The sequence below is a fragment of the Adiantum capillus-veneris genome, chromosome 25 (genome assembly GCF_014529385.1).
Source record: "Adiantum capillus-veneris isolate H3 chromosome 25, ASM1452938v2, whole genome shotgun sequence".
Taxonomy (NCBI): Eukaryota; Viridiplantae; Streptophyta; class Polypodiopsida; order Polypodiales; family Pteridaceae; genus Adiantum; species Adiantum capillus-veneris.
This window is the reverse complement of record NC_140955.1, coordinates 7,721,268-7,865,446: the sequence shown is the minus strand read 5'-3', so window position 1 is coordinate 7,865,446 and position 144,179 is coordinate 7,721,268. Positions and strand designations below refer to the sequence as shown.

General features: G+C 43.7%; 1 protein-coding gene across 2 annotated transcripts; it reads left to right on the top strand.

Annotated features, from left to right (window-relative positions):
- Positions 1-30,590: 30,590 nt before the first annotated feature.
- Positions 30,591-133,663, top strand: LOC147424385 (uncharacterized). 2 transcript variants are annotated; one of them, XM_086500656.1, is made up of 7 exons: positions 30,591-30,667; positions 30,773-30,831; positions 80,718-80,823; positions 89,388-89,441; positions 89,562-89,670; positions 89,784-90,096; positions 133,162-133,663. In XM_086500656.1, the coding sequence occupies exons 2-7, from the start codon at positions 30,775-30,777 to the stop codon at positions 133,357-133,359; spliced, it is 837 nt and encodes a 278-aa protein (XP_086356782.1). In that variant the 5' UTR covers positions 30,591-30,667; positions 30,773-30,774; the 3' UTR covers positions 133,360-133,663. The 2 variants fall into 2 exon arrangements, with proteins under 2 accessions (XP_086356782.1, XP_086356781.1); XM_086500655.1 differs by lacking the exon at positions 30,591-30,667 and having other exon boundaries at positions 30,686-30,831.
- Positions 133,664-144,179: the final 10,516 nt, after the last annotated feature.

Below are 144,179 nucleotides of genomic sequence, written 5' to 3'. Positions count from 1 at the left end.
AAATTTTGCAAATGCTGTTGCAGATTCAAGGGCTATTTCAGATGCAAAACTTTGGCATGCACGTTTTGGTCATCTGAATTTTGCCAGTTTGCTGCGTTTGCAGAAATCTGATATGGTTGCTTCTTTGCCGCCTCTTGAAGCACCTATCAAACATGTTTGTGAAGGCTGTATTCTGGGTAAAATGCAGCGTTCTAAGTTTCCAAAGGATGGTTCAGTTAGGGCCACATGCAGGTTGCAGCTTGTGCATAGTGATGTTTGTGGGCCCATGCAAACTCCGTCCTTGGGCAATTACCTGTACTTCGTGACTTTCATTGATGATTACTCCAGGCATGCGTGGGTATTTCCGCTTAAAGCGAAGTCCGAAGTTTTTATGTGCTTCAAACAATTTTTGGCTATGGCTGAAAATGTCTCAAAATGTACTATGGGCACCCTCCGTTCCGATCGAGGGGGGGAGTATATGTCTCATGAATTTAATGCATTTCTGGCTAGTCGTGGGATAAAACACCAATGTACAGTGCCTTATACACCTCAGCAAAATGGTGTTGCTGAGAGGAAAAACAGGTCACTAACGGAAATGGCACGATGTATGGTCAAAAGTCAAGCTTTGCCGCATTCTTTTTGGCTTGAGGCCATCATGTGTGCCACTTATGTACTTAACAGGTGTCCTACGAAAGCTTTGCAGTCTATTACTCCATATGAAGCATGGCATGATAGAAAACCTTCTATTGAGCACATGCGTGTTTTTGGCTGTTTGGCATATGCTTTGGTGCCACAAGTGCAGCGCAGAAAATTGGATGATAAGGCTGTCAAATGTATTTTTGTTGGTTATAGTGCTGAAAGCAAAGGTTACAGGTTGTATCATCCGCAAACAAAACGTATTTTGGTTTCACGGGATGTAGTGTTTGTGGAAGATTCTGTTCAACCCTTGCTATCATGTACTAGAGACAGTAATGTAAGCTCACAGGACATTTATGACACTTTGTTGCCTCTTTTCAGTGGTGGAAATACGAATGTAAGTTCCAATGAGGCAAATGTACAGCCATACTTGATGAGGAAAGGGCTGAAAATGAGCAGGCTAGAGGTATGCCAAAATGGCTGGTGCACACTTTGCGTGACAGTAAATTGGATGCACCTTTATCTAGTCGTACTCGTTCAGGCTCTCGCCATGCATCTTATGCATCAGATTGTTATGCTTTGGCTGTGTCTAGTTTACATGATGTTGAGGAGCCTCTGTCTTTTGATGAAGCACAGAATTCAGAAAATTGGATTGCTGCCATGAAATCAGAATATGATGCACTTATAGAGAATGACACATGGACTTTATGTGATTTGCCTCCTGGCAAAAAGGCCATTGGTACAAAGTGGGTTTACAAGTTGAAACGCAAGCCGGATGGTGAGATCGATCGCCATAAGGCTCGACTTGTTGCAAAGGGTTATGCACAACAAAAAGGCATAGATTATGAAGAGACTTTTGCTCCCACTTGTCGTATGACCACTGTGCGTTTTCTATGTGCATTGGCAGCTCATTTTGGTTGGGATGTACATCAATCAGACATTGTTACTGCTTTCTTGAATGGTGACATATTTGAGGAAGTTTATGTAACGCAGCCTCGCGGTTTTGTCATAAAAGGACAAGAGGACAAAGTGTGCAAATGTAAGAAGGCTTTGTATGGGTTGAAGCAATCTCCTCGTGCTTGGTATGAGAAAGCTGACACTCATTTGGTTAAACGAGGCTTTCGTAACAGTCCAACAGAAAGCACATTGTATGTAAAGCGTGAGGATGATGTATTTCTCATTGTGGTTCTTTATGTTGATGATTTGCTGATCACTGGACCAAATGAGAGACATATTGCTGAATTTAAGGCTGATTTGAATGCTACTTTCAAGATGAAAGATTTGGGGCTGTTGCATCATTACTTGGGTATACAGTTTAAGCAGTGTGATGGTGGTATTGCCTTGTGTCAGAAAAGTTACATAGAGACATTGCTATGTAAGTTTGGACTTGAGGATTGCAAACCTATTGCCACTCCCATGGAAACAGGTTTGAAGTTGAGTCTACATGATGCTGGCGATCCTGCTGATGTCACTCTTTACCAAACTGCTGTTGGCTGCCTCATTTATGTATGCAACACGAGGCCAGATATTCAGTTTGCAGTCTCGCAGGTCAGCAGATTTATGCATAGCCCAGGGTCTAAGCATTGGCAGGCTGTCAAGAGGATTTTCCGCTACCTTAGTGGCACTTTACATCTTGGCTTGTTTTATCCCAAGGGGGGATCATTGCCGCCAGACTTACATGCTTTTTCGGACTCAGATTGGGCTGGTTGTTTTGACACGCGAGTGTCCACAAGTGGTTTTTGTTTCATGCTTGGCAGTTCATGTATATCATGGTTGAGCAAGAAGCAACCTACTGTGGCCACTTCGAGTTGTGAGGCTGAGTACAGGGCAGTCTTCACAGCTACGGTTGAGTGTGTATGGCTCAGACGCCTTATGGCTGACTTGGGTGTTGGACAGGACACTGCCAACACTATCTACACTGACAGTCAGAGCGCATTGGCAGTTGCGAGGAACCCAGTTTTTCATGCTCGCACAAAGCACATTGAGGTGCATTACCACTATGTCAGGGAGAGGCTCTCAGCAGGAGAGATCAGCTTGGCTTATGTGCCAACACAGGACAACCTTGCAGATCTTTTCACAAAGGCATTGTCTCGTGAGAAGCTTGAAGCTTTCCGCAAAGCTTTGGGCTTACTCCCCTTTGTGGACTGATCCTGTCCTCAGGGCATGGCACTTCCCTTTACTCATGTGCCAGCTCTCGTTCACCGCATCACTCCAGGGGGGATTTGTTACCATATACATGTGGTAGTGATGTGTGTGAACACACTAGGACCGCCGGGGCATTTTTTCCCTCTTTAGGAGGTTTTTTCCCCCGTGCATTGTATATACGCCCATCACTCTAGGGCTATCTATCTTTCCATTGCACACTAAGGAATACACTCTCTATTGTGTACCTTGAGCTTCCTTCGTCTTCTCCAAGCTGTGTGTGTTTCTCTGCAACCCTAATTCCAACATCGGTTTGGTATGGGGAGCTCATTGTGGAGAGCTTTCACTTTGTGGAAAATGCAAGCATTGGTTGTGGCAAATGGGAGCATTGGCTGTGGCAAATGCGAGCATTGGTCCATCAGCAAGTAGGCAACCATTTTGGACCTCATCATTGGAGCTTGGTGCATGTGATATCACTCAGATAAGGAGTAGGTTGAACTTGGCAATTGATTATGTGTGAGTAGGTTAGATTATATTGAGTGCGAGTAGGGTAGATCCCAAGGCACTTTGATCCGGTGCGAGCATGGTAGATCCTATTGTCACCCAAGGATGCAAAGCAAACTCCCTCAAGGTATGCGCCTCATAAAGCCTCAAAGCTATGATCAAGTCCTTCAAGTGGAGTTCAAGTGCTAGGTCTCCCAAGAAAGCTACAAATATATGATCAAGTACTTCAAAAAGCTATGATCAAATAGTTCAAAAAGCTAGGTGCTCTATGTCTCAAACATGGTTTAATGTATCTCTCCAATCTGTAGCTCAAGAAACATGCACCTCATCAGTTTTAAGAATAGTCCTTGTTAAGACCAAAACCATAGGGGATTTTGTAAAGCCTTGTAATTATTATTATTTGAGGGGTGTACCTAATATGAGGGGATGCGCATGTTCCTACCTGTCTTTCAGAGTGCAAACTTTATTTAACATGCAAAGCTTGAACATTGTAACGGTCTTCATATGAATCTGAATAGAAAGTCATGTATCTCTCTCTCTCTCTCTCTCTCTCTCTCTCTCTCTCTCTCTCTCTCTCTCTCTCTCTCTCTCTCTCTCTCTCTCTCTCTCTCTCTCTCTCTCTCTCTCTCTCTTGTGTGTGTGTGTGTGTGTGTGTGTGTGTGTGTGTGTGTGTGTGTGTTTCAGTGCACACCCACATTGTATCTAAGTGTTTTTGTGAGGATGATATGATTTGTTGTACCTTAATGGGTTCTCTCTGTGGTATTTTGTGCTCTAAGTATGGCAAAACCTTGAGTTGATACTAGCAACCACAATTAACCACCGACTTGTGCAACCCAAGGAGTAGGGTTCATGGCACTGTCCACTTTGGGACAGCAGCCGTCATGTTCAAGCGGACACACTCAAAAGGCCGACCCTCTCCAATCGTGACTTCCCAAATGGGATGGTGTGAACATTCTGTGAGGTCTCATTTGGTAGACACTCTGGCAAACCAGTAGGAGCAATTGCCAGAGGTGGAAACGGTGGAAGTAACAGATACAACAGTGAAAGTCAACCTAAAAGATCCTATTTGTGCTTTTCAAACTCATCGAAGGTGGAGTCACTGCCCCTTCGTCACCAATATACACTCACCATTTGCCAGTGTAGACTCGTCTAGTTTATCACTCACTAACCTGGTAGGATTGGGTCTTGGTTTGCCTACTTCTGTTAGTACAAGACCAATGACAAATTCAACTATGGTCATGGGCTTGATGTTCACCAAACATGTGAGGAATGCGTGTGTAGATGCGTGCATGCTCGGCATGCTGCACGAGGAAGAACGTAGAGAGTTTTGGATGGAGCTCTCAGTGAGTATTTGAATCCCTCCCTACTCCTTATTGATCTACATCACCAATGAATAAAGATAAGGTTAGTATGATTAGTAAGATGGATGTCTGGCATGTTGGCCTGAACCCTAATAATTTCCCACTTGAAGGCCAATGTGGCCAAGTGGCTATATGTATGTATATCATGTACAATCGTGAAGCATTCAAGTGGCTTCACTCTATCTTCATGCAATGTGCAAACCACTCTAAGGGTAGGCTCTTCGTGAGCATCTTCAAGGTTGTCATCTGTATAAACCTTGACTAGATCAATGCATTTTTTAGTCAATATATCGTGTATCACATGATAACGAACTTCTATGTGTTTTGACTTGGAGTGAAAAATGGGATTCTTCACTGATGCAATCACACTCTAACTATCACAATGCAACATTGAAGACTAAGTAATTCCAAGATCTCTCACTAGGCGAGATAACCACACAGCTTCTTTGCTAGCATCAGAAACTTCCACATACTCTACCTATGTGGTGGAAGATGACGTACAATCATGGAGAATAATCTCCATGACACGACTACTCCAGCAAATAGCCAGATATGGATCTACGATTATCTACACACTCACATAATCCGCATCCATGTAACCCACAATGGATGCATCACTATTCATAAAGCGTAATCACTTATCTAGCGTACCTTTCAGATATCTCAAGATGTGCGTCACTACTTCCCAATGCTTTATACCAAGATTTGTCATAAATTTGCTAACCACTCTCACTGCAAAAGCAATGTCCGGTCTTGTGTCTACTATGGCATACATAAAACTGCCAACTATTGCAAAATATGACACCTTGGCCATATTTTCTTTCTCAACATCAGACTTGGGAGCATCATTTTTGCTAATTTTTTCATATGTGTGCATTGGGGACTCAATGTAACCTTCCACCCTGCATATTGAAAGGTTGCAAGACTTTGTGGATATATGTTTCTTGTGACACCTTTAGTATTCCATGTTTTCTATCCCTCTTGATATGCATACCAAGAAAGTGACTTGCATCTCCTAAATCCTTCATACCAAACTGCATGCTAAGTGAATTCTTCAAGATGGCAATCTCATCTTTAGACTTCCTAGCAATGAGCATATCATCGACATAAAGTATCAAGATGATAAGTGAAGTATCATTCATCTTCTCAAAATACAAGCAGTGATCTTCATGGACCCTTTCATACCCTTGGGATTGCATGTACTTGAAAAACTTCATGTACCACTACCTTGAGTCCTTTTTTAGGTCATACAATCCCTTACGTAATCTACACACTAGTTGCACCCTCGTAGGCTTCTTAGGATTGACTTCAAAACCCTCTAGTTGTTTCATGTAGACATCCTCATCAAGATCCTCATGATGAAATTATATCTTCACATCCATCTAAAATCTTAACCATTGGAGAAAAGATTTCATCAAAATCCATGCCTTTTTTTTGCTTGAAACCCTTAGCAACCATGTAACCTTATACTAATTAGGCTCGGGATCCTTTGTCGTTTACTTCTCCTTGGACACCTATTTGCAAGGCAAGGCTTGTTTTCCCTCTAGCCACTCTGTCAATTCTCAAGTCTCATTTGCCATAATCAAGTTATACTCAGATTGCTAAATAGTCAACCTTGATAGCATGTAGGCTCTCTGCACTCAATGACCAATAGATGGTCTAATCCTAGCTAAAACCGCTCATGTGCATGAGACACATGCGTAGTTCTCCTCATTGCCTAAGTGCTGGACTTTGCTCTATCAAGAGCATCACTAGCTCTCTCTATTACATTACTAGTAGTAAGTACATCATTAGTAGACTGAGTTGTTTGCATAACTGGACTTGAGGCTACATTCTCGAATCTCACTTTGAAAAACTCAACTTCTTGCATAAGTTATCTATGTATCTTTGATTCATTAAAGATCACTTGTGAGTTGCGAATAACTCTCCGAGATTTTGAGTGTCAAAAACCATAATCCATCTCTCCATCTACACTATAATCAATGAAAATGCATTTGTGTGACTTGAGGTCTAGCTTCTTTCTAAGCTCATTATACACATGTGAGAATGTTTCACACCCAAACACAGGATATTTATCATAATTTGGCTTCTTGCCTGTCCACGTGTCCTACGGAATTCTATATTTCAATGGTATACTAGGCAACCTATTAATTATATGCACCGATGTCATAATAGTCACTCCCCAAAACTTTAGAGGTAAACTTTCCATAGATAGCATGGAAGTGATCCTCTCCTAAATAGTCCTATTCGTATGCTCATCAATTCCATTCTAAACATATGTGAACGACATAGTGAACTACCGCCTAATACCTCGTTTGCTACAGAAGTCTTTAAACTTAGTGGAAACATACTCTCCCTTGTTGTTGTTGATGTGCAAAGCTTTCAACTTCTTACCTGATTGATTCTCGACTATAGCTAGAAACTTTTGGAAGACATTAAAGACTGTAAACCCACACCGTGGACAATTAACACGAGGGTGCTCTTTTCAAAGCCCAATTTTGCGGGCCCAAGTTTCCGGCCCAGCTCCACGTTCGGCAACCCCTCTCCCTCTTGTTTCCACCCCACCGATCACCACAACCGTGGTTGTTTCTCGTGCGACGCCGTGCTGGGCACAAGCACTTCTGTACAAACGTCAAGTGATGAGCCCACCTCCAAGAAATGGAAGCAAGAAATGAAAGAGAGCAAACTCTTAGCACTGGCAGCTCAAGCAGCAACCTCTGATGGACTGTGCCCACTACTGCAGAGCTTGTGGTGCCAACGGTGATTATCCTCTCCACCCCCCTTCTTTTACAATGCTTATTACATCGAGTCCCCTGCAACGCCCGCCACACTGGGACCTACCCACACAGAAGCCGCTGCAGAGTTCGGTGGGACGCAACCTTTGTCACAGAAATGCATCATTTGCTCCCTGTTCCCTTAAGCGGCTCTGTTTACCCATGGTTCCAGCTAGGGTACCATTTGGAGGAGCAGCATGTGACAAACTGCCTCCACTTCATGCATCAGGTTAATCTGCACTGGCGAGAATGAAGGGAGCAGACCGATCGGAGCGATGATAAATTTCAAGCGCTGCTGCCTATGTGGCAGCAACCATTGCCATTAAAAAACTCAACAATTTTTAAATCAACGGGGACTACGTGGCACTAGCGCTCGAAATTTAAGTACTGCACAAATAACCCAATATGGCAAATGACACGTTATAGTAGTGGTAGACGCGTCGGGCTGCTCAAAGATAGCGCTGAGTTCGCGTCCGCCATACTTCTGGCCCTGCTGTGAAATAGTACTCTTTTGCTCTTGAATTGTGCTGCAAGCTACTCCATTGACGGCAATCGGCTCACAAGCTTTCTACGTCTGAGAGTACAACATCTCGCGAAGCAGATAAACCAGGCGAAATACTAATACACCCTCTCTGCATAGCAACATTTTATTGCAATAGTATTGGCCCTGGCACCTTATTCTCTTAATACCCCGATTAGCCGCAATGGACTTCCCGCCCCGACGACCGTCTGATGTGGGGAGAGTAGGAACCACAAGCTGCCAGTTTTGAATGTAGCCATCCCAGTGTGGGTGAATGTTCTCCTTAAGTAGGGACACGACCCGCCCAGGTCATCTTCGGTGAGAGGAAGCAAGGTAAGGGCCGCCACTATACTGGCCCCCTTACCTAATTAGTTGATGATTCGTTGTTGTCTCCCCAGTCACATGCTTTCTTTTGTGCTAGAATTGATTCCCTTGTGGCTCTTGCCGAGTGGATGCAGAATGCAGAAGTGGCCCTCCAAGCGATGGAGAGAACGGTCGCAGCGTTGCATACTCAAGTGTTGTTGAATAAGGAGGAGGAGGAGCATTTGCGGGAGGAGATGGCTTCTCACAAGTGAAGCACTGCAAAGTGCAGGGCTCTCTTCCACCGCACTGCCTTTTTCTTGAATCAATCTGCAAACTCACTCAGCCTCTATGACCCTTCGGCCCCTCCTTGGAGGAATGCAGTGGCACTTCTTCGTCGGTGTCACTCGGACTACTTACCTTTGGCTGAGTTGTAGCCATTTGTCAGTCCCCCCCACCTCCTTCTTGAGCTCCTAATCAGAATCTCCCTGACTTTCAATCGTAATCCTCCTACTCGCATCCGCTATCAATTTAATTTTTATGAGTCGTTTGATGGTCGTCTATGCATGCCAAATGTTAAGGCCAAAACCTTAGGGGATTTTGTAAAGCCTTGTAATCATTATTATCTGAGGGATGAGGGATGTACTTGATATGAGGGGATGCGTCTTTTCCTACCTATCTTTTGGAGTGCGGACTTATTTGATAGGTGAAGCCTAAACGTTGTAACGGTCTTCATATGAATCTCAATAGCAAGTCATGTCTCTCTGTTTGTGTTTCAGCACACACGAACATTGTGTCCATGTGTTGCTCTAAGAATGATATGGTCGATTGTACCTTAACTCGATGTGTTCTGTCTATGAAATTCTATTTTTGAGTATGGAAAAACCTTGAGTTCACAATCTTACAACTCTCATTTATTGAGGTTAAGAAAACACTTATAACATCAATCTAGGGTGCCAAGCATCCCAGGTCATGGGAGAATTTTGTTATGAAAGGAGAATTTTGTCAATTCCAGGGCACCCATAGTATTTTGTATTTTGTATGGTATTTTCATCTAATGCCCATGGAGCCATTTTGTAAGTTAAGGAGTGAGCTTCAAGAGTGAGCTATGGAGCGAGATTTTGATCCTTTGTGTGCCACGCGGTTAGCGAGCTGCTTCAAAAGTGAGGCTTTTTGGGGGAGAACAAACCACATGGCACACAAAGAATTAGAAGCTCACTCTATAGCTCACACACAAAGCTTGCTAAAAACCTACACTCTATTTTTATGTGCACACGATACACGAGAGAGAGAGAGAGAGAGAGAGAGAGAGAGAGAGAGAGAGAGAGAGAGAAGGATTGATTGTGCAACAAAGCTTGGAGGAGACAAAGCCCTTTCTTGTCACAAATAGATCAAACTGAGTTTGCAACAAGCTTCAAAAAAAATTTGCACTTTTAGGCGATTGTGATTAGCATCACTAGTAGTGGTGATATGTGCGTCGTTTTCACAACCAATATTTGCGATGCACATAGCAACCCTAATAGCGATGACAAAAATGACTCCCACGAAAGGACAAAAAACTTAGAGTACATAGAGTTGCAAACTAGAAGAGCTCCTAGTAGTGTTCAAATTGCACTTTCATATAGATATATGCAACCCCACATTTGTATGTGTTAACACACCCAAAACCACTAAGATATCAATAAGAGTTTTTTTTTTAATGTGTAGTTTAGCAACTTTGCACCTGAGGGAAAATTGGCTTATGATCATGTTGTATTTTCCATTCTACTCAGTAAAGAAATATGTAGGAAGTCTATGGAGCCTATAAAGCAAGATGATGCATATATTTCTAGTGGCAAAGGTCAAAGAGGTCGCACTCATAACCATGCCAAAAGGAAAGATCACAAGAATTCTTGTAGCATATCCAGAGGGTCCAAGGCAATGTCGAGCCCTATCATTGTCACAAGAAAGAACATTTAAAGAAAGATTGTTGTGCATGGCAAAGAGACAAGAAAAAGTCTCACGACAACAAGAAGTCTGATAATGACGAAAAGGGAAATGTTAAGATTGAGGAACTCAATGTGCTAGAGTCTCCTTAGGTTGCAGATGTGTATGAGGTCTAAAGTTCCTCGAATGTTCTAGTGTTTATAATAAATCTTAGTTCAGGTGCTCTTATTGCACAAGATACTAGCTTTGATCAGAATTGGGTTATAGATTTTGGAATCAGTTTCCAAGTGACAACTCATAGAGAATGGTTCTCTATGTATGCACATACGTGTGGTAAAGTTAAGCTTAGTGATTCCTATGAGCTTGAGATACATGGTGTTGGAGACATAAAGCTGGTTATGCATAATGGCACGGAGTTCATAGTCAAGAATATCATACATGTTTCCAAGTTAGCAAAGAGTTTGATATATGTTGGTCATCTTGAAGACTTGTGTTACACAACTACCTTTGGGAATTTTTCATGGTCAGAAGAGAAATCTTGTGATTCTCAGAGGTGAGAAGCATGGAACGCTTTACTCTATGTTTGTCTCGTGAAGAAAAGAGGATTTTATCTCCATAGTCGATTGAGTTGTGGCATAGTTGACTAGGCAATATGAGCCAAAAGGAAATGAAAACACTAGCTTGTTTTGGTTACTTGCGTGTGTTAAGTTATTCATATTTTATATGTGTAAGCATTGTATCTATGGCAAACAAACTAGGAACACCTCATTGATATTGAATAGGAAGTGTTTGTAGCCAGTATAACTTGTTCATAGCAACATTTGCGGTCCCATGCCGACCAAGTCTTTAGGGGGAGCTAGCTATTTGCAACTTTCATAAACAATTCCACTAGAAAAATGTGGGTTTATCCTCAAGCAAAGCATTTTGGATAGACCCTTTCTTAGCAATCACAAATGGATGTTTATATATTGATGCAACAATCCTACATCAGTCAGCAGAGCTCGGGAGAAGCAACATGGTGCAGCACATCACCACAACTTGATGGTTATAAAAAAGTGAGGGATTTCTCCTCTCTCAAATTGGCTTTCATGACATGCATCTATTTTTCTACACATGAGATTATTAAGGGAGATGCTAGGTGGAAGAGAGAGAGAGAGAGAGAGAGAGAGAGAGAGAGAGAGAGAGAGAGAGATTCCATGTCTGAGGTCAAGGGCGGAGAGAAAGATAGGTAGTAGAGAAGCGTATGGGTGTGCAAGCAAGAAGCGAGCACAATCGAGCAAGCAACATTTTTTTTTTATCTTTTTTTTTTTTGGGGGGGGGGGGTGTCATGTGATGGTGATAGGAGGGTTGACTTTGCTTTAAGATTATCAGATTCACACTAAATCTAGGGCACTATTAATGAAAGATTTAGATTGTGGACCCAATATTATGTGATGCATGCATGTAATGTGTTCTTAGCAATTTGGTGGCATTCTTTGCACAACAAAAATTGAAGCAAAAGGGATAAAAATAATCTTCCATTACAATAAATAATATCAATTTTTCATATCCATGTTTATTAAATGAAATAAAATCATAGCCTCAAGTTGTCATATCGATATACAATTGGAGTAGATAAGAGTGGGATGTGCATATCGGGACTTCTAGTGTCTTTAATGAGACTTACTAGTATTTCCATAATGCCTTTTCGTTCATGAAGTGCCACACGACTTGATATAGATCTTCAGGGGGTTGATCATTATTTGAGGTTTTGTGTAAGAGATTGTGTGAAATTGGAGCTGGTAGAGCTTGTGACTACGAGTGTGGGAATTTAACCATTTTCAATGTGAGTGAGTTGGGTTATGTTGATTCTTTGAGACTAGAAAATAGGTGTTCACAACGATGTTGGACAACATGGATTTATGTTGTATAACTGATGTTATTTTTCTAATTGATGATTAAAATTCACAAAGAAGCCTTTCTTAGTTTTGTTGATAGTTGATCTAAGAGTCTGGGAGCTTTTGCAAAGGTCATTTAGTTTCTTTTGCAAAGGTCATCCTTTCAATTGCAAAATTCACACTACAAACCGGGATATGTGTGCATTGCATCCATGAGTGATGCAAGCCTAAGATCTCACCTTCCAAGATTGCACGAGAATTCAATAGTAGCCTTCTATAATAAAAAATGGTGCATCTCTTGAACGAGTTGTGAAGCTCTACACACACACACACACACACACACACACACACACACACACACACACACACACACACACACACACACACACACACACACACACACACACACACACAGAGGCTTTGAGGAATGCTGAGTAGAGGAACACCTAGAAGTAAAAGAGGGATGAGAGCTTTTGCAACAACAACCTACAAGCGGGCATGCACTCTCGACATGCCTCATAACTCATCAGAGTCCGTCTCTTCTTGCCTTACGGACAACATTTCTTGTATGCCTCCCCGTTTTTGCTTGCATCGAAGTATTCTGTTGGTTTCTTGCATCATTTGTAAAGTTGACTTCTTTGAGTTAGCGCTATCAATATGGCCTAGGTACTACATGCATGATTCAAAGTAAGATGAATGAACTCAGTCATCCCACTACGAAAAGGCTTTTCTTCAAAATACTACTCTGACTCTTTCTAAGAGAAGACAAAACATGATGGTTCTCTTTTACTACTACATCCCCCGGCATTCAAGGTGTTTCAAGGCATCTAATTGTTTGATATTTTCTTTTATTCTACACCTTTTTTACACGCGACGTGCATCAGCGTCAGCAACATCAAGCTCATGTTTACCACATGAAGAAAAGTAGCACTTTTAAGGCCATCTCCTTGCTCTCCTTGTCAAGTGACATGAGACAAAACTTGTTGTTTGATGTCCCCTAAAGCACATGTATGCAACTTGTGAGAGACTTAATTGGGGAGTGGTCTAGGAGACATGAGAGTTGAGCAAGCATATTTCCCATCTTCAACATAGTAGCAACAAAGTCAACAAAGAAGGTGGGTTTAGTAGAAGTTGTCAAATCAAGTGTGCAAGGTGATGTCCATGTAGGATCTTTCCTATAGTCAACCAACGCCTCCCATTCAACGAAGCTCTAGTAGTTGACTTTGCCTATGGAGTGCCCTCCAAACATCACTACCATGTCACTACCAATCCGTCCCACCTTGTTGAAGGTTGCCGCCAAGTTGCTGACATCAAGCTAGAACTTGATAGTCAAGAAAGACAAGTGATACTTAAGCTTATCTCAAAGCTTATCTTGCAGGCATTTTGACTGCCTCCTACAAGATTTCGGATCTTGCAGATGTCAAGTGAAATATGATGGATGGTTGTAGTTAAGACTCCCACTTTCCCCTCTTGCCCAGGCATCAGGGTGTTGTCCTTGAACTTGTCTAAAAGCACACAAATTTCGAACATCATGCATAGTGTCACATGCCTTGAAGGTGTAACACTTCACAAAAATAGTGTTTTTGGCATAAATTGCTTTGCGTAAAAGATCCTGATTATCAAAATAGTCTTTTTGGCATAAATTGCTTTGCGTGAAAGATACTAAAGTTCAAAATTTGTGTTATTTTTATTGTTTTTTGGTTGTTACTTTAAATCAATGGATACATACACTTAAATATTTTCTTTTATATGCGCCTTTTATATGTGGATAGTAGATTAAAAGCAAACAATTTGGCAAGTGAACCTAAGGAAAGAAAGATTTACAATATGGCTCTTCAAAATCACTTGATAGTTGAGCTTCAAGAAGATGAAGAATGAGCTCCCTTCTTACAAACATTTTCTACTGAGCTTTGAGAAGATCTAGCTTCGCAATATTCCCAAGATCTTCTACAATGCTCGGAGATAAAAGTATTATGGCCAGAAATAAGATAAAACTTATTTCCTAATGGGGAAAAAATTTAGAACATACAAAAGATTTTTTTTCATTGGGATGGAAATTTAAAATTAGTGTTGGAAAAAGAGAAGTTAGGCCTAATCAAATATCACAAAGTGACCCAGTATGGAGGTGGAAACATGCCCTTATCATGAATGCACCATAGAATGAGTATGATAGTCCGTCTCGTTCCAAAAAAACGACTTACCATTTGCCTTGGGTAGATTCAAACTAAACCACATAGTGATTCTCGACTTGGTCAAGTGCATGGGCGTGGGATTTGTTTTGAAAATATATCTATATATATAAAGTGAATGGTTCTTTTTATGATTCAAGTATTTATGGCTTTGAATCACAATATTTTTGGAATGGAGTCAAATATTTTCTTGTTATGTAGTGTGTATATTATCATAATGGCTTCAAAGAAAATATATTCATTACTTATGTAATGCAAGGACACTAAGAAAACGTTGAAGGAGAAAATAAGCTAAAGAAAAACACAAATGTATCATGTTACACTCGACTATCTCTTTGATATGGATACAAAAGGTCTTCTTACTTTCCATTTTGTGGGTCTTTTCATTTCCTAATCTCACCCTTCACTTATGCACTTAAGATGTTTTGAGAGGTTTTTTTTTAAAGATTGGGGAGACCTAATCATACATTGTATAATCTTATAAGATGTATGCATAGCTATGGCATGCTATATGGGTTTAACTTTAATTGTACATCCTACAGGAATTGTAAGATAAATACTTGAGTTGTTTGCACAGGTCAGTCAATGGCAACTTCTAGAGATATCAAGGTGTTTAATGTGGGAGACTCTTATGAGACTCCACTTGGTTATGTTTGTGTTAAGGGAGAATCGACTTATAGCATAGTTCAAAAGGAGATAATAGAGGATGAGCTATTTGAAAAACTTTTTCACTTTGTTTTAGAAGATTCTATAGTAATAAATGCAAAGCAGGAGGAGAAGTGGCTTGTGGAGAATGGAGCGCTTTTTCTCAAGCAAAAGGCTAGTAATGAGAGTATAAACCTTAGCACATCAAAGGTTCCATGTAATGATTCTAGATCAAGCCTTAGAAGTAATTACGAAAGCACTATTAATGATGAGATGGCTTCTTCACAAGGTTCCACTTTGGAAAAGGATTTGCTTGTCTCCAATGAAGGCTTAGATAAGTGGGAGAAAGAGTGTACACGGGTACGAACAAAGTTAAAGAATATGACAATTGCAAGGGATGACAACTTTGAGTTGAAAGTTGAGGAGCTCAATGGAAGAGGAATCATACAGTTGTGGTGCAATGAATGTGGAGAGGCTTATGGCACAGGCTCCTCAAATGGAAAGCTTGCAGCTTACGCATTCTTGGCAAACTTCTTATGGACTCACTTTTTAGTAAGAGGCATGAAAAAATGTATCATTCCAAGAGGGGCATGAACAAGGTGGTTTGTGAAGCAGAAGCAACTAAGGAGGGGGATGCTAGTTGCAATAGTCATGCATTAGAAGTGATGAACTCCTTCAACAACAAGGGAAATGGTAAGATTTTCTTCTTTGTTTATATTTTTATGGGTTGAGACATGTAAATTTTTGTCTCATATCAAAATATTTCTCAAATATAACATGTTGTGTAGGTGTATCATTTGAGCTTGTAGAAGGGACACTTTGTGGGATAAAAGACAAATAGCTGGTAAGAACACAATGCACCTATGATAACACTTGGCCACCGTTGTGTCCTCCTCAATCATATCTACACACAATAATATTGGAGCATACTTTGTCAAAGACACATGTAATGGCCATCCAAAAAGAAAGTAGTCATGTAGTTCTTGCTATCACAGGTCGTCAAGATTGCCTACAAAAAGCTAATGGAAAAGATGCAAAGCAGGCATCTTTGAGTTCCTTCTTGGTGTCAACGTCTGCTAAAGAAAACAAGGAGAGTTCTCTTCTATGTCAGGATTGTAAGTATGCTCAAGATACATCATCCTCTCCATTTGATCCTTAGAGTTTATGTTCAAGGTTTTGGAATGGCACCATGACTATGGGAGCCAATGTGATGCATGTAAAGTCACTACTTCATGACAAAAAAAAATGGTAGAGAATGGTGTTGTGAACCTCAAACTCACACAAAACTAGCTGATGGTTTGCAAGAGTATCTTGTCAACGACTGTTTTTTACATGAAAAATGTGAACTAATATCAAAGGATGGACAATCATTTCCAAGTTTTGTGTCTTGCAAAGATATTCCAAAGTGCATTGATTTTTGTTTAAGAGTTTCTAGAGAACAATCTTCTTCAACAAAAAGAGGAAATAGAGCAACCAAGACTGGAATACGTTTAGACTACCTCAACAAGCAAGAGGTTAAAAACGAGTATACATCTACAAAGAAGGAGCTCAGGGATAGTTCAGACGGCTTTGGTGGGCACATCAAAGGATAACAACATTGTCATTTCGGGTCAAATCATTGAAAGAGGCTAGCATGCAAATAAAATATATCCCTCACTTTTGTAATAATGTTATTGAGGCACATAGCCTTGGACAGTTTGGAGGAAAGCTAGCACTATGGATTTTTTGCAAGATTGCTCAAAATCTTGTACGACCAAAACAAGGAAACCAATTTAGAAACACCTCAAACGTTGTGTTTGAAATGGTCAAAATATGGGTAGGACCAAGACTACATGAATTTTTGGGCCAAAACCTAGGAGGCCCTTCTATGAACACTACAAAACGTGAAGGAAAGAGGGCTGTGAAGTTCTTGCTAGGGGAGCATGAATATGTTTTTGAGAGTATAGCAAAAATATATGACAATGAGCATGGGATTACCTTGCGAGTATCGTTTATTATTGTCAAAGATGAAACTGTTATTAAGCACCACATTACGTATACATCACAAAATTATGAACTCTATTCAAATAATTTGAGCCAAGAGTTAGTCCTACATATGTTGAATGTGCTTGTGCATATGGAATGCAAAGAATGATACCCTTGTTGGCTTTTGTGGTCCAAAAGGTGATAATCACCAATGCATTTATTCATATGTCATCACCATTGGTGAGAGAGCTGATGGATGAAAAAAAAATTCTTCCAGACCAATGAGAGAAAATCCCCTTCATGAGAAGCTTCCAAGACTTGCGTTGGTTGTGCACTCTATGTGTAACAAGTTTGATGCTACCTTTGTGAGAAACCAATGGACAGAAGTAAAAAGGTTATGGAGAATTCACCTTACAGATAAAGTTGGTCCAATAATTGTTCATGCCTCAGACGATGATAGTCATAGATGCAAATTGATGATTGGAGACTACACAGGTACACATAATATCCGTTACAAAACAGATTGGTTTGGCTGGAATATATCAGGCCAAAGGATAAATCAAGATGTTTATAGGCTTCATGATCAAGACTTCACTCATAATGGAAAGAAGCTCATGAATGATCTTGATAATGCTAGCCGGTCATTGGCTATCAATGATGTTTGGACCACCTTGAATCACATCGCATTAGTGTATGACTCATTTCCTCTCGACAAACATCATAGTGATCTAACACGAGAAGATAGACAAAATTGGGTTGCAGTGTAGAGGCTTGCAAGCAGACAAGTCCAGTATTGTCTTAAAGAGTTGCACGAGGGTGGTTCTTATATCAAAAGAATTGAACAAAGTGCTCAAGGAGCAGAAGTCTATTTACAAATTGTGACTGACTATATCAATATTTTCTTATCACCGATTCACCACACCTTGGTTTAAGAATTTGAATAGTTCTAGTTGTAAAGATGCATTCTTCTTCAAGATTTGGAGACTTTGGATGTACGAATCTCATGCCATTTTGTGGTTTTGCTTGTGAAAACATTCTGCAATTACTTTTCTAATTTGGAATGCCCATTACATATCACGGGTTCAAATGCAGCTGAGATTTTTGTTAGCAAGGTAGGGGGGGTGATTAGAATGGAAAGAACCTTTGATCTATCTGACCTCTTGCGTTGCACAGGTAATCTAAACATAATTTTTAGGTTTGAGTGCAATGATACCAGATTGTTCTTCTTTCGAGCTCATAAGAAACAAGAATGTATATGGAAGGACTTGAATAAGCAAAATAATGTGTCGGTTGCAAATCTCAAAGACTATGATGAAGTAGTTGATGATGAGAATATTATTTCTTCTTTGAAAGAAGTTTAAATCTTGCACAAGACCTATGAAAGTCATTGAAAATGGGACCAACAGATCCCGATCACAAAAAGTGGTGGTGAATTAATTGGCTTTGAATTTTTAATTCATTGCCATTAGCTTATTAAATGTTTATTTAAGTGAATTACACTTTGCACAGAATAATTTGTTTAGGTTGATACTTGTAATTGCATAGTTTCTGTAGGCCGGCTCTAGGACGGCTCTAGGACTATAGATGTTGAATGAAACGTACATTGAACTAGTGCTTACATTATAATAAAGACAATCTATACAGAAATGTTGTTAAAGTATGTATTTCTTTAATGTTGAACAATATATAAGATTGATTAAAATGTTCGAGGTTTGAAAGCTCAGAAGACTACTGATGTACCTTCCACTAGCAACCTCCAATTGACAAGGCAGAGAGCAATAGTTGAGCTTTGAGAGGATCTATTGAATCCACCTCAACGGTTTCAACCAAGGTCTAGACTATGTCACGCAGACTGCAATGAGCAATCTTGTTATAAAGAAGCCATGCAAATCGGTGACAAGGTCGAGTGGGAGTAGGTCATGCAATCAAAGTATAACTCGATTGTCAACAATGAGACATGGGACATGGTTCAATTGCAAGAAGGCAAGTAGGCCTTACCTTACAAATGGGTCTACAAGAATAAGTTTACATCTGATGATCCCAAGCCTAAGTACAAGGTTAGAAGGGATTCAAGTAGTAGAAGGGAGTTGATTTTGATGAAATATTCTTGCATGTGTATAATGCTTGGCCTTGTAAGCCATCGAGGACATGGAGCTTATCCAAATGCATGTGAAAACAGTTTTTCTTCATGGAGATCTAGAAGAGGATGTTGCATGAAGCAACCTAAAGGCTTTGAATAGCCTAGTAGAGAGGAGTTTGTATGCAAACTCAAGAAAGCACTTTATGGCTTAGAGTAGAATTCAAAGCAGGCATATCAAAAATTTGATGTTTATATACGATGAAGAGGATCAATGCTTATAAACACAAAAACTCGGTGATGGTTCTTTGGTCGTTCTCATTTTATATGTAGATGACATGCTCATTGCAAGAACATCCAATAAGAAGATTGCCAAATTGAAAGAAATAATGAGCAAAAACTTTTCTATGAAAGATTTGGGCAAAGAAAATAATTTCCTTGGTATGTGTATCAACAAAGATAGGAGAAAGGGAATTCTTGAGTTGTCTCAGAAATCTTAAATCCACAAGGTCCCGCAACGTTTCAATATGCAAGGGGGAAGGCAATGAGTACCCCACTACCATCATATTTGAAACTTACATCCAAGTCATATGCTAAGAGAGCAAAAATGGCAAGTGTGCCATATTCTTTAGCTGTAGGCACTCTTATTTATTTTATGGAAGCTACGAGGCCAAACATTGCATTTTGCAGTGGGAGTGGTTAATCTGTATATGGCTAATCCCAGCAAGCAGCATTGGATATGAGTGAAACACATCCCTAGATACTTGAAGGGTACAAGGAGCAAGTTCTTACATGTTGGTAATAGCGATGCATCAATTTTTGGTCACGCGAATGCAAATTATGTGGGTTGCAAAGAGAGTAGGAGATTTACGTCTGACTACATTTTCATATTTGTAGGAGGAGCCATTCTTTGGAGATCATCTCTCTAAGATTGTACGTCTTTGTCCACTACAGAGGTTGAGTACATTTTAGCGTCAAATGCCATCAAGGATGCTATATGGATGGCACGTTTAATGGGAGATTTAAACATTCAAGAGGTTTCAATTTGCATTGTGATAGTCATAGTGCCATTGCTTTGGCAAGAAATCTCGTGTTTCACTTCAAGTCAAAACACATTGAGGTGAGATATCATTTCATTTGGGATGCATTGATGGATAACCAATTGGAGCTTGTCAAGGTCCACACTGATAACAACCCATCGGATGCGCTTAGGAAGAGCCTAGCTATGAAGCTATTTGCACATTGCATCAAGTTAATGGGTGTAGAGTGAGCATGGTTGTACAAGGGTGCATCTATCACCCACGGTTGTACATACTAGCTTTAGTCATAGACACTTACAGCCACACTGGCATTTAATTGGGTGATTGTTGGGGTAAAAGTTTGTGGCTTCCCGCCCATGTCTAACCATTAACCATGACTAACCATTAACTCCACTCTTCATATAACAATAAAGGTAACACATACTCATTCTCTTGGTGTGTTGTTTTCCCCAATTACTCTTCTTTTCTTCTTCCCCTTCCTGCACGCACACGCACGAGCACACTACTGCATACCCTTCCATTCCCCCTTTAAGGGAGAGAGCTCCAATGTTGATGATATGCAAAAGATAGCGAAATGAGGTGGGAGAGCTTGCCCACATTGTCAACAATAGTGAGACTACCATTTTCCACCACCCAATGAATGTGATAGATCAAGAGCAACAACTATCTAGGTGGAAGGAGGGATTTGCTACTTTGCTAGAGGGCAAGAAAAGGAGGTAGCCTAACGGTGCCGATGGAAATGAATGGTAGAGTCAATGATGTTGGATGCCATGGTGAAGCTGAGGTACATAAGGGTGTTGACAAAGCATTTTGGGTGAAGGATGGCGGGGCTACCATTTGTATTGTAAGCATTGGAATTGCCGAAAGGATGGTAGATTTTGATAGAGAGGCTAAGTGAGTTGCTAGTAATGGGAATGGTGAATGACACCTCGACGAGGTTGACGATAAGAGCTGGGGTTGACAACATGCTTGTTGAGTCCAACAAAGAGATTGGGACCGTGGTTTCCGAAGAGGAGGGTTTCAGGGTTGTCGATGAAGAAGTTGAGAAGCAATGAGGCGCAGGTGAAGGTCGTGAGGCAACCAATGGAGATGGGATTTTGGGTGTCGAGCCTAAAGAAGGTAGAGGCAAGGGTGGAGCAGGTGAGGGATAGAGGCTCCAATGAAGGATTTTCCCTCATGTAGTAGGGTTTGATTTTTGAATTCCCACAAAGTTGAAGGTTGTACATGCATGCCAAATTTTTCTAGATGAAGATTAATATCTTTCCCAAGGAAGCTTTGATGATCATTGGCTTAATCATATTTGGTTAAAGCTTTCCCATTGTATGTGTGTGAGGGTCAGAGGCTTAATATTGTACTTGTAGGTTGATTTCTTCTACAGCACTAGTAGCTTGCCAAACAAGTTGCAAGTCACTTAGTTGACTTGCTCAATCATATTCATCAAGTTTAGAGGTATCATCTACTTGCCTTGGTGTTGGATAAGAGGCCATCAATGTATTTTAATAGCAGTTTTCTTGTCTTGGCAAGTTCAAGAGTTAGAGGCTACCATGGTTGCTTGCCCATGCTTTTCTTGGCTAGAGACGACAATTTGAGAGAGGGTCGCTTGCCCATCAATTTGAGAAGGGGCAAAGGCATTACCTTCTATTAAGGCTTGCATGGCATCAAAGCTTTTAACAACACTCGAGTTGTTTTGGTGGAGCGACTAGGTTGTGGCATCTTTGAAGAAATGGGAGACTAGGTGAGGGGCAAAAAAAGGATCCTCCTCCCTGATCAAACCTCTTCATGATACCATGTAGAAATTGTGAGGTTGCTGCTTTGGAGCATGTAGACATGCAAAGAGATGTTTAGGTGCAAGAGATAATTAGACGTAGGCACGTATGAAGAGATTATCTTTAAGGGAGGTGTGGATTGAGATTACAATGGGTGTAAAAGCCTTTTCGCTTATTCATGTCACAACACAACATGCCAAACCATACGTCCTCTATCTTGAACGCTCTTTCAATTTGCTACCTCAACACATGTGGGGAGGGGAGGGGGGAGAGAGAGAGAGAGAGAGAGAGAGAGAGAGAGAGAGAGAGAGAGAGAGAGAGAGAGAGAGAGAGAGAGAGAGAGAGAGAGAGAGAGAGAGAGAGAGAGAGAGAGAGAGAGAGGGAGGGATCCCCCAAGGGCCCTTTAATGGGTTTTTTAATTAATGGACCCTCTTTCACTTAGAGAAACCTTATTAGAGTGGGCCCAATCGTAGTACATATCATGCCCAATAATAACACACTCCAAAATATTATCGTGCGACTACGGTAGGCCAATTGGTAGGTTGGTACCCTGGTTATCGAGTGATCGCAAGTTCAAAAATACTCTTCTAATTTTGCAAAGCAGGCGTGCACTTGCAGCGAAGTTGAGAGCAAATCTTTTTGTGGGTGGTTTATCACATTTGAGTGAAGGTAAAAGCACGTGCGACTTGACCCGTTCCTCTCAAATGGAAGAATCTACTTGATGTTGATATCATGCCATAGTATTGTCCCCTCTACCTTAGATGGAAAGCGCCCCATTCAAGCCATGCCCTCAGTTACCCCCCCCCCCCCCGCCCCCTCTCTCTCTCTCTACGTCTTACGACTGCGCGCTTTCAACTCGATGTACAATTACTTCCGGCATCGTTTGTTGCAAAGCACTCGGCACATCTCTCAGATTATGTAAACTCGAGTGTTTGCTGCAATTGTACATCAGGCGTTTGTGATGGATGTCTCCACCTCTAATAGATGGATCTACACTAGAAAGAGTGTGCATCATGGTTTAGTTGCTATTTTTAACCATGGATGCCTCCAGGCATTACACTGTCAGTAGCCTCTTGTATTAGGTGCAACCTTGCAACATAAATATGGGGGGTGGTTGAGAGACCCCCTAATGAAAAAGTAGTGGGGTGAGTGCAGGTCACCTAGTTAGCGGGCCTTTGGAAATATAGAGAGGGTATGGGGAAATCCATGCCTACGGTATGAGGGCCAGTAATGGGGTGAGGCCCACCGCATGGACTGCTACAAACGGATACGTGGAAGGCCCTGCAAATACCAACAATAACGTACTGCAAGCCATAAAACAGACTAATCAACATACATGGCAATCCCATAAGTGCATAATCACATGATACACAAACAAAGAGAGATAGAGAGCGAGATAGAGCAAGAGAGAGCGTGCAGGTACACCTCCTAAAGCGGAGTGCTGAAGGAGTATGAGCGGAAGTGCGACGCGAGAGAGAGTGCGAGAAGAAGAGCACGACGATATGGTGAACTCGCTCTACTGTAATGTGTAGAGCATAGTGAGTTCTTACTAGGTTTTTACAAAAGAATATGTGTACATACCTGGCGGCCCGCCCACTTACCTGGGCGACCACATTGGGCTTTATACCCCAACAACCTCCCACTTAAAGTCCAATGTGGTACTTTAAGTGTGAGAGAAGCTACTATACAAGCTAATATACAAGAGATGTAGAGAAGTGATGTACTACCCTACACCTAACTGCTTGCGAAAATGCGCAAAGCTCTCTGAGGGAAGTCCTTTTGTAAGTAGATCAGCAGGATTTTCTGTGGTGTGAACTTTGACAAGCTGAAGTTGCTTATCCTCGAGCATTTCCTTGATGAAATGATACTTCACATCCACATGCTTTGTCTTTGAGTGATAAACTGGATTGCGAGCCAATTGTATAGCACTTTGACTATCACAATATAACACAGGCATCTCTTCTTTGATTCCCAAATCTGTTACTAGTCGATTAAGCCAAATTGATTCTTTGCATGCCTCTGATGCTGCAACATATTCAGCCTCTGTAGTAGACTGAGTAACACAATCTTGTAATCTAGAACGCCATGATACTGCTCCACCAGCCAATGTAAAGACATACCCTGACGTAGACCTTCGGTTGTCTAAGTCACCTGCATAATCTGAGTCTGTAAAACCCTTTACACTTAGCTCCTGACTCCCATAGCATATACGCATACTCTTTGTAGCTTTCAGGTATCTCAATATTCCTTTCACTGCCTCCCAATGTCTCTTGCCTGGGTTTGACATGTATCGACTTACTACTCCCACTGCAAATGCAATGTCTGGGCGAGTAGCAATCATTGCATACATCAAACTACCCACTGCAGACGCATATGGAATCTTATCCATTTCAGCCTGTTCTTCCTCAGACATAGGACAATCTTGTTTGCTAAGTTTCACATATGGTGGCAATGGAACACTCAGTGCCTTTCCCTTCTCCATATTGAAACGTTGCAAAACCTTGTCAATATACTCTGTTTGAGATAACCAAATCAACTTCTTTGATCTGTCTCTCTCAATGCGCATACCAAGTATATGACTTGCCTCACCCATGTCTTTCATGTCAAACGATTTTGCCATCTTTGACTTCAAAGCTGAAATTTCTTCCAAGTGCTTGCCAGCAATCAACATGTCATCCACATACAAAATAAGGATCAGCCAACTACCATCCTTAGCCTTCTTTGTATATAGACAGTGATCGAACTCACTACGTTTGTAGCCTTGAGAAAGCATAAACTTGTGGAATTTATGGTACCATGCCCTCGGTGATTGTTTTAAGCCATAAAGACTCTTTAACAACTGGCATACCCAATCTTCCTTGCCTTTCTCAACAAACCCTTCTGGCTGCTGCATGTAAATTTCCACATCTAACTCACCATGCAAGAACGCTATCTTGACATCCATTTGGTGCAACACCAAATCTAATATGGCAACCAATGCAAGAAAGCATCTCAATGTAGTCATCTTGACCACCGGAGAGAAGACTTCATCAAAGTCAATGCCTTGTTCTTGCTTAAATCCCTTGGCAACAAGCCTTGCTTTGTACTTTGGCTGACTATCATGAGCGGTGATCTTATACCTGTAAACCCATTTACAAGGTAGAGCCTTTTTGCCCTGTGGTAATTTAACTAGCTTCCATGTCTTGTTTTTATGTAGAGCTGTCATCTCTGACTGCATGGCCAATTGCCAATTCCCGGAGTCCTTCATTTGCACTGCTTCCTTGTAACATGAAGGCTCATTGCAATCAGTCAACATGACATAGTTCATAGATGGAACAAACCTATCAGGAGGTCGCGTGACACGTCCAGATCTATGCACAATAGGTGGCTCAGGCTCAGCCACAACCTGTGGTTCCACTCTATCCTGTCCTTGCTCCTCTTGAGCCCTGACATTTTGTCTTGCACGTGCAGGTCCATCTTCTTGGAAGACAACTCTTCTAATCTCCTCAACCCTCTCTGGTTTAGAATGATATTTGGATTCATTAAAGTGAACATCATTGCTGCGGACAACCTTTCTGGATTCGGGATCCCAAAGTCTGTACCCCATCTCACCAGAATTACCATAGCCTAGAAAGATGCACTTTCTACTCTTTGGCTCAAGTTTGTTCCTAAATTCCTTTGGAACGTGAGTATATGCCTCACAGCCAAAGACTCTGAGATGCTTGTATGAGGGCATTTTGCTTGACCATACCATCTCTGGCACTGAATCCTTCTGCAAAACCTTGCTAGGAGATCTATTTACAAGATGAATAGCTGTTGATACAGCTTCAGCCCAAAACCCATTTGGCAGCTGTGCATTAGACAACATACTTCTGACCTTCTCTTGTATGGTCCTATTCATCCTCTCAACAACACCATTTTGAGGAGGATTGTAAGGAGCAGTAAGTTCACGTTTTATACCTTTTGACTCACAAAAGTCCTGAAAGGCCTTTGAAACATACTCTCCACCATTGTCAGTGCGTAAGCATTTAAGCTTCTTGCCACTCTGATTCTCCACAAGTGTCACAAACGTTTTGAAAACACTAAACGCTTCATCCTTGTGCTTGAGAAAGTAAACCCATACTTTCCTCGAGTAATCATCTATAAATGTCATAAAGTAAGAAGCTCCCCCTAGAGATAGGTTAGGCATAGGTCCACACAAATCACTATGAACAAGTGCCAACTGTGTATCTCTTCTACTGCTTCTATGCTTATGTGGCTGCTGTGTTTGCTTACCATACAGACAATGTTCACAGAATTCAAAATCATTAAATGAAAAGCCAGGCAAATAACCAGAACGAGACAAGATTCCCATTCCCTTCTTGGACATATGTCCTAACCGGCTATGCCACAAAGAAACGTTCGGTTGCTCGGTTACATTGATTACATTTTTAGAGACATTTGATACATAAATCATGTAAAGTCCTCCAGACTTTACTCCATGTGCTACTGTCATAGAACCCTTGGATATCTTCCACATGTTTTGTCCAAAAGTGGTGACGTAGCCAACATCATCAAGTAAACTTGTGCTGATCAAGCTCTTTGTAATTGCGGGAACATGTCTCACATTCTTCAGTGTGAAAGAAGAGCCATTCTGAAACTTCAATTGAACATCTCCAACACCTAAGATCTCACATGTCTGCCCATTGCCTAGCCGAACATGATCTTTAGTGGTCACATAAGAGGTAAACCACTCCTTGTTTGGAGACACATGAAGTGATGCCCCTGAGTCTATAATCCAGTCACTCAGTGAATTTCCATCAGATGCTGTAAGAAGAGCTGAGTCCATTGTATTCTTCAAGAAGTAGATGTCTCCTGACACTAGACTGTCATCCTCTGCAATAGTGTTTGTCACATTTATTTCTTGAATTTTCAATGAGGACTTGTTCTTCTCACCATGGTCTTCAACTTTCTCTTTGCCTTTTTCTGCTTTCCATTCTCTGCAGTCTCTTTTCATGTGACCCTTCTTGCCACAATGGTAGCATTCTATGTCACTCTTGCCTTTAGCACTGAGGGACTTGCTACAAGACTGATTCCTCTTTCCACCTTTGTACTTTTCTTTGGTCCTTCCCATGACAACTAGGGCTGTTCCTTTGCCTTTGTCCATTGTCTTTCTATTGGTTTCTTCAGTAAGCAAACTTCCTTCTACACCTGCTATTTTCAAACCATCTGGAGGTGCAGAATTACTCAAAGCTGTGCGAAAAGTGTCCCAACTTTTCGGCAATGTGATCAATAGGAACATAGCTCTAACAGGTTCATCAAACTTGACACCTTGAGCTGACAACTGACTATAGATTGTGTTGAATTCATTCAGATGATTGGACATAGGTGTCCCTTCTATCATCTTCAAGTCAACAAGCTTCTTAAGCCAGTATACCTGTGAAGCTGCACTCTGCTTCTCATAAAGATCACTCAGCTTTAACCATGCTTGATAAGCCGACATCTCGTCTGCTACATTGAAGTAAACGCTTTCTGCCAAAGTCAGCATAATGGTAGAAAGTGCCAATTCATCCATTTCGCTCCATTCATCTTCGTCCATATCTTCTAGTTTTATCCCCTTGAGCTTTATAGGTTTTATCTGCTTCTTTTGTACCAACACGTGCCAAATCTGCTTCTTCCACAATGGGAATTTGGTTCCATCCAGCTTCTTGATATTGTAAAGAGCAGTGTCCTGTGATCCAGCCATAGCTACGCTTCACAGTAGTTTACTTTCCTGGGAAAAATTCGGCAGAGTTTCCCCTGTAAACTGACCTCTGAACCAATATCAACCTGTCAAATGAACCAAGAAAGCTTCAGATTCTGCAGAAATTTTGGCAGAGTCTCCTTTGTAAAATGGCTCTGGTGTACTAAAAACAGACCAAAAAATAGCTCAAAAAACCACTGTCTTTCTAACACTGTAAGCTGTGGGTAAACCTGTCCTGCACCTGTACTGTCTCTGACTGTCCTGTCACTGTCCTGTAAGCATAGACTGCGACGATGCCTCAACGGCAGTAAAGCAAAGATGCAATCCCAACTGTCTAACTCACAGTCAATACATCCTAGCTGCCTATCTAAGGGTGCTCGAGGGATCGCTCCAAGACCTGTATCACCGAAAGGATCTCAACATTCGAGAATCCCCCAGCTCAATAAAACCTCACTCGACCCTCAACAAAGGCTGCAATAAATCTGACAGTACATAGACTTCCCACAAAGTCATACATCCACAAATTTCCCACTATATGCTGTAACCGTTGCGGCGGTTGTTTGCTGCGTGACTCACAGCCAGCAAACCCTCAACAGACATACATCATCTCTGACAATACATCCCATGTGGAAGTACCTGCAATGTCAGGATGAAATCTGGAATATCAAGCAGCAAACACAAGCTACCTGATGAACTAGTGGATGTCGCCTACAGTCTGTGTGTAGATGCGCCCGTGTCGTATGTGACACGCCTCCAAGAACTGTGAGCCGTCCTTCGATGTGTAGACAGCCACAAATCAACACTCTGGGAGTGTCGATATCCTCAGCACCTGCAGTCGTAGGCCGAAAACCCCAAATTTGCAGAGTCGGATCTGCACCCGTCGAGACCACGTAGTCGAAAATGGCATGCGCAGACCTTTGTCGAAGCCGAACGGTGGCCGAGATGACCTCAGAATGAAATTCTGACAACACCAAGCCCTTCGGGTGTACCCACGAGATTTGGGGCCGTGTCTTCGCCTGTCGAATTTCACTCCAATCTAAGCTGGTGACTCTAGCCTCTTGTAGTGCTGCCCCGAGCCTCGATCTGAGCTCTGATACCAGTTGAAGGAGTACGAGCGGAAGTGCGACGCGAGAGAGAGTGCGAGAAGAAGAGCACGACGATATGGTGAACTCACTCTACTGTAATGTGTAGAGCATAGTGAGTTCTTATTAGGTTTTTACAAAAGAATATGTGTACATACCTGGCGGCCCACCCACTTACCTGGGTGACCACATTGGGCTTTATACCCCAACAAGTGCTACACCAACACCGTGAGAGAGAAGAGAGGAGACGAGAGAATAAGTACACATACATTGGGTGTAATATCCCCCCCGTGCAAGAGTGAGCATTTCCCTCTTGCACGTATTTCATTTATAGATTCTTCAATGCTCAGAAATAAATACACATTGGTTGGCCGTCACAAAATGACCATAGCTCCTAATGAGCACTTGAGTAATAAATGTACAGATCCCGTATCCATAACATGGACGGGCAAGCCCCCATAACATAAGTTAAAATCGGACTAGTTTAAATCCAATGAAAAGTGGGTGGTTTCATGGCTAGCGTAGTTGAGATAAAATCACGTCCGTGGGATGTAGGTTTGAATTGTGCTGGCAATATTGTTTTAAAATTGGGCCATGACACTTGTGCTACTGGCACCAACTTTTGATACACGCGATTGCAAAGAATCCCAACGATCTCAGCCTATGATTGGAGCCAAGGTTTTTGTTGCAAGTAGAGCTTGATGACACTAGAAATTGCGTTCTTCTACTCCCAAAATGCAGCAACACAGGAAAATTGCACTTGTCAGCAGGTTAAAGGTTTTAAAATTGGGGATTTTGCCCTAATTGTAGGGCCCTCCATTTACGCCTTCAAAGGGTCTATGGGGGAGCGAGCCAAGCACTGAATGCGATTTGTTGGAAGCAAGCCCATTTACAATTGGAGAGGGCGTGAAGCTGGAGAAGGCATGTAGCTTCAACTATGTGGCACGAAGCTCCTACTGACTTAAACATATAATAATAATAATGGTATAGATTTTGTGTGTGTCTTTCTCTTTGTTAAAGTGCTAACCTTGTTGAGTGTTATGTTGAATAAATCTTTCCTTTGCTCTATATGCCCATTGCATCGGACATGGCATTATCGCCCTTGAAAAGCCTAGGTTGCTCCACTCTTCACTTTTTGGCCATATGTTTGTCTCTCTTGTGCAAAGGGGGGATTGTCACACAGTTGACAATTTACAACAACCTAGTAATGATTTGTTCTAGCAATTTTTGGTGAAAGACTTCCAACAGAGGGTAGGGTCATCACCACATACTTATAGATAATTTAGATGGTGCCTCTTTCTTGCTCTCGTTTGTGGGAAAATTAAGAAGGAAGAGAGCATGATGACGTATGATAGAAGAAGGGTGAGGCGAAGGAAAGAGGGTTGGAGCACGTCATGTATACACTTTCCTTGGAGGGTTGAAGTTGCTACTAGGAGATGCATGCATGAGAGATGTGATGAATTGTAAAGCATCAAATACACTCCATGGGTGTGTGGTTGCGATGGGTGTCCATAGGAAAAACCTTCAATTTTGATTGTTGAATAGCTACTTTTTATAACAAGGTGAAGACACATGTGGACCTCCTAGAGCTTTCAATGGTAAAATAATGAATTGTAAGCCTCTCTTACTTCCCGGAGCAGTCACTCATCAAAAGCTCCCTATATTACGTGCGTTCAAGTAATTACTCATTTTATATTTACACTATGTGCTTATTTAAAAACCCCATACCCCCTTTAATGTATACATAAAAGTATACAATTTGGAGTATTAATAATCCTCTCTAGTTAACCCACTTGATATGCTACACATTTTGGAAAATGATTGCCCTTGGTATCACTTTTACACTAATAGCATGCCAACTAAATCTAGTACCACATTTTGTTGGGTGGTCCCTCCCCGTCACTATCTAAAATGGGGTCCCTCACAGAGCTCAAATTACATGATGCAATCTCCACCGTCGGATTTCCAAGTAAACTAAGGTTATGTACACCCACCATGCCCACATGACGCATGCATGGTCTTGGGTATAACACCGTGCAATGCGAGGCCGGTCACCGGTGAACTGGATTAAACTAGCATTTTTTGCGCCCATTGGAGAAATGGACGGTCAAGATTACACAATGTTATGGGCCTACGGAACCGGATGGTAGATAGGTAGTGAGTGGCAGGTCCCCCAAGATCAAGTTGCGGAACATGTCTTGAGTTTAATTTTTCCTTTTCATCCTCTGGTGCTTCAACGCAGGTTTCCAGATATGACAGAGAGACTGAAACGCTTTGTGTTGTTGTAGTTATGGCTACATTACGCGAGAACGTTATTCAACTGTTCAAAGAAGTGCAAAGTGAAAATGTAAGTCTTTCTCTGCTTTTTATTGTTGATGGCGCACCCAAAACATCGAGAGAGAGAGAGAGAGAGAGAGAGAGAGGGAGAGAGATTTCTTTCTTGTTTGGGGGGGTGGGGGTGGGTGTGCGGAGGCTTGGGCACTTTTGACTCTCTTAAGGAGAGGATACTTCCCTGGCATAGTTTTTCAGTGCGATCATTTAGTCAATTAAACTTTTTCCGTTGTATCAATTTATTTCAGCTGTATTGTTTTTGTCGATTGTCTTTTTGCTTCTGTCCTGGTCTTGTATTGCTAGCTATGTCTTTGCATACTACGGACATATTTAGATACCATAATGTTTAAGACAATTGTATATACATACATATGTATATATGTGTGTACGCCCTGCGCACTTACACAATATGCGTGCGGACGAACACATACACACACACACGTAATATGCATATCAATATTATACAAGCGTGTCTATAGAAGCTTGCACCATGCTCTCATTCTAAAAGGTAGAAGTTGGAGGACAAGTGAAGAGAAAACAAGAGAGAAGAGAGCTTAAGCTCTTGCAACCACACATACACAAAGAGAAGAGGAGACACACAGAGATGGAGGCTATCAAGCTTCTTCTTCTTCTTCACTATTAGACTTAAAAATAAGGACTACAAAGCATAAATGACAGACATAACATAAAAAAGGACTATGTGCAAGTGGTCATAGTGAGTAGCTTGTAGTGAGTGATTGCGAATAAGTATGCCATCACTCTCCGTAGGTAGACCAAGTCGGTAGTCAAGTTGTCGTATTACTTGTAAAGATCCTTGTAAGAGCTCATGGTGTGCAGCAACCCTCAGTTGGGTATAGAGCTTGATATCTCAACACTCCCCCTCAAGCTTAATGCCATATCTTGTACTCTTAGCATCTCTCAAAATCATCGTAGCTTCTTCGTGCCTAAGGCCTTGGTAAAGAGATCGCTACGTGATCCGCCGTACCAACATAGACAAAATCAATGTTGCCTTCCAAGGCCCTCTCTCTAATGAAGTGATAGTGAAATGTTGCAGTTATGGCATCTCTCTGGATTCATCCAATTGGTCCCGACATCTTCTAGGGACATGGAGTAGGGAGGGAGGGTTCCTCTACTCTGTGTTTCTGAAGAGTGACAGGTAACCTAGAAAAGAAGGGCTTGCCTAGCCTCCCCTCGTTCCTCTTTCCATGATTGAGAGCGGACCTTGCACATTGCGGCAGTCCAATCGACGTGAGGTGGAAAAAGCAACTTTGGTGTGAGCGAAAGGCCGCCAAGGGTTGCACCCGCAGGAAGGAGTTGAGCTTGGGTAAGAGAAAAGCCTACTTCAACGCAGATTGCAAGCAGTACCAAGTACCAAGTACCCAAGTACCCCAAGCACCAAGAACTCGAAGTACCCAAAAAACCCAAGTACACCCAAGTACTTAGTGCATGGTCATCACCAAAAGCGGGATGGATACTTTGCATGGAGGTGATGAAAGTGGAATTGGAGAAAAAGAAGTCCCTACGCCAGGAGGACTGTCACGTGACACATCCAACCCTATGTGTCCGTGGACAAGCTACAGCACAACTAGGGTTCAGTCAGTCAAGTCAGTCTAGAATAGGAAGTGATCTGGCACTTTTGTGAGTCTGTTCGCAGATCGTGCATGTCCAGACACTTAGATTAGATGTATATCCTCTTCTAATCTATATCCTCTGGTTGCACACCGCATGACCATCAGATTCCAGTCAGATCCCATCAGTAGCATTTTTACAGTGCATAGACCTATTTTCCCTATTTTTGACATTTTTCACTTATTATTTTTAAGTGACTTTTGTTGGAAAGTAGGTAGGACAATTTTGCTAAGATAATATATAAGCAAACCAAAGTTAGCACTTTCTGGCAGAAGAGGCAACAGGAACTCAGTTCAACAGGCACCTTCTCAGCAGGACCCCAACAAGCCTAGCGTTTTTGCATTTGCAAGAAGGTCTAGCGTTTTGCACCCAGATCAGCCAGCGTTTTTGCATCTGTAGAGCAGCTTGGCGACATCAGAAGACCGATCAGCCCTAGTGTTAGCAGTTTGCACCGGCAGATCAGCAGCGTTTTTGCAGATCAAGACAAATCAGCCCTAGCGTTTTTGCATCAGCATGACCCCTTAGCGTTTTTGCAGATCTTCGCGACGGAATCAGCCATAGACTCAGCATTTTCAGTTTTCAGCAATCAATACCTGCAATAGAACCCCCGAACCTCGCAGATCTCACCTTCCCGCAGCAGACCCTCGCTGCACGGTTAGATTCCGTGTAGTTTGCAGATTCAGCATGGAAAAAGCAGATTTCGGCATCTGCGTTTTTAGCGTGTCGTCGTTGCATCGTCGTCATCGACATCGTCACCGACATAGAGTCAAAATTCAATAGATAAAGATTTGCAGATTTCAGCCCGTAGCATTCTCAGATTTCAGCCCGTCTCGTCGTCGTCCTCATCGTCGTCGACATCGTCGGCAAGTCCAAGCATTGTAGAGATTTGTGCAATCATAAGTAGACCACTCTCGCCATAGAGAGTGGGGTCTTCGGAGGAGGGTTTGACAACATTCTGGTGTTGTATTCTCTTCTCTCTCTATCTCTCAGTCTCATGCACTTCCATTCAGAGTGTCCATTCACTTTGTTTGTCACAAAGTGATGACGTGGCGGACAACAGAAACCCTAATTTCTAGAAATCGCGGAGGTTTTTTTTTGGAAAAATTTGAGCGACGCAATCTCTGCTTTTTCCTATGATTCGGGAGAAAGAGAGAACTTGCTTTTTTATTGACTCTCATTGAGAGAGAGAATCTGCTTTTGCTTTCAAGCTTTTGGGGCTCTGCTTTTGGGCATCCCTTGTAACCTTTAAATTAGTGGTGAGGGCCTCACTTCTCAGGGCATCTGGACGCAGAGTCTGAGAGTGAAACCCTAACCGCTTTCTTGTACTTTGATGATTGATTAATACAAAAAGAAATACCGAAAGGGGCGCCAGTCTTTGGGGCCAATATCTCTAGGCACGGAACTCCGCCGGGCCAGTGCAAATCTATTGTGATCTGTGAATTGTTTTGAAGTGGTTATTTGGTGCTGTCGCGGTTGATTCTTGACTTGGAGTGTCCAAGTCTGTTACAGTGGTGTCAGAGCACGACTGATTTCTCTTCTACGGGAAATCCAATCCCCGAATTTTTTTTCCGCGGCACCTATGGCTTCAAGCAATGATCAGTCGACTCCCTCTGCATCTGGAGATACGGGCTGGGATCACAACGAAGATTCAGACAGAGTATGGCCTGCCTCGGCCTACTCAGGCGGAGCAAAGAGAGATGGAGCGTCGTCGATTGATTGGCGATGCAACAAAGATGATGCTCAGTTTTGCCAAGGACCCGAAGATGGCAAAATATATGAACCAGACCTCTTTGGAAGAGGTACAGATGGAGTGGCAGAGAACCACAACACCACTCCCGAAACCCGCTCTCAAGAAACCTTCTGCCTCCAAGAAAATATACGGAGAAGGAACTAGAGAACGTGGTTGATGCATGGATTGCTCAGCTTTTCGACGTGCAAAAGAAAGGCAAAAAGCACGGCAAAAAGTAGAAGAAAGGCACTGACTTCCCGGGATATTTGGGTCGTCGGTCGACATTTGACAAGGCAAAGAAACAGAAGAAGCGTGTTCGATTTGAAGGAGTACCCAGTTCTTCTTCTTCTTCTTCTTCTGACAATTCTTCTAGCTCTTCAGACTTGAGCGAAGAAGACAGAAAAAGCAAAAAGTGAACCAAGAAACAAAGCTTTGGAAAGGGCAAGAAAAAGGCAAAGAAGGCTACATCTCGCCCAGAGACTGACAGTTCTACTGAGGACTCGTCTACAGACAGCTTAGATTCCGATGACGGAAAGTTTTATGCGAACAAGAAGAATTTTTACAAAGCCAACCAGTATGACTTTCTCGAAGATAAAAGCAAGAAAGTCCGAGAGTTTAAGGAAGGTGGCCACTCGATCAAGTTTGATACTTTTCAAGATACTCAGATGCTTCGAAGGCTTTGTCTTTTATACAGCAGTTTGACATCGCTTTCGCGGGAGGACGCTATTCAGAGCACTCCAAGATTCGGAGAGCTGCCTCTTACTTTAAGAGGAATGCTCGTACTTGGTGGTCCACGCTTCTATTAAGCAAGACTGTGCCAGTTACATGGCTGAAATTCAAGAGGCTTTTTATTTCTTCTTGGTTGACTCAAGAGTTTGAGCGAGATATACGAGCTGCTTGGAACCATCTCCGGATGACCAAGAGCGATACAGTGAATTCTTATTGTGAAAGATTTTGGAGCTCTTTCTACCTGCCTCTTCATTCAAGAAGATCTTGTTCAGAGAACAGATTGAGCGGTTTACCTTGGGTCTACCTACGGAGATCCGAGATCACTGCTTGGAACAGAAGTCAACTTCTATTTAGGAGTTGATGAGTCATGCGAAGCGGGGCTTTGCCATTCACTCTGGCAATTTGACCTACCCCACAGATAAGGCCATGACAACGAGCCGAACAGACTTTTGGGAATGAAAGTAGAAAGAAAAAGAGCAACCAAGAGAAAAATGATGCACGACCCAAGCTCTCCTGAGGAGAGAGCTCGCTTCATCAGAGAGGGGAAGTGCTTTGGATGCGGGGAACATGGACATATCTCCACGAAGTGCCCTAATAAGGCACAGAAAGAACAAAATGATTAAGACGACGACAGGTCTGAGAGTTCGAGAGCAGCCGAGGAATGTGGCAGAAAAGGCAGATAGAAAAGCAGAACTGGTACCACATGGCGTGGGACCTGCACCGAATCTAATGAATGAAAGTACAAACTTTGCCGCTTTTTGGGCAAAGTGAAGGATCAGGAAGCTCTTTTGAAGGAGCCAAGGCCAACTTCTTTTCACTTGGAATTGGCGGCTCGATTTGGAAATTACGCCCAAGAGACTGACGCCATAGGCGGAGGTAGTTCGACTGGCACCCGGATGGGATGTTGCCATTACACCGAGCATTGGCAAACTTTGTTTGCAATGACAGGGGTGTTCAAGGCACGCGAGTGACGTTCTACTCAGGATCCCTTGGTACCACAAGAACTACGCCATGGTTGACTACCAAGCCGAGAAAGCGACTTTGATAAATGAAGGGCTTAGAGATTGTACTTGATGAACTTCAGTTTCTTACTCATTCTTTGGGAGAGAACTGAACGTTGGATAAAGGTTGAATATGTTTTGACCTGATCAAAAGAACGCCAAGATTTTTCTCCACACTCATGCCGATCGCTTTTCAGAGGGCCTGAAGATCAAACCATTGATCTGATACTTGGAAGCACGCCACCGAATCGGCCACCTTACCGTGTGAGCCGAGTACAGAATAAAAAGATTATGAACCCAGTGAAAGACCTCTTGGAAAAGGGTCTTGTCCAGCCTAGTACTTCACCGTATTGCTCTCCAGTGTTGTTGGTTTTGAAGAAAGACGGATCTTGGAGAATGTGCATCGATTATAGCACTCTCAACGAAATCACCATCAAGAATAGATTTCCGATTCCTAGGATCGATGATATACTCGACAAGTTACAGGGATCCTCGTGCTTCAGCAGGATTGACTTGAAGAGTGGATATCATCAGATCAGGATAGCGCCAGGAGATGTCTACAAGACTGCTTTTCGGACGACTTTTGGGTTATTTGAGTTTTTGGTGATGCCTTTTGGCTTAACCAATGCTCCTGCGACATTTAACCGGATGATGGACAGGATTTTTCGAGAGTACAGGCTATTTGTTGGCACTTTCTTTGACGATATCATTGTTTTCTCCAAGAATGAGGCAGAACACAGAGATCATCTGCTTCAAGTCTTTCAGGCATTACGAGATCACACGTTAGTGATTAATGCAAAGAAAAGTGAATTTTTCCTACAAGAGATACACTTTTTGGGACACATTGTGTCAGCAGCAGGAGTGCAAATGGACCCGGCCAAGATAGAGCCTATCCGTGATTGGCCTGATTTGAGGAATGTCCATGAAGTTAGAAGCTTCTTGGGACTGTGTTCGTACTACAGGCGGTTCATACGAAAGTTTGCAGAGATTGCTTCCCCTTTGCATACCTTGACACAAAAAGGAGTACCTTTTTCGTGGGGACCCACAAAGGTGACTGCCTTTCGGACATTGAAAGAGAAATTGACTACGGGACCTATTTTGACTTTGCCGGACTTGCAGAAGTCATTTGAAGTATATTGTGATGCTTGTGGTCGTAGTCTGGGTGCGGTCTTGATGCAAGAAGGCCATGTCATAGCTTACGAGAGCCGTTTGTTCTCTAGGCCGGAGATGACAGCACAGATCTATGAGATCCATGCTCTTACTCAGTGGCGGCATTACCTACTCGGAGCGGATTTTACTGTCTTTACAGACCATCAGAGTTTACGCTACTTCTTCTCACAGAAGCAGCTTTCGGAAAAGTAGATGCGGTGGGCGAACATCTTGTCACAGTCCCACTTCCAGATTGTCCATGTGCAGGGACAGAAGAATGTGGTGGCAGATGCTTTGTCTCGGAAACCGTTGGTTATGGCTGTTTCCGCGATACATCATAGGAGCTTCGAGGATATGGTCGATCAGTATGCCATAGATACAGATTTTACAGATATTTTCACACAGATACGGGATGGGGAGACAGTAGCTCGATACTCCCTTCGGGAAGGCTACTTGATGCGAAAGACTATGTTGTGCGTTACACAGCCGTTGAGGGATAAGGTTATGACTGAATGCCACTGTCCACCTTTTACGGGTCACCGCGGCATTGCTACCACCATGAAGGGGGTAGAGAGATACTTCTTTGGGCCGAGACTCAAAAAGGATGTGGAAGAGTTGTGCGCAGTTGCTTGGTATGCCAGAAGGTCAAGTTTGAGAGGCACAAGGCACAGGGATTGTTACAGCCTTTACCCATACCCACCCACCCCTGGAAAAGTATTGAAATGGATTTCATTTTTGATCTCCCGAGAACACAGAATGATCACGATGATTTTCCGATTACATGGCACGTCTGAGACGATTGTCTCCGATAGAGACCCCAGATTTATGAGTTTGTTTTGGAAGGCAATTTGGGAGAACATTGGCACGCGGTTGCAGTTCTCGTCATCATTCCACTTGCAGACTGACGGGCAATTTGAGATTGCCAATTCAGTGATTTTAGATTTATTGAAGTCTTGTATCTTGGATGAGAAGACTCAATGGAAAAACGAACTTACCTTTGGTGGAATTTGCCTACAATAACACGATACACTCTTCGACGGGGAAGACGCCATGTGAGATTGTTGAAAGTGCTGCGAAGGTTCCATCCTTCCTGAGCACGAAAGATTAGATATTGGAAGCGGATGAATATTCGCGAGATTTGGATACGGCTTTTGCAAAGGTTCGCGAGACTTTGCCGGAGTCTCAAGAACGACAGAAAAAGGCAGCGGATCGCCGTCGTCGCGACTTGAAACTGAAGGAGGATGATTGGGTGCTTTTACTTTTGAGAAGGTACGCCTACGAAAGAAAAAGGGAAAGGAGAGGCTTTTTCCAAAGCTTACTATGCGATACTACGGACCTTTCCAGATCACTGACAAGATACATGATGTCTCCTTCCGATTGAAATTGCCAGATACTTGGAGGATTCACAATGCATTGCATATGAGTCTCTTGAACCCTGTTAAGGGTGATGTGCCAGATGATGGGGAGCCTGATGAGCAACCCGCAGTGGAAGAAAACGAGGAGATCGTTGTTCCTGAACAGATTTTGGCACATAATGATACGAAGAAAGGTAAAGTCCGAAGGCGGTTCTTGGTTAAGTTCAAGAACTTTCCTGCATTTGATGCGAAGTGGATGGAGGAGGAGGACCTAGCAGATACTCCTCGGATTGTGAAACTTTACCTCAATGTTTTGGTTTAGCGTAGTCTACTCCAAACGGAACCTAGAAACTCAGCTTGGCCGAAGATCTGGTGCAGTGGGATGCACAAGAGGGGAGTTACTCCGCTCCTTTGTCAACAGATGCCTCGATTTTGATACTAAAGTCACTGATGTCTCTTTGAGCTTCAGGGATACTGAGAGCTGACAGTATTCTGCTGGATGACGTTATGAAATGGAATTCCTGATAATGATACTGATTTGTTCTTGACTTCTTGTGAGTGCAGGAACTGATAGACGAAATGACTGCAGCATTTTGGTCTGATTGATCACGAAGAGACATGGTTGCAATAGGGGTTAGTCAATTGGACATCGATGAGGTCCCGATTGGACCTAGATGTGATTGCTAGCTACATTGCCGATAAATCATGGTCTAAGATCCGAATGAATGTTGAATGTCATGTGATGTCCTATGATGTCTGGTGATGTCCTGTGATGTCGTGTGATGTGACTGTCGATTTTCTACATATGCTAGATGTGTGTTCCTAGTACGTAGGTACTAACAGCCAGTGTCTGCTAAGACGGTTTATGGCTTTTGTCAGTTTTGCAGGCATAATCACGGTCGATTACAATGCTTTCAAGAGGGGGGTATGTCACAAAGTGATGACGTGGCGGACAACAGAAACCCTAATTTCTGTCAGAAACCCTAATTTCCAAAAATCGCGGAGGCTTAAAAAAAAATAAAAATATTTTTTTTTTTTTTGGGAAAAATTTGAGCGACGCAAATCTCTGCTTTTTCCTATGATTCGGGAGAAAGAGAGAGAAAAAGAGAACTTGCTTTTTTATTGACTCCCATTGAGAGAGAGAGAATCTGCTTTTGCTTTCAAGCTTTTGGGGCTTTGCTTTTGGGCATCCCTTGTAACCTTTAAATTAGTGGTGAGGGCCTCACTTCTCAGGGCATCTGGACGCAGAGTCTGAGAGTGAAACCCTGACCGCTCTCTTGTACTTTGATGATTGATTAATACAAAAAGAAATACCGAAAGGGGCGCCAGTCTTTGGGGCCAATATCTCTAGGCACGGAACTCCGCCGGGCCAATGCAAATCTATTGTGATCTGTGAATTGTTTTGAAGTGGTTATTTGGTGCTATCGCGGTTGATTCTGGACTTGGAGTGTCCAAGTCTGTTACATTGTTTGTGTCCATTGCACTCTCTCACTAAAGGAACGGATGGCTCTCCCGTCCGTAAGTAAAAGGAACCTTGAGCACAGTTCGGAGCACTCATCTTGAGCAAAGTTCAACATTCACTTCCGTTGCACCTACAAGGACCTTTTTTAGATCCTCCTTCGTCCCCATCTACACCACGGATTGCACCAAATTCTATGGAGGCTTTGGTAAAGTCTATGATGGAGATGATGCTACAACAAGAGGCTCAGCGGGCCGCTGTGGAAAGGGAGCTATGGAAAAAAGAGGGTAGCTATGGAGCTAGAGCGTGAGCAGGCAAGCGAAGCTCAACGCATAGCGGCTGAAGAAAAGAGGGCAGCTATGGAGCTAGAGCGTGAGTAGGCACGTGAAGCTCAACGCATAGCGGCGGAAGAAAAGAGGGCAGCTATGGAGATAGAGCATGAGGCTCAACTTACAATGTCCGAGGATCCTCTCTCTCGCAATGCTCCCAAGCTTATCTGTCCAGAAGAGAGGCCTTGACACATTTATAAACAGTACAAGAGGCCCAAAAGCTGGCGTCCCCAAAAGCTGTGACTCCCAAAAGCATCTGCTCCAAAAGCTAGCGCTTAGAGAGCTGCCCCGTAAATCGCGGAATTATGTATGCTGTGCCACATCAACAAATTGTTAAAAATTGCGGAAATACGTACCAACTGCCATGTCAGTATCTCTATGTAACTCTGGTGGTTCTGCTCTATTTTTAAGGTTTTAAGGCTCCTTGACCGGGTTCTGTTAGTTGGTAGGGTTAGGATTTCAAAATCCTAACCCTCGTTATCTCTTAGGTCCCTCGGCCACCTTTAGTAAGTTGGTAATAACTTCTTTTGCTTCTCTTTGCTAGGGTTTAGGCCCTCGGCCAGGTTCTGCCAGTTAGGCCATGCCATGTCATCAGTTTGTGACATTGTCCGAGGCTCTACAGAGCTTCGTATCTCATCTTTATGCTCTAGACCTGCCCCCACAAAATCTGGAACCAATTCTGCCTTTGTCTTCCCTTTCGTTGCACACTCATGGGCCGATTTGGAAGTCTTTGGTTTGCCCTCAGCTTGCTCCTTTGGTGCTTTGTTTGGGCAATTTGCAAGAATGTGCCCTAGTTTTCCACAACCGTAACACTTGCCCTCTTTATAGTACTCCGCACGTTGCTCTGCTTATAGTTTTGGGCTGGTGTGTTTCTTCTGCTGTTGCTTGCCCTTCTTCTTGTTGCCGTTGGAAGATTCGCTCCTTGTTGAAGCGGTTACTCGTTTGTCTATAGGATAAATCAAAGAGCTAGCATGCATCCCAAATCCCTTCTTGGCGTGTCCCATAAGCCTTTGAATGGATTTTGACTTTTGCTTCAGGCAATATCATTAGTAATCCACAAAAAACCTCTCAACTTGGAACAAAGTGGCCACCCTTACTCAGCTTATGGAGGTTGCCAACATGGGTCATGCCTTGTTGAAAAAAGAAGATAGTGGACTCCATGGCAATGCGAAAGGGGGTTAGTCGAGAAAAAATCAGCAAAGAAGCCCTTTGCAAAAGCGACTCCTGAAGCTTCCAAGGGGTTAGGAAAAGCAGAGAAAAGTAACGACTCAATTGAGACGTCTAAAGGATAGGCCAAGAAACCAAAAGAAGCCTTTTGTGTGCAAGTCTTTTGAGGAAAAGAAGGCTTGAATGATGGTTAATGCTTTATTTGCAAGCAGCCTGGTCACTTTGCTGTAGATTGTCCATAGAAGAAGAGGCCAGTTGACTCAGAGGACAAAGAGGACAAGAAAGGAAAGAAGCCCAAACCCACGGCCCGTTTAGTGCCGGATATGGTGGGGGATAGGCCAAACTCTGATGCTAGTGAGCAATGCAGAACGTGGGGTAAAGTCAAGGATCAAACAACGCTTACTTTCTTTGATCCAAGTGCAAATGCAAACTTTATCTCACCAAAGTTGGCTATCAAGTTGGGCATTAAAGCTGAAGAGATTAGTTCCCCAGGCGAGGCATGTTTGGCATGTCCTGGCCATTCAGAGTGTGTAACTCCCATCAACAGAAAGCTATCTGCATATTCAGTCGTATGTGGACACGGAAGAATTTTATATCATGTGAGGGGTGCGATGCTTTGTTGGGAATCCCATGGATGTTCCATGTACATGGAGTGTTGGATGTCTTCAACCAAAAGGTCATCTTGCAACGTAGGGGCAAAACTCACATCTTGAATGTAAAGCTAAAAGGAGAGTCTGTCTCTATTGTATCAGCTTCTGCTATCACTTCTGTAACTAAAAATTATCTTTCTGCGTACTTGATTTTTACACGCGATGTTTCAGATATTATCAGTCAAATTTATGCGTGTTAGATAAAGAAAGGTCAACATTTTTGCGGGAGTTTAGTGACTGTTTCTTTGACTTATTACCGTCGTAGTTGCCGCCGGAGAGGCCTGAGGATCATGTGATAGATTTGGTGCCAAGTTGTAGCCCACCAAATAGACCCTTAAGATCTATCCTACTGCAAATCGCACCCTCTAAACGGTCAAGAATATCATCACACCCTCTAAACGGTCAAGAATATCATCAATCCTTAGAATAGGAAACTTGTTTTTGATGGTTACTTATTAAACGCATGGTAATCAATATACATGAGCGAAGAGCCATATTTCTTCTATACTAGAAGCACTAGGAAGTAAAAGGGTGAAACACTAGGTTGAATCAACCCTTTTCTAACAACTCCTCTATGTGGCTCATAATCTCTTTCTGTTGGGGCAAAGCGAGGGAAGATGAGGAACCATGGCTTTTCATGTGTTGTGTTATGCATCTTACGATGCCCCTATGAAACAACTGCACACTCACCTCTAGAGCAAAAGAGTGACGCCTCTTTGCTTCATCTCCTTTGAAGTCCTTCATATTGCACTTCAAGTGGCAACCAAGTGACACCTTTAATAGTGCACTCTCACACAACGCTGTAGCTTCCTTTGCTGAGTCTAATGGTACTCTTGTCGACGGGTTTCTGATGGCTGCTGTACTTTGCTTCTAGAGCAAAGGATTTGTGCAATTGCCTTGATGGTTCCTTCTGACTAGGAACCCCTTCACATTTTTCTACTGTTATTAGATAGGATATGATCTACTCAATGCTTATAGAATACACTATCTTGTTGGCAAAGTAGAAAAGAATTACTGATTGACATCGACTGAACTCTTGTTTTCACCTAGGGATTGGGTTCTTTTGTGGTTTGAAAAGGCAAGATCAAAGAAGACGAAGGACAAGGAAAAGTTGTTTCCCAAGCTTAGCAGGCGTTACTATGGGCCTTTTCAAGTACTCGACAAGATCAACGATGTTGCTTATAGGCTGTGAAACCGGCCCGAAGGGCGGTAGACTTTGGCTTTCACCCGAAACTTTACTTTAAGCTTTATAACATAGAGAAACCTTGCAAAAGGAACTTGTAACAGGAATTAACACTTCAAAGCACACACGGCTCGGAAGCTAGAATGCTCCGAGCAGACGCCGACAACCTATAGGCCCAAAAACTGGGGCCCCTTTCAGTATTTCTTTATGCCTTTAAAGGGTAAAGTTACAAAACTAGAGTCCTGGGGATCTTCACCTGTATCCAACTAGATCACACTTGTTCTGGCAAAATTTCGGCAGCATAACGGCCCCAAAACTCGCCTTGAACAAATCCCCCTGCTAGAACTCGTCTCCAAAGACATAAACCCTCTGTTTTCAGCCCAAAAACAGCAATTACAGTTGGCTGTGTTTACTGGTTTTTACCCTGTTTTCAGACCTAGACAGTCCCGAAACTGTCCTCTAACAGTGGGGCACTGTTCCCAATGCTTCTGGCATCCATACGGCTGCAAAACAATCCAAAAACAGCGCATAACCAGCGCTGAAAATGCACCTGTAAGGTGAGGTTATCACCCTCATCGGTGCCTGCTTTTGGAGTAGCAGTTAGCTACTCCTGTTCCTGCTCAAAGAGGCTCTTGCTTCGGCACAGAAGCATACGACCACACGACTGTACATAGGTCAAATGAAGATCCCTCTTGTGGGGCATCACATTACTCCACGTAGGGAAGAGAGAGAGCAGTGTAGAGTATAACCGGCCTATACAACGTAGAGGGCGGTACTATTTCAATTACCTGTTAACTTTACACAGAGCACTGAGAAGGGAAGAGAACACAGTTGCGTCCAGCGACTAGAATGTCTCTGCGCACACGAGACCGACACCCTGTAGGCCCCAAAGACTGGCGCCCCTTTCGGTATTTCTTTATTCAAATTAAGGTAGACTATTCGACCACTTAGCACAAGCTTTCACAAAGCTGTCCAAACCTGGCGAGGGCTGAAAACACAGGTTTTCGACCGGATTTCGACAGCATAACGGCGCAAAAACCCCTGTAGGTCAAAAACACTTGTCTAGGACGGATTCCCTCGATATCTGGAAGCTTTCTGGTGAGCTGTCACAGAAATTCAGCGGGCTGTAATTCTCTGTTTTTCACTGCCGGGAGCCCAAAAGCCTGTACACGCATCCCAAGGCTCTCACGAGGCTCCCCCGATGTTCCCTTGCAGTTTAGGTGCGAAACCCTAAACCTGCAGAAAAACACAGCAGGCTGGAATTCCTTGTATCGTTTTTAGCGGAGCGAACACGCCTACACGTGTCCCAAGGGCTCCTGTACGCAATGGGACAGTTCCCCTGTGAATTGGACGAGTTTTCACGCGAGAAAACTCTCCAAACTCGCAATCTTTCGTGATGGAACTGTGCGTACCTGTGGGGGATTAGCAATTAGCTAATCCGGTTCCTGTTCAGAAGGCTCTTGCCTTGGCAAACGCGCATAAACCCCCAGAACTGTACATAGGTCAAATGAGAAGCCCACTAGTGGGGCATAACATACTGTATGTAGGGGAGAAAGAGAGCAGTATGTAGCGTGCGGGGCATCACTCCCGTCACCATACTGTGCATAGAGGGCAAGGTAAGCATTCCATAGCTTTTGTACCTGCTACAATCCACCTGAGGCTGAAAATGGCGCCCCCTTTGTTGATATGCAGCTCGTTTTGCCTCCCAGAGTGGCAGAATCGCTCACAGGCTGACACGTCGCCCAGTTTCCGAGTTTGGGCTTTCCCTGCTAAAAATATCTCAACTGGTGCGTCAGTTGACTTGGCAGCAGAGCAATAAAATGTTCCCCTTGTCATTCCAGAGCGAATGACGCGAACACATTATCCGGTCAAAAATAGCAATTCCCTAAATTTTAGGAGATGCTTCCATGGCGTCCCTATCGGTCTCCTGACCATCATTGAAGACTAACATTTGACCAACATCTACAATGTGGGTTAATTTACTGGCCCCTTTCAACTTATAAAGTTGCAGTGACTTGACGAGTGGCCCAAATTCCAGTTTGGCGCACACGAGCTTCCATACTCATCAGAATTCAGTGCTAACTGGCCCGGGCAGTCCCTGTCTGACCGACCTAGATCCCCGATGTGAGAAACCCATTTGGCTGCAGCCGTTTCACACTGGCCATGCAATGTCCACTTGCACCTTTTCAAGGGTTCCGGGACAAACAAGTAAAAAAATAAAATAAATATATCTAATACTTATTTATGGAAGGCAACAGGAAAAATACACCTCCTGGTGACATACCCCACCCTTGAAATACTGCAAGCGACCTCGCTTGCATGCCAATAATACATGCGGATATCTCCTGATATCACATATATTCTATGATGGGAATCGAAGATATACATGCTTCCGGAAATGTAGCGTTGGACGATTAAACAATCCCACCAACCTGGCTACGACACATATATCAAGCATAGAAGTCTTCTAGTATACTGTTGAGCACAAACTTCTCTAGCTAAATTCTGTATGGAAAGAGTAGATACAATTGCTTAACTACTCTCTTGAGCATCATGAACCATGCTCTTGCCTTGCTCCAAAAAGGCTGCATCAAGTCACTGTGGGTTCCATTTGAAAGGCTTCAATATACAATTGCAATAGCTGAGGTGAATCAAGCAATTCAGACTCTTCCATCCATTTGGCATCTAATGATGGATAGTTCTTGAACTTCACCAAATAGCGTCTTGCAACTTTTCCTCTAACCTTTCTTTCTTTATGTGCCAATATCTGTTTAGGAACAAGGATTTCATCCAATTCTTCCACTTCGGGTTGTTCCTCATCAAGCATATTCTCTGGCACATCACCAACAAAGGGCCTTAGAAGGCTGACATGAAAAGCATTATGTATTTTCCAGCCTTCTGGTAGCTTTAACCTGTAAGCTACATCGCTGATCTTTTCTGAAATCGGAAAAGGACCATAATATCGCATACTGAGCTTAGGAAACAAGCGATCCTTGCCTTTCCTTTTCCTTAACGTGGCCTTTTCAAAGTGCAAAAGTACCCAATCACCAAGTGAAAATACAAGTTCACGACGGTGACGATCAGCAGCTTTCTTTTGCTTAGCCTGAGTCTTCTCAAGAGCAATCTTTATCTTCCTGTATGTTTCATCCATATCTTGCACATACTTGTCTGCCTCAAATATCTTGTCCTTAGTCTGCAAAATGGGTGGGACTTTCTTTCCTCCTTCCACTATCTCAAATGGTGCCTTACCTGTTGATGTATGCACAGTGTTATTGTAAGCATATTCAACCAATGGGAGATGGTGTTCCCAAGTTGCCTTGTGCTCTGAGACATAACATTTGAGTAGGTCCAAGACAGTAGAATTTGCCTCTTCTGACTGTCCATCAGTTTGCGGATGAAACGAAGAAGAGAACTTGAGCGTAGTGCCCATGTTCTCAAACAATGCCTTCCTGAAAAGACTCGTCATACGTGGATCCTTGTCACTGACAATTGACTGAGGCATCCCATGATATTTAAAGATATTGCTCATGAATATCTTGACCATGTGTTCTGGCTTTATCTTCTTCCTAACAGGAATGAAATGGGCCTGCTTACTGAACCTACAAATGATAGTCCAAATCCCATCATTTCCTGTTTGCGTCCTTGGAAGATCAAAGATAAAGTCCATTGCTATACTTTCCCATGGCCTATGAGGGATCGGCAATGGCTGCAACAATCCCGGTTGCTTTTGTCTGTCAAATTTGACTTTTTGGCATACTAAGCATGATCTTACAAATGTGCCAACATCTTGACGCAAATGTAACAGACTTGGACACTCCAAGTCGAGAATCAACCGCGACAGCACCAAATAACCACTTCAAAACAATTCACAGATCACAATAGATTTGCACTGGCCCGGCGGAGTTCCGTGCCTAGAGATATTGGCCCCAAAGACTGGCGCCCCTTTCGGTATTTCTTTTTATATTAGTCAATCATCAAAGTACAAGAGAGCGGTTAGGGTTTCACTCTCAGACTCTGCGTCCAGATGCTCTGAGAAGTGAGGCCCTCACCACTAATTTAAAGGTTACAAGGGATGCCCAAAAGCAGAGTCCCAAAAGCTTCAAATCAAAAGCAATTGCTCTCTCTCTCTCACAGAGAGTCAAAACATGAAAGCAAAAGCATTCTCTCTCTCTTTCTCATTTAAGTAGAGAAAAAGCGAAATTTGCATCGCTCATCATTTTCCAAAATTTTCTTTTTTTTAAAAATAAAAATTTCAGCCTCCGCGATTTTCGGAAATTAGGGTTTGCAGGAATTTTAGGGTTTCTGACAGAAATTAGGGTTTCTGCTGTCCGCCACGTCATCACTTTGTGACATACCCCCCGCTTGAAAGCATTGTAATCGACCGCGATTACGCCTACATTAGCGCTTCCCTTCTGCAGCACAGTGCCTCCGCTTCAAGCCTCAAGGCCTGCACATCTTCGCGTGCGCTATCACTTGCACACACTGCTGCGCGCTCATCATTATTATCTGTACGCATGATGTGTGCCTAACCAACCCAAAGATTTTAAAGATGGCGGCACAACAATCAAAATTTTCACTTTTTCCGGGGTGAAAGATCGCAAGAAAGCATTGCAGTTTCTACAGCAATTCGACAACGTCTATGCTTTGGGGAACTATACAGAAGAATCCAAGATTTCTCGAGCAGTGGGATTTCTTTAAGATAATGCTATGTAATGGTGGAGTCAATCGCGACACAACCGCATGCTCCAAGGACCTGGCAAGCTTTCGAGATAGTTTTTGCATGTTGTTACATGACTTTTATGTGTGAAGTACGGATTTTGGCAGAGTGGGGCAACTTGAAAATGCTTGCCACCGAAACCATGGACGAATATAACCAAAGGTTTCTTGACGTATACCTTCCGGTGTCCTTCTTTAGATCGTTCCCTCGGAGGCCCAATGCGAGCGATACACCATTGAACTACCATCACCATTGTAGGAATATTGTCTATCCAAGCAAGTCTCTACCATGCAAGAACTTATGGACCATGCAGCGGTCGGCTACAAACTGATGAAGGGAAAGCTAGAGTTTACCATAGAAGAATCTCCGGCCACTGACCACAACTCTCGGCGACAACGAACAAATTCTCGAGTCTCATGAAAATCAACCGCAAAGGCCTCGTTTGACGCCTCAACAACGAGACACCTTACTACAAGAAGGCCGATGGTTTGGATGCTTTCAAACAGGTCATAATCATTCTAGTTGTCCCAAACGCACTGATAGACCAGAGGAGCCGACGCCCGCACCAACGGTCGACAGAACCCCACCCCCTGCTAAGAGAGCTAGACCCGCTATTGGACTAGTTCTTGATATTTATGGCATACGCCTTGAGAGAACAAATGAATTGTGTCGAGCATATGGCAAAGTCAATGGCTTCAAAGCTGTTATTTTCTTTGACCCCGGAGCTACAAAGAACTTCATCCATCCAGAATTCTTAAAGAAGATGCACTTTGATAATGATGCAGAGGGTGGAGAAATTGAAGCTGAGCTAGCCACGGGGAAAACTCAGAAAGTGGTACCACTCATTGGTGCTCTTCTAGTGACAATTCAAGATTATCATGGAAAAGCTGATTTCCATATCGTGAAGTTGGGCAATTGTGACATTCTCTTGGGCATGCCTTGGCACCACTGGAATGATGCGACTCTCCAGGTTCGGAACCGAACCATCATCGTGATGCAGAAGGACAAGGCAGTTCGGTTGTTTGAGCAAAACCTCGAATGAACTCTCTACTTGTTTTTCTTTATAGCTAGAAAGTATTGTTTGAAAATTTGTTTGAAATGGATGGTGTCTTTTTGAACTTGTCTTGGTGCCGATTTGAATTGTTTGACTCTGGTTTTAATACTGCTTTCAATGATTGGTGATTTTACTCCCGGGTGGAGTAGTGAGAAATGATGTTTGAGAATGCTTGTTCATACTAATGGCCCGGATCCTTGTGATTATTTGCGTGGGGAGTATTGAATGATTGAAAAGTGTTGTTGTGACTCCCGGCCCGGACCTGGATGGTTATGTGGGAGGAGTATTAAGAAGTGTGAGCAGTGGTTACTCTCAACACCTCCAAACGACGCAGGCTGCAGTCTGGGGGGCGTTTGGTTGTAAAAGGCCTCTATATCTCTCGGTCCGGGCCTTTTTAGGTTATGCGGAAGGAGTGATGAGGGAGTCGTTGAATATCTCCCGGTCCGGACCTTGTTAGGTTATGCGGGAGGAGTGTTTATCGGCGGCTTTATGTTTCTATGTCTTGTAACATGCATATGTGAGCTTTTATGTTGCATTGTGATGTGCCAACCACTGAATATTCCTAATTGGATGAGATTGCCTGGGTATGTAATTTTAGTGCATCAAGACACCCATGGAAGATCAATGCATTTTGGGTGTGATGGCTAATTTTACTACACCGAAATATCAAGAGTTTCGATCTGGATGAAAGGAGAAGCCAACTCCTTGATCAAAAGAGCCGAAAGGAGAAGCTAACTCCTTAACAAAAAGAGCAAATTGATTGTCCCTCGGAATGACCCTCGGAAATTTTTGAGCTAACTTGAGTTGTTTTGCAAATATACTGTAATCGCAGACGATTAATCTCTTTCAAGAAGAGGAGATGTCACAAACTGCTGACGTGTCAAAGCCCTGAAGAATGGAGCCAACTTACAGGTGCCGGCCGAGGGGCCTAAACCTTAAGAAGAACAATTAACAGAAGAAGAAGTCCTACCAACTTATGGGGACCCTGTCCGATGGGGCCCCAAGTGACATAAAGGATTAAAATAAAGCAGGACCCACACACACACAAATCCGGAAATTGCGCTGATGTGATGACGTGGCAAAACTGTATGGATTTCTGCATTTCACGCTGACAGTGTTGACGTGGCAGATTTTCGCAAAAACGCGCTGACAATGTTGACGTGGCAGTTGTACGGAATTCCGTGATTTACACTTGCAACTTTTTGGCATTGCTTTTGGACCATAAGCTTTTGAGTTTGAAGGCTTTTCATGTAAACTGCTTTTCATAGGCCAAGGGCCTTTAAATATGTGCTAAGGGCTCATTCTAGCATGCTTCCTGGAGAAGGTGCAGAGTTTGGAGTACCGGCTTGTACTGTATTGATGCAATATAAAGAAATACCGAAAGGGGCGCCAAGGTTTGGGACCAATACTCTCTGGGGTGGAATTACGCCACTCCGTGTCGCGTGTTGTCTCTCTCTCTCTCTCAGTTCAATTGTTATTGAAGTGCTAAAAGTTTGTTCAGTCTGTTCTTTTCTATTGGCACGTGGTGCCCGTCTTGTGACTATTGACACAACGGAAAATTGTGGCTTCCTTGATAACGCATCAGCCACAACATTCTTCTTGCCTTCCACATGCATAATCTGGAAGTGGAACATAGAAAGAATGTTTGCCCATCGCATATGCTTTTCGGATAGCTTTGACTGTGTCAAGAAGTATCACAAGGTCTGATGATCTGTATGGACAACCAAATCAGCACCTTACAGGTAGTACTTCCAGCTAGGGAGCGCATGAATGACGGCCAATGACTCTCTCTCATAGATTTGCATAGTCTTTTCTGGCCCTTGCAAGATTCTGCTCTCATAAGCTACTACCCGACCATCTTGCATGAGCACTGATCTGATGCTATTGCCACACGCGTCACACTGGACCACAAATGACTTCATGAGATCTGGTAATTTTAATCATGGGATCTGAAGTCAACTTTTCCTTTAAGAGACTAAAAGCTGAAATCTCTTTTGGGTCTATCTGAAAGTGACCTCTTTCTTTTGCAAAGCGTGAAGAGGTGAAGCTATCTCTGCAAAATTCCTGATAAACCATCTATAGTATGAGCACAATTTCAAGAAGCTTCAGACATCGTGCACAGTCTTTAAGTCTGGCCATGTCTTAATAACTTCACCTTTGCGGGATCCCTTCAGACACCATTTGACACTATGTGGCAAGAAAGTGGATCTCTTCTAAGAAGAATTTACTTTTCTTAGGATTGACAAGTTGAAACCGGCCCGTAGGGCGGTAGGCGTTGGCTTTCACCCGAAATTCTTTACTTTAAGCACACACACAGAGCACTTTGTAAAGGAGACCTGTAACAGGAATTAACACTTAGTCACACACACGGCTCGGAAGCTAGAATGCTCCGAGCAGACGCCGACAACCTGTAGGCCCCAAAATTGGCGCCCCTTTCGGTATTTCTTTATTCTTTAGGAGGGTAAATTACAAGGTAAGGTCCTGGGAATCCTTCACGTGTATCCACCTAGATACCATTTGATTTGGCCAAATTTCGGCAGCATAACAGCCCCAAAACTTGCGCGAAACCAATTCCCCTGCTGGAACTCGCTTGCACTGGCGTATACCCTCTGATTCCTGTCCAAAAACAGTAAATTCAGGACGCTGTTTTTACTGGTTTTTGCCCTGTTTTCAGCCCCAAACAGTCCCCTAACTGTCCTTTGCCAGTGGGGCACGATTCCCAATAGTCCTGGCGTCCGTACGGCTGAAAAACAGTGAATTTACAGCGCATACACAGCGCTGATTTTGCACCTGTACGGTGAGGTTATGACCCTCACCAGTGCCTGCTTTGGAGCAGCAGTTAGCTACCCCTGTTCCTGCTCAAGGAGGCTCTTGCCTCAGCACAAAAGCATGAACCCACACAACTGTACATCAGTCAAATGAGGAGCCCTCTTGTGGGGCATCACATAATTGCACGTAGGGGAGAGAGAGAGCAGTGTGTAGTGTGCAGGGCATCACTCCTAGCACCACACTGTACATGAGAGGGAAAGAAAGCACTCCATAGCTCTTAACCTGTGACAAAAGCTGAAATGAGGCCTCTCCCAACATAAAAATCAGCGCCCATTTTTCTGCAAGAGGAAAGTTCACGAAAATGTGACACTTGGCGCACTTTCAAGCATTTTCCCGTTTCGGGTTCGCCGCTTAACAATATCCCAACCGACGCGTCAGTTGACTTCGCGGCAGAGTTATAAAGTGTTCCCCTAGTCATACCGGAGGTAATGACGCGAACACATTTCACGGCCCAAAATAGCAATTCCCTAAATTTTAGGAGATGCTTCCGTTGGGCTCCCACTGGTCTTCTGACCATCTATCCTCATTGGGACCGCATCCAAAAATGCAATGTGGCCCAACTGTCGGATACTTTTTGTTGGTAGTCCCACCTTGACTTTACGCCTTAATTGAGTTCACTTCCTAGTATCCACCAACTTGCTAAGTGCGACGGGGGGACCTATATGATCTTGCTCTGAGCCTTGACATCCTCTTACCATACGAATTCCAGTGCCGACCACTTCCCGTCTGCGGGTGAATCTACGGTTTACATTGGCCATACAATGTCCGACCGTTTGCTACTTCAAAAAGAGGGTCTCAAAACAAATAAAATAAACCCCATTGGAAAGAAACCAACAACCAAGGTTAGCAGTTGCCACATCTCTGTGACATGGTTAATAACTGCCACGTCCTCGTGACACAAGTAACCTGTGGACTGCGTAACTCTTCGAACACAAGGGTCAAGTGATGCCTATGCTCCTCTTCATTCTTCGAGTAGACTCTCATGTTGTCAAAGAATGTGCCAACAAACTTCTGATGCGAGCAGAAAATTTGGTCTCTCATTCTATTGAACGTGGCAGGAGCATTTGTAAGACCAAATGGCATCACTAAGAACTCATGAAGACCGAGTGTCGTTCTAAACGTAGTCTTGTGCACATCCTCTGGCCTTATACGAATCTGATGGTACCCACTCTTAAGATCTATCTTGCTGAAAATTGCAGCACCCTCTAAACAGTCAAGAATATAATCAATCCTTGGGATAGGAAACCTGTTCTTGATGGTATTCTTGTTCAGCAGACTGTAATCAACACATGCGCCATAAGCCATTCTGTTGCACTAAAAGCACCGGGGAGCAGAAAGGTGAAGAACTAGGCTGAATCAGCCCCTTCTCTAAAAGCTCCTCTACCTGGCCCATAATCTCTTTCTGCTGTGCCGCACTAACCCTGTAGGACGTCTGTTTGGTGGGCTACACCTTGGTACCAAATCTATCGCTTGGTCCTCAGGCCTCCTCGGCGGCAATTGCGACAGCAACGAATCAGAAAAACAGTCATTAAACTCTCGCAAAATGCTGACCTTTCTTTATCTAACACAGATAAATTTGATCGACAATTATATGAAACATCACGTGCAAAGATCAAGTACACAAAAAGATGTTTTTTAATTGCAGAAGTGATAGCTGAAGCAGATACAATAGGGACAGACTCCCCTTTGAGCTTTACATCCAAAACATGAGTTTTGCCCCTATGTTGAAGGGTGATCGTCTTGTTGCAGACATCCAACACGCCATGTGTTCAGAATATCCACGGAATTCCCAGTAGCGCATCGCACCCTTCCAGCAACATGATATAAAATCCTTCTGTGTCCACATGACTCAATATGCTGACGCAGCTTTCCAATGATGGGAGTAATACACTCTGAGTGGCCAGGACATGCCAACCCTGCCTCTGCCGTGTACCCCATCTCTTTAGCTCTGATGCCCGGTTTCATAGCCAACTCTGGTGAGATAAAGTTTGCTTTGGCACCTGGATCAAAGAAGATGAGTGCTGTCTGATCTCTGACTTTACCCCATGCTCTGCATAACTCGCTTGCATCCGTGCTTGACCTGTCACCCACCATATCTGGCACCAAACCGGCCGTGGGCTTAGGCTTCTTTCCTTTCTTATCTTCTTTCTCATCCGAATCAATTGGCCTTTTCCTTTGTGGACAATCTGCAACAAAGCGATCAGGCTGCTCGCATATAAAGCATTTATTTTCAGCCATCAAGACCTTTTCCTCGAGCGACTTGCAAGCAAAAGGCTTCCTTTTTGGCTTCTTTGCCTGCACTCTAGAAGTCCCGGCTGAGTCTGTCACAAGATGGGCACCGCGTGCCAATAGAAAAGAACAGACTGAACAGACTTTTAGCACTTCAATAACGACTGAACTGAAAGAGAGAGACGACACGAGACACGGAGTGGCAGAATTCCACCCGAGAGTATTGGCCCCAAACCTTGGCACCCCTTTCGGTATTTCTTTATATTGCATCAACATAGTACAAGCCGGTACTCCAGACTCTGCACCTTCTCCAGGAAGCATGCCGGAGAATGAGCCCTAGCCTCATATTTAAAGGCCCTTGGCTTGAAAAGCAGTTATAGTGAAAAGCCTTCAAAACTCAAAAGCTTCTGGTCCAAAAAGCAATACCAAAAGCTGCTAGCATAATATACGAAAATCCATATAGCCTGCCACGTCATCAGCCAGCACGAAACACCAAAATCCGTACAGCCTGCCACGTCATCATGCCAGCGCAATTTTTGGAAATCTGCCACGTCATCAGCAGCTACGCAATTTTTAGAAATCTGTTGCTGCTTTTGCTTCTGCTTCTTCTAGGGTTTAGGTCCCTCGGCCGGTAGCTCCGTTCTTCAGTAGGTCGACACGTCAACAGTTTGTTACATCTCCTCTTCTTGAAAGAGAGTAATTGTCCGCGATTACAGCATATCTGGAAAACAACTCAAGTTAGCTCAAAAAAAATTTCCGAGGGTCATTCCGAGGGACATTCAGTTTGCTCTTTTTGTTAAGGAGTTAGCTTCTCCTTTTGGCTCTTTTGATGAAGGAGTTATCTTCTCCTTTCAGCTCTTTTGATCAAGGAGTTAGCTTCTCCTTTCGTCCAGATCGGAACTCTTGATATTCCGGCGTAGTAAAATTAGCCATCATACCTAGACCGTACTGATCTTCACGGGTGTCTTGATGCACTAAAATTACATACCCAGGCAATCTCATCCAATTAGGAATATTCAGTAATTGATACATCACAATGCAACACAAATGCTCACATATGCATGTTACAAGACATAGAAACATAAAGTCACCGATGAACACTCCCCCCACAAATAACCATCAAGGTCCGGGCCATGAGCTGTTCAACGACTCCCTCATCACTCGTTGCAAATAACCTAAAGAGGTCCGGGCCCATGAGATATAGAGGCCTTTTACAACCAAACCCCCACCAGACCGCAGCTTGCGTTGTTTGGAGGTGCTGAGAGTAACCACTACTCAGACTTCTTAATACTCCCCCCGAAAATAACCACACAGGTCCGGGCCACGAGTAACAACAACAATACTCCCCCCGTAAATAACCACAAGGGTCCGGGCCATGAGTAAAAACAACACTTTCAATCATTCTATACTCCCCCTGCTAATAACCACAAGGGTTCGGGCCATGAGTTACAACAACAATACTCCCCCCGTAAATAACCACAAGGATCCGGGCCATGAGTAAAAACAACACTTTTCAATCATTCAATACTCCCCCCGCAAATAACCACTAGGGTCTGGGCCATGACTATGAACAAGCATTCTCAAACACAATTTCTCACTGCTCCACCCGGGAGTAAAATCACCAATCATTGAAACCAGTATTAAAACCAGAGTCAAATAATTCAAATCGGCAGCAAAACAGGTTCAAAACAGATACCATCCATTTCAAACAAATTTTAAATAGGATCACCAAACAAGTTTTCAAACAGATTTCAAACTTAAAAAGCAATCTCGACATCAGTCGAGCTCGAAAAGTCGACCGACTTTCCATCCTAAAACCTCCACCAAAAATTAGGGTTAGGTTCATTCCATAAGGTCGTAGCCGAGCAAAGCATGGTCCATCAGCTCTTGGACAGACAATGTTTCTTTGGCGGCGATGGTAGTCCCAAGAGATAGCAATCACACCGAACCTCCAAGGTTATCAACTTGAGAAGAGACATCTATTGAGAGATGTCCAAGATATAATCTGCTAGGGTTTCCATGGCAAGCATTTCAGGATACTCCACTCTGCCAGAAGATGCACTCCGAAGGAAGATGTCAGAAACCATATAACTTCGGGCAAAAATTTTCTTGGAAGCTTGCCAAGTACTTGGAGTATGCTGCTTGGTAGCTATCAACATCTGCATGGTACTGTCTTTGAGAAAAAACAGCAGCTCGAAACAAATCTTGGATCCTCCTCTTGCAAGTGATCTTAATGGCTTGTGCCCTGTAAGACATGAGCGGTGAAGACGGGAGCACGCTCGATGCGCGATGCAGTAAGGGTGGGAGTGGCGGAATTCCACCCCAGAGAGTATTGGCTCCAAACCTTGGCGCCCCTTTCTGTATTTCTTTATATTGCATTGCGGAGTCAGGGGCTCCAAAACAGGTTCCTTCTGTCCATGAAACGGGTGATTAGGACGCCTACTCTGCAGGCTTTGCCAGTTCAGCCCGCCACCTTTCCAAGCCCGCATGTTGCGTTACAGGGATAGGGAACCAGTTTCCAGGCAATGCAATATAAAGAAATACCGAAAGGGACGCCAAGGTTTGGGGCCAATACTCTTTGGGGTCGAATTTCGCCACTCTGTGTCGCGTGTTCTCTCTCTCTCTCTCTCTCTCTCTCTCTCTCTCTCTCTCTCTCTCTCTCTCTCGCAGTTCAGTTGTTATTGAAGTGCTAAAAGTCTGTTCAGTCTGTTCTTTTCTATTGGCACGTGGTGCCCGTCTTGTGACAGTGGTATCCGAGCATCAGGCGTATGCTTTTCTGAAAGCATACTGATCCTACAAAAGAGCAGAGAGCTATTGGAATTTTTATTCGAGTTATCTTCGCTCTCCAACCCAGACTTATTAGCCACTCCCACCCTTACTTCATCGTGCATCGGGCGCACTCCCGTCTTCACCGCTCATGTCTTACAGGGCATAAGCCATTAAGATCACTTGCAAAAGAAGGATCCAAGATTTGTTTTGAGTCATTGTTTTTCTCAAAGGCAATGCCATGCAGATGTTGATGTCTATAGCTACCAAGCCACACACTTCCAAGGACTTCGCAAGCTTTCAAGAAAATTCTGCCCGAAGCTATATAGTTTCTGATATCGTCCTTCGGAGTGCAACTCCTGGCAGAGTGGGGTATTCTAAAATGCTTGCCATGGAAACCCTAGTAGATTAACTTGAAGTTTCTCGACATCTCCCAGTAGATGTCTCTTCACGATCAGATGACCTTGGAGGTCCAATGCGATTGCTGTTTTGGGACTATCATCGTTGCCAAAGAAACATTGTTTGTCCAAGAGTTGATGGACCATGCTGTGCTCAGCTACGACCTTATGGAAGGAACCTAACCCTAATTTTTGGTGGAGGTTTTAGGATGGAAAGTCAGTCGACTTTTTGAGCTCGACTGATGTCGAGATTGTTTTTTTAAGTTTGACTTCTGTTTGAGAACTTGTTTGGTGATCCTGCTTGGAATTTGTTTGAAATGGATGGTATCTGTTTTTGAACCTGTCTTGGTGCCGATTTGAATTGTTTTGACTTTGGTTTTAATACTGGTTTCAATGATTGGTGATTTTACTCCCGGGTGGAGTAGTGAGAAATTATGTTTGAGAATGCTTGTTCATACTCATGGCCTGGACCCTTGTGGTTATTTGCGGGGAGAGTATTGAACGATTGAAAAGTGTTGTTTTTTTACTCATGGCCCGGACCCTTGTGGTTATTTACGGGGGGAGTGTTGTTGTTGTTACTCATGGCCCGGACCTGCATGGTTATTTACAGGGGGAGTATTAAGAAGTCTGAGCAGTGGTTACTCTCAGCACCACCAAACGACGCAGGTTGCGGTCTGGGGGGCGTTTGGTTGTAAATGGTCTCTATCTCTCATGGCCCGGACCTTTTTAGGTTATTTGCGGGAGGAGTGATGAGGGAGTTGTTGAACAACTCATGGCGCGGACCTGGATGGTTATTTGTGGAGGGAGTGTTCATCGGCGGCTTTATCATGTAACATGCATATGTGAGCATTTGTGTTGCATTGTGATGTGCCAATTACTGAATATTCCTAATTGGATGAGATTGCCTTGGTCTGTAATTTTAGTGCATCAAGACACCCGTGGAAGATCAGTATGGTCTGGGTGTGATGGCTAATTTTACTACGCCGGAATATCAAGAGTTCCGATTTGGACGAAAGGAGAAGCTAACTCCTTGATCAAAAGAGCCGATAGGAGAAGCTAACTCCTTAACAAAAAGAGCAAACTGATTGTCCCTCAGAATGACCCTCGAAAATTTTTGAGCTAACTTGAGTTGTTTTGCAAATATGTTGTAATCGTGGACGATTACTCTCTTTCAAGAAGGGGAGATGTCACAAATTGCTAACGTATCAAAGCCTAAAGAATGGAGCCAACTTACAGATGCTGGCCGAGGGGCATAAACCCTAAGAAGAACAAGTAACAGAAGAAGAAGTCCTACCAACTTATGGGGACCCCGTCTGATGGGGCCCTAGTGACATAAAGGGATTAAAATAAAGCAGGACTCTCACACACACACAAAAGAGACTTGCGGCAGATTTTCAAAAATTGCACTAGCATGATGACATGGCAAGCTTTACGTAATTCCGCGTTTTGCGCTGGTTGATGACGTGGTAGGCTGTACGGATTTTTGTAACTTACGTTGTCAGCTTTTTGGCTTTGCTTTTGGACCAGATGCTTTTGAGTTTGAAGACTTTTCACTGTAATTGCTTTTTAGGCCAAGGGCCTTTAAATATGAGGTTAGGGCTCATTCTCTGGCATGCTTCTTGGAGAAGGTGCAGAGTCTGGAGTACAGGCTTGTACTGTGTTGATGCAATATAAAGAAATACCGAAAGGGGCGCCAAGGTTTGGGGCCAATACTCTCTGGGGTCGAATTTCGCCACTGTGTCGCGTGTCGTCTCTCTCTCTCTCTCTCTCTCTCTCTCTCTCTCTCGCAGTTCAGTTGTTATTGAAGTGCTAAAAGTCTGTTCAGTCTGTTCTTTTCTATTGGCACGTGGTGCCCATCTTGTGACACAGTGCGCTCTTGGGGTGGAACTCCGCCACTCCCCATTTCGTGTGTTGTCCATCTCTTTCAGTTCAGTGGCTATGTGAAGCACTTAAAGTTGTTTACTCTGTTCTTTTCTGTTGGCACGTGGTGCCCGTCCCCGTTACAATGGTATCAGAGCTTTAGGCGTGTGTCTTCTGAAAGCATACCTGTCCCACCAAAGAGCAGATAACAAGTTGGTGCTTCCAAAGTTTACACGAAATTTTATTGAAGAATCTTCGTGTCCTGACCCCAGACTTATTAGCCACACCCACCCTTACACTTACTCCATCGCGCATCAGGCACGTTCCTGTCTTCATTGCTTTGTCCTACAGGGCATAAGCCATATGGAACCTAAGACATGGCGTTCATGGATTCGGCAGAACACTTGCAGTTTCTCCTTGACGAGCTTCGCGACATTCTTTCTCGGTATCTTTAGCAGAATCTTCCAATGCTGCAAAGTTTTCACTCTGATGCCCCAGGTGGTACCTCCTCCTTCGGCAAGAGAAAGTACGAGAGCTTCCAATCGGCAACCTTCCCAGCCTTATGTTCCGATCAGGGCAGTGTTTAGGAATCTGGTGTGGCCATCTGACACTGATCCAGTGCAATTGCCTTTGCCACTGCCGTTGCCCCCACCTCCCCCACCACCACCGCCACCAGGCTACAACGGTTGGAGCCCATATGGTACCCTTATTATTCCGTGTCCGGGAAATGCGCCTAACCAACCGAAAGATTTCAAGGATGGCAGCACGACAAACAAATTTTTAACCTTTTTCGGGATGAAAGATCGGAAGAAAGCATTGCAGTTCCTACAGCATTCCGACAACATCTACGCTTTGGGAAACTATACAAAAGAATCCAATATTTCTCGAGCAGCGGGTTTTTTTAAAGATAACGCCATGCAGTGGTGAAGTTCAATCGCAACGCAACATATGCTCCAAGGGCTTTCAAGACAATATTTGCACGCTGTTATATGACTTCTCTCTTTGAAGTCCGGATTTTGGCAGAATGGGGCAACTTGAAAATGCTTGCCACAGTGACCATGGACGACTATAGCAAAAGGTTTCTCGACGTCTACCTTCCAGTGTCCTTTAAGTTTATTACCTTGGAGGACCAATGCGAGCGGTACACCATTGGACTACCATCACCATTGATGGAATATTGCTTGTCGAAGCAAGTCTCAACCATGCAAGAGCTTATGGACCATGCCGCGGTTGGCTACAAATTGATGAAAGGCAAGCTAAAGTTTACTACAGAAGTAACTCTAGCCAATAACCAGAACTCTCGGCAACAATGAACAAATTCTCGAAGAACTCTCGGCAACAACAAAAAAATTCTCGAGATTCTCATGAAAGTCAACCTCAAAGGCCTCGTTTGACGCCTCAGCAATGAGATACCTTATTAGAAGAAGGTCGATGCTTTGGATGCTTTCAAAAAGGGCATAGCTATTTTGGTTGTCCCCAACGCACTGACAGACTAGCGGAGCCAACGCCTGCGCAGACGGTCGACAGAACCTCGGGACCATCTCCAGCCAAACAAGCTAAAGCGGCTATTGGACAAGTGCCTGATATCTATACGGGGGGAGTATTGTTGTTGCTACTCATGGCCCGGACTTGGATGGTTATTCACGGGGGGAGTATTAAGAAGTCTGAGCAGTGGTTACTCTCAGCACCTCCAATGTCAGAGTGCGCGTGTGCGGAAGCGTGAGAGAGGAGAGAGAGAGAGACAGTAGACACGAACGCCAGAGATGATGAAGAGGGGGCGACCAGCCTCGACTAACTACCATGAACAAAAGACCCGTACACTGATCAAATGTGTTTTCTCTGTGAGATGTAGAAGTGGGTACCCTCCTGGTTCCATAAATAGGTGCGTAAGGGGAGGTTGGGCAAGGCCTGATAAAAATCCTCACGACCCAACATAAAAATGATATATGGAAATATATGTGGGCGCCCCGACAAAAGTGGGCGTCCGACTGTCACAAGACGGGCACCACGTGCCAATAGAAAAGAACAGACTGAACAGACTTTTAGCACTTCATTAACAATTGAATTGAGAGAGAGAGAGAGAGAGGCGACACGTGACACGGAGTGGCGGAATTCCACCCCAGAGAGTATTGTCCCCAAACCTTGGCGCCCCTTCCAGTATTTCTTTATATTGCATCAACCCAGTACAAGCCGATACTCTAGAGTCTGCACCTTCTCCAGGAAGCATGCCAGAGAATGAGCCCTAACCTTATATTTAAAGGCCCTTGGCCTGAGAAGCAGTTTACATGAAAAGCCTTCAAACTCAAAAGCTTCTGGTCCAAAAAGCAATGCCAAAAGCTGCCAGCGCAAAACGCGGAAATCCGTACAGCCTGCCACATCATCATGCCAACGCAGTTTTTGCGTGTGTGCAGGTCCTGCTATATTTTAATCCTTTATGTCACTTGGGGCCCCATTGGACGGGGTCCCCATAAATTGGTAGGACTTCTCCTATTACTTGCCCTTCTTAGGGTTTAGGCCCCTCGACCGGCATCTGTAAGTTGGCTCCATTCTTTAGGCTTTGACACATCAGCAGTTTGTTACACTGGCCCCAATATCGGGCGGCCGGACCAGGTACAACCTAGACTATGGGTGGCTAGCCCGGAGACATACTAGCCGTACAAGTATGCCTTAGACCTGTGAAGCAGCAGAGTGGTGTAAATCTAACACCCCTCTTATCACCGAATGCTGAACATACCGCATGAAGCCGAAGATGTGAGGCAAATGATGAAGATATCTGCTGCAATGTCCACTGAAGGACAATACTCCATGAGTAGCAACAGTCTGGGGTGTCTTGACCGCCAAGAAATCTCCGTGGTAAAGTGCCGTCACAAGCAGTGTAGCAAACTGCTGTACTCCGCCGATACAGTGTGAAGGTATTGTGTGAAGGTCCCGAACTGAGTGTGAAAACAACTACTTGTCGTGGAAGAAGTGCCAATAGACCTGCAAGTGTCCGCCCAATAAGATTTGTTGTGTCTGTAGTCAAACCGTCTAGAGAAAATGGTGAAGTCCAGGAACCGTCATGAAAATGACCGGAAGCCTGTCAATGCATGAACCTGTAACCTAGTGTGGCCAGGTGGCAAAGCTGTGTAAAACTCCAGGAAGGCCAGATGTGGCAATCTGCGCCGTAAACTCCAAATAAGGAAAGCCAGACTAAACAGTCTTCACTGTAGAAGCTACCGTAAGCTGCAGCAGTCACCGATAGACCGCATGGACCACCACCGGATGGTGTCCTGTCAGTAGGTAGGGTAATCCAAGATGAGGGGAAAGCCAGACTCAACAGTCTGCGCTGTGAAGGGCCTTTGAGAAGAGGTGTGGTTAGACCAAGTTGTCTGCACCATAATCATCCTGTAGAAGTAGGGAAGCCAGACTGAGCAGTCTATGCTTTGAAGATCCTCTAGGAAGAGGAAAGGCCAGGCTAAGATGTCTGTGCCGTCTTGCCTGTATCTCCTGCCTCCAATCCTCTGGTGTCAACCTAAACATAATCCGTGCCAACAACGCCACCAAAGCGCAACTCGGTGTGGCTCTCAATGTGAATGAGTTGGGAGTGGCCTACTGCCCAGGTCGGGGGATATGTCTGCTGTAAGTTACCGAGGGTGAGTGTAAGCAACTCTGAAGGTAGCAATCCAAATGATCAGGAGTGTAGAAGAGCAATTGCACTACCATCCAAGCCAAGCTCCTGGTGACTCTGGATGTAGTCGCGTAATGATGCCTGATCTCCCGCATCTCGCGGGTAAACTCTCCAAGAGAGTGCAAAGCACTGAAGTCCCACTCTAGTTTGTAGATCCAAGCAATGAACCTTTCCAAGAAGAGATCCAAGATCCTCTCTCTAAGTCCATGTAGATGCTCCTGTGTAAGCAAGTGATCTAACATGTCGAGGTCAAGTGGTAAGTGTCTGTCCATCCAAGATGGTGGTGTCTTCTCTGGGAATGTCGGAATCCCATATGCCATGAGCATGGCCATTTCTCATGTGAACTCCTCTGATGAGTGCATAGGTGTGTCCATAGCAAACCACAAGTCACCACCCCCTCTGGAGTGCGCAACTGCCAAATGATGGCTAGAACGAATGGATCTCCCAAGGATCATACGCCTGTAGATGATCAAGCCGACGTCGAAGATACTGTGTACTGCAACAGTTACAGAGAGACCGCACGGACCACCACGGGATGGTGTCCTGGTAGGAGGTAACTTCATCCTCTATGAAAAACACAAGCCATGTGGCTGCTGTCCACCCAAAAACGCAACCGTGAGGTGATGAAAACGCTGCTGTCCAGCGATTTTCAGCGTGCTCGTGTGCTCCCGGTAGGGTCCGGAGCGGTGCAGAGGGTGTAGGGAAGGGTGGTGAATCACTGTCACTGCCCCAGATGGGCTGAAAACAGATAAAACAGCCAGGTGTAATGGCTGAAATCTGTAGATTGGAAGACGGAGAGGATACTCGCCGGCAATGCACCAGATGCAAAGCTGGGTAGGTAATGGCGAGATCTGGGGTTCAGAAGCTGAGCGCTTCCCTCCTGTTGCAAAAACGCAGGTCAATTTGCAGCCCACTATTGCTGCACTTTTGGCACCACAAACCTTTTGTTTGCTGAAAAAAACAAAGGCTTGATGGGTACCCTAGGTGCCCAGCAACTTGTGGAAGGTGTCAACGACACAAAGTGACCAATAAAACCGCCGAAGATGGGCTGAAAACCCAAAAACGCAGATGAAGGTAAAAAACGCAACAAAGATGTCCAAAAATGGTAGCACTGGCAAGGAAATCAGCAGGTTTGATGTTTCTTGCAAAAAACGCAGATTGAGGTGAGGTCCTCCGCGACAGAAATGGGTCCCGTTTCTGTGCTTGCCTGGCTGATGTAAAAACGCTGGCAGATCTGTCTCCAATTGCAAAAAACGTTGGCTGATCCAGCCCTTGGGAGAAGAACCTGATGCGATGTAGCGCCTCAGAATAGGCAGAGCCTGAAGATGCTGATACCATGTGAGAGTGCGCGTGTACGAAAGCGTGAGAGAGGAGAGAGAGAGACAGTAGACACAAACACCAGAGATGGTGAAGAGGGGGCGATCAGCCCCCCACTGACTACCATGAGCAAAAGACCCGTACAATGATCAGATGCATGATCTTTGTGAGATGAGGAAGTGGGTACCCCCCTGGCTCCATAATAGGTGCCCAAGGGGAGGTAGGGCAAGGCTTGATAAAAATCCCCATGACCCAACAGAAAAATGATATATGGAAATATATAAGGGTGCCCGGACAAAAGTGGGCGGCTGGCCCCAAACTCGGGGGCTGGACCAGGTACAACCTAAACTATGGGTGGCCAGCCCGGAGACATACTAGCCGTACAAGTATGCCCTAGACCTGTGAAGCAGCAGAGTGGTGTAAAACTAACATCCAAACGGTGCAAGCTTCGGTCTGGGAGACGTTTGGTTGTAAAAAGCCTCTATATCTCATGGCTCGGACCCTTTTAGGTTATTTAGGGGACGAGTGATGAGGGAGTCGTTGAACAGCTCATGGCGCGGACCAAGATGGTTATTTGCGGGGTGAGTATTCATCGGCGGCTTTTTTGTTTCTACGTCTTGGAACATGCATACTTGAGCATTTGTGTTGCATATGTGCCAACCACTGAATACTCCCACTTGGATGAGATTTTTCTAGGAAGCCAACGACCCAGGATATCAAGAGCTCCAATCTGGAATGAGACTCCTTATTTGATGAGATTTTTTTGGGAAACCAACGACCAAGGATATCAAGAGCTCCCATCTGGAATGAGAAAATTGATTGTCCCTCGGAAGTTTTTGAGCTAACTTGAGTTGTTTTGCAGATATGCTGTAATCGCGGACAATTACTTTCTTTGAAGGAGGGAAGTCACAAACTGCTGATGTGCCAAGCCACTGAAGAACGGAGCCAACTTGCAGATCCCGCAAAGGAGCCTAAACCCTAGAAGAAGCAGAAGCAGAAGCAGCAAAGTCTTGTCGAGTGGCCTATTTTAAAGAAGAGTTCCCACCAACTTATGGGACCCCGTCCGATGTGGCCTAGGGGACCTAAAGCATAAACAAAGGCGAAATTGTTGATGATGTGGCAGCTGTAAGGACAGCCCGCAAAACGTGTTGACATGCTAACGTGGCACGTGTACGGATTTCTACGTTTTACGTTGATGACATGGCAATTGTACGGATTTCCGAAAAACGCGCTTGCAACTCTTAGACCAATTGCTTTTGAGTTTGAAGCTTTTCATGTAACTGCTTTTCACAGGCCAAGGGCCTTTAAATTTGTGCCATGGGCTCATTCTCTGGCACGCTTCAGTGTGGAGGTGCAGAGTTTTGAGTACCGGCCTTGTACTGAGTTCAAGCGATATAAAGGAATACCGAAAGGGCGCCAAGGTTTGGGGCCAGTGCGCTCTTGGGGTGGAACTCCGCCACTACCCGTTTCGTGTGTTGTGCATCTCTTTTAGTTCAGTGGTTATTTGAATTGATTAAAGTTGTTCAGTCTGTTCTTTTCCGTTGGCACGTGGTGCCCATCCCCGTTAGAGTGTTAGAGTTTTGGCATCTCTTTGGATTTTGTTCAGTTGGTCCTAATTTCTCCAAGGGACAGGTGTTAGGGAGTGATGGCTGTTTTGTGGCTGTGCCCGGCCAGTGTGAGGCAGTCTTCTCATGTCGGGATGTGTCTTAATGAAACCGGCCCGTAGGGCGGTGGACTTTAGCTTTCACCCGATTCTTTAACACTTGACTTTACGACACAAAGCAGAGACTATAAAAGGAACCTGTAATTGGGAATGGAATTACACTTCAAAACAAAAGCACGGCCAGGAAGCTAGAATGCTCCCAAGCAGACAATAACATGTGTAGGCCCCAAAGGTTGGTGCCCCTTTCGGTATTTCTTTATTACTCTTTAGGAATGAGGAATAAGCTACAAAACCTAAGTCCTTGAGACTTTCATGTGCATCCAGCTAGATGGCACCTGTGCAGGCAAAATTTGAGCAGCATAACGGCCCTGAAACTTGCCTTGGACAGTTTCCCAAGCTCCGACTTGTTTCCAATAGCATAGACCCCCTGTTTCCTGCGCAAAACAGTAATTATAGGACGCTGTAACTACTGGTTTTTCCTCTGTTTTCAGCCCTAAACAGCCCCCTAATAGTGGGACACTGCTCCCAATGCTACCGGCATCATGACAGCTGCAAAACAGTTCAAATTCAGCGAGTATGCAGCGCTGAAAACGCAGTTGCGTGATGAGGTTATCACCCTCACCGGTGCCTGCTTTGGTGTAGCAATTACCTACACCCGTTCCTGTTTAGAGAGGCTCTTGCCTTAGCAGAGAAGCATAAATCCCCACAACTGTACATTGGTCAAATGAGAAGCCCACTTGAGGGGCATAACATAACTGCTCGTAGGGGAGAGAGAGAGCAGTGCGTAGCGTGCACGGCATCACTCCTGGCACCGCAGTGTACATAAGAGGGAAAGAAAGCACTCCATAGCTCTTAACGTGTGACAAAAGCTGAAAAATGAGTCTGCTAGCTATAAATTCAATTCTACCTTCTCTTGCATGAGGAAAGTGCACAGAAATGTGCCACTTGACACAATTACAAGCTTTTGCCCGTTTCGGGGTTGCCGCCCGTCCGGTTGCCCAGTTGACTTCGCGGCAGAGTTATAAAATGTTCCCCTGGTCATACCAGAGCTAGTGACGCGAACACTTTTTCTGGTTCAAAATAGCAGTTTCCCTAAATTTTAGGAGATGCTTCCATGGCACTCACATAGGTTGTCTGACCATCAATCACCACTTGAACCACATCGAAAAATGCAATGTCGGCCAGCTATCAGGTGATTTATATTCGTAGCCCCATCGTGGCTAACCTTAATCCATTTGTCCAACTTTAGTGCTCACTGGCCGTCCGGCCTAGACTCTCACTGTCCGCCTCACACCATGCAACTCGGGCATTGGCATTTCTAGAGGGGTGCTTTAAAAGAAGTTAAATAAAATTCCCCCAAAAAGAAATCAACAAGTAAAGTTAGTTGTAACAGACTCGTGACACTTAACCATGTGTAGCTCGGGTTTTGGTTCATTCCATGGCTACCTAGTCTTCTAGAGACCAGGGATATTCTTCCCAATTGACCTTTGGTCCTCCATGGCTTGTTTGGCCTATTTTATGCATTTTCTCCATTATTCTAGGTCGTGGGCAGTTGTAGATCTGGCCGACCAGCCTATTTGGAGATATATATGCAAGGGGTGGGGTTCCCAAAGGGGGGGAGGTGCACAGGCCCTTGGGGTGCAAGGCGCCCCTAGGGGGCAGCCCTAGGTGGGCGATGTGCGGTGGGGAGGGCATCTTGCTGGCATTGTGTTCAGCATTGCCCAACGTTTTCCACATTCAGCCCTAGCATTTTTCATCCCCGACAATAGGGCAGCTCTGGGTTCTCTCCTTGCGTTTTTCATCTCAGAGCATCCAAACAGAGACGATGTGATCATCTTGATGGAGAGCACTGCATTCGGGGTGCAGGGAGTGAAGGAGATGTCCCATGATTTCTAGATGGCACCTTGCCATGAGGTATGTTCCTCTTTCTCCATATTAGTTTGGTCTCGTGTGCAGGAGGATTAGGGCATGTCAGATCTATGCCGGACCACCCTTGGTCACTTGTATGAGCAGTTTGTTATCAGCATGGAGAGCCTTTCGTAGATCTCTCTCTCTCTCTCTCTCTCTCTCTCTTAGATGTCCTATCTCTTTCTAACTCAGTGATCTCTCTTCTCCACATGTGCCTTGTTGATGTATGTGGCATTGCAGGTGATCTAGATCGGAGTCAAGGTGTCCACCAGATCGCGAGCTAGTTCTTGTCTTCATTGCATCTTCCGTTGCCTACTTTGACAAGTTCCCGTTGTCACAAATTGATGACGTTGTAGCACCTTGGTGGACAAGCCTGGGACAGGGAATAGAGACTGCTGATGTGGCAGACAATATGGACCCCGGAGACGTGCTGACTGGCTGACGTGGAGCGTACGGATTTTTCGCTTTTAACGCTGGCTGCTGACGTGGCCTCGCTGTACGGATTTCTGCAATGAGCGCTGGTGCTTTTTACTGGTTGATTTTTGACAAGTTGTTTTTTGGAGCTCATTGCTTTTGAGTTTAATGCTTTTGCGGCTCTGCTTTTAGCAACCCTTGTAATCTTTATAAGTGACCATAGGGGGCTCGCTTCTCAGAGCATCTGGACGCAGAGTCTGAGAGCGAGGCACGCGCAGGAAGTGTACTTTGCTCAAAGATTAATATAAAAGAAATACTGAAAGGGGAGCCTATAAGGTGCAACGGAATGAATGTTGAACTTTGCTCAAGATGAGTGCTCCGAACTGTGCGCGAAGGTGCATGAGACTGAGAGATAGAGAGAGTGCAATGGACACAAACAAAGTGAATGGACACTGTGCATGAAGGTGCATGAGACTGAGAGATAGAGAGAAGAATACGACACCATAATGTTGTCAAACCCTCCTCCGAAGGCCCCACTCTCTATGGTGAGAGCGGTCTACTATTGATTGCACAAACCTCTACAATGCGTGGACTTGCCGACGATGTCGACGACGACGAGACGGGCTGAAATTTGAAAACGCTAATGGCTGAAATCTGCAAATCTTTATCTGCTGAATTCTGACTCTATGTCGGTAACGATGTCGATGACGACGATGCGACGACGATGCGCTGAAAACACTGATGCTGAAATCTGTGTTTTCCGGGCCAATCTGTAAACCTTGCGGAATCTGACCGTGCGACGAGGAACTACTGCGGGAAGGTGACATTTGCGAGGTTCGGGGTTCTATTGTGGAGTCTGACTGCTGAAAACTGAAAATGCTGATGCTTGTGGGGGTTCCGTCGCGAAGATCTACAAAAACGCTGAAGTGCCTTGAGGATGCAAAAACGCTAGGGCTGAAAATGGTCAGGCTGTGGAGAATCTACTAACGCTGGGGTTTCTGCTTGGTCTGGTATCGCCAGGAATCTGCAAAAGAAAAATGTTTGCTGATCTGGTTAAAAAACGCTAGCCTTCTAATGTGATGCAAAAACGCTAGGCCTATTGGGGTTTCTGCTGAGAAGTTGCCTGTTGAGTGAGTGCTCCTGCTGCCTCTTCCGCCAGAAAGTGCTAGTGCTAGGTTTGCTTAGGGAGCTGGTCAAAGTTGCAGAGTCGATGTGCCGTCGGGTCAAGGATGCCCAAGAACATTCCTCCTTCACTCTGCTTCAAAGGTCTATGGCATGGCGGCAGCGGAAGAAACGAATTCCCCAAATTTTTTCAGCCCTAAGGTTTTACATGAGAGACACTATATTTAATCCCCCATGATTAGTTGTAAGATGGGGACTGCTCTCCCCCTTCCCGAGAGCTGTGTGTTGTATCTTCTTTTTTTTTCATCTAATTTTAAAGTTCTACTTTCTCAAAAAAAAATGGAAGGAGCTGAGGGATCATTAACTTGATTAGGAGGCCTACCCTACATGTTGATTGTTTGTTGTAAAGGCCTATCTTGCATGTTGATTGATTGTTGCAAAGGCACAGGGCGAATGATTGATGACCATGAGGTAATGACTCGAAGATATACAAACTTAGCAAAATTGCCCTTCTTACTTTCCAACAAAAGTCATTAAAAAATAATAAGTAAAAAATGTCAAAAATAGGAAAAATAGGTCTATGCAATGTAAAAATGCTACTCATGGGTTCTGATGGAAAACTGATGATCATGCTGTGTGCAACCAGAGGATATGCATCTACTCTAAGTGTCTGGGCATGCACGATTTGCGAACAGACTCACAAAAGTGCCAGATCACTTCTTATTCTAGACTGACTTGACTGAACTGAACCCTGGTCATGCTGTAGCTTGTCCACGGACACATAGGGTTGGATGTGTCACGTGACATCCTCTCCTTTTCAAAGTGAGGTACTGGTACTGAATTGTATGGCGTCGAGGGAGATTGTCGATAGCATCCGAATCCTCGAAAGGACTCTTCGCCGGCCCACTCTGAGGTGTGGGTCGTGCGATACTTAAACTTCATAAAGGTCTGCAAAGCTTGCTTCTTTGGGCCGCGCCGAAAGCAATACAAAGTCATCTTCAACGCTTCCACTTTGTCTAGAGTCATGCATCTACCTTCTTCAAGAATCTCCATGGTTGAAAATTCCTGAAACCACTTCCAACACAAAAACATGAACATACCTATTCCATGTAAAGTGATTGGAAAAAATCTTGTCTTCCTCAAAGACTGTGCATGCAATGTAGATGAACAAAGAGACAGAGTGCCAAACCGTTCACCACACACACGCAAACAATGAGATCGAATCTTGTCATGTTGATCTAAATCAATCAACTGTGGCAAAACACAATGGAAATGCCCATGCTTGGTGCTTATACTTTCTTGTGCTCTTTCTACAACTGTGTCGTGCCAAGGAAGAGACATGGAATGTGACTCCTTGAATGCATACTTTTCGGCTTTTCATGAATAATCCGCATACATCCGTGCACATTCATGAGTGAATCGTGCTCAATGTACAATATGGCATGCCTTTGGAAAGGGATCACATAAAGACGTTGACTAAAATACAGGAAACGATCACGAATGAAACACTCGAACAATGCGTGCTGACTAATCATTCGAACACATAATACTTCCTGTGGGGGTTCTTTGGACCTAGGCTTGAGAGCCAAGATCGGTTCTTCTTGTTTGATCGAATCTTCCTGTGGGGGTTTTGTGGACCTCGACTCGAGAGCCAAGATCTGTTCTTCGTGATTGATCGAATTTGCAATGAGGTTAGCTTCACTAGAGAAAGTATCAACTAATACATCATCCGTGTGAACAATCACATCATCTTCATGCAAATCATTATGCTTGTGAGAAATCACATCTTGATCATTATGCAAATCATCATGCTTGTGAGAAATCACATCTCGATTATCATGCAAATCATCATGCTTGTGAGAAATCACATCTCGATCATCATGCTTATCATTATCATTCGAATCATCATGCAAATCCTGTGTGTCATGCTTTGGAGAAGAAGAGACTGAAAGAGTCTCCTTTTCCCGAATCTCTTGCATCTGTGCCTGCACTTCAGAAAGAGTCGCAACATCTCTTGCATGATTGCTTTGTTCTCGTGATCAAATTTTGCTTCCGCTTTCTTCGCACTCATGCGCTATGGCGGCCATTCTGTCTTCGTATTCACGCTCTATGGCTGCCATGATTTCGTCGCTTTCTAATTTGCTTTCTAACTCCCTGTCCATCATCATCTTGTCGAAAGCCTCCATAGGAGTTAGTGCAATCGAAGGGAGGGGGTCAGAAAAACCTCCTGGTGGGGAAAATTCTTCTTCTCCACTGCCATGCTCACTACCTTTATGCAAAGTATCCATTCTGCTTCGGATGATGACCATGCACTGAAGTTGTGGGTTCTTGCGGGTCTTGGGTTCTTGGGGGTCTTGGTTCTTGGGGTTCTTGAGGTTCTTGCGGTTCTTGAGGTTCCAGGGGTTTCTTCTTTCGCTTGCAATCTGTGTTAGAGAAGGATCTTCTCTTCACCAGAGTTCTACTCCTTTCTGCGGGCGCACCCCTTGGCGGCCTTGCGCTCACACCAAGGTTGCTTTTTCCTACCTCACGTCGATTGGCCGGCCGCTAAGTGCACGGTCCGCTCTCAATGAGTGAAAAGAGGCACAAGGGGAGGCTGGACAAGCCCTTCTTTCCTGGGTTTCCTGTCACTCTTCAAAAATACGATTAGGAATCGACACGCCCAAGTGAACTTGGGTTCGTGCGACCTCAACAAGCAAAAAAAAATTTCTGTGGTTCTTGTGGTTCTTTCCTTGAGTGATACAGAACACTGCCAAAGCTTTGATACCAATGTTAGGTGCAGCGGAATGAATGTTGAACTTTGCTCAAGATGAGTGCTCCGAACTGTGCTCAAGGGTTCCTTTTACTTACGGAAGGGAGAGCCTTCCGTTCTTTAATGAGAGAGTGCAATGGACACAAACAAAGTGAATGGACACCTTGCGTGAAGGTGCATGAGACTGAGAGATAGAGAGAGAAGAATACGATACCAGAATGTTGTCAAACCCTCCTCCGAAGGCCCCACTCTCTATGGCGAGAGCGGTCTACTTTTGATTGCACAAATCTCTACCATGCTTGGACTTGCCGACCATGTTGATGCCGATGAGGACGACGACGAGACGGACTGAAATCTGAAACGCTAATGGCTGAAATCTGCAAATCTTTATCTGTTGAATTCTGACTCTATGTCGGTGATGATGTCGATGACGACGACGTGACGACGACGCGCTGAAAACGCAGATGCTGAAATCTGCGTTTTCCGGGCTGAATCTGTAAACCTTGCGGAATCTGACTGTGCGTCGAGGAACTGCTACGGGAAGGTGAGATCTGCGAGGTTCGGGGTTCTATTGTGGAGTCTGATCGCTGAAAACTGAAAACGCTGATGCTTGTGGGGGCTCTGTCGCGAAGATCTGCAAAAACGCTGAAGTGCCTTGCATATGCAAAAACGCTAGGGCTGAAAATGGTTAGGCTGTGGAGAATCTGCTAACGTTGGGGTTTCTGCTTGGTCTGCTATCGCCAGGAATCTGCAAGAGCAAAAACGCTAGCTGATGTGGTTCAAAAACGCTGATGCAAAAACACGCTAGGCCTTTTGGGGGTTCTGCTAAGAAGTTGCCTGTTGAGCGAGTGCTCCTTCTGCCTCTTCTGCCAGAAAGTGCTAGCGCTGCTTATATCAAACTTTAGCAAAATTGCCCTACTTACTTTCCAACAAAAGTCACTTAAAAATAATAAGTGAAAATTGTCAAAAATAGTGAAAATAGGTCTATGCACTGTAAAAATGCTATTGATGGGTTCTGATGGAAATCTGATGATCATGCTGTGTGCAACCAGAGGATATGCATCTACTTTAAGTGTCTAGGCATGCACGATCTGCGAACAGACTCACAAAAGTGCCAGATCACTTCCTATTCTAGACTGACTTGACTGAACTGAACCTTGGTCATGCTGTAGCTTGTCCACATAGGGTTGGATGTGTCACGTGACAGCGCCAGTCTTTTGGGGCCAATATCTCTTGGCATGGAACTACGCCGGGCCGTGTCGACTCTCTCTCTCTCTTAAATTGTGGACTGTTTTAAGTGAATCTTTGCTGTGTCGCGACAGAATCTTGACTTGGGGCGTCTAAGTTTGTTACAGTGGTATCAGAGCACGGCCGATTTCTCTTCTACTGGGAAATCCGATCTCTTTTCTCGCGACACCTATGAATTCCGAAAAGAATCAATCGACAATCCCTGCAACCGCTGAGGCGAGAGGAGGCAACATGGCAAATTCAAGCGATTTAGCAGAAGACGAGTATGGGCAACCTTAGCCTACATAGTATGAACTTTTGGAGACGCAACGTCGACAACAGGTTGACAAGTGCAAAAAGCAGATGCTTCAGTTTGCTAAAGATCCCCAGTTTGCAAAATTTTGACCCAGCAGTCCATGACTAAAGTGCATACTCAGTGGCAGAAAGCCACCGAACCACCAATCAAACCGGCAATCAAGACTTCTCCTGCGAGGATGTTTACAGAAGAAGAACTTCAAGAGGTGGTTCAGACCCAGATCAGTCAGCTTTTGGACACGAAGAATCAATGGAAAAAGAAATTGAAAAAGCGCAAGAAGGGGATTGACTACCCCGGTTACTTGGGCCGTCAATCTTCTTTTGCATCTGCAAGAAAGCAGAAGAAGCGTGTGTGTTTTGAAGGACTACCCATTTCTTCTTCCTCATCTTTTGACAATCCTTCTAGTTCTTCCGACTTGAGTGAGGAGGACAGAAAGGGCAAGAAGCGAAGCAAAAAGCAAAGCTTTGGAAAGAACAAGAAAAAGGCAAAGAAGCTCAGATTCCGACCAGTTTCTAATAGCTCCACGGAGGAGTCAGCCTCTTACAGTTCGGACTCCGACGACCACATGTTTTATGCGAAGAAGAAGCACTTTTACAGAGCCAACCAATATGACTTCCTCGAAGATAAGAGCAAGAAGGCAAAGGAATTTAAAGAGGGAGGACAATCAATAAAATTTGATTCCTTTTCTGGATTCCAAGATGCTCTGAGGGCTTTGGCCTTCATCCAACAGTTTGACATAGTCTTCTCTGGAGGGCATTAGTCAGAGCACTCCAAGATCAAGAGGGTTGCATCATTTTTAAAAGGAAATGCTCGAACATGGTGGTCCACTCTTCTTCTGAGGAAAGAAGCCCTAGTCAAGTGGTTGAAATTCAAACGGCTCTTTATTTCTTCTTGGTTGACTCAGGAATATGAATGAGATGTAAGAACCACTTGGAACCATCTTCGGATGACCAAGGGAGATTCTTTGGACACATATTGCGAGAGGTCTTGTGGATTCTTTTCTACCGACCTCTTCATTTAAGGTCACCTCTTAAGAACAGATTGAGCGGTTTTGTTGCGGACTCCCTACAAAGATCTGAGATTACTGCCTTGAACAAAAGTCTAACTCTATTCAAGCACTAATGGGTCATGCGAAACGGGGGTTCTCAATACATTTGGGGAATTTGACCTACCCCACTGATGAAATCTTGACTCAGAGGACCAAACAAACCTCAAACAATGAAAATAGAAAGAAAACGAATGCCGAGGAAAAGAAAGATACACGACCCTGATTGACTCTTAGAGAAAGGGCTAACTATCTCAAAGAGGGGAAGTGTTTTGGTTGCGGGGAACAAGGGCACATCTCCGCAAAGTGCCCCAAAAAGGCACAGCAAGGACAAACTGAAGACATGCCAGAGAGTTCTAGAGCAGCAAAGGAATGTGGCAGAAAAGGCAAGATGAAAGCAGGACTGGTACCGGATTGCATGGGAATCGACCCAAGCCGGATAGATGAAAGTACAGAACTTTGTCGAGCTTGGGGCAAAGTGAAAGATCAGGAATTTCTTATCTTTTTTGATGGAGGAGCCAAGGCCACCTTCATTTCACCTGAATTGATGGCGCGGCTCGAGATTACGCCCGACAGGATGGGGCCACCGGCAGAGGCAGTTCTAGCGGCGCCCGGACGGGATGTAGCCATTACGCTTGTCATCGGCAAACTTTGTTTGCACTGTCACAGGTATTTAGGGCACATGAACTTTTATATCATGCCTTTGGAAGGGTGTGACGTCCTCCTAGGAATCCCTTGGTACCATAAGAACAATACCGTGGTCGACTATCGGGCCAAGAAAGCGACTTTGACAAACGAGAAGGGTTGTTCTAGATGTAAAATTGAAGGGCGAGTCCGTCCCTATTGTATTGGCTTCGGCCATTTCAAAATTAATAAAATCCAGTCTTTTTGTTTACTCAATCTATTCGAAAGAATTGAATGATGAACATCGAACGAATATGTTTGAACTAGACAAAGAACGACAAGATTTTATGCACACACATACCAACTGTTTCTCAGTAGGCTTGCTAGGTGAGTTACCCCCATCTCGTCCCGAGGACCATACTATTGATCTGATTCTTGGAAGCACACCAACGAACCGGCCACCTTACCGAGTTAGCGGAGCCCAAAATGAAGAAATCATGAACCAAGTGAAAGACCTTGAAAAGGGTCTCATCCAGCTGAGTACTTCACCCTACTGCTCTCCGGTTTTACTAGTACTAAAGAATGACGGATCTTGGAGGATATGCATCGACTATAGAGCTCTCAATAAAATCACTATCAAGAACAAATTTCCAATTCCAAGGATCGATGATATTCTCGACGGACTTCAAGGATCCTCTTGTTTCAATAGGATTGATTTGAAAAGAGGATATCATCAGGTCAGAATTGCTCCAGGAGATGTCTACAAGATAGCCTTTCGGACAAGCTTTGGTTTATACAAATTTTGATGCCTTTTGGACTTACCATTGACCAATGCTCCGGCGACTTTCAACCGAATGATGGATAGGATTTTCCGAGAGCATCGATCTTTTGTAGGCACTTTCTTTGACGATATTATAGTTTTCTCCAAGGATGAAACAGAACATCGACACCATCTGCTACAGGTCTTTCAGGCATTGCGTGATCACAAATTAGTTATCAATGCCAAAAAGAGTTTTTCTTGCCGGAGATACTTTTCAAGGACACATCGTCTCAAGAGCAGGAGTACAGATGGACCCGGCCAAGATTGAGACTATCCGCAATTGGCCAGACTTGAAGAATGTTCATGAAGTTAGAAGCTTTTTGGGTTTGTGTTCTTACTACCGGCGGTTCATTGAGAAGTTTGCAGAGGTAGCTTCCCCTTTGCACACATAGACTCAGAAAGGAGTTCCTTTCACGCGGGGACTGACAGAGGTGACTGCATTTCAGACACTTAAGGAAAAATTGACTATTGAACAAGTGTTGGCTTTGCCAGACTTGCAAAAGCCATTCGAAGTTTATTGTGATGCTTGTGGTCGTAGTCTGGGAGCAGTCTTAATGCAAGAAGGCCATGTGATTGCTTATGAAATTAGAATGTTTTCAAGGTCAGAATTGGTAGCATAGATTTATGAGAAAGAGCTACTGGTAGTGATCCATGCTCTTACTCAGTGGCGACATTACATACTCGGAGCTGATTTTAGGTCTTTACTGATCATCAGAGTTTACGCTACTTCTTGTCATAGAAGTAGCTTTCGGAAAAGCAGATGCGGTGGGCTAACATCTTGTCACAGTTTCACTTCCAAATTGTCCATGTTCAGGGACAAAAAAACTTAATGGTAGATGCATTATCTCGGAAGCCCCTAGTTTTGGCTATTTCCACGATTCATCATAGAAGCTTCGAGGATATGGTTGATCAGTATGCCACCAATCCGGATTTTTTCGATGTTTTCACTCGGATACGGAACGGGGAGATAGTGCCAGGGTATTCCATACGGGATGGCTACTTGATGAAGAAAACAATTTACACATCCCTTGAGGGAAAAGGTTTTGACTGAGTGCCATTGTCCACCTTTTATGGGTCACCACGGCATTGACACCACCTTGAAAGGTGTGGAGCGTTATTTCTTTTGACCGAGACTCAAAAGGGATGTGGACGACTTTGTTCGCAGTTGTTTAGTATGCCAGAAGGTCAAGTTTGACAGGCATAAGGCACAGTGATTACTACGGCCTTTACCCAATCCACCCGCCCCTGGGAAAGTTTTGCAATGAATTTCATCTTTGATCTCCCGAAGACACAGAGTGGGCACGATGGCATTTGGACTATCATTGACAGATTCAGCAGGCAAGTAAGCACACTTCATTCCAGTGAAGAAAACAGTCAAGCCAGACTATTTAGCGAGACTGTTTATTGCACAGATATTTTGATTACATGGCATGCCTGAGACAATAGTCTTCGACAGAGATCCCCGGTTCACGAGTTTGTTCTGGAGGGCTATTTGGGAGAACATTGGCATGTGCTTGCAATTCTCGTCATCATTCCACCCGCAGACAGATGTGCAATATGAGATTGCAAATTCAATTGTTCTGGGTTTATTGAAGTCATACATCTCTGATCAGAAGACTCAATGGGAATTTTTTGCCTTTGGTGGAATTTGCCTACAATACACGGTTCACTCTTCGATGGGGAAGGCGCCATCTGAGATAATTGAAGGTGGTCCGAAGATTTCACCCTTTCTCAACACTAAGGACAAGATTTTTGAAGCTGACCAGTACACGAGGAACTTGGACACTGCTTTTGCTAAGGTCCGGGAGGCTTTAGAGAAATCTCAAGAACAACATCAGAAGGCAACAAATCGATATCGACGAGATTTGAAATTAAAGGAAGACGATTGGGTGCTCTTACATTTTGAGAAGGCACACTTAAGGAAACGAAAGGGAAAGGAGCGACTTTTTCCAAAGCTTAGCATGAGGTATTATGGCCCTTTCCAGATTAAAGAAAAGATAAATGATGTCTCCTTTCGACTCAAGCCGCCCGATACTGGAAGATTCACAATGCATTCCATGTGAGTCTTTTGAAACCTTTTAAAGGTAATGTGCCAGTTGATGGGGAGCCTGATGAGCAACCCGAAGTGGAAGAGAGCGAGGAGATACTCGTTCTTGAACATATTTTGACACACAAGGAAAGAAAGATGAAAGGTAAAGTGATTCTGCGGTTCTTGGTTAAATTCAAGAACTATCCGGCATTAGATGCGAAGTGGATGGAGGAGGAGGACCTAGCAAATACTCCTCAGATTTTTGGAACTTTATCTTGAAGCATTCGGTTTAGCATAGTCTACTCCGATAGAACCTTGAACTCAACAAGGATGAATCTGGTGCAGCGGGTTTGCACAAGAGGGGAGTCACTCCGCTCCTTTGTCAATAGATTACCTCGATTGAATAAGGTCACTGATGTTCCCTTTGGGTTTCAAGGATATTGATGGGCTGACAATATTCTGCTGTATGACTTTATGAAACGGAATTCCTGAAGTTGAATATGATTGATTTGTACTCTCTCATTTGACGTGTTTGAGTGCAAGAACTGAAAACAAAATGACTGCAGCATTTTGGTCTCATAAAATTTCTATAGACATGATTGCACTAAGGATTAGTTAATCGGACATTAGTGAGGTCTGGAATGGATCTAGATGCGATTACTAAATACGATGCTGGTAGTCATGGTCTGAGATTTGGAATGAATTTTTCTGTGATGTGATTCTCATCTTTGTACAAGTGCTAGATGTGTCGTGTCTAGTGCGTCGGTACTTAGAGTCAGTGTCTATTGAGACAGTTTATGGCCTTTGTTTGTTTTGCAGGCGTAATCGAGGGCGATTACAATTCTTTCAAGAGGGGGGTATGTCAAACTGATGATGTGGCAACACCCTGGCAAGCCCTGGACAAGCAGTACGGATTGTTGACGTGGTAGCGGATACGACAGACAATGCGGACCCCGGAAAGTTGACTAGCTGGCGTGGCAGCGTACGGATTTTTTCGCGTTTTACGTTGGCTGCTGACATGGCCTGGCTATACAGATTTTCGCAATCAGTGCTGGCGCTTTTTATCGGCAGATTTTTGACAAGTTGTTTTTGGAGCTCATTGCTTTTGAGTTTAATGCTTTTGGGGCTCTGCTTTTAGCAACCCTTGTAATCTTTATAAGTGACCCAAGGGGGGCTCACTTCTTAGAGCATATGGATGCAGAGTCTGAGAGCGAGCACCTGCGGGAAGTGTACTTTGCTCAAAGATTAATATAAAAGAAATATTGAAAGGGGTGCCAGTCTTTGGGGGCCAATATCTCTTGGCATGGAACTACGCCGGGCCGTGTCGACTCTCTCTTAAATTGTGGATTGTTCTAAGTGAATCTCTGCTGTGTCGCGACAGAATCTTGACTTGGGGTGTCCAAGTTCGTTACACCCGTTGGTTTCTGCTGATCCCTTGCGAGGGTTGGGGTTGACTTAAGCTTTGCGAAGCCGGGTAGTCGGTGGAATAGTTTCCTCTTCACATGTGTGCTGCAGGAAAAGGGATCGGATCCTCCGTAGAAGAAGAATCGTTTGAGCTGTGATACCACTGTAATAGATCTGGATACTCTAAGCCAAAGATCTACAACAACTCACGTGAGAAAACTATAAACAACTGAATTGAACTCGAAAGAGAGAGAGAGAGAGAGAGAAGAGAGAGAGAGAGAGAGAGAGGAGAGCCGACACGAAGCGGTGGAGTTCTGCTTCTAGATGTACTGGCCTCTTCCGCTATTTCTTTATTATTGATGCTCCACAAAGTCCAATGTCCGAGGGTCCTCTCTCTGCAAGTGCTTCCAAGTTAATTTGCCAAAGAGGAGGCCTTGGGCACACTTATAAAGGTTTACAAGTGGGCCCAAGAATAGGGCGCCCCCAAAATCTTTGAGTTCTAAAAGCAGACTCCCCAAAAGCTGCACATAGAAAACCCTCCAAGCTGGGCTGTAGGCATGCCACATGGCAGCCCTTAAAACGTGGTGCAAATCACGAAAGTCTGGTGCCAGCGTTTGATCCATGTTGAGTTGGTTAGGTTTTCAAACCCTAACCCCCCTCGTTGTCACCTCGGCCAATCTTTTAAGGTGAGTGTCATGCCATGTCACAAACCTGAGACAGTCAATATCAGGCAAGATGGAGTTGACAGTTTTGTTGTCTTAAGGATAACAACCGTGAGTCTATAACTTGCATTTTCCTTTAAAGATGAACTTGGGATTTTCCTGGATTCGTCTGAGTGTATAGTGTAGTCGTAATGCTGGCCATACAAATTTCAAATTATGAAGACCTTTGTATTGATTATACTCCTGTGTGGCGTGTGTGTGAAGAGCAACAAAGACAAGTGATATTTGAATGTGCCGTTTCAGAAGGAACATATTTTGACCGAGTTTATTTTTTGGATCAAACTAGAGATTGTATATAGACGAGCTACCCTCCTTATGTTTTTTCACGTACTTCTGTTAGTTCTTGTACTTTGAAGGATCTGCAAGTCTGTGCCTGTTTTTGCTTTTACCTTTTGTGCCTTCAAGCTTGTTCTATAAAGATATGGGGGTGCAAGTGCCGATGAGGAGTTCTGTTTCGTCACAATAATGCTATGTCAGTAAGTACTCTTATCTTGAAGTTCCCAAAACAGAAACCTTTGGCAGCTTTGCCTCTTGAAAATGATTTCAGAAGATTTTTTTTTTGGTAGCTGTTTTTTTTGAAAGTTCCTAATTCGTTTGTATTATTGACTTAATCTGATACTAACTGGCTTTGCCCCCTTTCAGCATAGGCCATCTAAAGAGGAACTTGAGGCAGCAGCAAGGTGCCAGAGCAAAATACAATCTATTGCTCAAGGAGCCTTCATAGTAGCTGGCAGCACACTCTACGCAGGTCTGGAACTAGTTGTTTTTGATTTTCAGAGCAGCCACAAATTTCCCCAAAAGATGCTTTCCCTCTAAAAAAAAGTGCATGCTTCTGGCTTTGCAATGCCTTTGGGTGAAGTCTGCACGCAGCTATTGCAAACAACGACTTTCATGGGTGGCCTCATGCATGCACACATATAAACCTCTACTTATTCATATTTCACATCAAGTTTCTTGCCAGAAAGGTTCATCTAGGGGCTCAAATCCATAGGTGCATTAAAAGATGCGAGCCATTAAAGTTCTGAAATATTTTATTATAGTCATAAGAATCAATGTAAAATTTACTAGCAGGCTGGTTTGTATGGTGGCTAAGGCGTGATTTACGCATGTCTTGTTTGTGCTGACAAAACATGTTTTCTATCTTAATGAAGAGCTGGTGAAGTGCTAGTTGGTAACTCAAGTGGCTAAAACCTGGAGCTTCTTTGCATAGCTCTCTGGTTCCTCAAGATCGCATAAATGCGTCATTCTCTCTCTTTGAGCTAAGGGGCTGCCTACTTATCGCAAGCAGAGGGGCTGCATGGGTGGAACAAGCAAGGGGTTAGCTTAGCAAGCTGGGAGCAGCTTGTATCACAAGATGTAACGGCACATTGGTACCTGTAAGTTTTCAGGGAATCTGTAGTTTTAAAAAATTTGCAGGTTTTTACTTCAGACATTTGAAATTGGTAACACAAACAGAAACACAGTACTTGCACAATTTGTAAGTTTTAGCATAAAAAATTGGCAGAAATACCCCTCAAGGAACTTCCCTTCAGTTCCAGTTATGGAAGCATTGAGGTGGAAACACTCATTAATGTTGCAATCAGTAAATTGAAGAAGGAAGCAGGTCATGCTTTGAACATTGTTAACAAGAAACTTACTGACAAGATAAAAAAACTGGAAACAGAATGTATGAAATCGCATAGATGTGCAAGATGCAACTATAGCAGAACTGAGAGAGGATTTAAAGAAACGTACGAATTTGCAGGGTCGGATAGATGTGCAGGATGTGTCCATGACAAAACTGAAAGAGGATCTGGAGGAATGTACGAATTTGCGGGGTCACATGGATGGGCAGGATGTGTTCATCACAAACTAAAAGAGGATTTAGAGGATGCATGAAATTTGCAGAAAGGGAAAGATGGAGAGTTACGCCCAAGCATTATTGAAGAGGTCACCATGATACAAGAGGACGTGAGACTATGCAAGCCAGAGAGGAAAAGAAGGTGGAAGGGCCACTACTGTCACGAACTGCTGACTTGTCAAAGCCTTTAAGAATGGAGCCAACTTGCAGATCTTGGCCGAGGGCCTAAACCCTAAGAAGAACAAGTAACAGAAGAGGAAGTCCTACCAACTTATGGGGACCCCGTCCGATGGGGCCCCGGTGACAAAGGAATTAAAATAAAGCAGAACCCACCCACACACACACACACGCAGCTGATGATGTGGCAGCAATACGGATGCTCCGGATATTATGCTGACAGTGCTGACGTGGCAGGCCGTACGGATTTCTGTGCTTTGCACTGACATGTGACGTGGCAGGTTGTACGGATCTTCGTAAATTACGCTGGCAGCTTTTGAGCATTGCTTTTGGACCAGATGCTTTTGAGTTTGAAGGCTTGTCATGTAAAACTGCTTTTGGGGCCTAGGGCCTTTAAATATGAGGCCATGGGCTCATTCTCTGGCATGCTTCCTGGAGAAGCTGGAGAGTCTAGAGTATCGGCTTGTACTGTGTTGATGCAATATAAAGAAATACCGAAAGGGGCGCCAAGGTTTGGGGCCAATTCTCTCTGGGGTGGAATTCCGCCACTCCGTGTCGCGTGTCATCTCTCTCTCTCTCTCTCTCTCTCTCTCTCTCTCTCTCTCTCTCTCTCTCTCTCTCTCTCTCAGTTCAGTTGTTATGGAAGTGCTAAAAGTCTGTCGAGTCTGTTCTTTTCTATTGGCACGTGGTGCCCCGTCTTGTGACAACTACTTGGACGGAGATGCTCAAGAAAACACATAAGTAAGTGGAAGAAGCGGACCAATGGATACAGGTAGCTAAAAAGGGAAAAGATCAGCTTGCTCACTCATCTCCGACCTCACTAATTAATGCTACCTTGGAAGAGGAAAAGAGGAGGCGAACTAGGTCTTTTCATGTGAGGTTGACGGGTCTCAAGCATTATACATTAGAAGATGACACAGACACTTTGCAGACTTCTGGGTATCACTAACCCTACACATACAATTTCTTGGAGAGTGGGGAAGAAGAAGACTACTACGGACAGGGAAGGCGGAAGCTCGAACTAACTAGCCCTTATCCTCTGCTTCCTTATATTAGAGGCTAGGAGATAGTTCCTTTTATTGAGAAAAACCCTCAAGCATACGTGTGTCTCTGGGGGATGACGTTAGTCGGATCCAGTTGACACGTATGCGCAAATGTATGCCGCATATTATAGCAGTTAAGAAGAAAGGCAAGTTGGCATTCTATAGAGGAGGGAAGGTCGTTATTTTGATCCCTCCAAATGATTGTTGACTATGTAACGGGACAGCACCTCATGCCAACAAAAAAGAACACACTAAACAACTTTAAGCACTTCGAATAACAAGTGAACTAAAAGAGATGCACGACTCACGAGACAGGGAGTGGCGGACTTGCACTCCAAGAGAACACTGGCCCCAAACCGTGGCGCCCCTTTCGGTATTTCTTTACATTGCTTCAACTCAGTACAACGGTTCGTCAGTATCTGCACCTTCATGCGGAAGCATACCAGATAGTGAGTCCTTGCCACATATTTAAAGGCCTTAGGCCTAAGAGCAGTTACATGAAAAGCATCAAACTCTAAAGGCATCTGGTTCCAAAAGCATTTGGCCTAAAAGCTGCTAGCGATAATTCCGTATAGCTGTCACGCCAGCAGACTGTCAGCGCAAATTGCGGCGGTCCGTACTGTGCCACGTTAGCACGTCAGCGCAGATTGCAGGCAGGTTGCTACGTTAGCAGTCCAACCTAATATGTGGGAATCTGTACACCTGCTGTCACGTTAGCAGTTGCTACGCCAAGAATCTGGTGTGTGTGTGTGTGTGTGTGTGTAGGCCCCTTGGCCAGGATCTGCAAGTTGGCTAAGGTCTTTAGTGGCTTGACACGTCAGCAGTTTGCGACATTCTCCCTTCTTGAAAGAAGAGTAATCGTTCACGATTATTGTATATCTGCAAGTTAGCTCAAAAAAATTTCCGAGGGGCATTCTGAGGGACAATGAGTTGTCATTCCATGTCAGAGCTTTTGATATTCTTACGTAGTAAAATTAGCCATCACACCCGGACCGTGCTACTCTTGAAAGGGTGTCTCGATGCCCTAAAATTACATACATAGGCAATGTCACCCAATTAGGAATATTCAATGGTTGGCACATCGCAATGCAACACAAATGCTCACATATGCATGCTACAAAACACAACAAACAGCGCCGCTAAGCACTCCCTCGAGACAGACAGTGTGCGGTATGAAGCTACTCAACGACCACCTCGTCACTCTCCCCGCAAATAACCTAAAAAGGTTCGGGCCATGAGCTCAGAGAACTGGTACAACCAAACGCTTCCCAAACCGCAACCTGCGTCGCTTGGAGGTTTCGAGCATACAACTATAGGCTCCCCAGACATCCCGTCTGCGTCGTTCATAGGTTTTCGAGCGTACAACGAAACGCTCCCCATACATTCCGTCAGTGTCATTCCGAGGTTTTCAAGCATACAACGAAAGACTCCTTAGACATCCCGTTTGTTGCGTTCCAAGGTTCAGACATTATCAAACAACATTTCTCACTACTCTTATCTGGGATTAAATCACTAATCAATGAAACCAGTATTAAAACCAGACAGGGGGCTTTCTTTGAGACAGTAGGACCCGGACATACGCATGCCAGGGTCAACCAGTTGAGGAGGCCTGACGGGTCAGTTGCTTCTGAGCCCGAGGACATGCGAGCAGTTGCTACTGACCTTTACCGTGACCTGCTGTCAGCAGAGCCTCAGTCAGAGCATCAGGATGCATGCAGAGAGCAGGTTTGGGCACAAATGCCTTGTCTTGTGACTGAGGAGATGCACCAAAGGCTTGAGCTGCCTCTTTAGCTAGAGGAGCTTCACGTGGCCCTCACCCCGTGGTAGTTGTCCAGATGAGGATGGTTTGACTCCTAGCTTTTTCTTAGAGTACTGGGACTTGCTTGGCTCAGATCTCTGCAGCGCTTTTGAGTACATCCTGCACATAGGGGAGATGTTGCTTGACAGCATGAGTGAGGGTTTGATTTACCTCATTCCCAAGGAGGGTGGCTCCTTGGATGAGATTCGACAGTGGGGGCCCATCACCATCCTCAACTCAGCCTACAAAATTCTTGCCAAGGCTCTGAGTTTGAGGATTCAGCCACTTCTAGAGAGCATTATACATGGGACACAGACAGGTTTTGTCAAGGAGCATAGTATCCTTAACAACATCTTTACATTTTGGGAGGCTTCTGCCCTCGCTCGCCTCCGTGGTGAGGATTTGGTGATACTTCTTCTCGATTTTGACAAGGCCTATGATAGAGTTGACTGGGACTTTTTGGAGGGCACTCTACGCAGGATGGGCTTCTCAGATGCCTGGATCAGAGGTGTGTGAGCTTTTTACAGATGGGCACACAGTCAGTTACTTTTGGCTGGTATTAGAGGAGATCGCTTCATGCTCACACATTCGGTCAGGCAGGGCTACCTCTTGTCCCCTTCCTCTTTCTGTTCTATGCTGAGGTGATGAGCAGATTTTTGGTTTCACAGCAGGTTGGTCTACGTGGCTTAGTGCTCCCTATTCGGGGCGACGAGTTACTAGATACTGAGTTTGCAGACGACTCAACTTTGTACTTGGAGGGCCAGGAGGCCAACCGTCACAGGTGTGAGCAGGCTCTTGAGACCTTTTGTTGTGCATCAGGCGCACGGATCAACTCAAGAAAGACAGTGGCTTTCTCGGGTGGTTGTGCTCCTACGCTTGATTGGCAGCCAGGTGAGGGTTTCAGATGGATTCCCCCAGGGACTACAGTTCGATACTTGGGCTGTCAGCCTCAGGTTGGTTTGGACTTGTCTCCTCAGCAACAGATTGCTCCCCTTCTCCTGTCCATCAGGAGGAAGCTGTTACCTTGGAGCTCCGCACGACTTTCTTTGGCAGGCAGAGTTGTAGTGGCCAACAGTTGTTGTTGGCTACTATGTGGTACATCACATCTTGTTGGATCTTTTCGAGTTCCTGCATTAGCCAAGTAAAGAGGCTGATCAGGAATTTCCTTTGGTCAGGGCGCGACACTTAGATAGCCCTGGCCAAAGTGGCCTGGCAGGTCATCACTCTTCCTTGTTCTCAGGGGGGTTGGGGATCATAGACCCGACACAGCAGAGCAAAGCCCTTCTTGGGAAGTTTGTTGTCAGAGGATTTCTTCCAGGGGAGGAGCCTTGGAAGGAGTTTTTGCTTTAGCAGCTTAGTGCTAGTGTGCCTCAGGTTGGAGGCCCTTGGAGACCTTCGACGAGATGGATTTTCATAGAGATGCGTAGAGTTGGCCTGAGCAAGAGACTGGAGGACCGTTTTGCTGTGAGTCTGGTCCGCTCCTGGGAGCGGTTGAGGAGAGGCCTCGAGCAGCACCAGCATACTTGCACGGAGGAGTGTCTGCGAGACAGCCCCTTGTTTAAAACCCCATGGTTCGGAGAGGCCACTTGGTTGGTAGTAGGCCTCATGTTTCTTGGGGTCCCGCAGAGGGTCCAACACGCACCTTAGGTGACTGGCGACAGTTCTCAAGCTTGTTAGAGGAGCTTCAGAGCATCCAGCTACAGGGCATGAGAGGGGTGCAGAGCGTGTGTCAGGACATCACAAAGGCAGTACCAGCTGAGTGGCTCACACCTCTCGAGTCGGCAACGTCCAGATGGATGGGGGCCTTCACGCGACTGGAGGTCCTCATCGTAGTTCGGGCTTGTTCAGAGACTGCACCTACCCTAATTTTCGAGCTACAGGGTGAGGGTCCTTTACACCGAGTTTCAGTTGAGGCCCCACAAGTTGCAGAGTACTGTTTTCAGAGGGGATCCGAGTTGTGGGCATCTGTGGGAGGACTTGTGTCATAGATCCTGACCCAGTAGCTCTTAGACTGGCCACTGGAGGCTTTGGGCTTGGGAGAGCTTTCCACTGGCATGAGTGCAGTGGGATCGTGGAGAGTGGTTTTGGAGGGACCCATTCGCCTCAGCCGACCATCCAGTCATCCCTTTCTTTCAGTACACTGTTCGACTGGGACGTCACATACTGGTAGCACGGAGAGAGGCTCATCTTGTTGCAGCACCTCATTGGTAGGAGGAGGGTCTCACAACTGAGTTCTCGTCAGCTTTTTGGGTGAGGTTGTGGGACGCCAAATAGCCGCGGAACAGATACAATCCATTTAAAACAAATTTCAAAGAGAACTTTCTTAAACAAACTGCAAATCTCTGAAAAGCATCTGGCTCAAAATCTGCAGTAAAATCAGCTATCGCAAAAAGCGGAATTCCGTATAGGCAGCCATGTCAGCACCTGTCAGAGCAAAACGCGGAAATCCGTACTGTCTGCCACGTCAGCATGTCAACGTAGATTTCGAAAATCCGTACGATTAGCCACGTCACCTGTCCGTACAGTGGCTACGTCAGCACTCCGCGGGAAGTCATGCCACGTCATCATTTTGTGACATACCCCCCTCTTGAAAGAATTGTAATCGCCCTCGATTATGCCTGCAAAACAGACAAAGGCCATAAACCAATTCATTAGACACTGACCCTAAGTACCGACACACTAGACACGACACCTCTAGCATTAGTACAAAGACGACAGTCACATCACGGGACATCACAGGACATCACATGACAAATCAATCACAGAAAAATTCATTCCAAGTCTCAGACCATGACTGCCAGCAACGTATTTAGTAATCGCATCTAGATCCATTCCGGACCTCACTGATGCACTATTAGCTAATCCTTATTGCGATCATGTCTATAGAGATTTATGAGAACGAAATGGTGCAGTCACTCAAACAAGTCAAGTGAGAGAGTACAAATCAATCATCTTCAATCTCGGGAATTCCGTTTCATAAAGTCATTCAATAGAATAGTGTCAGCCCATTAGTATCCCTGAAACCCAAAGGGGACATTAGTGACCTTATTCAAATCGAGCTAATCTATTGACTGAGGAGCGGAGTGACTCCCCTCTTGTGCAGACCCGCTGCACCAGATTCACCCTTGCTGAGTTCGGGGTTCTATCGGAGTAGACTATGCTAAACCGAATGCTTCAAGGTAAAGTTCCAAAATCTGAGGAGTATGTGCTAGGTCCTCCTCCACCCACTTTGCGTCTAATGTCGGATAGTTCTTAAATTTAACCAAGAACCGCCGAATCACTTTACCTTTCATCTTTTGTGTGCCAAAATCTATTCAAGAACGAGTATCTCCTCGCTCTCTTCCACTTTGGGTTGCTCATCAGGCTCCCCATTAACGGGCACATCACCTTTAAAAGGTTTCAAGAGACTCACATGGAATCCATTGTGAATCTTCAAGTATTAGGCAGCTTGAGTTGAAAGGAGACATCATTTATCTTTTCTTTAATCTGGAAAGGGCCATAATACCTCATGCTAAACTTTGGAAAAAGCCACTCCTTTCCTTTTAGTTTCAGAGGACAGCCTACCTTCCGAGATATCATGCACTCTCAAGATTAGAGACAGTTGGGGTGCTACTTGCTAGAGATACAAAGGCACAGGGACACACTTTTGCAGCCATCTACAAAGACCCCGGGGGGGGGGAGACAGTCACATCTCATTGATTTCTTTCAGAGAGCTACACCCCTTCCACTAGTGACCCTTCAGCAGGCCGAGGCGAGCCGGGCCAGACAACACCCACGGGCTACCTGAGGCGAAGCCCCACGACTCCACCGCAGACAGATCGAGGAGATCCGGACTCGAGCACATCAAGCTTCTGAGAAGAGACGAGCCCAGATGATGGCTCACCCAAAGACGTTCATCAGGACAGCCCTTGCTCCCGACCCTCCCATGTACTACATTTTACATCCCCCCCATTAGCACAGGATGGAGCTAGCTAGATTGATGCATTTGTATGGTTGTACTACCCCTACCCTCAGCATATACACACCTCATGCACATATCCCTAGAACTAGGGTCCACCCACCCCCCATAGATCTCATCACCCACGAGACGTCCTTCTCTCTTTTATTTTGTACCTGTTTGAACTATTTTGTCTTTTCCGATAGACAGAGGACATACACACATGTATTTTTGATTTGTCTTATAGGCCGACTTCGGCCTCACATAGACGTTGAAAGGCTTTCTTTTCTCTCTCTCTCTCTCTCTCTCTCTCACTCTCCCCCCTTCCTTTTTTAATTGCCAATTGGATACTTCGTGATTGTAGGATATATGAGAGGTTATAAGGGAATTACAAACTTTTCCTTGCTCAGCGTTGTGAAGATTATGTCCCTCCCTTTTTGGTCATGGAATATTTTTCTGGTCAGGAATGTCCATAATTTCTGTATTCTGACACATTTATTTTCGCTTGGCGAGGCAGCTTGTGGATTAATAGGAAGAGTGCCGCTTATGCCAAAGCTGGTTGGAACCTTTGGTAGGTGCATATGCAGATAAACTGTGCAAGCTTCCATAGGATGTTTTTGGTCAAAGGACACTCATGTGCCTTTAAGTTTCTCTAGTCTTTTACGCTTGAAGTTTGAAATGCTTTGTGCAGCTTTTGCGTCTGCAGGTGCCTATGGGTCTCTGTCCTGGTCTGTCAGACATTGCTTTGAAGAGTTTCTTACTCTTGATGGAAGTTATCTGCAAGAGAAATTAATTTCAATGTAAGCTACAGGCAAACTGTGGTTTTTATTACCTCCTTCATTCTAATGTTGTCGTCTGCGTGTGCATGCTAGAGTCTTTGCTTGAAAGCTGAAAAAGCTTATCAATGCCTCAGTTTGCAGAATCAGCCCGTTATTGAGCCAGGCACCCGAGCTATCTTGGAAAAGTACTACTATCTTGAGTCGCTGTATGACGATTCTGGCCAGGGAACTTCAGGTATTGCACTTCGGAAGAGGGAGGTGTTAGGAGTAAGTTTAGAAAAGCCAAGGAGAGAGGAAGGTAGCTTCAGCAACTACCCGGACTTGTCAGAGAATGCAGATAAGAGTTCCTTGAACTCTAAGGACAAAGTTGAACCATCATCCATGACCAGAGCAGAAGATGTTTCAGATAGTCATCTCCAAGGGCACCGAAGCAACCAGACTGTTATTGTAAGTCTTGGTATTGATAAACTTGACATACACACAAATACATTGTAAGCCTTGCATACCATGAACATACATACTGGCAGTTGCATATTGTAAGTCTTGGTATTAATAAACTTGACATACACACAAATACATTGTAAGCCTTGCATACCATGAACATACATACCGGCAGTTGCACCCACAGAGTCATATCTACGCAAACAAAGACAACTTCTAATGACGGGCATGCTTCATTTGCTGTGTTCTACATGCACAGAACCCAATACAATGCTACTGCATAACAAATCTTGCTCTTAAGTTTGATCATTGCTGCTTTATACCATCTTTCAGGAGATCATTGCGAGTTGCAAGTTCATTGTAGTCATATGCAAGATTACCCTTGGCCTGAAAACGTGAAAATTTAGTTTTATGAGAGCTAAAATATTTCATAAGTTTAGCGTGGATTAGTGCATAATATATTTTTCTACAAGGGTTTGATCATTGCCACTCTATACCATCTTTCAAAAGATCATTGCAAGTTGTAAGTTAATTGTAGTCATATGCAAGACTACCCTCGGCCTGAAAACATGAAATTTGTAGTTTTATGAGAGCTAAAACGTTTCATAAGTTTATCGCGGATTTGCATGCCAGTTTTAAAGTTTGCTGCTAAAGATCATGCCATGCAGCTTGTCCTTTGTGACAAGCATGCTGCTTGAGTTGTATATAAAAGGTGAATTTTTATTCCTTTGAAAAAATGAGAGAGGCTTTCAAGTCAAAAATGTTAGGTAGCCTCCAAAATGACTGTCACCCTACATTTTTGATCCATCCAAGCAGAGTGAAGGTGTGATCTACTCTCCTCCTGCAAGTTGAATCAAGCAAGGTGCCTTGTGTCAACTGGCCGTCCAATTGTGACAATGCACTAGACATCTTCAGCTCCTATTGGTTTTTTCATCATCAGGTGCTGAGAGGGTTGCTTGTTTTTTCATGTTTGGGCACTACTATTATCTATGGCTAGTTTGTTGCCTTTGATTGGCCACCACTTTTTGCATTGCTTTGTAGTGTGCATGAAATATTAGGGTCTTGGCCTTTGTTGCTCTCCTCTCAGTCAAAGCCACTTGGGATGCTTAGAGGAATACATCTGTTGCATGAAATGTTTCCTATCAAAATGACATGCCAAAGGGTAGGAAATGTGGGAATTACAATCCGCTTTTTTCCCTCACCCCACATTTCAAGTAATAACATGTAACAAAGTACAAAAATACATACATACACGGAATACGGAATGGAAACAGGAACAGGGAACTGGACGGAATGGGGGGTCATAAAGAAAGAAAAGACAAAGAAAGAAAGTTCTATTAACGTCCTTTTGAGGCCGAGGTGGACTTGTAGGACAAATCTACATTGTGAAGGTTACATTCCACTTTGAGTATCTTGCCATAAAAGGCATAAAAGAAAAGAAAACCTGCCATCTTCTGTGATCCTCTTCTGACTCATAAGAGGGGGATGATTACAAGAAAGATAGTTATGTGTAGCATATTGTGAAGGATGCTTCTATGGGGATGGTGAACTCGGTGTTGAATTTCTGAAATCTCTACTAACTGTTTTCCCTCCTCGGTATACTGCCGATTTGCCATTCTTTCTTGCCTCACTTGACTTTAGCTAATTTCGTAGCCCTATTCTTTAGTTGCAATGTGGTGAGCTCACCCATTATCCAAACTGAGGTGCCTCCCAATGAGCATGTCTGCTTCATGTCTAGATACAGATATCTTCTCTTTCATGTATAGTTAGTTAATTGACCTTTGCTTGTTTTCCCTTGACCTCTATGTAGAAGGGCTCCCTGACGTTGACAAACTTGACAGACTTGGCTAGTTTTTCTTTGAGAACGTCTGTTTCCGTGTGTATTCTTCATTGTCCAGGTTCATGTCATCTTTCTCCCAACCCTCTGGGAGGCCTCTGATTCGAATGTACCTGTGTTGTATCCACTTTCCTCTAGATTCTATTTCCTCCCTCTTGAGAGAGCTGATTTTCTCTCTGAACCTGAATCACACATTTCCTATCTTGGCGGATTTTCTCTCTAAAAGTCTGCAGAGTAATCTCTCTCTAAACATAGAGATTTCCTCTCTCTAAAGACAAACTGGATTTAAAAATTAGTTTCTCTTAATTTTAAAAAAAATCTCTCTCTCTCTCTCTCTCTCTCTCTCTCTCTCTCTCTCTCTCTCTCTCTATATATATATATATATATATATATATATATATGTATATATATATATATATAAGGTCAGCGCTTGAGTAAAAGCAAGTTGGGGTTTGGGGGGGGGGGGGGGTCACAAAGTGATGATGTGGCGTGTCGAACTCGAAGAGAAATGACCGAGTAGACAAGAGAAATTGAACCAACCAACTTAAAGAACTTATGAGCACCATCCGAGGGGCCTAACCCTAAAACGCTTGAAGTCTGGAGCTGATGTTCGTAAAACGCGCTGACATGCTCACTTGGCAGGCTGTACGGACAATGACGTGGCAAGACTGTATGGATTTCCACGTTTTGTGCTAGTGTTGCTACACGGCAGGTTGTACGGATATTCGCAAATCACTCTAGCGCTAGCTTTTGGGAGCAGATGCTTTTAGGGTTTAGTGCTTTTGGATGCAGGGGATTAGCAATTAGCTAATCCAGTACTTGTGCAAGAGGCTCTTGCCTTGGCAATCACGCATAAACCCACACAACTGTATATACAGATGAGTAACCCTTGAGCTGGCCATCACGTTCCTGTATTCAAAAGGGCACGATTGCGGAATCATCTTGCTACATAGAACAGAGGAGAAGGCAAGCTTTCCATTAAAGCTATAAATGTGCACCCACTACTCACACACATTATGGGCTTCACAATGAAGAAGATCAGGCTTCTCTCTCAATTTTGCGCCCCCATCAACTGAGATATCTTGCAGATTTGCACAGGAGCCGCGAGTGTCCCTTATGCCCATTTGAGTTAATTTCCTAGTAACCACCAACTTATAAAGTGTCACGTGGGCCCTAAATGACTTTGAAATGAGCCTAGCCACCCCTTAATTGCTCGGATTTGAGTGTCGATTGGCCGAACCATCTCGTGGCGACTTGGCCTTCATTGCTGCGGATGAAACTCTTGGCCGCGGCAGTTTCACACTGGCCATACAATGTCTGGCCATTTTTGACTTCAAAAAGAGGGTCCCAAAATGAAATAAATAAAATTCAAGGAAAGAAACCGACAACTCAGGTTAGTGGCTGTCACACTCTCGTGACATACCCTCCTCTTGATATCGCAAACGTCCTCGATTGCATGCCATATATACATGCTTTAGTGTGATTAGCACCCTTTTATCATCATATTATCCGCAAGAAAGGTCATGGAACATAGATACAAATGACTTAATGAAACCTTCATACTTTTGTCATTTCCATCTATCATAGAATTGAGCATTGTACCTTTAACACTTGTTGAGCGATGTACACTTCTAATCCACTGAATCCGTATGTACATGTGATGTGCTAGCTCCATGATCACCCCTCTTTTAAGCACGTTGAGTTGGGGCACACGTAGGTTGTAACCCAAAGGCTTCAAGGTAAAGTTGCAATATATTTGATGACTCCAAAAGTTCATTCTCTTCCATCCACTTTGCATCCATAGGTGGATAATTCTTGAACTTCAACAAATAGCGTCTCGAAATTTGTCCCATACTTTTCGCTTCTTATGTGCCAAAACCTGCTCAGGTACCAAGAGCTTATCAAGTTCCTCGACTTTTGGTTGATCTTCATCTGGCATATCTTGTGGCACAAAGGGTCTGAGAAAACTCACATGAAACGCATTATGAATGTTCCAAGTGTTAGGAAATTTCAGCCTATACGCAACATCACTGATCTTGTCAAGTACTTGAAAAGCATAGTCACAAGGGACGCATCCCGAGGAGTGGGGATGGGGGACAAGGGACGGGTCTCAAATGGATTTTTAGTGTAAAAAAGAGGGTTGGACGGCAAGTGGGGATGGGAAGCCCAAAAATGGGCGTCTTCTGTGACTATGTTGAAAAGGCCCATAGTAACGCATGCTGAGCTTGGGAAACAACCTTTCCTTGCCCTTCATCTTCTCTAACCTTGCCTTTTCAGACCGCAAAAGAACCCAAATCATCAAGTGAAAACAAGAGTTCACGATGGTGACGATCAATAGCCTTTTTCTGCTTTACTTGAGTCTTCTTTAAGGCAAGCTTGATTTTCTTATACATTTCATCCATATTCTTTTCATATCGATCAACTTCTTAATCTTGTCCTTTGTGTGCAAAATGGAAGGAACCTTTTTGCCACCCTTAACAATTTCAAAAGGTGCCTTGCCTGTTGACAAATGCACCGTATTGTTGTATGCATACTCAAGCATGGGTAAATACTCTTCCCACTTACCTTTATTATCTGACACATAGCAAAAGGGTGAAGAACTAGGTTGAATCAGCTCTTTTTCTAACAACTCCTCTACTTGGCTCATAATCTCTTTCTACTAGGTCGCACTAACCTTGTTAACTATGTCACGAGGACGTGGCAGCTGTTAACTATGTCACGAGGACGTGGCAACTGCTAACCTTAGTTGTTGGTTTCTTTCCAATGATTTTTGTTTAGTTTGGAGACCCTCTTTTTGTAGTTGCAAATGGTCGGACATTGTATGGCCAATGTGAACGGTAGTTTCACCTGCAGACGGGAAGTTGGTCGGCACTGGAAGTCGTATAGTAAGAGGATGTCTAGGCTCAGTGCAAGGTCATGTAGGTTCCCCCGTCGCACTTAGCAAGTTGGTGGATACTAGGAAGTGAACTCAATTGTTGGAATTAGGGTTGCAGAGAAACACACACAGCTTGGAGAAGACGAAGGAAGCTCAAGGCACACAATAGAGAGTATATTACTTAGTGTGCAATGGAAAGATAGATAGCCCTAGAGTGATGGGCGTATATAAAATGCACGGGGGAAAAAACCTCCTAAAGAGGGAAAAAATGCCCCGGCGGTCCTAGTGTGTTCACACACATCACTACCACATGTATATGGTAACAAATCCCCCCTGGAGTGATGCGGTGAACGAGAGCTGGCACATGAGTAAAGGGAAGTGCCATGCCCTGAGGACAGGATCAGTCCACAAAGGGGAGTAAGCCCAAAGCTTTGCGGAAAGCTTCAAGCTTCTCACGAGACAATGCCTTTGTGAAAAGATCTGCAAGGTTGTCCTGTGTTGGCACATAAGCCAAGCTGATCTCTCCTGCTGAGAGCCTCTCCCTGACATAGTGGTAATGCACCTCAATGTGCTTTGTGCGAGCATGAAAAACTGGGTTCCTCGCAACTGCCAATGCGCTCTGACTGTCAGTGTAGATAGTGTTGGCAGTGTCCTGTCCAACACCCAAGTCAGCCATAAGGCGTCTGAGCCATACACACTCAACCGTAGCTGTGAAGACTGCCCTGTACTCAGCCTCACAACTCGAAGTGGCCACAGTAGGTTGCTTCTTGCTCAACCATGATATACATGAACTGCCAAGCATGAAACAAAAACCACTTGTGGACACTCGCGTGTCAAAACAACCAGCCCAATCTGAGTCCGAAAAAGCATGTAAGTCTGGCGGCAATGATCCCCCCTTGGGATAAAACAACCCAAGATGTAAAGTGCCACTAAGGTAGCGGAAAATCCTCTTGACAGCCTGCCAATGCTTAGACCCTGGGCTATGCATAAATCTGCTGACCTGCGAGACTGCAAACTGAATATCTGGCCTCGTGTTGCATACATAAATGAGGCAGCCAACAGCAGTTTGGTAAAGAGTGACATCAGCAGGATCACCAGCATCATGTAGACTCAACTTCAAACCTGTTTCCATGGGAGTGGCAATAGGTTTGCAATCCTCAAGTCCAAACTTACATAGCAATGTCTCTATGTAACTTTTCTGACACAAGGCAATACCACCATCACACTGCTTAAACTGTATACCCAAGTAATGATGCAACAACCCCAAATCTTTCATCTTGAAAGTAGCATTCAAATCAGCCTTAAATTGAGCAATATGTCTCTCATTTGGTCCAGTGATCAGCAAATCATCAACATAAAGAACCACAATGAGAAATACATCATCCTCACGCTTTACATACAATGTGCTTTCTGTTGGACTGTTACGAAAGCCTCGTTTAACCAAATGAGTGTCAGCTTTCTCATACCAAGCACGAGGAGATTGCTTCAACCCATACAAAGCCTTCTTACATTTGCACACTTTGTCCTCTTGTCCTTTTATGACAAAACCGCGAGGCTGCGTTACATAAACTTCCTCAAATATGTCACCATTCAAGAAAGCAGTAACAATGTCTGATTGATGTACATCCCAACCAAAATGAGCTGCCAATGCACATAGAAAACGCACAGTAGTCATACGACAAGTGGGAGCAAAAGTCTCTTCATAATCTATGCCTTTTTGTTGTGCATAACCCTTTGCAACAAGTCGAGCCTTATGGCGATCGATCTCACCATCCGGCTTGCGTTTCAACTTGTAAACCCACTTCGTACCAATGGCCTTTTTGCCAGGAGGCAAATCACATAAAGTCCATGTGTCATTCTCTATAAGTGCATCATATTCTGATTTCATGGCAGCAATCCAATTTTCTGAATTCTGTGCTTCATCAAAAGACAGAGGCTCGTCAACATCATGTAAACTAGACACAGCCAAAGCATAACAATCTGATGCATAAGATGCATGGCGAGAGCCTGAACGAGTACGACTAGATAAAGGTGCATCCAATTTACTGTCACGCAAAGTGTGCACCAGCCATTTTGGCATACCTCTAGCCTGCTCATTTTCAGCCCTTTCCTCATCAAGTACATCATGTACATCTGCATCAGTAATAGGCTGTTCTAAAACATTTTCAGAAACCCCCATAGGCTGTACATTTGCCTCATTGGAACTTACATTCGTATTTCCACCACTGAAAAGAGGCAACAAAGTGTCATAAATGTCCTGTGAGCTTACATTACTGTCTCTAGTACATGACAGCAAGGGTTGAACAGAATCTTCCACAAACACTACATCTCGTGAAACCAAAATACGTTTTGTTTGCGGATGATACAACCTGTAACCTTTGCTTTCAGCACTATAACCAACAAAAATACATTTGACAGCCTTATCATCCAATTTTCTGCGCTGCACTTGTGGCACCAAAGCATATGCCAAACAGCCAAAAACACGCATGTGCTCAATAGAAGGTTTTCTATCATGCCATGCTTCATATGGAGTAATAGACTGCAAAGCTTTCGTAGGACACCTGTTAAGTACATAAGTGGCACACATGATGGCCTCAAGCCAAAAAGAATGCGGCAAAGCTTGACTTTTGACCATACATCGTGCCATTTCCGTTAGTGACCTGTTTTTCCTCTCAGCAACACCATTTTGCTGAGGTGTATAAGGCACTGTACATTGGTGTTTTATCCCACGACTAGCCAGAAATGCATTAAATTCATGAGACATATACTCCCCCCCTCGATTGGAACGGAGGGTGCCCATAGTACATTTTGAGACATTTTCAGCCATAGCCAAAAATTGTTTGAAGCACATAAAAACTTCGGACTTTGCTTTAAGCGGAAATACCCATGCATGCCTAGAGTAATCATCAATGAAAGTCACGAAGTACAGGTAATTGCCCAAGGACGGAGTTTGCATGGGCCCACAAACATCACTATGCACAAGCTGTAACTTGCATGTGGCCCTAACTGAACCATCCTTTGGAAACTTAGAACGCTGCATTTTACCCAGAATACAGCCTTCACAAACATGTTTGATAGGTGCTTCAAGAGGCGGCAAAGAAGCAACCATATCAGATTTCTGCAAACGCAGCAAACTAGCAAAATTCAGATGACCAAAACGTGCATGCCAAAGTTTTGCATCTGAAATAGCCCTTGAATCTACAACAGCATTTGCAAAATTTTGTCCACACTTGTCATACAAAGTGAGCTTATACAGCCCACGGCACAAAAGCCCAGATGCAACAATTTCATCACCAAAACTGAGATCATGAACTGTACATCTGTCATCCACAAATTTGACTACAAGTCCAAGTCTAGCAAGTGCGGATACAGACAAGAGATTCTTCTTGATCCCAGGTACATAAAGTGCATCAACAAGTGTGAAGGAACTGCCATTAGCAGCAGTGAGCACAATCTTTCCAACTCCCTGAACTGGATAAGAGGCGTTGTTGGCACAAGTGACTGAATTCCCATGAGGGACAGACTCGAGAGAGGTAAACAATTCACGATGTGAGGTAATGTGCTTTGTAGCACCACTGTCGAAATACCACACATGTGAATCTGCAGCAACTGACAAGCATGCATCATGGACAGCAGGATTGTAAGTGCACTCTGCGCTAAAAGCCCATTCTGCATCAACATCGGCATCACAATCTCCTTTCACAGAAGACTCAACAATGGCTGCATTTGTAGTGGAACCAGCATTTGCAGTGGAACCACCCTCTTTCTTCTTAGCCTCTTTGGCCTTCAACTTAGGACACGACTTGATCAAGTGATCATTGGCTTTACAATAATGGCAACGCATCTTCTTTTTGCCCTTATCACCAGAATTGCCAGACGAAGTGCTGCCAGCAGAAGCATTAGGAACAGAATTTTTGCCACTCGCAGCAGAACCATAAGAAGTGGCTGCATTACTGTTACCACCCTTTCTTTGAGAAGCAATAAAAGCCTGTTCAACTGCACGCTGCCTAGTCCTGTTTTTTCTAGAAAGTGACTCTTGCAACAGCAATGTGCATAATGCATCAAACTTGACAACTTCAGGATTTCCTTGGGTCATCAGTCTCCAAGTACTAGCAAAAGTCTGGTAGGAATCTGGTAAGGCATCAAGAACAGTCTGCACAAGGGAACTGTCAGAAATGACTTCACCTGCAGAAATGAGTTGCTCATTGATATCCTTGACACTAGCAAGGAAAGTGTCCATATCATCTTCCTCATGCATAATCTTCGACTCTAGCTCTTTACGCAGCAAAGCAATTTTAGCCTCATTGCGGCTTGCATAAAGACCTGCTAGAATATCCCAAGCCTGTTTTGCAGATTTTGCTGAACGGATGTGAGGAATAATGGTGCGCTTCACAGACAACGCAATCAATGCATGAGCCTGCGCATCCTTAACATCCCAACGAGCTTGTTCTGCTGTAGGCAAAACAACTCTAACAGCTGCAATCCTTGCAGCAAGACCTGCAACATCCTCAATATCGCCTACATCTTCAGAACCAGGACGTACATCAATGCCCTGCACAATGTTCCAGACACCTTTTGACACAAGAACGTGTTGCATCATATAAGCCCACATAGGGTAGTTGTCCCCATCCAACCTGTCCTCAGCAGCAAACATCTTGAACACATCTGTGTTGTTGTTGTCAGCCATGGTAAATGCTGCACCTGATGTGAAAACTGCCCGAAAATAGGAGAAATGGAGCGGGAACAACTTGTGCTATATAGCACAAACCGTAGAAGACTATAAGGCACCTGTTATGCAGAAAACGGCACTGACAGAAAATCTGCACAAAATGACGAAATAACCTGTGCAGTACTGTCCGTAGTGGAAACGGAGGCCGAAATGAGCCCAAATCAAAATTCTGAGCAGAGCAAGCTCTTTGAGCTGTCCCAAAATATTTGTCGACCTGCGAACGCTTGCCAAAGCTCACTGAAATCGGAGAAAGTGAGCAGGCGTGTGCTGGAGCAGCTGGCGACTAAGCCCGGGAGGACGTGACCTGCTCTGATACCAATTGTTGGAATTAGGGTTGCAGAGAAACACACACAGCTTGGAGAAGACGAAGGAAGCTCAAGGCACACAATAGAGAGTATATTACTTAGTGTGCAATGGAAAGATAGATAGCCCTAGAGTGATGGGCGTATATACAATGCACGGGGGAAAAAACCTCCTAAAGAGGGAAAAAATGCCCCGGCGGTCCTAGTGTGTTCACACACATCACTACCACATGTATATGGTAACATCAATAAAGGCATAAAGTCAAGGTGGGATCACCAACAGAAAGTGTCCGACAATTGGGCCACTTTGCACTTTTGGATGCGGTCCCAATGAGGATAGATGGTCAGATGACCAGTGGGAGCCCAACGGAAGCATCTCCTAAAATTTAGGAAACTGCTATTTTGGGCAATGAAATCTGTTCGCGTCATTAGCTTTAGAATGACAAGGGCAACATTTTATTACTTTGCTACAAAGTCAACTGATGCACCGGTTGAGAGATTTTTAAGCAAGAAGCCCAACGCAGGGAAATTGCATGCATGAGTGCCAAGTGGCACTTTTTGGCCAATTTACCAAGTTTGGGAGAACAGAACTCGTAACTGACTTTTTGGAGCAGTTTTGGAGGCTGATAACTTTGATTTTCAGCCATTTCTCTCCATTTTGAGCTTTCCATGACTTTATCTAGGACCAAGGAGCTCATTTTCAGCATTGGAAGGCATCATATGCGTGTTTACAGGGCTGTTTTGCTACGTTTTCAACAATATGCATGTTTTGGCAGCCATAAAAATCTTTCCCTTTTTGCATCTATTTGTTCACAGATGCATTACAGGTCGATCACAGAAGAGGCGGCACTCGATTTATGTTGGGGGGATGCTTCATTGAGAACCTGTCATAGGTTAAGAGCTATGGAGTGCTTGCTTTCCTCTCTATGTACAATGTGGTGCTAGGAGTGATGCCTTGCTCACTACACACTGCTCTCTCTCTCTCCCCTACGTGTAGTTATGTGATGCCCCACAAGAGGGCTCTTCATTTGACTGATGAACAGCTGTGTGGTTTCATGCTTTTGTGCTGAGGCAAGAGCCTCCTTGAGCAGGAACAAGGGTAGCTAATTGCTACTCCAAAGCAGGCACCGGTGAGGGTCATAACCTCACCGAACAGGTGCGTTTTCAGCGCTGTAAATTGAGTGTTTTTCAGCCATATGGACGCCAGAACCATTGGGAATCGTGCCCCACTGGCAGAGGACAGTTCAGGAACTGTTTGGGGCTGAAAACAGGGCAAAAACCAGTAAATACAGCATGCTGAATTTACTGTTTTTGGGCAGGAATCAAAGGGTTTATGCCGGTGGAAGTGAGTTCGAGCAGGGGAATTGGTTTCGCGTAAGTTTCGGGGCTGTTATGTTACCGAAATTTGGCCAAAACAGGTGGTATCTAGCGGGATACAGGTAAAGGATTCCCAGGGCTCTACGTTGTAATTTACCCTCTCAAAGTATAAAGAAATACCGAAAGGGATGCCAATTTTGGGGCCTACAGGTTGTCGGCGTTTGCTCAGAGCATTCTAGCTTGCGAGCCGCGTGTGTGCTTAAGTGTTAATTCCCGTTGCAGGTTTCCGTTGCATGTTCTCTCTGTGTGTGTCTAAAGTAAAGAATTTCGGGTGAAAGCCAAAGCCTACCGCCCTACCGGCCGATTGCAGGAGGTCTATTTGGTGGACTATAACCTGGCACCAGTTGTATCGCATGATCCTCAGGCCTCTCCACGACAACTGAGACGGTAATGAATCAGAAATGCAGTCACTAAACTCTCGCAAAAATGCTGACCTTTCTTTATCTAACATAGATAAATTTGATTGACAATTATTTGAAACATCACGTGCGAAAATCAGGTATGCAGAAGGATAATTTCAATTACAGAACTCATAGCCGAAGCTGATACAATAGGGACAGACTCCCCTTTAAGCTTTACATCTAAGATGTGAGTTTTTCCCCTATGCTGCAAGGTGACCTTTTTGTTGAAGACATCCAACACTCCATGTACACGGAACATCCATGGGATTCCTAACAACACATCGCATCCTTCCAGTGGCATGATATAAAATTTCTTTGTGTCCACATACGACTGAATATGCAAACGTAGCTTTCCAATGATGGGAGTACCACACTACGAATGGCCAGTACATGTAAAACGTGCCTTTGCTGTGTACCCCATCTCTTCAGCTTTGATGCCCACCTTTATAGCCAACTCTGGCGAGATAAAATTTGCCTTAGCACCTAATTTAAAGAAAAACAGTGCTGTCTGATCCCTAACTTTACCCCACGCTCTGGATAACTCACTGGCATCCGAGTTCGGCCTATCACCCACCATATCTGGCACTAAACTTGGTGTGGGTTTGGGCTTCTTACCATTCTTGTTCTCTTTGTCCTCTGAATCAGCTGGCCTCTTTCTTTGTGGACAATCTGTAGCAAAATGACCAAGCTGCTCACAAATAAAGCATTTATTCTCAGCCATTAAAGCCTTCTTCTCTTCAAATGATTTGCGCACAAAAGGCTTCCTTTTCTATTTCTTTGCATGTCCCTCAGACGTGTCGGCTGAGTCCTTAGCTTTCTCTACCTTTTCTGACCCATGGGGCGCTTCAGGAGTGGCTTTTACAAAGGGCTTCTTTGCTGAATTTTTCTAGATCTGGCCTCCTTTCGTTGCCTTGGAATCCACTTGTCTTCTTTCTTCAACAAGGCATGACAAGTGTTGGCAACTTCCATAAGCTGAGTAAGGGTGGCCACTCTGTTCTTTGTACAATAGTTTCTGAGTCTTATAGGCAGCCCACAACAATGCTTCTCAATCTGCTGTGTCAATGGCACGAACTTGTAGGAAGTTACTGACAACAACACTTTACAGAACTTCCGATTGTATTCCTCTAAGCTTTTGCAAGTAGCCGCATTGAGTTGGTCCCAATCTCTCATGACATCGGCTTCAAATTCATATTGACAGCCATGCAGATGCAAACTTTTGCTTGAAGTAAACCCATGTGGCAGGTGCCTGTCCTTTGGACTTGCATCAACAATGTCGTCCACCATGAACGCGCATTTTCTTTCAAGAAAATGGCAGCTTTCTTGACCTTGGAGGCCTCAGTAAAATTTTCCCTTGCATAAGCCGTCTCAAACTGCTGGAGGAAAGTAAGAGCCTTTGTCTTGTCCTCAAATCCGTTGAAAGTATCAAACTTCACAGTCGCATCACCTTCTTTGTATAGTTTTGGCTTTTCAAGCACTCCCAAGTTGTCATAGGGAAGTGTCTGCAACATGGGTACAGTGGTGGGGATCATCTGTGCCCCTTGGTCGTTGACATTTTGGTTCCTTGGTGCCATATTTGCCTACTGGTTCAAAAAAACAGCCATACCAAAAGCGGCGTGTGGCATCCCAACCTAGCCCTGATTACACTGAAACCCTGGTTGTAAGTCGATATTGCCACACATGGGGTTTGGCATCATGCCTTGCGTACCCCTAAAGACTGTTCCTAGCATGTAATGCTGGTTTCCAGGCGCATAACTAGCCATGCTTTGAAACACAGATCCACCCTTGAAATACATAGGATGTACTGTGGGTGGTGGAAAAACTTGATGCATAGCCTGGAAATTAACTCTCTATCCATTTAATCCAACATTTGGGCTCTGGAAGATGGCTGGTTGAACTGGTAAAGCGTGTGGAATTGGCGTTCTAGCCACCTGTTCGTGGATAGAAGGAATTTTTCTTGAAGCCCCAACTGACTCCGCAACATGTGAGTGCTCCCTGCTCTGTTGGGACGCATAAGGAACCTGGGCTTGAGCCTCAATGGGCTCTACTGCATGAGAAAGTTGCCTTCTCTACTGTGACATCGGTGGAGCTTGCAGAAATTCCATAAACGTGGGATTTGTACCAACCGAGAAAACACATTCACATCAGCAACCAACTGTGTCTTGAACGCATCCTCATCTAGTTGCCTAGTCATAAACCCTTGAACTTGTGGTGCATTCACATCAACAAAAGGAGCACACTGGTGGCTGCGAATCCTCGCCAACCTCAAACACTTGAGGAACAACTTGCCAACCTCAAAAACTTGAGGAACCCTCTTCCTTGGTTTCGTCCTATCAGCCATAGTATAATTCCCAGTTCCTGTGCTTTGTGCAACGGAACAATGAAACTGGCTCATAGACTCTTAAAAGGGCGGTCGACTTTATCCTTCACCCGATCTTTACTTTGATTAACTTTACTTGTACTTTAGCCTCTTCTTCGTAGGTTTGTAGTAGTATTCATTTCTAGTATTTAGCTTACATTAGGTCTTAAGAATTTGTTCCTTCAAAAGTTGTTGTGTGGAATCTAATTTCTTGGATTAAGTCTTTGAGATGTCTTATCCTTTTTAGTTTAAAGTTGAGTACTTTTTTCAAGTTTTAGCCAAGTAAGTTGCTTCAACTAATTTTGCACATGCTTTTCTATTTTTTAAAAAATAATAATGGTTTGTTTTATTTAGTTTTGTTTAGTAGCAAATAAAGTGATTCTTTTAATAATAAGGGTTTGTTTTATTTAGTTTTGTTTGGTAGCAAATAAAGTGATTTTCTTTTTGTGTCCCTTGCCTTCGTAGTTTTATGAGTGTTTCATCCCCTCTTATAATTTGTGAGTTCAGACTATTCTGAACTTATGAAGGTATATAAATTTACTTGTATTTTACGACACAAATGAACTCCACAAATAACCTTGAGACTTGAATTCAACACTTCAAACAAAACACGACTTGGCAGTTACAGTGCTTCCAAGCAGACAGTGACACCGCGTGGCCCCAAAGGTTGGTGCCCCTTTCTATATTTCTTCATTCAATTAAACTTTGGAGAAAACTTGTAAATTCCTACAGGCTGTCCCACTTTTATTGGGTGAAAATGGCCTACTCTAGCCCAATTTCAGTGACACCACGTGGCCCCAAAGGTTGGTGCCCCTTTCGATATTTCTTCATTCAATTAAACTTTGGAGAAAACTTGTAAATTCCTACAGGCTGTCCCACTTTTATTGGGTGAAAATGGCCTACTCTAGCCCAATTTCAGCAGCATAACTGCAGTAGGAGGCTTCGCAAACAAAATCCCCGTACCCTACGTGACTTCGTGCGTGCATTAGAGCACTTTGACAAACCCGGCGAGAAAATACAGCACGATGAAACCTCTGTTTTTCGCCTCTAAAATGCACGGATCACATGTTTTGCAGTTCCCTAGGTTCCCCGAAGCTACTAGGACTATTAGGGATCAAAAAGGGACAAAACCCTAAACTTGCAGAAAAACACAGCAGGCTGTAATTCTTTGTTTTGCGTTCCATTTTGCGTGCCAGAGTTCCCTCACCTGTAGGGCTACTTGCCCTTTGATTTAGTAGCCCTTTGATTTGGACGAGATTTCTTGCGTGAAATCTCTTCGAATCAACCTGTAGCTGTAGAAGATCAGCAATTAGCTAATCCAGTACCTGTGCAAGAGGCTCTTGCCTCGGCAATCCCGCATAAATCAACACAACTGTACATACAGATGAATAGCCCTTGAGCTTGGCATCATGTTTTTGTATTCAAAAGGGGAGAGAGGTGCATGAGAGTGGAATCATCGTGCTAGAAGGCAAGCTTTCCATTAAAGCTGTAAACCTGCACCCGCTACTCACACACACACACACTGTAGACTTCACAATGAAGACTTCACAATGAAGAAGATCAACCTTCTCTCTCAATTTTGGGCGCCCCCATCAGCTGAGATACCTTGTAGACTGCTCAGGAGCCGCCAAGTGTCCCTTATGCCCATTTGAATTAATTTCCTAGTACCCACTAACTTATAAAGTGACACGTGGGACCTAAATGACTGGCCTAGCCACCCTTTTACTTCTCGGATTTGAGTGCCGATCTGTCACAAACTGTTGACGTGTCAAGTCAGTGAAGAACAGAGCCAACCTTCAGATCACGGCCGAGGGGCCTAAACCCTAAGAAGAGCAAGCAATAGCAGAAGAAGACGTCCTACCAACTTATGGGACCTCGTCCGATGGGGCCCAAGAGACATAAAGGAATCAAAATAAAGCAGGACCCCCCCACACACACAAAGGCTTCCGCAGCAACGGATGACGTGGCAGTCGTATGGACGCTCTAGATTTTCCAATGACTGATGACGTGGCAGGCTGTACGGATTCTCACGTTTTGCGCTGATTGCGGACATGGCAGTTGTGCGGATTTCCATGATTTACAATGGCAGCTTCTGGGCATTGCTTTTGGACTATATGCTTTTGAGTTTGAAGGCTTTTCATGTAAATTGCTTTTGGGGTCTAGGGCCTTTAAATATGAGGCCATGGGCTCATTCTCTGGGATGCTTCTTGGAGAAGGTGTAGAGTCTGAAGTACCTGCTTGTACTGTGTTGATTCAATATAAAGAAATGCCAAAAGGGGTGCCAAGGTTTGGGGCCAATACTCTCTTGGGTGGAATTCCGCCACTTCGTGTTGGGTGTCGTCTCTCTCTCTCTCTCTCTCTCTCTCTCTCTCTCTCTCAGTTCAGTTGTTATTGAAGTGCTAAAAGTCTGTTGAGTCTATTCTTTTCTATTGGCACATGGTGCCCGTCTTGTGTTAGTGGTATCAGAGCATCATGCGTGTGCTTTTCTGAAAGCATACCGGTCCTACCATAGAGCAGACAAAACAAATCGGCGCTTCCAAAAGTCTATTGGAATTTTATTTGAAGTATCTTCGGGTCCCGACCCCAGACTTATTAGCCACTCCCACCCTTCATACATCACGCATCGGGCACGCTCGTGTCTTTACCGCTCATGTCTTACAAGGCATAAGCCATAAAAATTACTTGCAAAGAAGGATCCAAGATTTGTTTCGAGTTAGTGTTTTTCTCAAAAGCAGTGCCATGCAAGTGTGGAAGTCTATAGCTACCAAGCCTCACACTCCAAGGACTTGGCAAGCTTTCAAGAAAATTTTTGCCCGAAGTTGTATGGTTTCTGACATCTTCCTTCAGAATGCAACTTCTAGCAGAGTGAGGTATCGTGAAATGCTTGCCATGGAAACCCTAGCCAATTATATCTTGAAATTTCTCGACATCTCTCAGTAGATGTCTCTTCACGAGCTGATGGACCATACTGTGGTTGGCTACGACTTTAAGGAAGGGATCTAATCCTAATTTTTGGTGCATGTTTTAGGATGGAAAGTCAGTCGACTTTTCGAGCTCGGCTGATGTCGAGACTGCTTTTTAAGTCTGAATTTTGTATGAGAATCTGTTTGAGAACTTGTTTGGTGATCGTGTTTGGAATTTGTTTGAAATGGATGCTATCTGTTTTAAACCTGTCTTGGTGCCGATTTGAAATGTTTGGCTCTGGTTCTAATACTGGTTTCATTGATTGGTGATTTTACTCCCGGGTCGAGAAGTGAGAAATGTTGTTCTGGTATTGTTTGAATCTCGGAACGACGCAGACGGGATGTCTGGAGAGTGTTTGGTTGTATGCTAGAAAACCTCCGAGCGACGCAGGCTGCGGGTTTGGGAGCGTTTGTTTGTATAGTTCTCTGAGCTCATGACCTGGACCTTTTTAGGTTATTTGCGGAGGGAGTGAGGTAGTCGTTGAGTAGCTTCATACCGCAGACCGTTTGTCTCGGGGGAGTGCTCAGCGGCGTTTGTTGTGTCTGTAACATGCATATGTGAGTGTTTGTGTTGCATTGTGATGTGCCAACTATTGAATATTCCTGATTGGATGAGATTGCCTGGGTATGTAATTTTAGTGCATCAAGACACCTGTGGAAGATCAGTGCGGTCTGGGTGTGATGGCTAATTTTACTACGCCGGAATATCAAGAGTTCCGATTTGGACGAAAGGAGAAGCCAACTCCTTGATCAAAAGAGCCGAAAAGAGAAACCAACTCCTTAACAAAAAAAAAAGAGCAAACTGATTGTCCCTCGGAGTTATCCTCGGAATGACCCTCAAAAGTTTTTGAACTAACTTGAGTTGTTTTGTAGATATGCTGTAATCGCGGACGATTACTTTCTTTCAAGAAGGGGGGATGTCACAAACTGCTGACATGTCAAGTCAGTGAAGAACAGAGCCAACCTTCAGATCACGGTCGAGGGGCCTAAACCCTAAGAAGAGCAAGCAACAACAGAGAAGAAGTCCTACCAACTTATGGGACCCTGTCCCATGGGGCCCAAGAGACATAAAGGAATTAAAATAAAGGACACACACACACACACACACACACACAAAACACAAAGGTTTGCGTAGCAGCTGATGATGTGGCAGCTGTACAGACGCTCCAAATTTTTCGTTGAGTGATGACGTGGCAGATTGTACGGATTTTCATGTTTTGTGTTGACTGTTGACGTGGCAGTTGAACGGATTTCCGTGATTCACGCTGTCAGATTTTGGGCATTGCTTTTGGACCAGATTCTTTTGAGTTTGAAGGCTTTTCATGTAAACTGCTTTTGGGGCATAGGGCCTTTAAATATGATGCCAAGGTTCATTCTTTGGGATGCTTCCTGGAGAAGGTGTAGAGTCTGGAGTACCGGCTTGTACTGTGTTGATGCAATATAAAGAAATACCGAAATGGGCGCCAAGGTTTGGGGCCAATACTTTTTGGAGTGGAATTCCGCCACTTCGTGTCGCGTGTCGTCTCTCTCTCTCTCTCTCTCTCTCTCTCTCTCTCTCTCTCTCTCTCTCTCTCTCTTAGTTCAGTTGTTATTGAAGTGCTAAAAGTCTGTTCAGTCTGTTCTTTTCTATTGGCACATGGTGCCCGTCTTGTGTCACAATCGGCCCAACCATCTTGTGGCGACCTGGCCTTCACTGCTGCGGGTGAAAATCTCGGCCGTTGGCCATTTCACACTGGCCATACAATGTCTGGCCATTTGTGACTTCAAAAAGAGATATCAAAAACCAAATAAAATTCAAGGGAAAGAAACCAACAACTAAGGTTTGCGGTTATCACAATCTCGTAATAGCAAAGGACTCTTGGGAGTTGTACTTTGCAATGAGCAATAATAAAGAAATATTGGAAGGGGCGCTTCTCTTTTGGGCCTGTGTCTCTAGGCGCGGAACTCTGTCGTGCTCTCTCTCTCTCTCTCTCTCTCTCTCTCTCTCTCTCTCTCTCTCTCTTTCTCGTAAAGTTCAGTAATTTTGCAGCTTCTATTCGTGTGTTGCTATTGATTTCTCGCTTGGAGTGTCTAAGCTTGTAACAGTGGTATCAGAGCTTAGAAAGATTCTTCTTGTATGGAGGATCCGATCCCTTCTGTAGCACACATGGGTTCTCGCGGAGACTTTGACATAGTCAATACCTCTCAGCAGGGAGGTGAAGAAAATTTGAAACTTGAGGTAGGACCTAAAGAAACCAACGAAAATTTAGGCAAATTTTTGGCGTGGAACTTGCGAGAGTGGAGTACAACGTCACCTGCTGGTTGACAAGTATGTAAAAAGATTGATGTAGTACTCCCAGAACTCGAAATATGTGAAGCATCTGAAGACTTACCCAATTGATGAGATTCACTCGAGATGGCAAGAGGTCGTGGATTCTTCTTTCAAGATGGTACAGAAACTGAAAGAAAAGCGGAGGGCAAAAAAGCTGAAATTGTACTCGTAGAAAGAGCTGGATAGAGCTCTTGAACAGAAGATGAACTAGTTAAGGAAAGGCTTGAAGCACTCTCAAAAGAAGAGGAGATCGGTGGATTTACCCGGTTACTTGGACTGGCCCTGGGGCCTAAAACCCTAAAAACTCAAAGCTTGATATCAGAGGAGGTTTTTCGTAAAATGCATTGACATGCTGACGTGCAAGTAGTACAGATATTGACGTGACGCTGCTGTGCGAGATTTCGGCGTTTTGCGCTGCTGATGCCATGTGGCAGACTACGGATTTCCGCAAATTGCATTGGCTTCTTTTGGAGTTTCCAGCACTAGCATTTGGGAGCAAATGCTTTTGGGGTTTAGTGATTTTGAACTAAAGCTTTTGAGGGCTCTACTTTTGGGCATCCCTTGTAAGTTTATAAGAGCCCCTGGGGCCTCACTCTGTAGAGCATATGGACACAGAGTCTGAGAGTAGAGTCGGGAGTTGTACTTTGTTGTGAGCAATAATAAAGAAATTTTGAAAGGGACGCTAGTTCTTGGGGCCAATGTTGCTGGGCGCGGAACTCTACCGTGCCGTGTAGAATCTCTCTCTCTCTCTCTCTCTCTCTCTCTCTCTCTCTCTCTCTCGTAAAATCATGTGATTTTGAAGTTTTTGTTCGTGTGTTGCTATCGATTTCTCACTTGGAGTGTCCAAGCCTGTAACATTGGTATCAGAGCTTAGAAAGATTCTTCTTCTACAAAGGATCCGGTCCCTTCTGCAACACACATAGATTCTCGAGGATTGTGAAAGAATCTTGGTGTCCCTGCCCCGGACTTATTAGCCACTCCACCCTTAGTCCGTCGCGCATCGACGCTCCCGTCCGTCGCTCTATCTTAAGGCATAAAGAACCCAAGAGTACACATGGATTCTCGTGGAGAATTCGACAGAGATAACACCTCTCGGGGGGAAGGCGAAGAAAAGTTGAATTCCGGCGAGGGAACTGAAGAAAAGAATGAAGAATTAGCAAATTTTCGGCAGGGAAATTTGCAAGAGCCGAGTACAAACGTCAACTGCAAGTTGACACGTGTGCGAAAAGATTGATCAAGTACTCCAGAGACCCGAAATTTGCGAAACACCTGAAGAATTAGGCGATGGATGAGATTCATTCGAGATGGCGTGAGGCCATTGATCTTCTCTCAGGTCGGGAAGAAAGCCGAGGGAGTGGAAACTGTACTCGTAGATAGAGCTGGACAGAGCTCTTGACAAGCTCTTAACAAGAAGATGAACCAGATAATGAAAGGCTTGAAGCACTCTCGGAAGAAGAGGAAATCGGTGGTTTCCCTCGGTTATTTGGGCGAGAAGTCAACTTTCGAGGTGGCAAGCAGATCCAAGAAGCGTGCTCGTTTCGAGGATGACTCAGATTTTTCTTCGTCTTCAGAGCATTCCGATAGTTCGTCGTCCTCTAGTTCCAAGGGGGATGAGAAAAGGGGGAAGAAGAGGAGAAAAAGCAATAAAAGCAAGAAAAGAAGATTTCTGAAAAAGTCTAGAAGGCCATCTAGTAGTGTTGCACCTTGCGTTTTTCTTTCCAGGGCATCTACATGGAGACGATGTGATCATTCAAATGCAGAGCACCATATCTAAGGCGCAGGCACCGGAGAGGAGATGTTCCATGCTCTCTACATGAGACATGTCTCTCTCCCTCTCTAGACCAGTGCTCTTGCTAGGAGGAGATCCCGCCAGAGCCTTGCTTTCATAGGAGACTAGGGCAGCCCATGTGGAGACCGTGCCAGTGGTCTCATGTGCAGGAGCAAATGGCAGTGGAAGTTGTAGTTGTGTGTACCTTGGGTCTGTCCATTGGGGCATGTCAGATCTATGCGGGACCACCCTCGGTATGAGCAATTTGTTTTCAACATGGAGAGCCTCTCTCTCTCTCTCTCTCTCTCTCTCTCTCTCTCTCTCTCTCATTCTTAGATGTCCTGGTTTTTGCTATCTCAGTGATATCTCTTCTCCACAATTGCGTTGTTCATTCATGTGGCTTTGCCGGTGTTCTCTTGTGTCAAGAGGATCTTATCGGAGTTGAGCTAGATCAGAGTTGAGGTGTCCACCGAATCGGAGGCCAGTTCTCGTCTTCATCACATCTTCAGCTGCCTATTCTGACACCTAGGGGGTCACTATGCAAATCAGTGCATGGTTGCAACGTGCGAATCGACTCCCCGACAGCTGCATCTATATTGAGTACCACACACTAGCACATCTCAACTCTCTCAACTCTAATTGTCATTTTTAACTCATATCTTCAACACCCTCCTCAAAGATTATGTCTTTGCACACTACATCCCTGTTGGGTTAAAATAGGTCTAAATAACTCTTTTTTGTACATTTTTATACTTTGTCCAGGTTCACATTGAACCTGGACATATATTTTTAAAGTCACTTATAATAAAAGTGGGAAAACCCAAAACTCACTTAGAGTTTTTCCCAAAAACGAGCGTGCCTTCTCTTTCTCTGCTTTGATTCTCAGCGCTTCCTCTCTGCTGCATTGCGCCTCCTGCTTCTTGCCCCAATCCTGCACTACATCGGGACGCGCACCTACCGGTAGCCTCTGCTTCGCGCTTTCAACCGGTATCAGAGCCCTAGGGTCGAAACAGACAGTTTTTAGGTCAAAACAACAATACGCAGGTGTACCAAAGTTGTGGGACCACATGTATTGATGTTTGTCACGACAAATTAAGTGGAAAGCTGAGTACAGGTGCTTGAAATTGCACATTTCAGCTGAAAATTCAGATTTGGACAATTTCATGTAAAGAGATTGTGGTCTATCGTATGCAAAGTCTTGTGGTTGTTCCTATTTGCTGAAATTTTCAGCCTATTGCATCTCTCTTGTATACACACTTGTGGTTGAATAAGATGGCTTCTTCCTTTTCCACATCTGACACTAAAGGTTTGATGGAAATCAAACGGTTCGATGGTCAAGGCTTCGACCTCTGGCAAGAACGCATGCAAGGTATCGTTTCCTGATGCATTAGAATAGAATAAGCCACCAGGTTTGTTTGACGAAGAGTGGGCTAGGTTAAATAAGAAGGCTATGGCCTACATCAAAATGGCTATCACTGATGACATTTTGACGGACATCAAGCATTTGGACTCTGCTTAAGCAATATAGCAAAAGTTAAAGTCCAATTATGAAAACACCACGCTTGTGAACCGGGTGGTGAATATGCAGCTTGATGACTCGAAGTTAGCTTTTGAGCATTTGAGTGCTTTTACAGGTGTGTTAAGTTAGTTGCAGGACAATGGGCTTCAACAATTCGGATGATAAGCTGAAAGCTGTTTTTTTGCTTATGACATTGCCAGATACTTGGGAAACATTGGTTATATCCTTGAGCAATAGTGCTCACGTATGACGGTGTGAGTGGGTCTATTCTCAATGAAGAGATTAGACGCAAGTCTAGTGGGAAAGGTAGCAGTTTTGCCTACACTGCAAGAGGTAGAAATCAAAAGCGTGATGCGGGCAACATGACTCAAAATAGAAGTAAGAGCAAGACAAAGGATAAGGATGTCACTTGTTATCAATGTGGCAGAAAGGGTCAGAAGAAACCCGATTGCAGGTATTTCAAGAAAGAGCAGGAAAGAAAGAAGGAAACGCAAGATAAGAAGAAGAAAGATGAGACAAGAGGGAAAAAATCAGCAATGATTCCTCTAGGGATGCTGAGAATGCGAACGTATCCTCTAGTGTGGTCATTGTGGAGTTGTCAGACGTTGAGAAATATTTGGTTGCAGCTTTATGTTGCTCATATTTGGTGATAGCTAATGCAGAAGACATGCTTATCTCGAAGAAAGATGTTATTGATGCATTGCTTAGTGCTAATGATGGCCTAAGAAGTTTGATACTTTTATGCTGTCTCAAGGCTTTAAACGCAGCCATGCAGATCATTGTTTGTATACGAAAAGTGATGAAGATGGTAGTCCCATCATACTTGTTTTCTATGTTGATGACATGCTGCTTGTCGGGAAACATAAGACTAGTCTTGATGCTTTGATACGTAAGCTAAATTCAGCTTTTGCTATGAAGGATTTGGGTGATGGAGAACACATTTTAGGTATGCGTATTAAAAGAGATAGAAAGCTGAAATTGCTGTTTTTATCTCAAGAAAGGTACATTGCAAAAGTACTTGACAGATTTAATATGACTGATGCTAAGTCTCTTGGGGTACCTTTACCTCCATACCAGAGTTACCGGGGAACTCCCCCTAGCCCCCGTTCCGGCGTTCCGGGGGGCAGTTCCCTTCCCGAACGTTCCGAAACGTCCCGGAACGTCTGACGTTCCGAGTGGCCAGTGCAAACCGGAACGACCGTTCAGGAACGCCCCAGAAACGTTCCGGAATGCCCCTGGAACGGCCAACGGCTACAAACAAATTTGGCAAAAATTGAAAAAATTGAAGTAAATGTTTGGGCTTCTTTTTGAAGTGTGCAAGGCCTCAAGGACTCATAAAATGCACCCCCCTCCCCCTTTCTCTCCACAAGCTAATCCTCAAGGCTCAAGCTCTCTCCCTCTCACACTCTCAAGATCTCTTTCTCTCAAGACTCACTCTCTCAAGGCTCAAGGCTTTAAGCCTTCAAGCTCTCTTCCTCTCCCTCCCACTCTCTCAAATCTCTACCTCTCCCTCTCACTCTCTCGAGTCTCTCCCTCTCACTCTCTCATCATCTAGTCATAGCAAGGTTGAATGGTCTTCAAAACGAGTTTTTTGTGAGTATTAGAGTCAAAGCACTCTAATACTCCTTGTATTTGAACACAAGGAGCTAAAAAATGCACTATTTGGGTGTTTTTTATACCTCCCGTTCCGTGCCGTTCCCATTCCGGACCCCTAGCCGTTCCCCCGTTCCGCAGGGATCTCGTCGCTGTTCCCGTTCCGCGTTCCGGGTAACTATGCTCCATACACTAAGCTTAGCAAAGCAGATTGCTCAAAGGATGAGGTGGCATTGAAAGCGATGAAGGGAATCCCTTATGCATCAGCTTGTGGTTCTCTTATGTATGCTATGGTTGCCACTCGTCACGACATTGCTTATGCAGTTGGAGTTGTTAGTCAATACATGTTGAATCCTGGCAAAGCGCATTGGGAAGCTGTCAAATGCATTCTGAGATATTTGAAAGGTACACAATTAAAGTGTATTTGTTATGGCAAAAGTGACTTAAAGTTGTAGGGATATTGTGATGCCGACATGGCAGGTGACATGGATACCAGGAAATCTACCAGTGGATATGTATTTGCTATTGCTGGTGGTGCAGTCTTTTGGTGTTCCAGGTTACAAAAAATCGTGTCATGGAGTACTATTGAGGGTGAATACATTTTAGCCACAAAAGCTTCAAAGGAAGCCATTTGGTTGGGCAGACTTGAAAAAGAACTTGGCATGCTTGCTCATACATTCGTATTGGGTTGTGATAGCCAGAGTGCTGTCTATTTAGCCAAAAATGCCATGTTTCATGCACGTACCAAACACATAGATGTGCGGTACCACTTCTTACGACAGGTATTGGAGGATGATCTAGTCACCTTGACTAAGATCCATACACAGGATAACCCTACAAATGTTCTCACCGAGAGTCTTGCTAAGGCTCAACATGAGCATTGCATAGAGTTGGTGAGAGTTGGTTAACTTAAAGGCGTCATTTATGCCTTTAAGTGGGAGGTTGCTGGGTTAAAGGCCTAAATAACCCCTTTTTGTACATTTTTTTACTTTGTGAACCTGGACACATTTTTTTAAAGTCACTTATAATAAAAGTGGGAAAACCCAAAACTCACTTATTGAGTTTTCAAAAAAAACAAGCGTGCCTGCTCTCTCTCTGCTTCGATCCCTAGCGCTTTCTCTCTGCTGCACTACGCCTCCTACTTCTTGCCCCAATCTTGCACTACATCCACCTACCGGTACCCTCTGCTTCAATAAACAAACTAGGTGTACAAATTCTTTGAATACGCATGTTTTGTCACAAAGTGATGACGTGGCTACCGACAACAGAAACCCTCATTTCTGCCAGAAACCCTAAAATCTTGCAAGCCCTACTTTCTGCCAAAAACCCTAATTTTACAGAAACCCTAATTTTTGGAAACCCTAACCCTAACTGCTGGCTGAAACCCTAAGTGGCTAAAAAACCTTAAAAACTGGCGCCAGTGCTACGTGGCAGCAGTGTACGGATTCCGGAAATCACGAAAGCTGAAACAAAGCTCTTAGCGACGCATTCTAGCTGCCTTTTGGCTATGCAAGAAATTGGAGAGAGAGAAAGGATTGATTCGCTTTATTTTACTTGCTCTCTTGAGAGAGAGAGAGAGATTCCTTTTTGATCTGAAAGCTTATTGGGGCTCTGCTTTTGGGCATCCCTTGTAATCTTTTTATACACGGTGAGGGCTTCACTTCTCAGAGCATCTGGACGCAGAGTCTGAGAGCAAAACCCTAACCGCTCTTTGTACTTTGACATTGATTTAATACATAAAGAAATATTGAAAGGGGCGCTAGTCTTTGGGGCCAATATCTCTAGGCACGGAACTCCACCGGGCCAATGCAAATCTATTGTGATCTGTGAATTGTTTTGAAGTGGTTATTTGGTGCTGTCGCGATTGATTCTTGACTTTGAGTGTCCAAGTCTGTTACAGTGGTATCAGAGCACGGCCGATTTCTCTTCTATGGGAAATCCGATCCCCAATTTTTTTTCCGCGGCACCTATGGCTTCACGCAAGGATCATTCGACTCCCTTTGCATCTGGAGATGCGGGCAGTGATCACAACGAAGATTCTGACAGAGAGTATGGTCCGCCTCGGCCTACTGAGGCGGAGCAAAGAGAGATGAAGCGTCGTCAATTGATCGGCGATGCAACAAAGATGATGCTCAGTTTTGCGAAGGATCCAAAATTCGCAAAATATATGAGCGAGACTTCTTTTCAGGAAGTGCATGCGCAGTAGCAGAAGACCACTACACCACCCCTGAAACCCGCTCTCAAGAAACCTTCTGATCACAAACGGTATTCAGAGAAGGAATTACAAGAGGTGGTTGATGCACGGTTGCTCAGCTTTTTGACGCGCAAAAGAAATCCAAAAAGCATGGCAAAAAGCAGAAGAAAGGCACTGACTTCCCGGGATATTTGGGTCGTCGGTCGACTTTTGACAAGGCAAAGAAATAGAAGAAGCGTGTTCGATTTGAAGGAGTACCCAGTTCTTCTTCTTCTTCTTCTTCTTTTGATAGTTCTTCTAGGTCTTCAGATTTGAGTGAAGAAGACAGAAAAGGTAAAAAGCGAAGCAAGAAACAAAGCTTCGGAAAGGGCAAGAAAAAGGCAAAGAAGGCTAAATCTCGCCCAGAGACTGACAGTTCTACGGAGGACTCGTCTACAGACAAACTCAGATTCCGATGACGGAAACTTTTATGCAAACAAGAAGAATTTTTACAAAGCCAATGAAACCGGCCTGTTCAATCCAAAAAGGGCGGTAGACTTTACTTTACTTTACTTCAGCTTTCACCCATTATTAGTCGTCTATTTTACCTGTACTTTCAAGACACAACCAAGGGGAGAGGGATACAGGCTGCTAGATTGCACCTGTATGAGTGGACAGACACCAGATTGGCCCCTAACTTAGGCGCCCCTTTCGGTATTTCTTTATTGTTCAAAAGAGGGAATAAACGCTGTGGTTCCTACAAGCTGCCCCGCACAAACTCGGCTGAATTTCCACTGTTCCAGCCCGATTTCGGCAGCATAACTGTACTAGAACCCTTCACGGTCAGTATTCCCACGCATTGACCGACTTTCCCGACGCATACGGGCACTTTGCAAAACCTGGCGAGAATCTGCAGCACGCTGAATTCTCTGTTTTCAGCCCTGAAAATGCGCCAGATCGCCTGTACAGCGGTCCCCTTGCGTCCCCGTACCTCCTGGGGGTATTAGGGTCCGTTTAGGGCCAAAACCCTAAACCTGCAAAAATACACAGCAGGCTGTAATTCACTGTTTCGGGCTCCGTTTCGCGTGCCGGTCGCATCCCTAGCAAGTCCTCGAGCTCCCGCACCTGTAGGGCTACTTGCCCTTTGAATCGGACGAGATTTCTGGCGTGAAACCTCTCCGAATTCACCTGTACCTGCGGGGGGATTAGCCGCTAGCTAATCCAGTACCTGTGCAAGAGGCTCTTGCCTCGGCAATCGCGCATGAACCCACACAACTGTACATTGGTCAAATGAAGAGCCCACTAGAGGGGCATAACATACTGCCAAAGGGGAGAGAGAGGGCAGTGCGTAGCGTGCAGGGCATCACTCCTGGCACCGCACTGTGCATAAGAGGGAAAGCAAGCACTCCATAGCTCTTAACCTGTGACAGAGACTTGCAAAATGAGCCTCCCCACTATAAATCACGTTTTTGCCTTCTCTATAAGTAGTAAACTGGCCTCAAAGTGCCAAGTGTCACTCATTTGTGCATTTTCCCGCTTTAGACCCTCGGGTCTAAAAATATCTCACCTGCAGCCTCTGTTGACTTGGCCACAGAGTAACAAAATGATCCCCATGTCAAACTGCACGTAATGACGCGAAGACATTTTCAGGTCCCAAAATAGCAGTTCCCTAAATTTTAGGAGATGCTGCCATTGTATCTTTCTAGGTCATCCGACCCTCTTTGTACACTGCGGCCACATCCAGACTGAAATGTAGCCTCTGTAGCAAAGGATTCCACTTTGGCTAGTCAATGACCCCACTTGGCTAACCATAGTCCTTGTCCAACCTTAGTGCTCTCTTGCCCTCAGGCCTGGACTCCCTCTGGACAGTTCCACACTAGCTATGCAATGCAGGGCAGTTAGATTTCCCGAGGGGTGTTTCCAAAAAGTGAAAGTAAATAGATAATAAGAAAGAAATCAACAAAAAGGATAGATAGTAGTCACACGCTGGTGACATACCCCCCTCTTGAAATCTCAAACGTCCTCGTTTGCATCTATGTCGTACAAGCTCCTAGTCAACATTGATGTATTCAACACCTGTCGACACATGTACGACACATACATGCTCATTGTCAACCCTGGTGTATTCAACACCTCGTCGACTCATGTATTGCCTGCGTGTGAACCCTGTCCCAATGACATAGTGGTAGCTTCACACTCTGCCATTGCTTTGAGTCACTAACTTTCCAATGACAAAATGGTAGCTGCACATTTTGCCACTGTCTTATAGTACACGTTGGATCCCGTAACACTTTCGAGCATACCCAAACCGACAGTTTAAGAATGCAGTTACACATGTACTCTTCAATAGAAGCAATCACTGTATTCTTGACAAACTGACAAGAAATACTCACTTCTATAGCACTAATCAAACTTTTGGACATTCCATAAGAGCAATTGCCAAACTGACAATCTGTACAGCTCTAACATTCATGTAACAGGTATTTGATTTGAGCTCACTTTAAATACCTTGTACATCATTTGTTTCAGAAGCCATTGTCACACTGACAATCCATTTAGCTTTGAAACTCAAGGGGTCAAGGTAGGTTGCAAATCGAAGGCTTCCAGGTAAAGTGATAACACAGTTGGTGACTCTGCAAGTTCACCTTCTTCCATCCACTTAGCATCCATTGGTGGATAGTTTCTGAACTTTACCAAGTAACGCCTAGCAACCTTGCCTTTCACTTTCCTTTCTTTGTGTGCCAAAATCTGTTCAGGGAGCAAGATCTCGTCAAGTTCCTCGACTTCCGGCTGATCTTCAGCTGGCATATCTTCTGGCACATCACCCACATAGGGTCTGAGAAGACTCACATGAAACGCATTGTGAATCTTCCAACTGTCAGGCAATTTCAGCCTATATGCAACATCACTGATTATGTCGCATACTTGAAAAGGCCCATAATAACGCATGCTGAGCTTTGGAAACAGTCTTTCCTTGCCCTTCATCTTCTTTAACCTTGCCTTTTCAAAGCGTAAAAGCACCCAATCACCAAGTGAATATACCACTTCACGACGGTGACGATCAGCTGCTTTCTTTTGCTTTGCCTGAGTCCTTTCTAAGGCCACTTTGACCTTCTTGTACATTTCATCCATGTCTTGAACATACTTATCTGCTTCAAATATCTTGTCCTTTGTATGCAGTATGGGAGGAACTTTCTTGCCACCTTCAACTATCTCAAAAGGTGCCTTGCCAGTTGATGAATGCACTGTATTATTGTATGCATACTCCACCAATGGCAAATACTGCTCCCACTTTCCTTTATGCTCTGACACATAGCACTTCAGCAGATCTAGGACAGTAGAATTTGCCTCTTCTGACTGCTCATCTGTTTGAGGATGAAATGACGAAGAGAATTTGAGCGTGGTGCCCATATTCTCAAACAAACCTCTCCAGAACAAACTTGTCATGCGTGGATCACGGTCGCTAATAATCGACTGTGGCATGCCATGATACTTGAAAATATTGCTCATAAACAAGCGTGCCATCTGATCTGGCTTTATCTTCTTCTTGACAGGAATAAAATGAGCCTGTTTGCTGAATCTGCAAATAATGGTCCAAATACCATCATTTCCTGTCTGCGTTCTCGGAAGATCAAAGATAAAATCCATAGCAATACTTTCCCATGGTTTATCTGGAATAGGTAGTGGTTGCAATAAGCCTGGTGCCTTTTGCCTGTCAAACTTGACCTTTTGGCATATTAGGCATTCTCGCACAAAGGCATCCACATCCCTTCTCAATGTAGGCCAATAGAAGAATGTCTCAACCGCTTTAACTGTAGCATCGATACCACGATGCCCTGCATACGGTGGGACATGACTCTCTTCCATAACTTTGCGTCGCAATGGCTTTGTGACACACAATCTGCCATGCATCATCATGAACCCATCTTTGAGAAGATAGTGTTCATGACGTTGTCCATCCATTAGCTGCTCGAAGACCCTTGCAAAATCTTCATCATTTGCATACTGTTCTCTCATATCATCAAGTTCATGATGATAAGGAATCGACACAGCTGAAATTTGTGGCTTCCTTGACAAGGCATCAGCCACAACGTTCTTCTTGCCTTCGACATGCACAATCTGAAAATGGAACATGGACAAGATATTTGCCCATCGCATATGCTTCTCAGATAACTTTGTCTGTGTCAAGAAGTATCGCAAGGTCTGATGGTCCGTTTGGACAACAAAGTCTGCACCTAGCAGGTAGTGTTTCCAACTTAAGAGCGCATGAATCACAGCCAGTAACTCTTTCTCATAGACCTGCATGGTCATCTCTGGCCCTTGCAAAATTCTGCTCTCATAGGCTACTACCCTGCCATCTTGCATTAGCACAGCACCAATGCTACTACCGCAGGCGTCGCACTGGACCACAAATGACTTCCTAAGATCTGGCAACACAATGACTGGATCTGAAGTCATCTTTTCCTTTAAGAGATTAAAAGCTGAAATCTCTTTCTGTGTCCATCTGAAGGTGACTGCCTTCTTTTGAAGAGCATGTAAAGGTGAAGCAATCTCAGCGAAATTTCGGATAAACCTTCTGTAATAGGAGCATAGTCCCAAAAAGCTTCGGACATCATGCACCGTCTTCAAATTTGGCCATGACTTGATCGCTTCGACTTTTGCAGGATCCATTCTGACACCGTCCTTTGAGACAATGTGTCCCAGAAAGTGAATCTCTTCAAGAAAAAACTCACTTTTCTTTGCATTGATGAGCAACCTATGACTGCGTAGCTCTTTGAACACAATGGCCAAGTGATGCCTATGCTCCTCTTCATTCTTTGAGTAGACTATCATGTCATCAAAGAATGTACCAACAAACTGCTTGTGTGGACGGAAAATTCTGTCCATCATCCTATTGAACGTAGCAGGAGCATTTGTGAGACCAAAGGGCATCACTAAAAATTCGTAAAGGCCAAACGTCGTTCTAAAAGCAGTCTTGTGCACATCCTCTGATCTAATGCGGATCTGATGATACCCACTCTTTAGATCTATCCTGCTAAACATAGCTGCTCCTTCTAATTTGTCCATAATATCATCAATTCTAGGTATAGGGAACCTATTCTTGATGGTATTCTTGTTCAGTGCACGGTAGTCGATGCACATACGCCATGAGCCATCCTTTTTCTGCACCAACAACACTGGAGAACAGAATGGGGATGAACTGGGCTGAATCAGCCCCTTTTCTAACAACTCCTGTACTTGGCCCATTATCTCTTTCTGCTGAGCCGCACTAACCCTGTACGGAGGCTTATTTGGTGGGCTACAGCCTGGCACCAAATCTATCGCATGGTCCTCGGGTCTCTCTGGCGGTAATTGAGACGGTAATGAATCGGAAAAACAGTCACTATACTGTTGTAAAAATATTGACCTTTCTTTATCTAGCACAGATAAATTTGATTCATCACAATCTGACACTTCACGTGCAAAAACCAAGTACGCAGAAAGATGCTTTTTCATTACAGAAGTAATAACAGAAGCTGATACAGTAGGAATAGACTCCCCTTTAAGCTTTACATCCAGAATGTGAGTCTTTCCCCTGCTCTGTACAGTGATCTTTTTGTTGTAGGCATCCATGATTCCCTGTACACGAAACAACCAAGGAATACCTAACAACACATCACATCCGTCCAGTGGCATGATGTAAAATTCTTCAGCATCTACATAGGACTGGATATGTAGACGCAACTTTCCAATGATGGGTGTCACAGCCTCTGTATGGCCAGGACATGCCAAACCTGCCTCTGCTGTATACCCCATCTCTTCAGGTCTGATTCCCAACTTTGAAGCCAATTCTGGGGAAATGAAGTTGGCTTTGGCACCTGGATCAAAGAAGATAAGCACTGTTTGATCCCTAACCTTTCCCCATGCTCTGCAAAGCTCACTTGCATCTGAATTTGGCTTGTCGCCCACCATATCTGGCACTAGACCAGCCATGGGCTTCTTTCCTTTCCTGTCCTCCTTGTCTTCAGAATCAGCTGGCCTTTTCTTTGTAGGACAGTTGTAAGCAATGTGGCCAGGCTGCTCACATATAAAGCATTTGTTCTCTGTCCTCAGGACCTTCTTTTGCTCTTCTGACTTGCGAGGAAAACGTCTTTTCCATTTCTTTGCTGGTCCTTTTTCTGATTCAGCCGTAGCTTTGTCTTTCCCTGTGTTGGCCGACTCCTGAGTCCCTTTAGGAGCCTCATTGGGAACGTGCTTCTTGGCTGAATTTTTCTTGCCTGATCCTGCCTTGACGCCAGTGTTAAATTCACAATCTTCTCCCTTGAGCAAACCATTGCCAGTGTTTGCTACCTCGATGAGCTGCGTCAAAGTAGTGACTTTTGTCTTCGTACAGTACTTTCTCAATCCTTTAGGTAGGCCACAACAGTATTTTTCAATCTGTTCTGTCAATGGCACAAACCTATAGGAAGTTACTGGAAGTAGAGCTTTCCAAAACTTCCGATTGTAATCATCCAGATTTCTGCAAGTGGCAGCATTAAGCTGGTGCCATTCTGTCATGACATCTGCTTCAAAATCATCAGATAACCATGCTGCTGCAAAAATCTGCTTGAAGTAAATCCATGTGGACGGAGCTTGCCCTTGAAGCAATAAAGTTGTCCACCATTGTCCCGCATTCCCTGTCAAGAAAGTGGCTGCCTTGAGGACCTTTGAAGCCTCTGTAAAGTTTCCCCCTGCATAGGCCTTGTCAAACTGCTGGAGGAATGAAAGAGCCTTCTTCCTGTCATCAAACCCTGTAAAGGTCGTGAATGACACACCTTTGCCACCTTCTTTGTACGGAGTTGGCCTCTCCAGCGGCGTTAAATTGTCATATGGAAGTGACTGAAACATGGGAACACTATTAGGGTTCATCTGTGTTCCTTGGCCGCTATTAACTTGACCTGGAAATGCCATATTTGGTTGCTGATTTGTAATTCCAGCCATACCAAAATTTGCTTGTGGCATCCCGAATTGTCCCTGAGTGCTTTGAAACCCTGGTTGCATACCCATGACACTGTACATGGGGTTAGGCATCATCGTTTGAGCACCCGCAAACACTGTTCCTGGCGTATAAAACTGATTTCCAGGTGCATGACCAGCCATGCTCTGGAATACCGATCCACCTCCAAAATAGCCAGGGTGTACTGAAGGTGGTGGGAAGACCTGTTGCATAGCCTGTAAGTTGCTTCCCTGCCCATTAGAACCAGCTATAGGCTGTTGAAAGGTGGCGGGCTGAATTGGTACAGCTTGAAAAACTGGCATCTCAGCCACCTGTTCTTGCACCTTAGGTATACGTTGTGGAGACTGCATGTTCTCCGTCAAGTGTACAGGTGTTTCCATTGACTGTGCGGTATGAATCACCTGTGTTCGAGCCTTAACAGGCTTTTGAATATGATCCAGTGACCCAACTTGCTGAGACGGAACCGGAGGTTGCAGAAAGGCTAAAAACCTCGGATTCTGCATTACTTGTGTAAACATAGCCACAGCAGTAGCCAACTGGGTCCTGAATATATCATCATCAGTCTGTGGTGGTCTTGAGGACTCACGCACTTCATGTGTCTGTTGACCCTGTGAAGAGGAAACCTCTTCAGTCACATCATCTGGTCTGTCAGCCATAATTGCAATTCCCTGTGTCTGGTCTATGATCCCCTGTGTCTTCAAGTCCAAAACTGACCAAGGCTCACTTCTATGGGAAAAAGTGATTTACTCCCGTCGATGGAACCATGAAACCGGCCTGTTCAATCCAAAAAGGGCGGTAGACTTTACTTTACTTTACTTCAGCTTTCACCCATTATTAGTCGTCTATTTTACCTGTACTTTCAAGACACAACCAAGGGGAGAGGGATACAGGCTGCTAGATTGCACCTGTATGAGTGGACAGACACCAGATTGGCCCCTAACTTAGGCGCCCCTTTCGGTATTTCTTTATTGTTCAAAAGAGGGAATAAACGCTGTGGTTCCTACAAGCTGCCCCGCACAAACTCGGCTGAATTTCCACTGTTCCAGCCCGATTTCGGCAGCATAACTGTACTAGAACCCTTCACGGTCAGTATTCCCACGCATTGACCGACTTTCCCGACGCATACGGGCACTTTGCAAAACCTGGCGAGAATCTGCAGCACGCTGAATTCTCTGTTTTCAGCCCTGAAAATGCGCCAGATCGCCTGTACAGCGGTCCCCTTGCGTCCCCGTACCTCCTGGGGGTATTAGGGTCCGTTTAGGGCCAAAACCCTAAACCTGCAAAAATACACAGCAGGCTGTAATTCACTGTTTCGGGCTCCGTTTCGCGTGCCGGTCGCATCCCTAGCAAGTCCTCGAGCTCCCGCACCTGTAGGGCTACTTGCCCTTTGAATCGGACGAGATTTGTGGCGTGAAACCTCTCCGAATTCACCTGTACCTGCGGGGGGATTAGCCGCTAGCTAATCCAGTACCTGTGCAAGAGGCTCTTGCCTCGGCAATCGCGCATGAACCCACACAACTGTACATTGGTCAAATGAAGAGCCCACTAGAGGGGCATAACATACTGCCAAAGGGGAGAGAGAGGGCAGTGCGTAGCGTGCAGGGCATCACTCCTGGCACCGCACTGTGCATAAGAGGGAAAGCAAGCACTCCATAGCTCTTAACCTGTGACAGAGACTTGCAAAATGAGCCTCCCCACTATAAATCACGTTTTTGCCTTCTCTATAAGTAGTAAACTGGCCTCAAAGTGCCAAGTGTCACTCATTTGTGCATTTTCCCGCTTTAGACCCTCGGGTCTAAAAATATCTCACCTGCAGCCTCTGTTGACTTGGCCACAGAGTAACAAAATGATCCCCATGTCAAACTGCACGTAATGACGCGAAGACATTTTCAGGTCTCAAAATAGCAGTTCCCTAAATTTTAGGAGATGCTGCCATTGTATCTTTCTAGGTCATCCGACCCTCTTTGTACACTGCGGCCACATCCAGACTGAAATGTAGCCTCTGTAGCAAAGGATTCCACTTTGGCTAGTCAATGACCCCACTTGGCTAACCATAGTCCTTGTCCAACCTTAGTGCTCTCTTGCCCTCAGGCCTGGACTCCCTCTGGACAGTTCCACACTAGCTATGCAATGCAGGGCAGTTAGATTTCCCGAGGGGTGTTTCCAAAAAGTGAAAGTAAATAGATAATAAGAAAGAAATCAACAAAAAGGATAGATAGTAGTCACACGCTGGTGACAGCCAACCAGTATGACTTTCTCGAAGATAAAAGCATGAAAGTCCGAGAGTTTAAGGAAGGTGGCCACTCGATCAAGTTTGATACTTTTTCAGGATACTCAGATGCTTCGAAGGCTTTGTCTTTCATACAGCAGTTTGACATTGCTTTCGCGGGAGGACGCTATTCAGAGCACTCCAAGATTCGGAGAGCTGCCTCTTACTTTAAGGGGAATGCTCGTACTTGGTGGTCCACTCTTCTTTTAAACAAGACCGCGCCAGTTAAATGGCTGAAATTTAAGAAGATTTTTATTTCTTCTTGGTTGACGCAAGAGTATGAACGAGATATACGAGCTGCTTGGAACCATCTTCGGATGACCAAGAAAGATACAATCAATGCTTACTGTGAAAGATTCTGGAGATCTTTTCTACCCGCCTCTTCATTCAAAAAGATCTTGTTCAGACAACAGATCGAGTGGTTCACCATTGGGTCTACCTACAGAGATCCGAGATCACTGCTTGGAGCAGAAGTCAGCTTCTATTCAGGAGTTGATGAGTCATGCGAAGCGGGGCTTTGCCATTCACTTTGGCAGTCTAACCTACCCCACAGATGAGGCCATGACACAACAAGCCGAACAGACTTCTGGGAATGAAAGTAGAGAAACCCAGAGAAAAAGGATCCATGACCCAAGCTTACTCCACAGGCTCGATTCATCAAGGAGGGGAAGTGCTTTGGATGCGGGGAACATTGACACATCTCCGCGAAGTGTCCTAAAAAGGCACAGAAAGAACAAAATGATAAGGACGACGACAGGCCTGAGAGTTCGAGAGCAACTGAGAAACGTGGACGAAAAGGCAAGATGAAAACAGGACTAGTTCCAGATTGTGTGGGTATCGATCCCGACACCATGGATGAGAGTACAGAACTTTGTCGAGCTTGGGGCAAAGTGAAAGATCAAGAGGCCCTGATTTTCTTGATGGAGGAGCCAAGGCCAACTTCATTTCACCGGAATTGGCGGCACGGCTCAAGATTACTCCCGATCGGATGGGACCACTTGCAGAGGCAGTTCTAGCGGCACTTGGCAAGGACGTAGCCATTACACTTGTCATTGGCAAACTTCGGTTGCATTGTCGGGGGTATTTGGGGCATGAGGACTTCTTCATAATGTCTTTGGAGGGTTCTGATGTTCTCTTAGGGATTCCCTGGTACCACAAGAACAACGCTGCGAGAAAAGCGACTTTGACTACAAAAAATGGCATAACAATTGTACTTGATATTAAATTGAAGGGCGAGTCTATCCCTATTGTATGGGCTTTGGCCATTTCAAAATTAATGAAACCCAGTCTGTTTGTTTACTCGTTTTTTATGAAAGAATTGAGCGATAAGGATAGGACAAATATGTCTAAACTTGATAAAGAACACCAAGATTTTCTCCACTCTCACGCCGATTGCTTCTCAGAGGGCCTACCAGGAGAGTTTCCACTTGCTCGTCCTGAAGATCATACCATTGATCTGATACCTGGAAGCACACCACCGAACCGGCCACCTTACCGTGTGAGCCGAGCACAGAATGAAGAGATTATGAACCAAGTGAAAGACCTCTTGGAAAAGGGTCTTGTCCAGCCTAGTACTTCACCGTTGCTCTCCAGTGTTGTTGGTTTTGAAGAAAGACGGATCTTGGAGGATCTGCATCGATTATAGAGACCTCTCAACAAAATCACCATCAAGAACAGATTTCCGATTCCTATGATCGATGATATACTCGACATGTTACAGGGATCCTCGTGCTTTAGCAGGATTGACTTGAAGAGTGGATATCATCAGATCCGAATCGCGTCAGGAGACGTCTACAAGACAGCCTTTCGGACGACTTTTGGGTTATTTGAGTTTTTGGTGATGCCTTTTGGCTTAACCAATGCTCCTGCGACATTTAACCGGATGATGGACAGGATTTTTCGAGAGTACAGGTTATTTGTTGGCACTTTCTTTGACGATATCATTGTTTTCTCCAAGAATGAGGCAGAACACAAAGATCATTTGCTTCAAGTCTTTCAGGCATTACGAGATCACACGTTAGTGATTAATGCAAAGAAAAGTGAATTTTTCCTACAAGAGATACACTTTTTGGGACACATTGTGTCAGCAGCAGGAGTGCAAATGGACCCGGCCAAGATAGAGCCTATCCGTGATTGGCCCAATTTGAGGAATGTCCATGAAGTTAGAAGCTTCTTGGGACTGTGTTCGTACTACAGGCGGTTCATACGAAAGTTTGCAGAGGTTGCTTCCCCTTTGCATACCTTGACACAAAAAGGAGTACCTTTTTCGTGGGGACCCACAAAGGTGACTGCCTTTCGGACATTGAAAGAGAAATTGACTACGGGACCTATTTTGACTTTGCCGGACTTGCAGAAGTCATTTGAAGTATATTGTGATGCTTGTGGTCGTAGTCTGGGTGCGGTCTTGATGCAAGAAGGCCATGTCATTGCTTACGAGAGCCGATTGTTCTCTAGGCCGGAGATGATAACACAGATATATGAGAAAGAGCTTTTGGCAGTTATCCATGCTCTTACTCAGTGGCGACATTACCTACTCGGAGCGGATTTTACTGTCTTTACAGACCATTAGAGTTTGCGCTACTTCTTGTCACAGAAGCAGCTTTCGGAAAAGCAGATGCGGTGGGCAAACATCTTGTCACAGTTTCACTTCCAGATTGTCCATGTGCAGGGACAGAAGAATGTGGTGGCAGATGCTTTGTCTCGGAAGTCGTTGGTTGTGTCTATTTCCGCGATACATCATAGGAGCTTCGAGGATATGGTCGATCAGTATGCCACAGATACAGATTTTGCAGATATTTTCACACGGATACAGGATGGGGAGACAATAGCTGGATACTCCATTTGGGAAGGCTACTTGATGAGAAAGACTATGTTGTGTGTTACACAGCCGTTGAGGTAAAAGGTTATGACTGAATGCCACTGTCCACCTTTTACGGGTCACCGCAGCATTGCTACCACCATGAAGGGGGTAGAGAGATACTTCTTTTGACCGAGACTCAAAAAGGATGTGGAAGAGTTTGTGTGTAGTTGCTTAGTATGCCAGAAGGTCAAGTTTGACAGGCATAAGGCACACGGATTGTTACAGCCTTTACCCATACCCACCCGCCCCTGGGAAAGTATTGCGATGGATTTCTTTTTTGATCTCTCGAGAACACAGAGTGGTCACAATGGTATCTGGACTGTTATTGACAGATTTGGCAAACAGGCTCATTTCATTCTAGTGAAGAAATCAGTCAAGTCGGATCACTTAGCGAGACTGTTTGTGGCCCAGATCTTCAGATTACATGGCATGCCTAAGACGATTGTCTCAGACAGAGACCCAGATTTACGAGTTTGTTTTGGAAGGCAATTTGGGAGAACATTGGCACGTGGTTGCAGTTCTCGTCATCGTTCCACTCGCAGACTGATGGGCAATCTGAGATTGCAAATTCAGTGGTTCTAGATTTATTGAAGTCTTATATCTCTGATCAGAAGACTCAATGGGAAAGTACTTACCTTTGGTGGAATTTGCCTACAATAACACGATACACTCTTCGACGGGGAAGGCGCCATTTGATATTGTTGAAGGTGCTGCGAAGGTTCCACCCTTCCTAAGTACAAAAAATAAGATCTTTGAAGCGGATGAATATACGTGAGATTTGGATACGGCTTTTGCAAAGGTTCGTGAGACTTTGCAGAAGTCTTAAGAACGACAAAAAAAGGCAACGGATCGCCATCGTCGCGACATGAAATTGAAGGAGGATGATTGGGTGCTCTTACGTTTTGAGAAGGCACGCCTACGAAAGAAGAAGGGAAAGGAGAGGCTTTTTCCAAAGCTTAGTATACGATACTACGGACCTTTCCATATCACTGAAAAGATAAATGACGTCTCCATCCGATTGAAACTGATTGATACTTGGAGGATTCACAATGCATTCCATGTGAGCCTCTTGAAACCTTTTAAGGGTGATGTGCCTGATGATGGGGAGCCTGATGAGCAACCCGAAGTGGAAGAAAACGAGGAGTTCCTTGTTCTTGAACATATTTTGGCACATAAGGATACGAAGACTAAAGGTAAAGTGCGAAGGCGGTTCTTGCTTAAGTTCAAGAATTATCCTGCATTGGATGCGAAGTGGATGTAAGAGGAGGACCTAGCAGATACTCCTCAGATTGTGAAACTTTACCTCGATGCTTTTGGTTTAGCATAGTCTACTCCAAACAGAACCCAGAATTCAGCTTGGGTGGAGATTTGGTGCAGTGGGATGCACAAGAGGGGAGCGGCTCCGCTCCTTTGTCAATAGATGCCTTGATTTAGATACTAGAGTCACTGATGTCTCTTTGAGCTTCAGGGATACTGAAAGCTGACAGTATTCTGCTGTATGACTTTAATGAAATGGAATTCTTGATTATGATACTGATTTGTTGTTGACTTCTCTTAAGTGCATGAACTGATAGACGAAATGACTGCAGCATTTTGGTCTGATTGATCTCGAATAGACAGGGTTGCAATAGGAGTTAGTCAATCGGACATCGATGAGGTCCCGATTGGACCTAGATGTGATTGCTAGCTACATTGCCGATAAATCATGGTCTAAGATCCGAATGAATGTTGAATCTCATGTGATGTCATGTGATGTGACTGTCGATTTGGTACATGTGCTAGATGTGTGTTCGTAGTACGTAGGTACTAACAATCAGTGTCGGCTAAGACGGTTTATGGCTTTTGTCGGTTTTGCAGGCGTAATTGCGGTCGATTACAATGGTTTCAAGAGGAGGGTATGCGACAAAGTGATGACGTGGCTACCGACAGCAGAAACCCTAATTTCTGCTAGTAACCCTAAAAATCCTGCAAACCCTAATTTCTACCAGAAACCCTAATTTTGCAGAAACCCTAATTTCTGGAAACCCTAACCCTAACTGCTGGCTGAAACCCTAAGTGGCTGAAAAACCCTAAAAGCTGGCACTAGTGCCATGTGGCAGCAGTGTACGGATTCCGGAAATCACGGAAGCTGGTAAAAAGCTCCTAGCGACGCATTCTGGCTGCTTTTTGGCTACGCAAGAAATTGGAGAGAGAGAAAGGATTGATTTGCTTTATTCTACTTGCTCTCTTGAGAGAGAGAGAGATTGCTTTTTGAATTGAAAGCTTTTTGGGGCTCTGCTTTTGGGCATCCCTTGTAATCTGTTTATACACGGTGAGGGCCTCACTTCTCAGAGCATCTGGATGCAGAGTCTGAGAGTGAAACCCTAACCACTCTTTGTATTTTGACATTGATTTAATACATAAAGAAATACCGAAAGGGGCGCCTGTCTTTGGTGCCAATATCTCTAGGCACGAAACTCCGCCGGGCCAGTGCAAATCTATTGTGATTTGTGAATTGTTTTGAAGTGGTTATTTGGTGTTGTCGCGATTGATTCTTGACTTGGGAGTGTCCAAGTGTGTTACATGTTTCTTCTTCACATGGGCAACAATTGTTTGCCGGTCCCTTGAACCTTCTTCACTTGTTCAAGTGGAACTCGTCTTCATAATCAAATCATTAATCCTCCCCAAAGTAATCAAGGTTGAATGGAAAGCACTATACTCGGGAGTCGAATGCATCATCAAGATTATTGCCATATCTTTTGAAGAGATAGCTCCCTTGTCTAAAGAATCAATTGCTCCATCTCATGCACCCTCTCAATGTGATTCCTTACGGACTTCAATTGTCGAAGGTCCATAGTACGCAACTGTACTTCCAAGTGAGCTCTCTTCATAGGCATCATTCTATTGTAGGGTTGTTGCAAGTGGTGCAAGAAACCACATTGCTACTATATACATCGGCCCAAGACTTGGTTGCGCATACATTTTTCATCTCACTTACATCACGTCTCATTTTTCATCTCACTTGCATCACGTCTCATGGTGTCAAACTTCTCCTCTTTCAATATGTGGTCTTGCTCCACTTTGCTCATGAGCTCCTTTAAAGCATTCAAGTCTGCAAGAGAGGGTTTACATTCTTTTACTTCCTCTTCAAGCTGCACCAAACACGTTGTTCGTATCTCACGTGTCCTCTTAAGATGCTCATTCTCAAGAACGAGAACCTTAAGCGTGCCATTCTCCATTACAAGTGCCCATAAGTCTTCGCCTTGCTTGTTTATGGTCTCTTGCAATGATACTAAGTATGCAATAATCACGGATTCTGATGTTGTTGATGGAGTGATTGTGTTGAGGGATCCTATGGCTGAATGCTGGCTGCAGAAATGCAGATCTGGTGGCAAAACGCAGTAGATGTGACGCATAGATGCGAGGCTAGATGAGGGAGATGGGCTGCAATTTTGGGTTAAAACGCTAGCTTTTGCTCTTGCAGGTTTGAGCCAGGAAATGGTCAAGGGGCTGCTATTATAGGGGATTTGGGACCTCGAGTTCCAAAAATCACTAACTAGCTTGTTTGTGAAAAAAGCAGACCTTCAATTCCAGAAGTCGCCAACTTGGTTGTGTATGACAAAAGCAGACCTTGAATTTGAGAAGTCATCACCGAGTGTGCGTGAGAAAATCAGACCTCAAATTCCATAGGTCAGCGAGTGCATTGTGTGTGAGGGAAACAAACCTCGAGTTTTGATGCATGGGCCTCAAGGCTCATGGTAGCAACTCATTGAAGTTCGTGGCAGAAAACCTTGGTAGCTCCCAACCAGTTGATCCATTAGACTTGGGAATTGGACCAAGACTTCGCATTTATCCTACGTTACTTGCTATTGTTGCAAGATGCCCACTGAGGTGTAACCACACCCATCAAACATGTGTACTAACCGTTTATGCACAGAGGGCTCCAAAATGGAAAAGTCTAATTTAATGGGTGGACATGCAGGTCTTGCGAACAAGCTTATACAATTACCGGTACTAAATCCCTTAGACTCTGTAAACAAACCTTGGCTCTGAAGACCTAGTAGTGGCATGTCCATGTGGCACATAGACTGTCATAGAGCCACGTGCATATGACAGGCTCTTGCACGGAACAATGTGGACTTACATGCTGCGTGTACTATTTGTATTGATCGAAACCGGGGGAGGTCTTGCAGTGATGCCTGGGCTTCTCGCATATTCTCGCATTATTCCCTCGGTATATTCCTACTAATGGTGAAGTGTGAACAAGGCCAAGGTAACTTAATAATTGAGTGGGTTTGGGCCACATGGGATTTGGGAACAAGGCCTGGTGTTAAGTAAAGTGGCACTCATGCATTAAAAGCATCTAGATTCAAAAAGGGGATATGGAATTTGAAATTGATTTGTGATGGCTGGGGGACTGATTGGAATGACTCTCTCTCTCTCTGGGGAGCTGCTTGCTTGTGAGCTTGTGAGTACTACAAAAGCTCTCATTTTTTCTCAGATTTCCACTCCTACCACCTTACTAGTTTGGTAAGTTGCACCACATGTTGAGCGTTGTCTCCTGGTGCTGTTACCTCAACCGGAAGCCCATCAGAGGAAAAATTAAAGGTTTTGTAAAATTGTATTGTAAAAAGCTCGTCTCTATAAGATTGACTGCTGTTGATTGTGTCAAATAAGGTATGTGTCAGAAAGGCTTTAGGCCGTGCATTGTTCTGGTGTTTATTTATGTCTTTTTAATTAAACTTTTTTCCTCATCCTCTAAAGATTATTCTTTCATGGGCAGCATGATGATGCAATTGAGGATCCTTTCAAGGCCCTGCTGTGGGGTGAAGCAGAGCAAACGAGGAAGGCTGCTCGGAAACACACAGGCAGAATGAGGGTGCTAGAAAGAAGGGAGTATAATAGGGCACGATATTTGGAATGGAAAGCGAAGCGAAATGCAAGTGGATGGGAAAATCAAGCTGAACAAACAGAGGACTGAGAGTCCGACGAAGCGCTTTTGGAGAAATTTAACTTTAACCAGTAGCTACTACTCAGCAGGGTATTGGGATATGGAGTCCTAGCCTGTTACAATGGTAGTTGAGGTATGTTCTTGCTGTTATGCCTCTGTTAGAGGAGATACACCTCCAAAGTCTGCAACACTTGATATATTCTTGGCTATAGCGGGGTTCAGAAGTGTGTAAGATGGGTGTGCTGTAAATAGAGATAGGATGGATCATTGGAATTACTCTGTTTTGAAAGGGGTGTTTGATATGAGGTTTTACACAGCCATGTATTGAGGTCTACATCACATAGTAGCTCTTTTTTTTTATAAAACACGAGTAAGGTGCAGGAAATCGTTTTAAATAGGAAAGAACTTCACGTAAGAAAGGCTTGAAAGTTTTTAATACAATCAGAACAGCATACTTCTTAGGCTTGGGCTTATGTCTAGAGTCTTTGTTAGTATAGGCACTTCACCATCGGGCTCTAGGGCTCGTTTGTGATCTAGTAGGTCACTCGCTACTGGAGGGCTCTTCAAAATAGTCACTGTCTTACTCAGAATTCAGGGATGAAGAAATTCTTAGTGGGCCCACACATCAGACGGGTACAGGTGTGCAGGGAATAGTCTGCAGGCGACGATGCTTTTTCATTGGATGCCTCCAGCATGCTCCAGGAGCAATTCCGAGCACTGTCGATGTGTCAACCATCCAACGGCTGCAGCAGAAATTCCGGTCACGAGAAGAATGCAGATCTGTGGCTGTCAGCGCCTGCCCTGCGACCTCGGATCTTTATGGATTTTACAAAGCTAGTACTTGCTTTAGTTGTCTAGTAATTGATGTAGATGTGCATGTTGGATTTCTAGTGTTCCTATTCAATATTAAAAACACCCGGGCATACTATTGAAAGATTGTCTAATTTCAAGGGACTAGGATTTTTGCTAATTAAGTTTGGAAGGATGGTAATGGGCCAGAAGTTTTACAAGCCAAGGTTGTCAGTCATGGGATTTATCACTAAAAAAATGTGGTTGCATTACTCCCAAGTTACTGCTTTGTAGTAGTTGTTTAGTTTTGCAGCACAACAGTGGCTCGAAAGAAGAGGGATACTTTGGAGGGACTAAAGGTTTTAAATGTGTTTGCGTTTAGATAAGTGTAGTGAAGGCATAAAATTGTGTGTGAAGTATCAAGCCAATCTCACTGATCAAGTGATCGTATTGTTTCTAAATGATGCTTCATTAAGCGATTTGATTACATGAATTTGTGAGAATGCGCTGAATGGGTTGCATTTGGTTGGTGAGCTCAATGGATGAGGATCAATTTCGATGTCCGAGTGAGTTTTCGAGGTTTGAAGTTCATGGAAACTTGTAGGTGTACTATCTGTTAGTGCATGGGTTTTGTCTTTGGTTGAGTACAGCTAATCTGCTTAATGTTAGTCCTTGAGTAGTGGTGTGTGTTTACTTGAAGAATGATGAGAAGAGGTGGATATAATTCCTCATATGAGGTCAAGCTAAGACAGAGTACATGTGGATGCTAGTTGAATGAGGAATCATTTAGTTGTAATAATCTCTAGTATAGTCTTTCTTGTTATGTGGAATCCCTATTGGTGTCCAAAGTTGAAGTGTTGATTCACTATAGAATTTTTGAAAATTACATCGGTACATTGTTTAATTTATCTGTTCAACTTGCACCCACATTGTCTTTTTGTCGTTACAGAATTGTCTATAATTACATTGGTACATTGTTCAATTTATTTCCTCAAGTTGCATCCACCTTAAGTGCCTTTTTGGATGACCAATGAGAGATCAATAAAATGGTGAAGGTTTGCTTGGTTTGATTCAATAGGCATAGATAATTTGTATTCATGGAAATGATTTTATGAATGGGCGTCTTAGGGACACTTTATCAAACACCTCTAGTTGAACTAAGGTCAAAGTGTCCCTAAGACGCCCATTCATAAAATCATTTCCATGAATACAAATTATCTATGCCTATTGAATCAAACCAAGCAAACCTTCACCATTTTTTATGCAAACAAAGATTTAGATGCTTACACAATGAGCTTGTATTCTACAATCCAAGTGGCATAGCTCTATTTCGTACATATGACAAAAGAACTGATTCTTGTGATGAAATAACCCACTTGCCAAAATTTTGACATGGATGATATTTATTGATCTCTCATTGGTCATCCAAAAAGGCACTTAAGGTGGATGCAACTTGAGGAAATAAATTGAACAATGTACCAATGTAATCATAGACAGTGTATTGAGTTCCCCTATTGAGAGGAATGGTTGGATTAAGGCAACGAAGAAGGTGTGGATAGTTGTGCCGGAACTATTGAAAGCTATTGATTTTGTGTATGCCTTCAACAATGCCTTTATTGAGTTTCAATTGGAATTTGTAAGGACTTTATAGCAATGAGAGTAAGACCACATAAAATGACATCAAGGATTTAGGGGATCAAGAGAAGATCAACCAAAAATAGCAATGGGAGATACAAATGCATTGCAGTTCATGAATTTTGAAGAAGCTAACACTCAAGAAGGAAATCTCTCGGAGATTGTTATTGCCCAAGAGGAAGTCGACCCCTCCACTTCAACCAAAAGCTTAATTGTTAATGAAGAGGCCATGCTAAAGAAGCAAGTAGAAGATGAAACAGAGCAGATATGGAAAGAGGCCCTGCAGTGTGGTAGGAGAGGATCCTACACTTTATTAATGTCAATCTCCTCACATCGGTGAAAGTCAATGAAGAATGGCATCAACAAGCTCTCTCGTACCCACTCATCAAATTTGAAGTGCTATAGATAAAAGAAAAAATAGATGCCAACCCTATAATGGTACCATCCCAAGCGGCGAGAGATCTGGTTCATAACCTTCGGGTTATCATCCTTGCTTGTGGAGTGGGACCCTTACATACTCTCATGCACACTTGCACTCTAGACATCAAGATCACTTTGGATTAATTTGTACCTTGTGTAATTAGCACTAAGATTAACTAACATGAATAATACAAACTTCTATTCACCCTAACACTAATCTCTACAAATGGTATTAGAGCGTAGATCCTCTCTAGATTATTTTAGAATTTTTAAACATTGCATAGCTTTTCTCGTGCTAGATCAAGTGGTGTTCCTCTTTGTCTCTCATCAATTTTTCGCATTTAAAATAGGTGACAGTCTCTCTTTCTAGCTATACCAATATCCCAAGGTTTATCCCTTGTTTGAATGGTTGCAAATCATTTTTTTAGTAGAGGGCCAAGCCTAAAGTCAAGGCTTCCAAGAATTGGTCGAGGCAAGCTAAAGGCTATCAACGTGCTATAGAGATTTGACCTACCCTCTCTTAGTAATTGTTGTGCCCTATTATACCCCTCACTTGTTCTTGGATCTATTGCACATTCCATCCTTTCCTCCACCCATTCAAAGAATTCAGCTCTATTTGCATTGCCACAATCGCAAGGTGTTTCTGCAAGAGAGTTGCTTCAAGCATAGGGCTTGCCATCATCACGAGCTACAAAGGATAAAGGCCAAGCCAGACCCGTCTTTAAGTTTTGGTATGTGCTGCTGACTAGCCTTGAGCCTCCATAGCATTACATGAGCACCAACAAGCGCTGCAATCATTAGGTTGTTAGGGTGGTGTAATTGTGCCATCAAGGCCCATCCTCATCAGTCACAGCCCAAGCTTACACTTCTCACCTAGCCTGTGTGTTGTTGGATCTTGCCATAGCCAATTGATTGCTCCAATCAGTACATGATTGATTTGGATTTCTCCATCCTCAATCATATGAAGTCTTCATCATGGGTTGCTACACCTTCAATCACAAAAACTCTTTCCATAGCATGCAATATTGGTGTAGACAATAATAGAAGTTTTATCCCTTTAAATCATGTAGAAGCCTTAACAAACCTTGGAGGTACATAAGGTAGGATTTTATCAAAGTTTGTAGTGACCAGTTGGCAACGAATCCTCAACTTGCTCAGAAGGCTACTTTGTCATCACTCCTCTCGACAGAGATTTACAACCAAGCTTCACGCATCTACAAAAGTTACCTAGTGAGCGAAAGTTTAACGTTGATTCAAGAGTGTATGTTGATAAGGTTTCCTTAAACCTTTATCATCTCTCATATTGGTCTGAAACCTTGCTGTAATCTTGGTTAAGGGGGAGCTCCAATTATCCTTCTTGCATTTTTCATCATCATCTTTGTGTATCAATCAGGCATTGATGAGGTATAGACATTGCCATAGAAGGAAGAATACATATATTGGTAAGACCCCTAGTTTCATCAAGCATTCATTTAAGTTTGCACATTTTTGTATCAAGTAAACATGAATATAAGCATACTTCAATACAAAGATGGCATCATGCTTAGTCCCGCATCCGCACATGAACATGGACATAAGCATGAATCACATGAAGACATGAAGAAGACAAAGAAGATCTAGGAAGACACGACATATACACAAACATGAGTCAATCATGATTATATCGTGTTTGTGTATATATTTTGCTTGACAAAGAAGAGCTAGGAAGACACGATATATACACGAAGTTGAAGACAACTACGACACATAACTTTTATCCCTTCTATGATTATGATGAGTCTATAACGTATCTATAATTGACCCTTAGCATGATAAAATGGTCACCTTGTGAACCTAGAGAGATGAATCATTATTGATCCTCCTAGATATAATAGTGTTGGGAAAAAGGGTGGGCTTCCACCCTTGGCCATGAAATTCAACTTTGACCTTGCCTTGATGGAGAAGGGAAAAGGAGAGATGGAAGGAAAAGATGTTGACACAGAAACAAGGGATGGAGATGTTGACACATCTACACAAACTAGTACACAAAGAAAAGAAAGATGACAAACTCTTACACACTCTTACACAAGAATATGACACGATCAAGCTCCATAGCCCAAGACATAGCTTAAGAGAGGAAAAAGAGAAAATTTAGGGCATCTACATAAGAAAGGCTTAAAAGATTGCAACCTCAAACTCCACGGCACCTCTTGTGGAGTTTGGTGTTTGATATTTGATATTATTTGTTGGTGCCAAAAATTGGAGGACCTTCTTTTACACTTTAGTTATGAGTGGAACATATTACTTATTGCATGACTTTCTTAGGGTGAGTTCTCACTGTCCTATTTACAAAGTAGCCATAGTAGCTTATTAATAAAAGATCTAAAATACTGTGCAAAAATAAAATGACCGAGAGGATTATTATTTGCCGGCGTCTCCTCCTCAACTCCTAGAATTCCAATCTACAAATCATCATGCACTCACTGTTAGTAAAATCAAATAGACAACACATAATCAACCATTAAGCCAACTATCCCAATTAAAGTTAACCACATGCAACAGGAGGGTACCCAGTCTCGCAACATCCCTCCCACTAGATATAACAATTGTCCTCAGTTTCTCACTAAAGAATCAACTGGACCGTGAGTGGTGGAAAGTGTGGAGAAGGTCTAGGAAGTTGCGGAAAAAGTTTTCAGGCTTCCATTTGGCATCTTCTCTAGGGTGGCCTTTGAAGGTCAAAAGATAGCGGTTATAAACCATGTCAGTGCGTGTGGTGGGGTGGTCTCGTGATCAACTATTTGTGCAGGGATGAGTTGTTCTTCTTGGTCCACAAGTTAAGGTGGATCCTCATAAATGTGATGTGTAGGAAGGGATTCTCTGAAAGGTCTTAAAAGACTAATGTGGAATGCATTGTGAATGTGCCAATGTGAAGATAAATCTAAACAAAATAAAACATCATTGATCACAACAAAATTTTTGAATGGGCCGTAAAAACGAGGAGCAACTTCAACAAAAACATTAGTATCAACACTTTTGATCCTCCGTTTTTCAATGTGAAGCATAACGTAATCACCTTTCTTAAACTGGTGTGCCTTGTGGTGCTTGTTAGCATGATTAGTGTAAAGTTCTTGTGAGTGTTTAATGACAGAATCCACACTTGCATAAATATCATGAAAATTAGTTGTAAAATCATCAGCGGCAGGTACAATTAGAAAGACGTGAAGCAGGAGTAGGCAGAGAATGACCATACATAAGTTCAAATGGAGATTTACCTGTGGCAACATGCGTGGTTTTGTTATATGTAAATTGTAGAATATGCAGGTAATCGTCCCATTTCTTGGGTTGAGAAGAAACATAAGCTTTTAACAAGTCAATGATAGTGCGATTAGTGATTTTGGTTTGACCATTAGACTGAGGATGGAATGCAGAAGTAAAATCAAGTGTTGTTCCAATATTTTCAAAGATAGTAGTCCAAAAAGCACTACAAGATTTTGAATCTCCATCAGATATTATGACTTTAGGCAAACCATTATGTGGAAAGACAACTTTAAGAAATAGAAGTGCATCTTGATGTGCTGTGAGTGTTTCTTACAAGAAATGAACTATGCTTGTTTAGAGAAACGGTCACTTACAATCCAAATCATATCATGCTTGTGAACAGTGAGTGAAAATCTAGTAAGAAAATCCATCGAAATATGTTTCAAAGATTTTTCAGGAATAGGGAGATGGTGTAAAAGTCCCAATTTCTTACTTGTTGCTTCTTTGATCTTTTGACGAATCAAACAAGTTGAAACATACTGTTTAACATCAGTTTTCATAGTAGGCCAATAGAAATCACGACATAAGTTTTGAAAAGTAGCAGCAAATATTCTATGTCCAGCATAGGGTGGCTTGTGAAACTCCTCAATGATCAATGTACAAAAAGGTTTAGTTACACACAATTTTTGTTTGAAATAAAGGAAATTTTCTTGAATAGTGTATTCCAAAAATGTGTGCACAGAATTCTCAATCATATGCAATTATGTGGTTTTGAAATCATTACCTTGTGCATAAGTGTCAGGCATTGAAGCAAATGAACGCACTCATAATGATTGAGAGATTATTAAGAGAGGGTCTTTGACTCAAGGCATTAGCTACAATATTTTTCTTATCAGGTTGGTCTTGAATGTTGGGTTGAAAACTTTGAATGAATGCAGCCCACTTAATATGTCTATCATCTATTAAAGGTTGAGATAGTAAACACTTGATAGTTTGTTGATCAGTGTACAAAAAGGTTTAGTTACACACAATTTTTGTTTGAAATAAAGGAAATTTTCTTGAATAGTGTATTCCAAAAATGTGTGCACGGAATTCTCAATCATATGCAATTATGTGGTTTTGAAATCATTACCTTGTGCATAAGTGTCAGGCATTGAAGCAAATGAACGCACTCATAATGATTGAGAGATTATTAAGAGAGGGTCTTTGACTCAAGGCATTAGCTACAATATTTTTCTTATCAGGTTGGTCTTGAATGTTGGGTTGAAAACTTTGAATGAATGCAGCCCACTTAATATGTCTATCATCTATTAAAGGTTGAGATAGTAAACACTTGATAGTTTGTTGATCAGTTTTGATGATTAAATCAACACCCATTAAATAGTGTTTCCTAATTTTCGAAGCATATACAACAACATGTAACTCTTTGTCATATGTACTAAATTTTGCTTCAGACGGTTTAAAGTTACGACTTTCAAATACAAGTGGATGGTTATCTTGCATAAGGACTTCATCAATACCTTTTTTACTAGCATCAGTGACTACGACAAAGAATGGTTTACCAAAATCAGGCAATTGCAATACTGGTGCATTTATCAAAGCATTCTTGAGTGCATTAAAGGATCTTTTTTGCAAATCAGACCATACATAAGGAGAATTTTTCTTTAACAGAAGAGTGAGGTAATGAGATTTGTAATCAAAGCTACATACAAACTTCCTATAATAATTGCATAGACCAATAAAATAACGTAGTTCATGCAAATTTTTGGGTCTAGGCAATGACTAAATGGCTTCATTTTCTTTGGGGTCTACATATATTCCCTTGCCCGATACAATGTGTCCCAAATATTCAATCTCAGATTAGAAAAATGAACTCTTTTCAAGATTCAGACATAAGTGGTTGTGTGCAAGGAGTTTGTAAAAAAATATATACATATATAAAGATATATATACATATCACTACGATCAAAGCTCTTTTAACCTCGCATTATCCGAGAATTCTAAAGCCACATAAAGTTTCCGACATTGTTCAACTGATTGATCAATTGGAGATGAGGGAGATTGAACGCTGAAAAATCAAATCAATTTGCATCTGAATAATCAACCGATCGCCACTTTCGATCTTGCCATTGTTCTCCACAATTTGGACTGGATGGCATCATCAATCTATGAGCTAAGTATCCATTATTTTGTTATTTACTTATTTTTTTCTCATTCATTTCACATATTGAGCATATATGTATTACTACATAGTAATTTTCCTATTTTGAAAAATATATATATATAAAGAGAAAAAAGTATCAAAAAAATAAAAAATAAAAAAAGAGAAAGAAAGAAAGAGGACAAACTCTTACACACTCTTACACAAGAATTTGACACAATCAAGCTCTATAGCCCAAGACATAGCTTAACACTAGGTTGGTAACCTAACAGGACATAAAAGTGTCCTTTCAGGGTTTTGAAAAAAACCTCCAAAACCATAGTAGATCCACTCATTTTGTAAAATCCTTTCATGAGGTTATAGTTCAAGGCCCACAACACATGGAAAAAATAAGAAACTTGTAAAATTTCTCATCTTTTGCTCACACCAAGCCTCCAAAGTTGATGGACCAGTACATTTTCATCAAAACAGTCATTTCTTACGTTTTGTTGCATAAAAATAAGATTAGGGATTTTTGTAGGACTTGAGATAAATTCCCTAGTTAACTTCAATGGGTTGGTGATCAAAACATAGGATTGCTTCTCACTCACTATTTTTTGTTTTGCCAAAAGAAATAGGTACAAAAAAGTTGAATTTTTACCATTCTGCAAACCTATCATCAAAGTTTCTATAGCCACACTCAATACAAATAATATATGCATGTTTTCGTAGTTCCCTATTGTCCTTTAGGTTCATAAGGAGCCATGGAGCATGTCAAAAGAATAATAAATCTCTTACCAAGGGGAATCTTCGGGACAAAGATGAAGTGCTAAATACAGCAAACATGAAAAAACTGGGTTCAACATTATGAGTCGTAGAATCCCATAGAAACTATTCAATTTCTAGGCAAATTTGATCCTTATGACTAGTTATGGCTACTACGTACAAAATGCATGGAGTTGTCACAAGAAACTAACAATATTGAAAAAGCTATACTTGATATACTAGAATGTTTTGTTTTCTTCTATAATTGAAAAAATCAACCATCGTTGTCTACTATGCAAAATAGGGTATTAGGTGCCCCAAAACTCAAGAAATATTAGCTTTATGTTACAATATGTGATATAGAAAATCAAAACTGCATTTGGATATCATGAAAGCCACCAAAAAAATCATAGAAGAGCTAAAATTGGCTAAAAAACAAGATTTGACAATTTTTGAAATTTGGTCATAACTTACAACTTTAACATTTATTTCTCCCTAGAAGCATCAGGACATGTTGAGGACGACTAAAGATAGTTCTGTAGCATTATAGACCTCACAAACATGAATTCTAGAGTGGTATAGTTGCAAAAAGTTGAAAAAAGCCAAAAACAGGACCCGTTTTTTCACACAGTTTAGGTTGTGAAATGTTGTGCAAGGACAAGGTTAAAGATGGAATTGATATTCCAAAAAAATGTCGAGTTTTTTTCAACTCATGAGACAGCTTTCTAGACAGATAGCACCTCAAAATCCATTTTGAAACTCTTGACATAATTCAAGGAAAATGGTCACTTAATAGGACATAAAAGTGTCCCAGTACATAAAAGTGTCCCATTACCAACCTAGTGTTAAGAGAGGGAAAATAGAAAATTTATGGCATCTACACAAGAAAGAAATGCCTAAAATATTGCAGCCAAATTCCACGGCACCTCTTGTGGAGTTTGGTATTTGATATTTGATATTCTTTGTTCGTGCTAAAAATTGGAGGCCCCTCTTTTACACTTTAGTTATGAGTGGAACACATTACTTATTGCATGACCCTCTTAGGATGAGTTCTCACTATCCTATTTACAAAGCAGCCATAGTGGCTTATAGATAGAAGATCTAAAATAATGTGCAAGAATAAAATGACTGAGATGATTATTATTTACCGGCGCCTCCTTCTCAACTCCCAAAATTTCAATCTACAAATCATCATGCACTCATTGTTGGTAAAATCAATTAGAAAATACATTATTAAACATTAAGACAACTATCCCAACTGCACTTAACCACATGCAACAGGAGGGTGCTCAGTCTCGTAACAATCAATGAGCCATAACATGTTTAGTATGGACCCTGATTTACCCCTTGTAATTTTTTGTTTTAATAACGTACATTTGTAAGGTTCTCGTTATGAGGAGAAGCTATCGTGCGTGAAGAAAAATCACTCATCAAAAACCAAACGCCAAAATATTCCTTTTCGTTGGAATCTTATGGTCGGACGGCGATCGAAAAGTGGTCAGAAAGCAGTCGGTCGGTTGGCCGATGGCCGATGGCTGGTAGTCAATGGACAGTCACTTTAAACTAACCAAGGATATGTGTCCAAAGACACAAGAGGAGATAGCCTATATGTCTAAAGTTCCATATACTACAGTGGTAGGTTCTCTTATGTATGCTATGGTTTGGACAAGGCCAGACATTGCACATGCAATGGAAGTTGTAAGTAGGTTCATAGACAACCCAAGTAAAGAGCACTGGCAAGCTGTGAAGTCGATAATTACGTATCTGAAAGGGACAACAACAACAACTTTGTATTTTGAAGGAACTGATATTTTTCTTCAAGGGTATGCTGATGCAAATATGGCAGGTGACAAAGATACTCGAA

Bases quoted from the DNA above. Each gene is read 5' to 3' on its own strand.
- LOC147424385 (XM_086500656.1), top strand. From the start codon at position 30,775: ATGGCTACATTACGCGAGAACGTTATTCAACTGTTCAAAGAAGTGCAA. The intron at 30,832-80,717 runs GTAAGTCTTTCT...GCCCCCTTTCAG, and splicing joins AAGAAGTGCAAAGTGAAAAT to CATAGGCCATCTAAAGAGGA. The intron at 89,442-89,561 runs GTAGGTGCATAT...TGCTTTGTGCAG, and splicing joins AAAGCTGGTTGGAACCTTTG to CTTTTGCGTCTGCAGGTGCC.